The 126,131-nt window shown below is 40.9% G+C and overlaps 2 protein-coding genes across 2 annotated transcripts; both read right to left on the bottom strand.

Moving 5' to 3' along the window:
• Positions 1-12,019: 12,019 nt before the first annotated feature.
• On the bottom strand, positions 12,020-25,709 carry LOC125022923 (Krueppel-like factor 15). The gene is made up of 3 exons (XM_047609928.1): positions 24,638-25,709; positions 21,389-22,990; positions 12,020-14,582 (listed from the first exon to the last, which is right to left on the bottom strand). Exons 2-3 carry the CDS (start codon positions 22,903-22,905, stop codon positions 14,405-14,407), a joined length of 1,695 nt encoding a protein of 564 aa, XP_047465884.1. The 5' UTR covers positions 22,906-22,990; positions 24,638-25,709; the 3' UTR covers positions 12,020-14,404.
• A 13,084-nt stretch (positions 25,710-38,793) lies between these two features.
• Positions 38,794-124,377, bottom strand: LOC124995876 (copine-9-like). Its single transcript, XM_047568613.1, is given in 21 exon segments — positions 38,794-40,967; positions 40,970-41,110; positions 47,632-47,705; positions 49,885-49,942; positions 50,991-51,093; positions 53,942-54,069; positions 55,637-55,818; positions 57,611-57,657; positions 58,099-58,160; positions 58,413-58,466; positions 60,485-60,560; positions 60,838-60,879; positions 62,928-63,032; positions 64,831-64,934; positions 65,893-65,956; positions 84,684-84,764; positions 88,257-88,295; positions 89,906-90,009; positions 96,260-96,306; positions 121,528-121,568; positions 124,026-124,377. Coding segments are annotated over 21 exon segments (2,007 nt in total). The 5' UTR covers positions 124,106-124,377; the 3' UTR covers positions 38,794-40,592.
• Positions 124,378-126,131: the final 1,754 nt, after the last annotated feature.

Below are 126,131 nucleotides of genomic sequence, written 5' to 3'. Positions count from 1 at the left end.
ATCCCCGATGATGGCCCTCTGCCACTGTGTAATTCATCTCAGTCACGGGAAGCACACTGCAGTGTACTTAGAATGAATTGTTCCAATAATTCTCAGCTGAAACGCTGTGTTTTGAACGTGTAATTCTCTGAAAGGTGGCTCTTTATAGCTGTAGGCTTTCTCTTTCACGGAGGACGACAGCTGGCACTGGCTTTACTCACAGCAGGTACAGCGGAATCCGACTGCGACCGACGTTAATGGCATCAGAGAACTGTCAAAACGTCAGCAGCAACTTCTCAACCCACTCCTGGAGTATAATGAACCTTTTTTTCTACAGCGGACATTTTGACGTGAAGCAGAAGGAAAAAAAAAAATTGTGAGTGTAAATAAAAAATATACATTGTCACAACTGCCATGACTCAACGGGACATTTGAATAAAGCAGAGACATTAGCTAAGTTTCCATCCGAATGAAAAGCAAAATAAATGGAATTTCTAGAAAAATAGACAGAGCTTACAAATTTCTGTCCGCTTATGTAAATATTTGAAGATGGGAGGCCTTGAGATAACTAGCTGCAAGCCAAGCTGACCAAACTGACCCCAGGTCAGGATTACAGACGCCATGACAGCTCATTAAAAGTGAAGCCAAAGCAAGTAGAGCTCCCCCTGGTGGCTGGAGGCTGTATAGGTCATAAGCTCCACACCATATCAGTGGATTGCACTTGGGCCAAACTAAGACAGTACATGTCAAATTTATCTCTTTTTTCAATGATGGTTTCTTTCACTTTAGGCAGTTTATATAATGTTGATACGTGTTCATGTGAAGCGGTCCCGTACGACCATTGACCGTGGGCGGTAGGGGTGGAGCCGAACCAGCCGAATAGTTAAATTATTTGTATTTGACAACAAGACAAACATCCTATCAAAAAGCTGCGTTTCCTCATGTGACCACAGTGAATATTTGTGCGTCTGCCCAGATTGAGTGACTTTCAGGAATCAGGAGTGAAAAGTCTGGACTCCATAACAGAAGAGACTCTGACTGGATGAAACGCAACTTAACTGCATCACTAGATTTTTTTTCTTTTTACCTTAACTGAGTGAGAAAATCATTTTGGGAAGTGGAGTTTGACCGGGAGATTGTTATGTCACGTTACATTAATATTGGGACGTCTGCAGTCAGGTCCTTTCATGTTAGCATTTGTCTGTTAGCTCGCTAATTCAGAGTATTTCTACTGGTAGTGGTAGTTTTATATGCAAAACATCAACCAATACTGTATATACATCCATAATTATTATAATGGCTAATTAAAGAGTATTTCCTTGGATTTCACACTGATAGTGGGCGGGTCATCGATAATGCAGCTCCACTCTCTGACAGTACTACTCAAAGTCTGATTCCATATCCACCAGCATCCTTGCACCAGTTTTACCAACGTTACTAACTGGAGACACAACTTCCATTTTTCTACAATGTATGGTCAGGATTCATGGTTTTACCTGAGGTTACATGCTTCATGGAATTAAAGGCACAAAAAAACATGCGAGTGACATTACTATTTAACCCATCTGCACATTTTTTGATGGCAGAAAGTTGGTCGGGAGTTCCTCAGTTGGGAACTGATTCTGCTCCAGTAAAGATTTTGCCATGCTTTATGAGATGATGGACGGAGGAGTATAAGCCATTTGAGCATAAATGAAACTGAATTTGTTTACAGCTAACTGGCTGCTGTTGGAGAAGCTGTTCTGAGTCTGTTATTGTGACACATACCTAGAAGCTCTGACTGCATGCACGACTATCCAGTTCTGTGCAGAGGTATTTTTTTTTCTCTGATCCACACTGAAATCCAAGTGCTCAGCATTTTTTTAGCCATCATGTGCTAGAGGAAATACACTTCTTCCATTTGATTTAAGTGCTGACCTTTTTTGCTAAGGCTGTAATTCCAATCCAATAAAGACCTACTGTGTAAACAGTGAATATTAGGTATGCATTTAACCATACAGTATGATGTCAAGGAGCAAACACGTGGTGTTTTAGTAATTATAGCTCAACAAATATACTGTTGCGGTTCAGCTGTAGGAGTCATAAAGCTCTTTAAAAAATCTGTACCCTACCTGAGGCAAGATATTTTGTTTAAGATGTCGTGCGTCGCTTCTGAATCTGTTGTCTGTGGCAACATTCCCGGGTAAGTGCAACGTTAATGATGGATTTCACGTCAATCAGAAATGATTGGTTTCCCAGAGCTGCAGCAAACGTAACTCCAGAAAGAAAGCCGGAGGAAAGAGTTATGAATGTAACTTGGTTTCTATGAATTCACCACCTGTGGAGGTCAGGGAGACTTAGAAGAGGATAATATGTCAGTGTTTGTGGGTTGTTTCCTCTGCAGCCAAGGCACTGGTTATTGCAGGTTTGACATATTGCAATAAATAATACCTCATACTCACAGCTGCCAAGCAGGTAAATAGCTCTTCGCTGGCCTTACCTGATATAAACAAAATGGCAACGTATGCAGTGATGCAGTATGCAACACCAGTTAATAAAAAAGGCTTTGAAAGTCTTTAGCCCGGGCCTGGCCGTCACGCTCCAATCCCAACCTCATGGGTGCCCTGGCCTCTCGAGCCCCCTTTGCTCACCAACTCTTAGACAGCGGGAGCGAAATTTAATGGAGCAGAACAAACTGGCAAGGTGCAATCTTAAAGGAAAGGAAGAGGAAGGGGGGGATGAAAATGACTGATTTCTCCTCTCTACTCTGCCTCTGTTGGACAATGAAGGCCTTCAATGAAAAACACATGTTGATGTTGACGGAGAAGAAAAGAAAGGAGAGGAAAATAATAAAGGGAGATTGTGATGAAGTGTGTAAGTGTTGTCATAAGTGATAGACAGTAATATATTTAAGAGTTCCTCCATTCAGTAGGCATCTCACTGTATAGTGGGGTCACAATTCCTAGAACAGCTGGTAACTATTACCCTGTGGATTTTCAAGATGCTCCAAAAAAAAAAAAAGAGTTGGAGACTGAATATGGATGCAACAAAAGAAAGGCCGGAAAGAGGTGAGTATAGGCGACTCCAAGGTGAGTTGAGGGGTTGGCACGTTGCCTCGGGGAGATGAATGGAGCTGACAGTCCACTCCTTTACATACAACGCTGCTATTCTACCACTTTGACTTTGAACTGCAGCCTTCATTGACTTGACTTCTCTCCCAGTGTGAGGCTGTCAATCATCTCTTGAGCAAAGTTGTCACCCCGTCCAACCACTTCTGCGTCGGAGCGGTGAGGCAAGCGCAGCGTTGTTTAACCTCTGAGTCATGCCCTCAGATAATAAGTGCGGATTTAAGAAACATAATGGAAAAGAGCTTTAAAGAAGTATGAGGGTTTATGCCTTCACGCTTGCTTTGTCTCATCGAGTAAAGACGTAGAAACTAGCGTACGAAAGTCTGAAGCGCCAGTGCTTCAACATCTCAAGCAGTGCCAAGTCATGCAGATTTACACCGATCAGCCGCAACATTATGACCACTATGACAGGAGAATTGAACAACATTAATCATAATAGACATGTAGCAACCAGACCAGACAACCCCACCTCATAGCAATGACACCTCTTGATGGCATCAGCCATCCCCAGCAGGATGCAGCCTGACACGCACAAAACACTTTAGGAACAACTAAAAAAAAACCTGAAAGTATCTGTGGGATGATCCACAGAGGCCCCTACCCTCAACACAAAGGGCCCGAAGCCCCTCCCCACCAGCATTCTGTTACCTGACACCACAGGACACCCTCAAAAGGCCCATGTCCGTCCTCTGATGAGTCACGACTGTCTTGAAGGCACAAGGGGAGACCTACACAATAATAGGAAGGTGGTCATAATGTTATGCCTGATTGGTGCACATACAATTATCAGTACTAATCAGTAAGGAACTCTGCCATGGGGATTTGCCTGTGAGCTTTTTCACTTTCTCTAGCATCTAAAAGTGGACAGTTAAATTTTTGGAACAATGACTTGAACACCCTCCCCTGAGGGCTAACTGTCACACCGTCCCCGTCAAAGAGGCATGTTTTACTTTCTACACAAACATGCGCGGAATTTATGATGATGAACTGTGACCAACACTTACTTGCAATCCAAGCGAATGAGTGGAGCGCAGGAAAAAAAAAAAAAAAAAAACGTCTTACCATCTGAGGCAAACTTGTGCCCAGTTTTACTTTGGTGCAGATACTGTAAGTAACCAGTGAGAGACTTATAGTTTTTACAGAGAGCATTCTGACACAATGAAGTCCATGCTTAGCATTGCCGGGTTGCTCCTTAATCTAAAGGTAACTGTAGGGCAAAAAGTCAGTCGTAAAAGATTCCTGCCAGCTGCAGAGGATCCAGGCCCGGGAAGGTACTTTGTGTCCACCCACTACATAGTGTCCTGTGGGGATTATGTAAAACATATGGGCCACATTGCTGAACACCAGACTCCATCCAGTCCTGCCTCCATAAATATGGCATAAGGGTGGCTGCTTAGTTTCCCGTTGTTGACATACAGCAGAATCCCCCACTCATCCGCATGAGTTTGTGTCTCTGTCTGCATGTACATATGTAACCACTTACTGGCCTCCCTACTTTGTACATCTGGTCAACAAAGTGTGCAAGTTGTTTTGTTTTTGCATTTGTTTTGTCAGTGTTGAGTGTGTCTTCCGATGTAAATGTGAGGTGTTCCTCCCACCATGCATGTATGGTTCATCAAGCCCATTGTTACAGTGTAATTAAATGAATTGCTGGGGCCCGGCTCAGCTCACTGCACGGTCATGTGTGGTTATGGGTGTGTGTTCAGTTATCTTTGTACAGGCCGTACAGACAATTTTATTGTCACTGATGTTGCGGCATATGTCTATACGTCTGTTACTTTGCCTCAATCAGTCCATACACTAGATCTAATTTTGGCAGAGAGTTGGAAGCAGTTGCATAAGAGTCCCCATCCGATCCCACATGCCTCGTCGGCACATGGGCCGTCGTAGTGCGTAGAGTAACTGACCTTCAGGTCTGTGTACAGTGTCTGATTCTCTTTGCTCCCTCAAACACACAGTGTGAAGAGTACACACAGCTGTTTGCAACTTCTTCGGAACAGAGAAACTCTGGTTCACGTGTGATTTTTATTACTGACATAATAAATACAACACAAATACACATTTTGATATTCATATATCAAAATGTATTATTGATACTGAAGACTTTCAAAATTATCTTTGCATAATTAACTCTTATAAGACAAATCCTCTTGACACTTGAGCTTTTGTTTGCTATGCATTTTTAATTTCTCCAACATATTTGGGATTAATAGGAACTAAGAAGCATAAAAACTAAGCATCTTTCAACAGGAAGTCATAGTTTTTGAAAAAAAAAAAAACTGTGTCCTCATATGTAGACACTGGGATTATTTCATTATTTATATTATATATATATTACAAAGTCACCAGTGTGCCTCAAAAGTACCTGAGCATGGCTGAGCAAAACCAGAATTGCGAACAATGAAGTCCCAACGTCGTCAAAAGAGTCCTTGCTATCTAGCGAGGTTGTGGTTCATTGCTCCTGATGAAATGTGTTAAATCAAACTAGAAACGTTAATAAGCACAAATAAATATGTTTTTATTGTAGAAAAAAATATAGTGATCAGATATACAGTGCTCACCAATCAAGTGGTTTAGGATGATCTTAAATCTGGAATTAAAGTCACATGATGCCCATTGCTCTGCCCTCAGATCTTTGTCTTACAGCCCTTTATAATAATTATAAATGGTGGTAAGTTTCTCTCACCATAATTGGGCAGTAAGAGAGAAAAGGTTAAAAGGAGATTCAGGACGTACACATAATGAGGAGATATTTAAATAGCAGCTTAACCTCCACCACCATATTCTCTACATAAGTGTCCATGCACTGTTCGTCTTTTCCGTAGCAAATTTGGTCAGTGCTTGTATCATCTCCGGCATCTGGTATTGCACAGCTGTCACGTTGTTGTTCACGGTCACAGAATAAGATTTTATTGTGAAGTTCTTGACATGTTGTTGGACAGAGAGTGGAACTGCCTCAGGGCACACAAATGGCCTTGGTTTCAAACAAGACCACTGCAGTTATACACCACGTCCTATCATTGACATTCTGAAATACTTGGGACTCTCCCAGAAGCATAAAAGAACTTTTCCAGCACCAAGACATGATTCACAATTTGCAGTAGAACGAAAAGTTGCACAGTCTAGTCGATTTCATTACCCCTCCGATTAGTTACTACCTCTAAGATAAGTCATGGAAGTTTCTGATGGGTAACACCCACAGATGTTCCCATTTAAATCCCAAATCCCCAGTCCTCCAGAACTGAAGAAGCTACAACTTCAAAAGAACAGAGAAACTCTACATGTTCAGATGCCTTTCTTTAGCATTTTTTATTTTATTCTTTTTTGGATGTACTATGACCTACATGACAGAGAACTTCCTCTACTCTTCTTTATCACTCACCGATGCACTAACTTCATTCTGGATGTTAACAGTAATGGTTTCCTGCTTCAGGATTCATTTGGGCCCTTGGAGTTTGGTTCCTTTCAGATAGATGTTAATGATGCTTCTGATGCTAAAAGAGTTCCACCTCAAGCTGCATTCACTTTTTTGATCTTAACTCAATGCTGTGCAGCTTTCTAATCTCTTCTGCAAATCCTGTCACGATGTCATGTTGCCTGCATGTGGTTTAAAAAAAAAAAAAAAAAAACTCATGCTCATACTCGTGCTCTTTAAGCTGACACCCTAAATTCTTCCAGCTGTTGAACCCTTCTTTGATGAGTGCATTTCCCCTCGGTTTCCAAGCAGAGTGCATGCAAAGCAGAAGACATCATCTGCTTTAATGGAGTAGAGCAGCCAAGACCATTGAATCTTTTCCTCCCCGTTCTCCATTTTTCGTAGTAGCAAGCAAGTATATTTGTGCATGATTGTGGGGGGTTGTGTTGAACTTGAGTAATTCAAGAGTGAGACCAGATGCAAACAAAAAAGGAGTCAGTAAGCCTCTAATATAGTCAATGTCAGAAGTGGTAGATGGAGATGGTTCTAGTAACTGGAAGAATTTCAACAATGCTCTTGGGCCAAAAAATGGAAAACAAATGACTCTTTTTTTTTGTGCAAAGATTGGAAAATTGTTCGACAGCATACTGGGCTATACAGCTATACAAAGAGATCATAAAATGGCACAAAGTGACATATAAATGAGGGATGTCCTGGATGGTTTCAGGAAAAATGACCTGGATCAGTATGATCTTTTGTTGTTTTAATTTAGGTCTGAACAAAAAACATGTCCCTGTAACATCAAAATGTCTTCTTCCTCTTATCCAGAAGGTGTTAAAGAAAAGCAACTGGGCTTGTAGAATGTCTTGAAGACGTTTCCCCGCTCATCCAAGTAGCTTCTTCAGTTCTGAGAAACTGTCGGGAAGTTGAAGTATAAATAGGGTTAACTCTAAGGGTAAAAACCATCAGAAACTTGCTTGGCTTGTTTCTGTAAAAATCTGAAACTGGTGCCATTAATTTCCAACGGTTGGCTACTTACCTGTCGTTGGGGAGGTGAAAGCCTGTACATTCCCCACTGCACTTCTTCCTCTTCCTTTTAACGATAGTTGGCATCAGAGCTGCCAAAAACTTAAGAAGAAAAGGAATCAAATTCTTGGTTCTGATTTTTGGCAGCTTTGACGCTAGCCAATCACCATTAATATACATGACAAAACATGCCTGCTGTGTGAAAGAACTTTACTCTCTTTCTAGTAGGAGATTCAGTATGGATAACTTGATTCGCCACCAAAATAAATTAAAAAAACTATAGAAACGCAGAGTCCACTCAGGCAAAGGCTGCACTTAAACAACTGAATTTACCGAATCCTGCATTTAAAGGAAGAGGAAAGTTTCCTGGAGACAGTGTAGAGGCTTAGGGAGTTTATGGTAGCGTTTAATGACCAGAACATTTCTAGATTCAGACACACAGGTTTTCACCGTCTGTTGGAGCTACCTTCTTCTAACTATATTAGTTTTGACAGCCCTATGTATTGTACTGCCTGGTGCATACATATGGTGCACATATGATCTAAAAGAATACAGGTGAGATAAGAAGTAATGGTTGATACTTAATATTAAAAGATCATTATCAGATCAGGGGGTTAAAAAAAAACAAACAAACATGATTGGGACATCCCTCGTCTAAATTGAGTCTTTGCCCCCAAGGTTAACTTAACCACTAACTGGTCATCTTCTAGGTCCCAATAGACGGCTGATATTGGTCCATATCAATGACAATGACAGTGGACCAGCTCGAAGCTTTTAAAAGGCCAAGCCAAGGCTTACAACACTCAGCAGTTTTAAAAGAAAAATGCATTAGGACTTCAGTTTTGTAGGCAAATGTGCAAATAAGAACAAAGTGTGAAAACTCAATATATATGTGTGTGTGTGTGTGTGTGTGTGTGTGTGTGTGTGTGTGTGTGTGTGTGTTTGTATTTAATTAATGTAAGACAATTCTGCTTTTTCTTAAAATAAAACAAACACTTCATAACTTTGCCTAAAACAAGGCACATAACAGCCAGTTTTCTTGCTGTTGAACTACTATTGGCGAGTCTAGTTTTGATCATAAGAAAAGTCAGCCCATTTCACCATAGGTTTCGCCACTAGGAAAGTTTATGATAACATTGTGTAAAAGTGAACTCTACCTTCAGTGCCCCTGTGCTCTCAGGGGGCTCAGTTTCTGGACTGTATCGTCTTGCTAAACCAATATATCTGCAGTCTGTGCCTCTGTACTGGATCATTTCTTCCTATCTCCCCTGTATTGAATTAATAGCCTGGCTTTCTGTCTGCGTCAGCATTGCACTTTAAAACGTATCATCTTTTCCATTTTCTATATATTAACACATGCTTTTTTGCTGCTAGTTTATGATTCAAGCAAGCAGCTGTGATTAGCAGGAGGTTGAGGCCAGAAGTGGAAGTTAAAATGGCTTTTAGCTCTGCTGAGAGCCAGGGATGTCACTGATTCATATCTCAGATCTCTACGTTAGACTATAGTCCTATTGTCAGGGGATCAGTTTCACTTGAGGATGTCCTGTGATTTAGATATTACCCCCTACATCTGTGTTTCATGTATCGCATTCGCACGGGACAAACGAACTCTGTGTTTTACTAAAATTCATGATCCATTGTTATGGCTCTGCTACTTTCCACCTCTCCGCACTGCGTCAGATGCAGTTTTAATTACTTTGCAAATTATAATGGATGATAAAAATATATTTTTGATATTACATATCCTGGGAAAGACATTACCAACAGCCTGATGGTATTTAAATCAGACCCCGATGAACAGATTAATGTTTGATTTAATGATTTCATCAGTCTAAACAGGTGAATAGTTCAGAGACATCTCGACTTTGCTCCCTAACACCTGTCCAAACTTGATTTATATCACATCCTTCATAATTCCACAAATCAAATGAAAATTGCAAAAAAGTAAAAACTCACCCCTAAATGTTGATTTGCACTGGATTAGTTTTTTCAGAGTCGGTAATTTGCGGTGTAAGTTTTACTTTACAAATCACGGACATGGATGATTTACACAGGATTAAGATCACATGTGACCTCCATGATTATTAGAAATTACCAGAGGTCCCGAGGTAAAACTAATCTCCTGTTAATGAGTACCTGCAACTGAGAAAAGACCAATAAGGGCAAATGACATTGACAAAGGACCCGAGAGTTTCTCAAGCATGACTTTGGCTCCTACCACCATAATTCACGTGAACACATCTGCAAGTTCACTTTCTTGTTGTTGTCCAGAACACCTCAAAGAATATCTTTGTTAATTACATCCCCGGCTTCATATCTAAATGTTCTGGTGAACATGTCTCAATGGAGCCCTGAAATAATTAGCAGTAGTTTAAATATTTCATTTGGCCATGTCTTTACACTGTCTGCAGAGGTTTTCTATTCTGTACTTTATATGTTTCTTTAATGTAATACTGCATTAACATGCATGTGTTAAGTTACCAGGGTAGTATAGAGTGACGTTTGATGCAGCTTTTGCATGTTCATACATGCACAGAAAGGCACTTACAAGCAGTTGGTATTTAAGTATACCTAGAGCTTTTTTTTTTTTTTTTTTACTTCTTCTTTCAGAAAACATTAGTCCTCAACAGAAAAGGAGCCTCAGCGCTGAACCTGAAACGAGAAGCCAGAGCGTAGCTCAGATTCAGATGTGATGAATTAAATCCTCCTGTTCCATCCCAGAAGGCCTCTGAGACTGCACTGGCTCGTAAATCAACATGATCTACATCCAGGACAGACACCGCACAGACAGACGCAGCTTGTTTTTGATGTTAACTGCCACCTCTTTCTCAGCGGCGACTTCTCCGCTCGCACACAGTGACTCAGCAAACGTGAGGCCACTCTTTGAAGAGTTGTGAAGAAGTGGATTGAAGTAGTGGGGAGAAGAACGAAAGAGTCTGGATGGGGGGGATGAGCAGAAAATGGGGCTATAATTTCCATGCAAATTTACCATGTGGTACGAATCTTACACTGACATACCTCACGTTTCCCGGCTTTATGTTCCTTATGCAACATTCTGGGAAACCGTTTTTTTTTTTCTCTCCCTTTCGCCCAGAGCCACACGCGGATAAAAAAAGAATCAAGACCTGTTTGAATATGTTACTGTTTTATCTGGCTTGAAATTACAACATGACGCCAAAGGTTTAAACTTAATGACAATCTATTTTTGTTTGTGAGAGATTGTTTTTAAGAAAGAATGCAGCATTAAACGCTAATGCAGCTTCTGAAAGGAGTTTAAATAAGGTTAAACAAAAAACAATTGAATAAAATCTGAACCAATAATTTTAATTCAATTGCTCCTGCAAACATGAGACAACTAATTTGAGAACTTTTAATAATCAGGTCCCAGTGGTGCAGTTCCAAATTTCTGCAGGAAAATTGTTCTAACTCTTTAGTAGAACTCTAATTACCTAGCTCACTACATTTAGAAACGTTTACATTGCTGTCTTTTGGAATAATTATCCCACTACTGCTATGTGAGATCAGTTAATGGTGTCCATTTGACTCGGTTTGACGTATTAAAGCCAATCATGTAACCTTTTGTCTTTTAAGACATTCAAATATTTCCCTTATGAGATACAAGTGCAGCAAACTCAAGGGTTTTGCTGTCATGACCTTCCTGGATCTGGCATGCACAATAGTTTATGGTAGCTAACATGACTGAAGCATTTATAGCAGCTAATTTTGGCTCATGTTTACTCTGACTTCTGTCCAACATACTTTTGTACGTATATAGAATCAATGACAATGCAGAGAGTCTGAAGACGATTTACAGCGTCCCCCCATAACAGGTAATAAGGCAGTGGTGGTGAGGAAAACTCTTTTTGAGTTCTGAATCTGAGTCTCTTCAGGCAGAGCGTGTCCAAAATGTGGCCTGTGATGAATTTGGACTTTGCATTTGGCTGCAAGATTAATTGAAGATAACTTTTGCTACAGGTGAGCAGACATGGCAGAACCAAAGAAATGCAAGTTAGCAAGTGAGTGCAAGAAATTTAAGACATGGAGAGATAATTAATAATAAAAAACGAGGGGAAGTGTGTCTGCTTCAAATGCAATACAGATGAGAGCATAACGAGCAAACTTCCTCCAGCCTGTCATGGTTCTGGGTTTTGAGTGTTTCCCATGACCCTGTTTGGTTTTCTTTGCGTTTCCTGTTTTTGTTTCTTCTTTGGTGTTTCTTGTCTTGTTTTACTTCCTGTGTTTTTCCCCCCTCTTTGATGGTTGGATTGGTTTCTCCTTGTGTGCTCCACCCTCATTTATTTCACTTGTGTCTCGTCACCCCTCTGCTCATGGATGTATAGACCCCTTCACAGTTTGTAAACAATCTGATGTATTTTGAGGGGCGGGGCTTAACTGGAGGCAAAACATCCCAAACGTTATAGATTGTAAAAGGCGGTTAGCCTGTGACTTCATGCTTTTTACCCTTTTTAATACATACAATATTACGCATATCTTTAGTTTTGGCATTTGTTTATTGTAAATGTGTTTTACATAGTAGAACAAAAGCAAAAATATAACATTTTTAGCAACTCTTTCTGCGTAAAGTGCTTACAGAACACATTTATAAATGACTTCCTGTGAGCTTCGTGACACATTATGCTACACTGCTCTTTGCACCAGTCCAACCAGCGCAAATACTTTTCCCATCAATGCATCATGAAACGTTTCACTTCATCCTATTTAATTATGTGTTTGGTAAACACCTGACAACACACACACACACACACACACACACACACATATATATGTGTGTGCGTGTTTCCATATTTTTTTACACTATATATTTGAATTATCACGTTATGTACACTTTCTTTACATTGTTTTTTAAATCTTATACAATCACAGAAATCACTTGAAGAATATTCCAGTTCTCCTTTCAGATGCATTTACAGTATTTACATACATTCATGGGATCATGTATGACACATATTCAGAAAAGCGATTCTTCTGATTTGCATGGAAGGAATGCCTGACAAGAGTGAATACACTTCCTCCATACAGCGTCAGGGGCTGTGCACCAAAAAACACTCGCATAGGTTTCTCAATCATCACAGGTCACGGGAAATTAGAAATCAGAACCTCCAAAACCAACTGAATTCAATCTCTTAACCGTCCTCTTTGTTATTTATTCATCTTTTTAAATCCATCTATATACTTGACATTGTTGCCTACTGAATCCCAACTTTACAGGACAGGAGTCTGCCCCTGAACTCAGCAGCTGTGCAGCATCTGCTGTCCCTGCCACGACTGATTTGGCTCACTTCAACTGAGTAGAACAATTTCTGCAGGTAGATGTGATGTGAAATTTTATTTACCAGCAACGACCCCATGCAGCACAAGACTTTTTATTTCATGACAGGTGATGCTTTGTGGATGCTTTCTAATGCTCTATTAACCCCTAATAAAGTCACATTAGGGTAAAACCAAATAAAGTTATGAGATGTTGTAAAGGGCTTCCAAAATCCTCTCCTAAAAGGACATAAATTGCAGTTTAATTTCATATGTTGGCATCTGATTGGTGGACGGAAGCCAGGAAAAATACTGGTTCAAAGTACAACATCTTCCTACCTGTAAAGTGAGTTTGTGTTAACTTTTGAATCAGTCAAAGGTTACACAGTCCCACAGTTAATGCTTTTATTTTGAAGGTTTAACCGGTTTAAAAACATTTAAAACACGACGATTTGATATGTAAATCATTTCAATTGATATGTGGGGGAAAAAAATATGGCAAGACATGACAAAATAGTTCACATTGATACTTGAGCCCTTCTTTGCAAGATCGCTGCCTCAGATGGTTCGTCAGCAACGACGTGAAGTTGCAAAAAGTAATAATAATAAAAAAAAGAAACCATAAAACAGAGGTTGTGGTGCATGGCAAGTTTTTTTTTTTTACCTTAGCTTGAAATATACTTTCTGCATCATTGCTGGGTGCAACAAAGGCCACAAAAACAACAATTATTCTGATAAACAGACTCGAATCCTTGAAGACTTAAATCCCGACCGCAGGACAACTACGCAAAGCTCTCAAACTTCCTAGAATGGGCAGACGACCAAATATTTTGTGTGCCAGTGCAAATTACATGGTGCCCTGATCTTTGTTGGTGAGCAGTAATTCAACATGGACTTGAGCCTCGTCCCTGTAGCGCGACTCGGAGGCAACCAAGAAACCTATTCACAGCTAGAAGGAATGCTGAAGGCCCCAACAGTCCTCACTGCTTGCTAATACATCGTCCGGTGAGCTCTCGTTGCTCGGGAACACATTCAATTCAAGCCATTAAGCAATGAGTTTTTTGTTTTGTTTTTTTTTGCTTTTTTTTTTTTTTTGCAAATAATTAAACTTTAAACAACATTTGGCTCCAGGAAAGCTGAAAAAAAAAATGGAGGTTTTAAAAAAAAAAAAAAGTAGAATACCCCCCAGTGTTAGAACCTCTACTGATATAAGGCCTTTGACTGGAACATGAGCAATAAACACACAAAGTGTAAAAAATACTCTGGATAACAAATCTTTCTTCAAATTAGCTAAAAGATTTGAGAATAAAGTTGTAATATACAAGAAGCTTATTTCACCTGTGAGGGTGCTGTGTCAAGTAACAGTTTTCTGTTTCAGTTTTTTACAGTCTTTTTCCTCGTCACCCAATAAATTATCACAGTACCAGGATTGTACGTCACGCGCACACAGTTGGACATAAACAGAGACGGGCAACGCGGAGTCCTTTAAAGGGTGTTTGGACGGTCGCCCCGCCACCCCGTCACCCTCCTCCTCTGTCTTCACGTCACACACACATACACCCCTCCTCCTCCCGTCCCCTCCGTTTAGCGTCAGTCTGTCAGAGCGGGGTCAGAGGGGTCCGTTTGCAGAGCGCGCCGTCCTGCTGCTTCGTGGAAAGCGGTGGACTTTGAGGTGTTTCGACAGGTGATCACTGCGGGCGAACTTCTTCTCGCAGACGATGCACTGGTACGGTTTCACTCCGGAGTGGGAGCGCCGGTGTCGGGACAGCTCGTCGGACCGGGAGAACCTGTCGGAGGGAGACCCAGGATGTGATTCAGGAAATCAAGCCAGTCTGCTCTAATGTAACCCCAGTTCCTATAGTTCCTCAATAACACAATATTCCCTATTCCCAGGGATAAGTGTAAAAATATACATAAAATTACCAGTTTATTTGTATAAAGCACCTTCTTTATACATATATAAAAAGGATGCAGTCATGCTTTGGGGTTTGCAGATAACATCAAAGCCCTGTCAAGCCGTTATATATATATGAGGGGAATCTGAGAGGTGTTGATGCCATGCATGAGTATTGCCATGCAACATTTCGCTATTCCAAATTTAGCTCAACACACAAGTCCAAACCCCGGTCTATTCCTGGCTCCACTCTACTGTGGTCTCTATGGTGCTCCAGCCAGCTTGGGTATCACGACACGAAAAGGGTTAAGTGGATGACAGGCTAGTGTGCCCGCACCTCGGCGTGCGCCTGTATATATTAGTAAAGCCATTAAGATCAGATTAATCTGTAACACAGATTCGTTTTCCAGCAGCGGCAGAAGCCGGCTGAAGGCGATAATTCACAGAGACGTAAAGACGTCACTCACAGTTATTTCAAACCATTTCCACAACACGGGTTGCACAACAGGGCTATTCATCATTTTAATGGCCTGGCAATAAAAAGAAGATATGAGCGCTTACGAAGCTAAACTGTGGAATCTGAGAAAACCAAGAACCTTAAAACAAACACCGGTGACTCATGCAGTTGGTATCAAGATTGTCTTCACCTGCACCTCTCACCTAATCTACTGTAATACAAGGAAAAGATAACTAGTTAACTGAGAGTCTGCAACTACTGAACCTGTGAGAATGTACTCGATGCTAACATGCTAATGGCGACAGAACCAACACGCTGATAAATAGGTGCGTCAGTGTTTTTCATCTGACTTCTTTGGGGCTAATTAATTACTAATTATGTAATGTTGCCATGCTGACATGCAAAACATCTGGAAAAATAATGAATTCATCACCTGGACACAATCACAATAACAATCCACCTGTTTATCTGTGATATCGACCAACACTGCCATCCCTACCACGTCCTCATTAGCTGAATCACTGGTTGGCGCAACCAGTGATTCCACTTTTATTTTTTTCACAGTATGAATCAGTGATTCTGCTTATTACAGGTCACCTCTGAAGTATCATCATTGTGTCAGTGAAGGCGCTCAGTCATCCAGGTCATGGATTGTTCCACGAAACAATGGGGGGGAAATAACTTGTCGTTTTATATTTCAGTTGACGCTGCTGTAACTCATCTCTTCAACAGGCCAAAACAGCAACCAATCACATGATTAATTATTGTTTAATCACTTTACAAAGTCCTATAAGACAGATTCATAGTTCATGTTCTCTGTTTACTGAACATGGAGCAACCGCCTCAAAATCTCAATTATGTTTTCCAGACAGCATAATTTAATCATTTTAATCAAATTATACACTTTTTTTTTAGATTGATTTACATCTAGCAGACACAAAACAAACATTGATTTATGTTTGGTCACTTAGATTTTAGTTGAGTATTTAATTCAACTTTAGCTTCTATTTTGGACAAATGTTCGCCTTGTGCTGAACAGGTAGTGTACAACTGTCCTTTAGATGAAGCTTTTTAGCCAGTGGAGCCAGACTCAATTATTCATGTAAGACTACTCTGCTGTTACTCTTCTGCCAATCACCACATAAAGCTCCATTGGTTCCCAACGGATAGACTCTAGACTAGATTTCGGCCTACAAAAACTTTGTGGGCAGCGAAAGTCGTGCCGGCTTCCAGGCTAAAAACAGTCAAGCTGAAGGCCATAAAATAAAAACAATGGAGACGTTAGAGCATTCTGTAGAGGACAATGAGGACTGCAGGTGAACAACTGACTCATTAATGTAGCTTTAGGAAATCCATTTTACTGCACATCATAGGTCTTCAACAGGTGGTCAGCAGAGGTACTGCAGGGGGGGTTGCGAAATCTTTGGTTGATTAGACATTTTTTATATATATATTTTTAATTTTCCCCCATAAATGATTTTTTGAAAACTACACGTTGACATGACACTGCACAGTAGGCCCCGCCCCCATTACTGCTGAGCCAATCGGGGGCCGCATATTACATGCTGACTCTGTCAGGTTTCCCCTCAATTGGCCGAGAGCTTATTCAGTCTACAGGTGAATTCCTAGAAACACGCTGTAATATTATATATATACAGATATATGCATGTTTGTGTTTATGGCAGTTGCACGGCCATCCTACTGTTGCACGTTTGAAATTTTAAATAAATTAATATTTGAACCTGTGTATTATTTGAATAGCTTAATATTGAATGCAAAATGATAATAATAATGTATATTTATAAATAGCACTAGGCCTAGTTTAATAAAGAACACATATAGTAGGTAGGGGGTCCCAGGTCCTAGGTCTGAAAAACATTGAAGACCTTTGCTTTACATTATGTGATGACATGTAGGGGTGATGCTTGGATGAAGTGCATGCACAAGTTGCACCCTAAAGCCTTTATAATACTCCCTGAGCTGCAAGCCAGGGCACGACGTAAACCATGCACAGCTATTCTACTCAAACTGGACTCGTGCCCAGTAACATAGTGTACCAGGATGGATGTTTTAACAGAATGTGCATGTGGGATTTACACAAATAGACTGATTGTGTTCTTTAAATCCCTGTTTTGTTAGGATGAGACTGATCATACGCCAGTTCTCTCTCATCAACATCTGCCTCTCCGTCTCAAACTCATGCCCCCTCTTGCTATAGCTCTTTTCTTTTTTTGTCCCAGCTCAGTTTGGGACTGTGGGCAAGGCCAGTGGGTTTGTGTCTGCAATGGTGGAAGGCCCTTTTGATCGCTTGAGTGTTTTTCACTCCTTTTTTTACACATTGAGTCCTTGGGGCGTCTTGGCGTGGCCACAGCCCAACACACATAGCTTACATATTAGTGTGGGCGCTGTGGGAAATACATATACAGGCTTTGTTCTAGCTTGTCCCTAAACTCAGCTCTGCAGGCAACTGAGCGTATAAAAACAGCCTGGAAGGTGGGGCGGCCTGGTTAGATACAAAACTGGAAAGTTACAGTAATAGAGACGCTGGCATGCTCTCGTACTGTACATCACATACATATTGTGGTATCTCTATTTCCTTTGTCCCTTTTTTGTTTAGCCACTGCTGTCAGCTCAGAACCATGCGCCACTGTGTTTATGAAAAGCTCAATTTCAACCCTCTCCTTCAACTTTCAAAAATCACATTAAAGTGCTAACCAGTGACAGACTTTGCTAGACTTTAGGCTAGGCTTTGATCTAGCTCAACGGAAGCTGTTTTCTAGACAACCCCAAACTTGTTGACCTCCCCGCAGTATGAAGCAGGCACGATGGTGGTTGCTTACTCATCACCATAACACAATGAATAGTAAATGAAGTACCAGGGATGTCCCAAACCAGGCATTTTTAAAAGGTTAGGTCTGCCGTAAAACAAAGATGACTACTTCTTCTTCTCCTGCAATTATTGGCAGCTTTGATGCTAGCCAACCGCAACTAAAACAGAAGAAGAGGAAGAACCAGAACCACAGGACTAAACATGACAGCTGTGTGGAAGCACTTTACTCTGGAAAATGAAAGCATTCAGATTGAAATTTGCAAACTGAGCAATGTGGACGTTCGGTGGGGTGTTACTGCAAAACGTCAAGTCCACTCAAACGGCAAAGGTTGCACCGAAACAACACCAACAAACTACGAATGCAAGGTTTAAAAGAAGAGGAAAGAGTTCTGGAGACAGAGATTTATGAGAGAGTTTATGGCTACGCTGGATGAGCAGAACATTTCTTGAGTCCAGAACACAAGGTACGAGCTCCTAGAGGTGGGAAAAAATATTGATATGGCAGTCTATCGTGACACTTTTTGATCCAATTCGATATCGATTTCGAACGTCTTAATAAGAAGTCATGTTTTGGGCCGATCGTAAACGCCTTCCATGCCTCCAACGCCACTTTTTCTGTACAAATGGAATAAATTGGAATTGGATCATTTGTTTATAGACTCGTTTTGTTCAGTGAATTATCACTGTCATCTGATGTACATATACACAACAGGTATTTTAAGTTGTACTTAGAATACTGTAATATATTGCAATATCATAATATCGCAATAGAGTATCGTATCGTGACACAAGTATCGCGATATGTATCGTATCGTGAAGCCCTACCAACTTCCCTCTCCACAATACATTAGCTGACAGAAAGATTTATTAGACTGAATCCAGTCGACTCTAGGAGAAGACAAGGAAAGATTTCAGGAATCTACAGGTGAGGAACTTTTGTTTATCTAAGATCGTATCGGGGCTCAGATTGGCCGATACTAAATAATAAAAGACCAGGATCTAATCAGGCTGGGGTGAATAAAGTTGATCAGGACATCTCTAGTAAATGCCCTCACTTCCTCCTTCTTTGCCTCTTAGTGTAACCAACCAAATAAAAGCATGACAGCTCCGTCACCACCTGGCATTGTGTGCAGTTACAATGACTGCATCAGCTGAGAAACACAACCAGCCACAGCCCCGATGATGACAGATGTCCAGTACACACACGCCACAGTGTTTCTACAGCAAACTCAGTCTTCCAGCGCGAGCCGCACAACACAAAACCTCACACAAGAGTCTCCATGCAGGTCTGAGCTGAAAACAAAACACAAAAGAAACACAGACTGTTCTGTAAAATGTTTACATGTGTTTAATGTGAGCATTCAGGCCTCCGTGTGAACTGTAGCCAGAGATAAAAATGGATTCAAGTTGCATAAAAAAACAAAAAAACATGAAAGAGTTTGACGAAGGAAGACGTATAACTTTGACTGACATACATGTGGGAGTCCAGCCAGTGAAATACCACTCCTCTGGACTTCAAAGGGGCCGACATATGGATCTAAGGTTACAGAGAGTAAGAGGTGCAGGACTCCTCGGATCACCTCCTTGTCCTGAGCCCAGAGGAAGAGGAACAGGGAAACTTTGCTGCCGTCATTCTGTCATAAGAACACCATGGAGGTGTAGTTTTGACAGGACTAGTAGTATTATGTCACTTAGTAAATAAGTAAGTAATGCATGTCCCTCAGTGGCTTTTTTTCCACCGCTAAAGCAACATTTCAAGCACCAGTCAGCAAGATTTCCATCTGTGATGATATGTATCCACATGTCAGCCAAAACAACAATGCAGTGATGCTGCTTTTTAAAAGTAAACCGACGAGAACGCTACACGTGCACGTTCCTACAGTTTTAGAAAAAAATGAGAAGCTTTCTGGTTGCAATTGATGTTTCTTAATCACAGAAATGTTACTTAAAGAGATCAATGCCACCAATGCGCCTGCAGAATCACCAGAGCACAGAGTGGCTTAGCTTAGCTTAGCTTATCTTAGCTTAGCTTAGCACCGAGGCTAGGGAAATGGGGAAGCAGCTAGCCAAGCAATGCCTTCCTGCACATCTCAAAAAACACAAAAACATGAGATTTCAGTTTAACGTGCAGAAAAGCCAAAGAGTTCTTTGCTGGGGTCGACTGATGTTCAATATAAATAGATCAATATCATTTTGGGGTGGGGCAAAAAAACTACCTTACTTATCTGCTTCACTCTTTCCTGCTCCCTAGAATACTGTAAACACAGACACATCTGCATTAAGTTAAGCTAAAAATCAAATCCCTGTCATAGTTTACCTTTCACCATAATGCTTAACCGTAACCTTGCTTCTGTCCATGTGCAGAACAACACACAAGACCCTATGTGCACCCTTGGGCAATAACTGTACATATAGAGGAGGAATTCATTGACCAACAGGTCAGAGCTGGAACATTGGAGTTCAGAAGTTCAGGATGTTCTTATTTAGATGAAGGCAGCGATTAAAAGACCATCAAGTGACACCGGTTTGTGGCAGTAGATTATGGGATGTGAAAAGTGTCCCGGTGAAAACTTTGAACTTGAATTTGTAATAATCCTGCTGCATGAATGTGTGTGTGCGGCTGCAGACGGTGAGCAAACAAACACACTAACTAACAGGGGGCAAAGTCTGCATGTGGACAACTTCAAAAGGCGCTCTATCTAATCTAGAACTCCACCATGGTACAAAAACACGCAGATAGTGGGGGCCAGCATGTAGAAAAGAACAAATTGTATCAATCTCAAACTGTCTGGAGTGTGATTCCTTGATGATGGACTCTTTCCTCTCCATAAATGATCTAAACCGAGCTTGCCCAATCCTGCCTTGGGTATATTTAACACATGTTTGTATGCCCATAAAACATTTCTCTGTCTTGTAAAACAACATCTTTGGCTCTTTAAAACAAAGCGGTGACCTCAAAGACGCACACAGTGCAGACTTTGAACCACTTGTTGTTTCTGTGAAAATAAATTATCTTTTCAGCCTCTGGAAAGAAGTAGGACAAAAACAGTTTCTAAAAGGACTAAGATTCCCAGGATGTCACTTCTTATCTGCAATGACCCGACAATAAACTTCACTGATCACCATATGAGGAAATAAAGTATCACCAGCTACATCTCCTCCAAGTCTGGACACACTATCAACGGGTGTCTTCCCTTCATGTACTCATATAGAGCGGAAGTTGATAACCCCAGTTAGTGTAACATCTGTAGACTAGACAAGCAAGTTGTATAAATGCTGCAGGGTCATTCGACGTAATAAACCATTAAACTCTGAACAGTCTTCTGATTGAGCTTTAACTTATATGATTGCTAAACATATCCCTTGACTCATGAATGATTTGGACCATATAAAGACTCTTGGTTGTGCTCACCTCCATCCACAGCCGGGCCATGTGCAGGCGAAGGGCTTCTCCCCCGTGTGTCTCCTCAGATGGGCTTTAAGATGGCTGCTCTTGGTGTACATTTTATTGCAGCCGGGAAAAGAGCACTTGTGCATTTTAATAAGGTCTGCTACCGCGCTCTTCTGGTACCTCTGGCCCCCGGCGAGGACCCCCGCAGCCGAACCTCCGCCTAAACCACCTTCCCCGAGCCCGGTTGGTTTAGCTGCAATGGGCACCGGTGCTATCCGAACGAATTTGGATGAAGCGACACCTCCGGTTTTGCTGGCAAGGTTGGCTGGGGACAGCAGCTGAGGCACCAAGGCAAATGTTTGCCCCTGGATGTTAACCAAGAGCTGGGCGATTTTGATGTCTGACGGGGCCTGGGTTGATTGGGATGTGGCTTTCTGGGGCTGCTGGCTTGCAGCATCTGATATGGCACTTGGGTTTGGTTCTTGTTTGATCTGTATGGGCTGGATTTGTAGGATGACAGGCACACTGGAGGAAGCACCGGTGCTTTCAGATGATCCACAGTCCTCCTGTTTGATCCCATCTGCATCACTGTCAGAGGATACACAGCTAGCATCCACTGTTGATGATGATGAGGTGTCCATGTCTGGTGCACACGGTGCATGTTTGGTCTCTGTGTGGGAGGACAGCGGAGAATGAGCCACAGGCACAGTCTGATCCGAGTTCTGTGACACGGACTCGAGTTCCCCCGCTAACGTCCGGGAGCTTTCCGCTTCAGTATCCTCTGACGTCGGTGACATTGCCTCGTCGCTTCCCTCCTCGTCCTTCTCCATCGCCACCACCATGTTCTCCTCTAGGAACTCCTCGATCTCCTCCAGAGTGGGCTGAAAGAGGAGCGCCGCGGGATCCTGCAGCTCGTCGAGAAAGACTGGGAACTCGTAACCTTCCTCTTTGGTCTGCTGCTGGAGGAGACTCAGCCGCTGTTCCCTCTTGGACTCCCAAGCAAGGCCCATGGGTAACAAGGGGGCAGTGGAAGACGAGGAGGTAGAGGAGGGTGGGGATGAGACGCAGAGAGAGGATAGATGGGGAGAAGAGTGGCAGGTGCTGCCGGCATTAGAGCTTAATGAGGTGGTAAGGGAGGCCTGGGAGAGCAGGAGATCCAGAAGGCTGTCCTGACTCTCTCCTCCAGAGGAGCTGCTGCTGCTGCCACTGCTTCTGCTGCTCCTGCTTTCACAGCTGGACCCGAGGACGTGGCGCGACGTCGGCGACAAGGACTCCGGGCTGGAGCAGAGGGACGAACGAGGGCTTGAAGAGTCGCTGAGGTCGTCCTCCGAGAGCCGAGGCGAGGGGGAGAGGGCCACCCCTTGGTGGTAGGGGTGGTGGTGATGGTGGTGGTGATGGTGGTAAGTGCATGTGTCAGCCACCATGACGCCCAGAGACATGCTACCATTGGTGTGGCGACATAGGCAGCTGTAGTCAGGCCCCGGGGAGCCGCTGTAATACAGGAAGGTCTCCTCACCAAGCGGCAAGTGATCCACCATTCCTGGGCAGAGGGATGGCAGCTGACTCTGCTCTGCTCTGAAGATCAAGCTGCTCTGAAGCTTAATGAAAAAGTTTTTCTTCTTCCTGCAAAAGACAAACGATTGCGTCTATCAGTTACGACGGTGAAAGAAAAAAAAACAACGCCATCTTCCTTATTTGTTGACTGTGCTTTAATCTAATGAAATGCAGCTTTTTTAGAAGTTTGCGTACTTGGGTGATCATCAATCCCAAAGCATACAGCATGATGGCACGGTTAGGCTCCCTGTGGTCAGTCAGACCTCGACTGTGAGGTTAATGATTTACCAGAGGAGCCCCTGTTAGAACAAGTAAACCAGCACACTGACAGAAAATTGTTTATTGTTTATTTTTGGGGGGTTTTACTCGCTACCTGCTGCTTGTTTGGGAGATCTGCAGCCAATGGCACTTCAAAAGGAAAGTTAACCACGTGTGAAGGAAGTGGAATTTGAAGACTCTGTGTGTAGCTGCTGCAGCTGCTGCTGCTGGTTCGGACATCGAGCTCAACTGAGTGTAATGAGGGGTTCTCATTTCTCACCAGTTCCGACATTAAAGCCACATGGTCGTTTAACAGCGTGCTCCTATTTGTTCAGCCCTCCCGGCCCTCGATACAGCTCCGTCCGAGTGGCCAACTCTTAGATACACACATGCTGATACAGCTGTAGCAGAGATTAGATTTAAGATGCAATCTAAAATCTCCCTGCAGAATAGTAGGCACGGTTTTAGTGACCGGGTTCAGCATCAGTAATATTTCAGTGTCATGATGAGTGAGGGATTTACTGAGTATTTTTATGCACCAAGCAGCCCGTGCACATTTACTTGGATTAAAAATACAAAGTCATCATCATCAAGTGGTCTTACACTCAGTGAATGGTTTAGCGTGATTAAGCGTGACTCGAAAATCCCCTATAAAACCTTAAAAGGCTGCATGTGTGCATGAACAACAACAAAAAAATATAATACATCAGAGGGAGCCAGAGCAGAAGGATTGTGCGCCCTCTCCTGTAAAGCTGGAAAAGCAGCAGTTTCCAAAGAAGTACGGGGACCTCCAGGGGTCTTGAAAGAGGTTCCAGGTGGTCCTGGTAAAATTGTCTGTTTAATTCGATTTTTACTTTATTGGCTTCGTGTCGAGCTGCCGCTGTCACGGGACATGAAAGGACATTTATTCATTGTTTCCCACCTCCTGTGCGCTGTTATGTAATTCGCCACATATCTGGCAGCGGATTAAATTCAGACATGGTTGCATTTGTGGTAACATCATATGACATATGATACAGGGGAGGCGGTCTGATTCTGCAGCTGCCTCTTCTAGGTGAAACCTCGTGAAAGGAGAATTTTTTTAGAGGTTTAAAGGAGTTTGGCAACACATTGGCTTGTCCTAGTTTTAAGTCATTTGCCCTACAGTAACCCTGCAGCCCTGGAACATAAAAAAAGGCATTGGCAGCATGATGCGCTCTGAGTCTTGACCGCGCTGCATGAATTCATGGCATGTTCAGCAGTGACGGGTTGTGACAGCTAACCTGATCACAAAAAACGAGATTAGTTTCACTTGATTCCGGATATGAACTCAGCACTGGACCCGTTTATTAGTTTGGGAAAAAGCTTTATTTTCTTGTGCTCAGTAGCACGCTTTGTATTGTGGTCCAAGTTCAGATACGGTAATAAATGCAACACAAACACGATTAAGCCCGTATAATTCATCTCTCATGCGCTCACCTGTATGTCTGAGGAATCCCAAATCCCGCTCCTTTACGCTGATCGCTCCTCTCGTGGAAGTAGGTGTCCGTGCGTAATAGTGCGTAATGGCAATGTAAGTACACCACACGGTCTTTGCATAGCCGTAAGCCTCCACACACTCTCTCTCGTACACACGCACGCCCCCCTCCTCTCTCTCTCTCCCTCTCTCTCTCAAAGGCTTCGTAGTTGGCTGCGCTGTCACTTGACCGGACTGGAGTTTGCTGTCGCAGGCAAATCAGGTGGGTCGGCTCTGGAAGGCTCGCCTGCTCGGCGCGCCGCTATTGGCCCCTCGATGAAGGGAAGGCCGTCCTCGGGGTTTGGCGTCAGTGGAAAGAAGCATGAGCAGGGGAGGAAGGAAGGAGGGAGCACATGTTCTTGTGAGTCCCGAACATAAAAATCACTTTCGTGCCTGTTCACTTACTCCAGAGGCTGAAGATAGCTCCGGAGGCTTTTTACAGTGTGTTGACACGCTTATCTGGCAACTTGGATAATGTTTCCATTCCCATTATTACAATATATCACACTAATGTGTTCCTTGTAACACTCTGCCCTGTGATGTTGGTATAATCAGACTGGCATGTTGTCATTTTATTGACTTTTTGAATATTTTCTGTGACCCTTGCTGTTTTTATTTTGTAATCTTCTTGGTGTTTCTTGTCTTGCTTTACTTCCTGTTTGTGTCTTCCCTCTGATTGTTTAATTGCTTTCTCCTTGTGTGAGTCACACTTGTGTCTCCTCAACCTCTCAGCCCATGAGTGCCTCTTCTTTCTCTTCGTGTTTTGTCAAGTTCTCTGTTGACTTTGACCCATTTGTTTCCGAGTGTTCGAGCCCCCTTGTTCCATGTATCTTGGTTTTTGCCTTCCATCTGATTTGTGTTTTCCATTTCGTCTTGTGTCCTGCATTTGGGTCCGACCTCCCCAGACAAAATAACATATGTTTTACTTGATGTTACCATGGAAGCCTCTTGTATTTAAGACTTAAACTGTGTGATTTCATATGGACCCATAAAGCATTAAAGCTCATAAATAATGTTCCCGGAGGAAAAAAAAAAAAATACCTGTCACAGCTGACCATGGCTGAAGAGTGACTGAGGGAGCCATTGAGGAGGAGAGCTGGCGTGTTTACACTCAGCTCAATAACATCAGTAATAGAAGTTTTGCTTTCACTCCAGCTGAGCCGACCTCGTGTAAACACGTCGGCGGCGCTGAAGTAAGTTTACTGGCTCCAACGTAATTGGATTTGCATGTGTAGGTTAGATTACCTTTCAGCGTGTTTGGATAAATGATCCACTTTCAACCTGCCCGTAAACACTGAGAGTTTTGGTGCGCGCGGCGGAGAGTGAGCGGCTGTTATGCTGTGTAAAGGACACACAGCGTCACACTGAGGAGGTCTGTTGTGTACAGGACTCCTGTTGATCACATCTACTGCCTCTGACCCTGCTACTGATACAAGGCTACTGCTGCTGGATTGTTCCTGAGGATCCTAAACTCAGACAACTCTTAAGCTTCATTTTCTCTTCTGTCTAAGCTCAAGGAGCTAGTGCACTTATTACAGCTGCTACTTACACGATGACGTTAACATGCACTTTGCGTTAGTTGTAATTAACAGTTTTCTATCATCATTTAACATTTGTTTTTGAGTATTTGTGAAATGTATCTCAACAAGTACGTTATTGTACACTACAGGCTAAAAGTTTGGAAGCAAGAGCAAATTTGTTCATAAAAGATCATAGTTTCACCCTTTGCATCAAAATAAACATGATTATTATGTAAAACGTAACTTATTAGGGGCCATTTTTACTATAATTATCAGATATGTGAGTTCTACTTGCTTAAACTTTGATTTAACAACAACTTGGCATATACAAGGCATTCGTTCCACAAGGGATATTTGTATGCAGACTCTCAAAAGCCAAAAACGAATAATCCAAACTGTGCTCTTTTTTTCTCAGTGCTTTTGCACTGAAGTAGTGACTTGCAAATGTTCTCGTCCCTAAAACTAAGCCCTTCTTCTTTTCTTTTGCTGACATTTATTCAGCAATGGTCTGGTAACATTAATGTTCAGCTAAAGAAAAACTGAGGAAGATGGTTCATATTAATAAAAGCAAAGTGTGATCATGTAGTAATTACATCCCAGACTACATAGAACTCATGCTGGCTTTTCAGAAAGACATCGTGAACAGAAACCTGAAGTTGCTTCCAAACCCTTGGCCTGTAGTGTACATACGACCAACAGTGCACACCAACCGACCCACTGTTGCTACTAGTTTCACAAATATTTCTGCTAACGCAGCTGCATGAAAATAAAAGTTTGAAAAAAAGAGAGAGAGAGAGAAGGCAACTGCACTTGGTTAACTTGGATTTGGTCGTTTAAGACACGGATGCACAGATTATCACAAGAACCAGTTTTCTAGGCACATTAAACAGCTGGTTTTAGACTCTCATTCATGAGAAGTTATAGAAGAACGATTGAAGACAGGACTTGTTGAATTTCTTTAATGCATTTCATCCGAGTTGCTTCTTAAGTTCCAAAGAACTGGTGGGGAGTTGGGGTTTGAACGGAAACATCTGTGGATGTAACCCATCAGAAACTTGCATGAAGCAAACATTTTGTATTTTGCATGAATGCGCTGTAGCACAACTGTTAGCACTGAATGAGTTTAGGTTGTGCTTCCCCCTGGTTAGCGACGCAAAAGAGGAATCGCAATCTCACGTTAGGGGAGACTGTTCATACATGTCTGCAACAACTATTATAACAATAGCCAGATTAATGCTACTATAATGTAAATTATACCACAGGTTTATGGCTTAGAAGCTTAAATGGAAGAGGGTCTGCTAACCCTAACCCTAACCCTAACCCTAGAGTGATGCCTACCAGAACTGCTGTAAATACTCAAGTGATTTTGTCAGTGATAGCAGTTAGTTTAAACTGTTTATCTCAATACTTTAGCTTTCCCCTCCTATGAAATGGACCATGCTTTATTTACAAAATCTCCCCTCTTCAATGCTGGCCTGAATCAGACAGAGGTCCTGTGAGGTTACTGGGCACAAAATGTTTAGACAGAAGCAGGGCCGATGGCATCTACCGCACCCGGTCAACGCTTCTCTGTTTCCCGGCACTGATTACATCTTCGCTCATATCAATAGTCAACTTGTTAAATATGCTAGGAAGCCCCGGTATCTTGGTGGGCTAGGCTCTGGTGGAATTATCTCTGTGACCAATTTTAGCTCCCAAGGTATATTATGAGTCTAATTTTGATGTTATATTTGAGGAAATGCAGGGCTTAGAGGGGATTACTCACTAACGCAGCCTAATGGAGGCCACAGAGCTTCTTTTCTTCGCTCCACATACTAATTGGTTTCGGCTGCTCCATTCAAACTCAAAAGCACCTACACATATGCATATTATGTAAGCACCAGATGGACTTAATGAATCAATTTGATTTATTTCCTCTGGTAATGTGTGCACAACGTGCCAAAAGTGAAATGGGGAAAATGTGCGCCTCTTCAATCACAGACGATACCCTCAACATCGCTGGAGAGGCTTTTGAGGGGAGATATGGGTAATCCATTTAAAAGGCTTCTCATGCATTTCAATAGAATATAAATATATAGGTACATAAATGTATGGAACTGTAAAATGTGTTTGATTTCAGTTTTGTAACCAGCTGGGTTTTTATTCTTATTGCCAACATTTCAGATGTTTTTTTTTGTTTTTAGTTTTTTTTTTTTAACCCCTTTTCTAAACAGTGCGTTATTTTGGGTGGAGAGTTCAAGCTGTAACCGGCTCCGGCCACACCAGCTGACTAGCAGACCCCCACAGCTTTTAAAGCTGACCAAGTAAACAGGAAACTGCAGCAGCTCCCCGGGTAATCACAGAGTAAGTCTATTAACTGGCTTTACATGATACTCGCCTGACACTGACCTCCGGTGAGGAGGAGTTTTCATTTCTCACACCTGTCCCAGAACAGCGAAGAAAAACAAGCAGCACACAACACTGTCATGTTTCATTTCTGAACTCTGAGATGTGAGGATTTTCCAAGAAGAAGGCCACCCTCTGCCTGAAGTTGTTGTTGTTTGTTAACTCTGTATTAATTACCTTTGTCTGCACTTTTGTAAATTTTAGCCCTTTACATCACCTGTATCCAACTTTTCCTTCTGATTAACCTTCGGATTTTATACTTTATACTTAAATCTGTCTACACACCCCCTCTATAGAGACCCGTGTCCCCATGATGCAGCTGATGATGAAGCTATTAAAGTGATGTCCCCACAACATAATGCATTCGAGAACACACACACACATCTATTTTCAGATACTCTCCAGAGAGGCTCAGAGCACCAACGGCAACATGAAATATTTGTTAAATAAAAAGTTGTTTTTAGGAACAAAGAGTCCCTCTGAGACTTATGCAATAGTATTTAATAAAACTGCAAAGAACTTAAAAATCCAAAGACTACCACTGACACTGACACACACAGCCACAGACAGTACAAACCCCCCCTCCCCTCCCTCCCACGCCACCCCCGCACCCCCACCCCCACCCCCGCCTCCAGGTCCCATCTTAAACAGCTTACTTGGCTTTTAGTTAAACTGGCAAGTCTTATCCTATTTGATGGATTAAGCGTCTATGCCCTTTGCATGCATATTCAACACAAGCCCACTTTTGTCGCTGGAGAATTATGAGAACATCTAATTTCTGTTTCTGCATCTGTTAACGCTGCCATTTTTAGCCCTCTGCTAACAAATCAACATGGACTTACAGTGCGCTGCGCCACTGGCTGCTAAGCGTTGAGAAACTGGAGGTCAGGGACGCCAAAGATAGACAACCGATCCATTTTTGCTGTCTGGGGTGACATGGCAGCGGGGCTAAGCGTCGAAGCCAAAGACCTTCCTCTAGGATTCTTGCACCACAGAGGGGATATAAAACCATGGCAGAATGTTCTGTCCCAAAGGAAATGTGAGTGACAATATCATAAACGTGTTAAGAGACTTGGATGCATCATCACCCCTCAGACTTGGCTCTAATAAGCCCCAGAGGACAAAAACCCCTGTGGCTCAAAAAGAATTTTCCCTAAAGACTACACTATTATGAAAAACACTCATCAGTTAAACTGTTGTTGATGGGAAAATCTCCATGAGTTAAGATGATTTTTAAGTTGTAATCGTTCCCTGTACTTAGGAAAGTCATTTTCTTATGTAATGTACATGTTTAAACTGTTTTTATCTCATGCATTAGGCAAGCGATGTGTATGCATCATGTTTGAGTTCACTGTACATATTTAACCTCACTCAATGCCTCTCCAGCCATGGAGGTACGTGCGTTGCATTCGTTGACGTAGATGTGATAGAAGTGTCCCGCATAGAAGTGGAAGAAGCTCAAGAAATGGAGGTTGTGAACCTCTCGCGACACTTTATTGCACAAAATCCAAATGTCAGCTATAGTACACAATGGTTTCCAGCTGTGGCTCCCTTCCGGAGTAAAGAAATAAACATTTTTTTTTTTTTTTTAGAGAAACATCTGATATTATATTGAAACTCTTTCAAAGACAATAACCAGTGCCCTTGATATACAGACTGACACAGAGTCAGTTTACACAGAGTGCAGCGCCAATAATAAAGGTTTGACAGACTTCATAGCTAGTGATATTCATCAACCCCATAGCCACATAGCTAACTAGCCAACATTACTAACATTATTTTGAAAGAAAACCTAGACTGCCACAGCCCAAACAAACATATTATTTTCATGAAAAGTTGTGGTTCAGAATACTGCACAGTGCCATGGATTCTGCTTAATGAAAGTCAGATTTGAAGATGGTGTCCTGTGCAAACTATGCTACAGAACCACAGGGTCCCAGGGTGAATGGCACAATGTCACTTCCATAGGTGGAACTCTACTGCTGCTTTACACATACACTGACAATACCCGCAGAGGACAAAAAAACTAACTCTGTTTGTGTTGTTTCATTCAACATGGTCATAAATGTTGAACACGTCACTAAAATTTAATACATTTTTAGTGTTTTCTGTGACCGTGTTTGGTTTCCCTTGGGTTTCTTGTCTCATCAGTGGTGGACAACAGGCTGTGACGGTGCTGCAACAGATACTGACCCTTGTTGGGTGGCTAGCGTAATGTGTACTGTTACTTCACCACTAAAAAAAGGATTACAGACTCTTATCCAGACTGTTTGTATACGCCGTGCAGGGTTGATATGCATGCTTCTTCTTTTTCTTTCTGGCTCAGTTCTGTAGTGGATACAGCATCACACACAGGCCTGGGGTATGTACTACAGCGTAGCATCTAGGATCGATATTCACGGAGAAATTCTCAGAACAACGACAAGGAAAACTGGAGAAAACAAGATAATTTTGGCACGTGTGGACATGACCTTAGGTCTTTGCCAAGTCTATAATCTATAATGTCACCCCTGTTTGTCCTACATTTGTTCTGTCTCGTGTTCTTGTCTTTTTGCCCTTACCTGTTTATTTTTTAGTTGTGTGTTTGGACTACGCTGCCATCCCTGCAGCACCTTAAGTCATTTTGTTGCATTTGGGTCCTCTTTCCCTTACTATTAATCATGGCAGTGATGGTTTATTTTGCGTATTATCGTAAAACATAAAACGACAGATGATATAGAAGTGAATTTCAACATTAAACAGCAAGAGAGAAAACAGGGGACAGGAGTAATGAACATTGTCAAATGTAATAAGGTTCACTTTTACACATAATATTAACGTGACACTACGAACTGGTTACATCACATATTTTTTTTGTCAGCTTCTTTATTGTTACTGCAAAGTTAAAACAACCAGTCATTTAAAAAAGGGAATTAGTCTGGCTTATTTCAATCAACCACAGTCCATACATACATTCTGCAGCGTGTTTGCTCTTCCTCCCATTTTATTTGTTTAACCTACAAAAACACGACGCGGCCAAAGTGTACCTCCGACTTTTCAAGGTCATCCACCGGCTCTTGACGTCAAAAAACACGTCAGGGGTCAATCTTTTACTGGCGTTCACGTCAACACAAACTCATCGGTTTTGTAAGAAATGTCTGATTGCGTTTGTATGAACTATCAGTGCAGTGTCATCTCACTGTGGTGTCTGATAAATACCAGATGCGAATGAGGAAGGAAACAAATAGGGTTGATTCAGATCCAAACCCCACGGATGGTGCTGTCATTTTCCAAAATGCCCACTGGGAGATTAATGCTCCAACTTTGTTGTCTCTACTGAAGGCTGGTGAAGGCCGGTGGCCAAGCAGATCAGGTGCATGGAGGACTGCCTCATTGGACTGTATTTCTAAGTTCAGGATTTATTACTTGAACTGGGACATTGTTCTATGCTGAGCAGGCAACTTGTTAGTTGTAATGATTCATGGTTTTAATTTCAAAGTGGCTGTGATAAATATTTTTATGATAATTAGTTTATTTGAGAAGATACTGTGTGTGTTAATGTGGTAGAAACAAAGTTGCCTCTGCAGTAACAATCTCTAAAACTCTACTGTGTTGTGACTGTAAAATAAAATAGTTGTTTTTCACTTTTCTTATTGTACAGAAAAGGCTGTGAACGGAGAGGCACAGTTGGGATCAGTCCAAAGCTAATCCCCAAGCTAGCTTAGCTAATTGGCTTCCATGCAGCAGATAAAAGTATCAGCAATGTTAAACGTCTTAGCTAACTTTCAGAGTGTCTGCACAATCCTGCCTTTTTCCTATCCATATCCAGATTGTGTTCAGAATGATTTAAGAAAGTATGGACAGCAGAAATGACATGAAATGTGATTTTTTTTATCATTATTATTCTTGCACAATAGAACAAAACAACAATAACAGCAATTCCACAAACCTGTTTGTTTCTTGTTTCTTGTTTCTTGTGGAAGTCAGAGCAAAGGCTAGATTTGGAAAGCTTGTGATGTCATATTCACTTTTTCTATTGTGTCATTTAGCTTTACAGTAGCCGGTCCTCAAGGTTTTCCAACGGTTCCGAATTTGTTCCACGCTTCAGTTTATCCCAGATTCAATGAATTTTTTGATGGACCTTTTTAAACAGTTCAATATTTCTATTTTTTTTCTGCAGTCTAAGCGTGCAATAATGTCTAGTTCTTTCAAAGTTGTTATTAAAAACAAGCTCTCCAGCTGAGGAAACGTCACTCAAGCGCCACTGCACATTTACGTCCAGACAGAGCATGCTCAGACAGAACGGCGTCTGACTTCATTTCCCATTGACTGTTTAAATGAATTTCAATCAGTTTGGGAAAAGGAATATTCTCCCCCTGTGAATCTGACTGAAATTTCTCTATATCTATCTATACATTTTAATAAAAATTTCCACATTTGCTTCAAATGACAGAGGATGAAAAATAAAATAACTCTTCTCACTGTGCCGCGTTTGTGCTACATCAAATGTGTTACCTTAACTCCTTTTCTGATGGTGTTTCCCAGACAGAGTGCGTACAGATGCAATTACAGAATCCACACCCAGTGTCAAAAATAAAGTTGAATTTAATGGAATATCTTAACGTTTATACCTTTTTAAAGGCTTGACCTTTTCCCGCTGGGCTCTATTACATCGTAAAGGTAAGTCATCTCCATCACTGTCTTCCAAGAATCTTAAGGTTCCAGATACTTCTGTTCTTCCAGGACAGAGGCTGCAGTGTTTAGCGCCGCTGTCACGCCTGTTACCACGGTCCACAGAGAATATTATGCCTCCAAGTCCTGCATCTGTACTCCTAATCCAAACCGTTTACAGACACGGAGAACAAAGCAGTGCCTTTATTCAGACTCCAAAACACAGGTATTATATGTCCCCCTTCTCCTCCTCCGTTGGTTCTGATCTAAAAGTGGTTTGTTTCAATATGTACCGGCCAAGTCAAATTATGATTCCAGTGATGAGAACAGAGATTGCACGGTGGGGAAGAGACGTATTGTGAAGCACTTTTGGACGAGACTTCCTGCTCACATTGAGATGATCAGTTTTGATTGGACTTAAGGGGAGTGTGTTTTGCAATGTCATCCAAGTACGCTGTTAACGTAATTGTAGTGATAGCTGCGGTAGAACATACTGTACCAGACATTTAGGGGACGATTTGATGCAGAATACAAGGTTAAATTACTGTAAGTGAAATCACCAGAGCCGTAGCTTGTCAGTGGGCAAGGCAGGCAAACGCTTGGGGCCTCAGGAAAAACTTTAAAATAAGCTAGTGGTAATGTTGTAAGTTTTCAGTTAGTTAATTCAAAATGAAAAGAAGTTATACTTCCTGGAGGGAAAAAAAGAAAACAGAAAGAGAAGAAGAGAAAGCAATACAGTGGCAGGTGAAGAAGATCAAGTCTGGGGTTCCCAAAAGACTCCAGATGGAAGGTTTTACTAGCTGAATGCCTAAAAAGTTTAAAATGCAAAGAATAAAGAAGGGTTCTGACTTTTGAAAACTGGAAAGTCATCACTTGCAGGTCTCTCTGCAAGCTAGTTAGCTTAGCATGTAGAGGGAAGAAGGGGAAAACAGCTAGCCTGGCTCTAACTGAAGGCAGCAACATTCACCTATAATGAAAAAGATGTATCATGCTGTGTTCTTGTTTGTGTGAACAAACCACCAGACGCAAAGTTATTGGGTCAGTTTGCAAGGCGCTTAGGGACATAGGAACCAAACTAGCTGTTCCTGCCTCCAGTTTTTATGCTAACCTACGCTAACTAGCTGCTGTGGCTTCATCTTCAATGATACTTCATTACAGGAAAACAGCTAGCCTGGCTCTAACTGAAACCTAAAAATGGAGTTATAAATTGGACCAGTTGTTGTTTGTGTCAATCGAACGCAAATTTATTGGGTCAGTTGATTGTGATGCACTTATAGGAACAAGACTAGCTGTTCCTGCCTTTTACGCTAAGCTACGCTAACTAGCTCCCGTGGCTTCGTCCTCAGCGTACAGACACGACATTAAAAGTCTAGCTGAGGTCTAGATGCAAAGTCTTTTCATTACACAAAGTGGACCAGGGCCCGACTCTGGCCGTGTAACCCGCGGTTTATGCCTCGTTCGATGTAGAAACAACAAAAGCCGTTTTATAAAGCAGCTCGGCGGTGAGGTAAGAGGAAAAACAGAAAGCCTATGTTGTTGTTATTGGTAATACTCCTGGTACTTTTATTGAGTCTCTTAAAATTCGACACGGTTACATTTCCTTGATTGTTTACTCAGCATTCATTTGCAACGTGCACAGCAGAATCTGCCACTTTCCATTAAGCCCAGGCATCCTATACTCTCGTTACTGATCATATAACTTCGCAAAGCAACCTCTGGAGCTTGGTTCCAGTTTTGGAAACTACGATATAACGAGCTCAAAATCCTCCCTGCCTTTGTCTGAAGCCAGTACTTAAAGCAATTTTCTCGCTAAGCGTTAAGGCACGATTTTACTGTTGACTGTCCAAATCCAGTCGCCCTAAAGCAGCCCGCTGAAAGCGTGCCTTCTTCTTTTTCTTGCTCTGTGTTCAAGCTTGAAGGCTTCATTTATATTCGCGCAAAGTTTCCCTGAGCTAAGCCTCTTTGACCTATTACCCATAGTCCCACAAAACCAGGTTTGTTCAAGTCCCTTTAAAAAACACACACATTTTTGCCAGATGTTGTTCCTTACTTCTTTCCACACACTCGTAAAAAATTGTGTTTAGAGTGGGAGGGGAGGGGGGCTTTGAGATGACATCAGGATCTGCTTGTTGTTGTCCAGAGCTGCTGCAGAGTGAGATGCTAGTGGCTCGCTTGTGAAAATGAAATCATCTCTGAGTGAGTGCGCCCTCATGAAGGGCTATCGGTTTTTCTGCCGCCGCACTTCTGCACGTTTTCACTTCCTGGGCTGCCTCCCGTCTCTCCTTGACTCCCGCCTGCTTCAAAACACCTCCTCAAGGAACATGTTTACATCCCGGCAGAGCTACTCCTCTGGCTCTTTAACTCATTATGTTTAATAGGCCGTTACAGCGTATCCGGCACTGACAGCGTCCAGGGGCTCAGAACTCTGGGGACTAGAGGAACAACTTCTAACCACGGCCCCGTCAATGGCAAGGCCCTTACAAACCCCAAAACTATTAGCTCAAAAATGTAACTACTCATCAGTTTGGATCCTCACCTCCCGGTGGAATGGACTGAATCAACTGCAGGTCCATCATCTCCAGAGGACGTCTCGTAAAACGTGTTGTTAAAAGTCATTTCAAGCTGTTTGCATTGAAAGGATTTGCAACAGAAATAAAAATCAAACCATCAGAGACGTCAACATGAGCAACAAGTCCAGCCCAGTCCAAGAATAAACCTCAGAAAGCTGAGAAGCTGAAAACTTTTCAAAGAAATTCCATTGGGATCTTGTGCATTTTTCTGCATTCGGAGTCATAATCAGAATCTGGTTTATTGGACAAATACTTGTTCCATTAGACACACGAAAGTTGCGGAAGCTCTCAGCGCATATTCTGCAACTGACATCAAACGGAATTTTATTACTTTGCTTCTTCCCGTTTCCTCAAATAAATATTTATTCTGCACCCACTTGAGTGAGATCTGTTGTACTTCACATTTGTTGTATGTAGAAAAGCAATTGAGGATTTTTTTTTACAGCGGACCAGGATATCGCTGGCAGTTAATCACTTTATAGTTTTGATTTGGAAGACGTTAATCATTGGGATTTCAATACTTCTGCATGCAAGGAAATAGTCCAACAACCAGTCAGAGCCATTTTGTTCTCAACTATTCTCCTCTACTGTGTATGAGCAGTCGCTGTTACTCTTTTGCCCATCACCACAAAAAGCCAACACAAAGATTATGATTTGATAGTGGATCTTTGCCAGAGCATAATCAGGTCCCAACTTCAACTTGGATAATTTCAGAAATTTATTCATATAGCGTCAATAACAAAATGTCTCTTTCTAAAGAAAGAAAATCCCTTTTAACAAGAAGGAACCATTACCTCTGGAGGGACCCATCTGCTTAAGGTCGGTCGAGTAAAGACAGGAGTAAAGAGTTTATTCAGAAAGCCAAAGTCATTCATTTTGGTCTTAAAGTGGAGCAAGTGAAGCTGATACCATTTGAATTTGTGGATGTTTTGGACTGAAGGAGCTAAGAGGTTAAGTGTGGCGCCAATGGCCACAGAGAAACCAAATTTCCTCTCTGTTGTGCCCTGTTCTCAAGTCTTTTGTTGTCTGCAAACTATGAGAAAATTCTGTCTCTGTTTTTTTTTTATGGGTTTTTTTTGTTTTATGAGAACTTGAGGATTTTTGTTTGGTCGCTGTGGTAGCAGTGTTGTTGTGACACAAGACAGATGAAGTTTGATCTTTCTCACGGAAATATAATTGTTTTTATTTCCATACTTGGTGTTAACATTTCCATCTGTATCACAGCTCCTTGTCAGATACTGTATCTATTTACAACACAAACGCTCTGCCTTTGTCGCCTGGTGTGACAAAAATGGTCTTGGCCTGAACGTGTCCAAAGGACTGGTAATTCATTTTAGCGGGAATCAAAGATCCATGGCATGGAGGTGGACATTGTAGATACTTGGGGACTCACAATTAAAATTATGTCACTACAGAGGTGATTGCTCTTCTAATGTAAGCAGGAGGATGCTTGTTTTATCACTCTTTTAACCTTTTCATTCATTTCTTGGTTCTTAAAAGACAAAAACTGGTTGAATAAAATTGTGAGGGTGTCCTCCCTCTGGGACAACCGGGTAGTCAAGAAAGCATCATGACCATATCGTAGCTTCAAACTTTCAGCTTATGCCCTCAGGCTCGAGTTTTAAAGCTCCATCGAGGAAAACAAGTGGTAATACCAGATCTTTTATCCCGTCTGCTTTAGACTTTTAAATCTAAATCCGTCCATGTGGGAATGAAACACTTATTTCTTATAAAAGTACTTTAAATACTTACTTTTTAGTAAGTACTTTTTTCATTTTCTGTTAACACACCTGTTAGGAGATGACTTGTTGCCCTCTTTTGGTTTACTTTCATGTCCACTTTTCTCACCTCAGGTGTGTGGAGTGAGCTGCTGATTGCTACGCTGGGGCTGGGCTGCCTTCCCACCTGTTTCACATCTCTCGTTATGTTGAACCATACTTAAGGACTCTCCACTCTACCATTCTCTGCCAGTTCGTCCAGTTGCCAGTCCTCCAGCTAGCCTCTGGAATCGTATTATTTGTGTATTAGACTTTTTGCTCAAGATCTTTTGTTATTAAAACTTCTGTTTGAGCCTGAACATCTGAGTCCTGTGCTTGGGTTCATTCTCTCCCATTTTTTGCCACATCACACAACAACACCTAGTAGTTGTGCATCGTAGGAGGACACCTGCATGTTACCTCTGACAGTGTCAGTGTGGTTTGTGTTATTATAGTTGGATGTTGAGTGTTAGTTGACGTCTATGTCGGCATGGGCGCTGCTGAAATGAATTCAATTAAATTGAATTGAGCAGAGGCCATTGCCCTTATTTATTAGAAGTTCTTTAACCCTCATGTCCTGATAAGGACAAAAGTGTCCTTTTCCATTTTATTGTTTTGATAACTTATTGGTAGTTCTGGATTTTGCAAAAAACTGTTGCGTCGTTACCATTAAGGAACAAAAGTGTCATCTTCAAAAACGCCCTAAAAATAGCATGTGTTAATGTTTGTTTTCTACTTTTTTTTTCTTTTCTTTTTTTTACATAAATAATCCACTTCAATACTTATCACAAATACTAAAGGTTTGATTATTTTCTGACTTTTAACCCTTAATATGCCAGTGTTTGTGTTGGCATCACATTTTTTTTATGAAAATCTCAATGAAAAGTGTATTTTTTGGGGGGATTATTAGCACATGTCAATGATTAGTAGTAACATTGATTTTGAAGGGTTTTTGCTTTTTTTTTTGCTGTGCCCGATTTAATAAAAAAAAAAAAAAAAAAATCACTCCCATTAAAACCCATTGAAACTGCTGTTGCAAGCTGTTTTTTTTTTTTCTTTTTTTTTTTTTTCTCACATTCAGACTCGTTCTCAACTCCTCGGCGCTCAGATGACGTTTATGACTACTTTACTCTCTTCTGTCTCAGACAGAGAGACTCCAGACAGGAGAGGTTGTTCCAGCTTCCAGACTAAGTGTTCTGTGTAATGCTGCAGAATGAAATCACTGCCACATACGACGTTCAGACTGCATCGCTTTTTATGTTCGTAACATTGCACTGCAGCTCATCCACTTCAGGAGTAAACACGAACATAGTCGAACTTCATATCAAAACACAGCAAGATAAAACGGTTAAACTTCTACATTCTCTACGTCCTTTGGACGGTCATAAAAACGACAACACACAGTATAGATGTTATTAGAGACACGGGTGGGAAAGCCTTTTGTAGCTCTACTGCAAGCACTGAGTGGGAAACAAACTCCATGTACTGTAGCACTGTATATACACAATGAACCTGTAACTGCCTTCATTTTTTTTAAACATTCACATGGACACACAAACAGACAAAGTCCACTGGTGTCTTGCAGATTCCTTACATTAGCGCTATCATGCCAGGTAAAATATCAAAAATACTTGTCATGTCACAGGTTTCTGCAAGACACGCAAATAAAAACTATACAGTCACAGGGGAAAGAAATGCATATTACTTCGAGATATATTCCTCAGTTTTTTCTAATTGAGCTGCAATGACGACACAGACTGGAACACTGCGACGGATTTATTCCCCAACATGCAAAAATAAATAAATATACAAAATAAAAGGCAGAACAAATGAATTTACAAGTTTAGAAAAAGTCAGTATACTTGATGAAACACCCCCCCCCTAAGCCACCACCGCCACACGGGACATTAACTTCACATAGACGTCTGTAGTTCTTTACGTGATTTCTCTGCTATTTGATGGGATGCTTCAGACAGAACCGCTGTCATTGTGTCATGATAATAAGTTGCATCTGCATCATGCGTGCGTGTACTGTTTCGAGTATAGGAATGTAACAACAGCCATGCATAATAATAAGAATAATAATAATGATGATAACAGTAATAATAAGAAAGAGACCCTGCTATACAATGGTTGAGCACTAGGTGGCAGGCTTTTCCCACTTTGCACACAGCTCCAAGTCTGCCTGGGAACAAAATGTCAAGTCATGGCAGGGGAGGGGAAGAGACATGCATAGGGCAAACACTAACACTGGGACTCGGGTATATTGCTTTTTGGAGAATGTGCGTTTATCCCTCATCGAGGATTCTTTCCCCCAGACGTACGCATACAGATACTTCTAAAACTAAAGACAGAGCTGGAGCTTTCCTCTCTGCTGCAACTCATCTGCCGCCGTCTCACATTTCCCTCCAGGCATCAGGTAAAACAAATCCCTGGATGCCTTCTTCTGCTCCCCCCCCCTCTGTGCCCTTGTGCATCTCTGTTTCTTTTTTTTTCTGTATATCTTTCTTCGTCACTCCCTTCCTTCCTCCCTCCCTCCCTCCTCCTCCTCCACCTCCTCTCTGCAGGGCAGCCGGAGAGACTGGCATTTCTCTAACAGCGGGGAGGGAATCTGCACCCACGCTGGGCAAAGAGAAGGTGGGTGTGGCATGGCAGACAGGTGTGTATGTGTGTGTGTTCGTGTGTGTGTCTGGTAACATGTGACCGGATCCCCCACCCCACCTCACCCTACCCCACCCCACCCCAGAAGTGCCAAATACCCTCACGACGAAAAGGGAGCCCAAAGGGTTCTCCCATTTATCTGCATGAATTTAATTAATTTCACTGCAGTTTCTTCTCAAATGACAATGTAAAAATATAAATCACAAACACCTGTCGTCATGGCAATCAATTACTCAGACGAATCTTGGCCTAAAATCCCCCTCGACACACACACACACACAGCACCTGATACAGGGAGGGAGTCCTCAAGGGCTTTGAATCCATTTATCTCCAATTAATTTCAGCGTCTTCCTCTCGGACTCTTGCCAAATGTGACTATTCTAGTCTGGTGAGGGGAATTCGAAAAGACGGGGCCTGGATCGCGGTCACGGCCTCTGTGATGTTTAACACAGTAAACGAAAAGTAATAACAGGACAGGTTTAGAGAGGGAAAGGGAGACACAGCAGCAGGTGAGTCAGGGACCAGCTGAGTAGATTCGACGTGCCTGTTTAACCTCGGCGCTGATAAGAGGGGAGAGGAGGCCGTGTTTCGGTTTGATCCTTCCGCTCCTTTAAAGTGACAAACAGGAGGAGATAAGCAGAGAGGGCGACAGAGAAAAAGAGACGGAGACGGAGTCGGGGCAGAGAGGCGAAGGAGACGGCGTGTGGGGGTCAGATGTGCCGGTGCAGCTCCGGTAGCGGGGAGGTGGAGAGAGCTGGTCTCGGCTCAATTCCTCGGCTCTTCATAAATGACAGCAGCTGGTCGGGGATCTCGGCCAGGACGTCTTTAGCCAGCCGGGCCATGCTGAGGACCTGGTTACCAGATCTGTCGATGTAGTCTCTGAACGGAACAAACTGGGAGTGGAGGAGGAGGAGAAAAAAATCTAGTTCAGATGTGTTGCATGTTTAGAGATGGTGATCAAAGTCAGTTATGCAATATGTGACACATTTCTATAAAACAGAAACCATGCAGGAGTTTATTGCACATTAAGGAAGTTATTTCAACCTGGAACAGACCAATGTCTTCTTTTTAAAATCAGTCATTTCTGAAAATTTAGACAAAAAACATTTGCAAGTGACCTAGGGCACAGATGGCCTTGGTTGCTTCAGCTATAAAAAGCCACTAGCATTTGAACCTTCCAGTTTCCCTGGAGAAAACAAGAGCCTCTAGATGTAGGATTCCCCCAGAGTCTGAGAAAACCGCTTAAAGGCCACAGGCACCGACAGCCAACCTACATAAAACCTGGAATGAAGCAAAACTGTGCCTGTGTCTGAAATACTAACACGATATGTTGTGTCTGCATCAAAGGGAATAACTCTTTATACCAGCACATGGCAGTAATTCTGTATTTGTGATCTAAACGGGAAACTGGGATGAGCTAGGAAGCTAGGAAGCTAGGGAGATGTTAAAGAGCCACTTGTACTGAGCTGGTCCACAGTTTCATTCATCTTAAATAGACATTCTAAATAAATTTGAGCATGTGAACATAAAATAGTCAAAAGAGTAATTGGAAAAAAATAGTCATTGATAGACATTGATTTGTTTGTTGCTGAGCACCAATAGGAAGAAGACTCCGTTTGACAGCTTCCCAACTTCCAGTGAATCAGAATCTCTTTATTGGCCAAATGTACAACGTATTTTACCGGGTGTACGACAATATAGAAAAATAAAAACTGCTCATATACAGTGATGCAATGACTGGAATAAATACAGGCAAGAAATGGCTGTTGCCATGGATGGTTCATGCAGAAATGGGGTCTGTGTTAGTGTTTTAAGTGACTTAGGGAATGGTGGGGGGTGGGGGTCCATTCTCACAGAAAAACATTGACAAACCTTTAATAGCATAAAGTAAAACGCTAACGTAAAGAGCTAACATTAGCAACCATGCTAACGTTTGCAGACACTTGTTGAATACATGCTTTGAAGAATGAAAAATTATGAATTTTAATGCTAAGTTTACAGATTTTTATGTGTCATATTGTTTATCTAACACAAAGATTGTGGAAAAAAATGGATGACAGGTCTTCACTTCCTTCCTTTGTTCAAAGAAACGCTAGAATTATATGTGCCATCTTGTTAGTAAAAGCAGAGCCACGTTAGGCTTCACAGAAACACTTCATTATTTTTTTTTTTGAACCCAGCTACACTATCCCATCTAATAACAACACTGTGGAGTTCTATTACATGTTACTGATGGTGCTGAGTTGCAGCCTTTTTTTTATACAGGCTATACATATCTGCAGCTCACAGTATGTAGCACATGAGCTGTCTGTTCTCAGAGTATGTATTCAGGTCAAGAATAGAATTTCATTACTTTCTACTGTTTTTATTAACAGTGGACTAAAAAAATCTGAACCCTACTTTACACACACACAGAGTATATACTGACTGGACTGAGGCATAACTCAACATTAAGTCTTTTGATGGTCTAGAGAATTTTGCACCCTCTTGTCTTCTGTGTGTCTGTTGACATTATGTAAGCTGTCATATGAAGTGGGGGCCAAAAGAGCTCAGACAACACGTATCTTACTCGGAGACTCTCACGAGGTTACAGCAGCTGCACTCTGTAAGAATCATAACCCAAAGATAAATCGACTTTTTGTCTTGGCAGATCTGAAACGCGCAACACCGATGCCTTCATCTGTCTGTTGTCTGTAGCAGTGATAGATTTCAAAGCTGATCTTGGCTTTGAAGTCTTAATTAAGGATCACCGCGAGCACGAGGGACATCGCAAACCTTCACACGGGGAATCCTCTCAGATATTTCAGTTACAGCTTTTATTAGATAATAATTTCAACTGTGTGTTTCACAGCCCCACAACGAGAGAGAGACATACTTTTTTTAAAACCCATATTAAGAATGGCACATTCATTGTTTTGAAATTCATTAAATCACTTTTATCATATTCTGTCATTCTTTGAGCATAAGGGAATATTATTAGTACATAATTTCCATGATTCCAACATGCATGCATCTTTTATTTTCTTCATAATACAAACACTAGAAGTAGCGCTAGCACAAGAAGCAGAGCTCAGCAAGACTGTGTCATTTCAAACTCAAACTATGACAATCAGGAAAGAAGCAATGGGACTACCGGTGAAATATAGCTCCTCTATATACCGCAGGGTAACAAGGGAATGAGCAGCAGGTGTGCAGAAAGTAACTAGGTCTGAAATAACAGGGAAGGCAGTGACAGAAAGCTGACAGGATGACCTAAAACCAAAGCAGAGGTTGTTGCCTTGACGGTTTTCCAAAAGTCTAACTAGGCTTATGCAAAATTCATGTTTCGCGATATTCAGATATTTAAATACAATATTAGTTTTGCCATCATGGGAACTACCAGGGTATTGTCGAGTGGGGAAAGATGTGTTACTGGGTTAGTTGAACCACCTCCTGTATCAAAGCAACGGTACGCCCTAAATTATGCAATCATCGCTTATTTCTCTTTGGCTGTGAAAGAGAGAAACCTGTGGAGAAAGTGAAAAAAATGACACAGCAGGCTAGTTCACTGCTGAAATTCCAATGCAGCACATTAAAATGGTACCCAGTAGGTGTTATGGGCCCCATATAGAGGGTATGCATTTAAGTTACTGCCACATGCAGCCACGAGTGGCAAAAACACAATGAAATGTATCAGTAAATACAGAGACACAGGGAAAAATGTGGATTATCAGATCAAATTAAGAACAATTGGACTTGATGATGATCCATAGGAACTGGTATGGATTTGGAAAAGTGGATAAGCCTCACTTTCAGTTAGTTTCAGTCCAGAAGGTATGACTTCATCAAAAAATACAGCATAAATTAATATTACCTGACACTAAATGTGAACCACAACACCTGGTTTCCAGTTTTTTCTTCTAATACAGCGACCCATTTACTTTTCTTTGTCGGAGATATCTGTAAAAATATATCTCTGACTGCTTTTCACATCTGTTGGCACAATCAGTCACACAACAGCTCTTTCACCTTCTTTTTTAAATGAATTTTACAATTTAGAGGCTATTAAAGCCTACAATTCAAACTAATGTTGCTAATCCCCACGTTCAACTGTCACTTTTTGCCACTAAGTGGCCGTAACCATGGAGACTTCGCTTGCTGTGATGTCTCGTGCATACCCTCTATTCCTCATGTATGCATGCCTGAATATACCGGGGCGTGCTCCTAATGAGACGACGGATGGTGTTCCTGGGTATTTCTCCAGTATCTGGACCAGGGCATCCCCAAGCCCCTGGACAGTCTGAGATGCAACCTGACAGCTGACATATAATGTCCCAGAGGTGTTGTATTAGATTTAGGTCAGGCGAGTGTGGGGGCCAGTTAATGGTGTTGACTCCTTCATCTTTCATCCTCCTGGAACTGCCAGGCATCCTCTCACCACATTAGAGTTACTAGTATATAGTCGTGCAGCAGGAGTAAACCCAGGACCCACTGCACAAGCGTAGGGTCTGACAGTGGGTCCAAGGATTTTATTCTGATGTCTATTCAGCTTGTAGAGGTCTGCGCTCCATGGATATGCCTCGCCAGACCATCACTGACCCACCACCAAACCAGCCATGCTGAACGGTGTTACAGGCTTCTCAGAACCTTTCACATCTGTCACATGTGCTTGGGATAAACCTGCTCTCCACATCAGTACAATTCAATCCAGCACAGTTCCTTTTAGTTTATGACAGATGTAATGGGACTTTAATTTGTGACGAAGAAAACAATCAAAGCCAGTGGAGTCATCATACTGAAATGTAAAGTGAGTACACTTTGATTTTTCTTTTCTGCTAGTGTGAACATCCTGATTGAATTACTGCTATAATAAGGTGAAATGCAATCAAAGGATTACTGTGGATTACATGTAAATGTGATTACTGCTGTTAATAAAACAAACTCAATGGACAGGACTGTGTAAATATGGTTGCAATATCCACACAGCTTTAGAACCAACCAATAATTCATCCAGCTATTAGCCTGGTTTAGTGTCAGTTCTTTTAATGATTGTGGTTATTATGATGATTCGCTAAGTTCACTGGAATAGGTGTAGGAATAGACTGAACTGGTTTTACTATGGGCCATAGACACCGATTAGCCACAACATTAAAACCACCTGCCCAATAATGTGTAGGCCTCCCTTATGCCTCCAAAACAGCTGTGACTCTTCAGAGAATGGATATGGGCCTTCTGAGGGTGAACTGTAGTGTCTGGCAACACAATGTTGTTAGTGGAGAGGCCGGTGTGAAAAAATTCATTCATGACAGCATCAGTTCTTCTAGGTCCACCTGCACACAGTTTTTAAAGGAACTCGGCAGGTAGGTTTTTCCAAACATCTTGGAGAACAGATTGTCTGTGGATGTAGGCTTCCTCAAATCCTTCCATTTCTTCATGTAATCCCAGACACACTCAGGCCTCTATGGGGACCATGCCATCACTTCCAGGACTTCTTGTTCTTCTTAATGACCTTGGCTGGATGTTTGGGCTCTTTGTCCTGCTGCAGAATAAATTTGGGGCCAATCATACGCCCCCCTGATGGTACTGGTGATGGATAAGTATCTGCCTGTATTTCTCAGCATTGAAGACCATTAGTCCTGCCCAAATCCTCAACTCCATTTGCAAAAATACAGCCCCAAACTTTCAAGGAGCCTCCACCATGCTTCACTGTTGCCTGCAGACGCTCCTATGTTCCTATGTTTTTGTGCATAGTTGAGTCTCTTGGCCTTGTTTCCATGTCAGAGGGATGGATTTTTGAGTGCAACTCTCCCATGAAGACCACTTCTGGCCAAACTTCTCTGGACAGTAGATGGATGAAACTGGGTCCCACTGGTTTCTGACAGTTCTGAGCTGATGTCTCTGCTGGACATCTTCAGATGTCCAAGGGAAATAAGCTTGATGCATTTTGCATCTGCTGCACGAAGTTTCCTTTGGCTGCGCACTTTGTCTACGATCCCATAAATTCCCTGACTTTGTACCTACTGTACCTGGAGCCAGGTACAGTACTGTGTATATACAAACAAAATACTTTTTCAGAGCAAACGGTAGTACTTTGGTGAAGGTAGGTCATTTTTTTGTTATCTCACAATAACCACATGTCTCCTTTCAGAGTCCAGACGCTGCACATTTATCATTGTAAGAGCTCATTTGTAATCAAACCCTAAACTCTGCCAGCTGACCAGCCTCTACTATCCAAAAATTCTATAGTACATTGTTATCAGGGGCCATTGTATTCGCTTCCTATTTAAGACCTCATATCTCTAAAAGTTTTCAAAATGCTATTTTATCAGCCTCAAACGCCCGCTCTTTATAAAACTCACTAGATAGACCATTTTTAGAACGGCCTGCTCTCTCACGCTTTGAGATTACAGATTGGTAAATAGTTAATGCATGCTTTAGGGGAGAAGCTCCAAGGAGCAGAATTAACAACTACAATACTGTATCGGGGGCTATAGTTTCAGAAATCTCTGTGAAAATGCACATTTCTCAGATAGTTTCTCACACAGGTTTGTAAAGGGCCGACACTGTCAAAAAAATACTTGGCAGCAGATTGAATGGGCCACTTGTGCATCACTGGAAAGAGCAGAAAAGAAAATGCAACAAGCACCAATCTGAAGACCTTTCATGACAGCAGACGTTGAGGAGTAACCACCACCATTGTGACACACCATGCCAGCAGTTGGCTGTAGGTGTAGATCAGATCTCAAATGTTGGTGGGGACGAATGCAGAAACACATTTTAACTCCAGGTATGAACACAGGTATTTCAAGTGGTCTGCTTGCGATCAGATTGCCCAGGTCAGATTTTAATTCAAGGTTTAACAGGACCTGTGAGAAAAGTAATTTGCATGTCTACTTCAGCAGTGCTCTTAATGGGTTACTGACTCACGTCTCTAGGCTTCATTTTATAAAAAAAATTTTTTTTAGGAAATTCTGCGTGTTATATGGTCGGGCTGCGAAATACCAAAAGTCAGTACGTCAGAAACAGAAAAATGAAAAATAAAACAAAGGCTAAGGGCCTCCAGCAGAAGTTACGTCCACAGATTCTCAGGTTTCCATGGCAATAACATCATGCTATGTTTTATGTAAATGCATATGTGAAAAGAATTTTAGACTGAGTGGGTTAAAATGAATCATTTGGAGGGTTGGATGTTCCAGCTGTGACTAAATCCAGAATCGTGGTATTGTACGCTGTGAGCATGACATTACTGAAAGTGTGTTCAGTGGCCCACCACAGATGTATATAATGCAATCCACTGGTGTGTGTCTGACTGTGTATGTATGTGTTACGGATGTAAGCCCTTCCTCCTCTGGGGCTACATCCCTCCACACTGATGCTGTTGACAGAAACATGCTCAAGTCAGACCTAAGAAGTGAAATAGAATTATGAGGATTACCTGAACAATGTCTCTCTCAGCGAGGCGTCCTCTGGAGGATACTCTCACCTCATCTCCATCCAGCTCCTCCATAGCTGAAAGGAGAGAAAGCAACACAAGGGAATGTGACTCAGCGCCGGAACGACTGTGGGAGAATATAAAGAAGGTGCAAGATGTTCTTTTGTATTTTCATTCATAATTTCTCAAGTGGAACCCAGCATGGGGACTGAGAGTGAGTACACAAGAGAATGCTTTATGCACCGAAAATGGAACTCTTCAAGCAAATATGAAAGACTACAGTTCAGAAAGTGGAAACAATTCTTGGCCACTCGTGGGCAAATCTCAAAAGCTTAGGGGTGTATCTACGGGAGCTTTTTCAGACAAACCGGCTCAACCACGGTTTGGCGAAATTGCACCCCGCTGGAGATGCCACTCATAGGGGTCCTCAAAAACAGCACCTACCCGACAGCCTGAATTATTGGCACTGTGGAAAAATGTCTGAGAAAATATAAAAAGGATAGACATTAGGAATTAGAATTCTATGAGTCGAATAAAAAAGATTCTGCAGAAAAGCTGCACAAGGGCTCAAGACATAGCAAATAAACAAGACATTTAGACCTGCCAAAACACCTGCACAAACACAGACTGAGGTGTTATTAGGCCGGTTTGACCTCACCGGCCTCATAGACCCCTAAATACACCTGAGTACTTTCACAACGAACCCTGTCATTCGATTGCCAAAGCAAGTAGAAAATGATGGGCCATCCAACTCAGTGATGAGGTGTTAAGTCGTCACACCGTGCTGAGCATTAACACACGGCACACACACAAACAGTCCCCACTGGAAAGCCATTCATCGATCTGCGGGGCTGTAAGATGCTTGCACACTTGACTTCATTGACTTTCCACAGCAACTCTCCAAGGAAGGGGAGCAGAGTGCCACAGAACGTAGAACCAATTATGATACAGCTGCTGTTAGTGCTTCTCTGTTTGAATCCCATCAAGTAAAAAAAAAAAGAAAAAAAGTCAAGGACAAAGTTGAATTCTGCTTTCCTGGTAAAACAACACATCCCTGTGTCTCTGTAAAATAAGGGTTTTGAATTTAATCAGTTAGTATTTCGAATTTTTTCAGTGTACGCTTCCAGTCTGCACTCATGTCAACTCATCTCTGTCCAGCGCTTTACCAAACCGAGCAGATGTATCTGTTATAGAATAGATTCCCTAATTTATTAAAGGTTTCCATGTACTGGCTATAAATATTCCACAAAACCATGAATTGTACCATACAGTCTCAAAACAAGAATCACAGAGAAGGAAGACTATGGATCCAACAGTGACAAGGCATAAAATCTGATTTAAAAATACACTGGTGTTTGAAAACAACAACAAAAATGGTTTCAATCAAGAGTACAGTCCAGTTGTGGTTCAGTATTTTTTGTTCCTCAACCAATGTCTAAAATGTAAACTTAGAACCTACAGAACTATTTGTGTAGAGGTTACACAAGTCTGTTGTTTCTGTGCATATATTTATAATTATTATTTTAAATTGTAATTGGTGGATAGTGTAGCTGACATAATGAATAGAGCCTCCGCTGTGTGTACATGGATTGTTTCATGCTTTGCCAGATATAATGCCTTACATTACCTTAATAAAAATCCTTAAAGGGTATTATTTGTGTGTGGCATCTAAACTGCGTTATATCTAGGTTTCCAATTAAATAGATTGAAAAAATAGCACGGGATATGGGATTTTCTCTTTTACTGATATGCCAAACACCTTTCAACCTTAAGTGTAAAAATGTGCATAAAACAAGGATGGAAAGGCACCATCAATGACGCTGATTAAAGCGGAATGGATAAAATGTTTAAAAAACTGTTTACTCGTGTTAACAGACCTCATGGGAAGAACCACAACATAGTTGAACGCTTAAATTGCCAATGTCTAGTGTATGTAGATGACCTCTTGCGGATGAAGTGTAAAAGTGTTTGCAGAATTGCCCTGGGTGATATAAAATGTGTGAAGTTTACCTTGCGGTATGTACGGACAATAATCATTTTTCCTTTACTGATTATTCATGGAGAATGATGCATTAGGGGGCCTGATTAATTGGGGGTCTGATTAATGCCAGCACCCTCAAACTTCTCCCTAAGCATACCATAGACTGACTAACTGTTCTTTGTTTATGTTTGTGTTCAATTGATTCCAATTCAGTTCTGTTCAATTAGAATTTTACTCCAATATTAAACAAAACGCGTTGACGCTGAAACACTCACCGTCAAACTCAGCAGGCCCAACGCCTACGATGATAATGGACAGAGGGAGCGACGCCGCCTGTTCAGAAGACAAAAAGGAAAGACAATGCAAAATCAATTCAGCAGATTGTATAAACTCTTTACGATATAGACTTCGATAAACTGGATGAAAAACAAAGAGAATTAGCGTTGATTGCTGTGAAACCATATCCCAGCAAATGTTGCGAAACACAAAACTACTCAGACGTGCCGGCAAATACCATTTGGAGGATTTAAAGCAGTTATCTCAGACTTAAATGAAGTTTACTTTACGCTGTGTGTGAGGGTGATCGGGATGGAGACAATAACAATTAACTTGCTTTCAGTATCCCACACCGCCTGGGGGGGGAAAACCCTTCCACACTGATTTAATTGGATCAGACGCTGCTTGAACGTTAATGTAAAACTACTTACTTCTCCAAACAATGGAGGAGGAGTGAGAAAAATGGCCCAAATTGTCTTGTACTATTCGTAGTTTACTTGTAACACAATGATAATCGCTGGGAGTCACAAAGCAAATTATTTTTGGGAAATTAAATGGAGATTTTGCTATAACTCAGCAGATCAGTAACCAGAGCAACTGAGGATAAGGCATTGTTATCCATCTGTCTCTGTCTATGTTTATTTATTACACAAACTTGTGTGTGTGTGTGTGACAGCAAGTCTTCATATTCATACGTTTCAGTTGATGTATATCTTAAGGGGATCAAACACAACATGGTTTGTGTAGGCTTCGTGATGTTTGTCAGTCCCTTTAAACCAATATGTGATGAGGTGTTTGTGAGTTGAATGTAAATAGTCTTCATAAATCCAGTTGTCCTCATATAAAGCATCCTCGTCCCAACCCTATAAGCCTGTGAAATGTCACATGTTTAATATTTCTATGTTCTAAAGGGAAGTTTTGTTCAGAAGTAAGATTTGTCTTCTGAACGTCCAAAGAAATATTTTGATATAACTTTTAAGCTGAGTGGGTGATGGGAAACGGATGTCCCCGTAAACCACCAAAAAACCCACTGACCTCAAAAACCACATGTTCCCGTATTTATGAGTGAGTGTGTGTGTTTGTGTGTGTGTGGTTGTTAACTCACGTTGACCACAGCTTCTTTGGTCTGGACCATGTCTGATATGACTCCATCTGTGATCATCAACAGGACAAAGTACTGAGAGCCATCTGTAATCTCTGCCGCACAGCTGGGGAACGCACACACAGACACACAAAAATATCGAGGTTAGTGAACATTTATTTATTTATTTTTTAACACAGAAACACCTGCCCGTACTCTGGCCAAGGATACACATGTCAGTATAAAGCCGGACCAAGCTCTTTGACAAATGACAAACATATCTAAAGTTATGCTGTCCTTGCAGATAGAGGTCGTAAAACAATATTGGCATGCGTATGCACACAAAAGAAGCACAAAAATGTAAGAAATTCCAATTAGGATATTTGTGTTCCTACAGAATAATAAGCTTTTTCATTATTTATTTGAAAAAAAAAAATAAAAAACTCACAGACACATTCCTTTTCAGTGGAATAACTGAACCCAGAGCAACACACAATGTTTGATAAACCTTGGCATAACTCAAAAGGGCCATCCTTGCCATAATAACTTTAGCTTAGGCTCAACAAAATTGTCACAATTATCACAAGTTTGTACTCGGCAGCTCGTGATGCGACAATACAGTAGTCTGAGGAGCGGAGGTGATGGGAATCAAGCCAGGCAGTGCAAAAACGTTCAAAATGGAAGTTCCACCTTTCTTAATTGCTTGGAAAAACGAATAGGCAAGAGTTGACAGCTACAAAGAAACTACTTCATATAAGGATGTATTAGGTTTGTAGAATGTAGAAATACAGCCACTGGGAAAGTAGAATGAGGCCTCTTTAGTGAGATGTCATTGCAAATTGTCCAAGGATTTTAGGAGTCCAACAGTAGCAGGCCTGTGTAGTTCCCTGCCTTTCTTGGATGGTACTGTAAATTGTTGGGAAATGTGTGACAAAAATCAACTTTTGGCCAAAATATGTCGACCGTCCACCTGAACAGCGTCAAAGTTGACAGTTTATTTATTTCTCCAGCGATATCCCCACAAATTTTTAATTAGATTGGATGAAATGTACACGATCAAGAGGGATGCAAACCTAGACAAAGATTCTTTGCTTTTGTGGAAAAAATAACTTCTTGTAGGTCTTTGGCATAATTATCCACCAATGTCACTTCACTTCCATGCAAAAAAAAAATAATAAAAAAATGCAATTGCATAAATATAATAGAAGTACTAGCTATGTTTTATATATTTCTGCTTCCACTACCTGTCATTCTTTCATGCCATTAATGATTGAATTAATGAACAAATTCACATGGAATAATAGAAAATAATGAAATATAGAATAATGAAAAGGGCCAGGCTCCAGCTTATTTACCATATGAAAGGGAAGCGCTTCAGCTTCCATATTTAAAATGGATATTACTGGACTTTGGCAATTTATTATTTCTATGACTATAAAGAAAAGACATTAGCATCAGGCTTTTCTCTCAAGCTTTCTCAATATTCTTCTGTGTTAAAAAGCAAGTCACACAGAAAAAAAAAAAAAAATCTAATAATAATACATCAACATGTTAGCGGCACGCTAGCATTGTCCCATTTTTTTCCTATGTAGCACATGGGGTAATGGATTTTTTTCCACAACAAGATGGTGGGTTTAAATTGTGGCTTAACAAAGCCATGGACAAATAACAATGACGTGGAATACACACTTTGGTACAACTCTGCAGCCGTCTCTTTTCATTGACTTGGACCTTTTTCAAACCAAAAGGATAATTGCACTATTATTGGAAGAAAATGGACATACCTTCTGCCAGAATGTGGACAAAAGACATGGAAGCCTGTTCACATTTGGAGACACCAACGACGAGAACTTTCGTTGCTTGAGTCCTATTTTTGTAACAGTTTAAACAGCTACTTCATTTATTAAGTGCACTATGTCGGTTTGTGGTAAAATTGAATTTAATTGTTCATCAACTCCAAAAAGCAGGTCAGGGTTTGGTCTTTTGAGTATTTTCTATGAACCTCTTTGATTTTCCTTGTGTTTCCTGTTTATATTTTGTTCGTTGATGTTTCTTGTCTTGTTTTAATCTCTTTGGATTGGTTTCTCCTGTGTCTCATTATTCCATTACAGTGTGTTTGAGTGTGTATATAGCCCTGCCTTTACCTTTCTCCTCCATCAAGTTGTCTGTGATCCTACTCCTGTTGAGTTAGCCCTGCTATGTTTCCCCTGTTTTGTTCCACCACTGATTCTCGAGTTCTTGTCTTGGTTTCGCTCCTCACCTGTTTTTGTGGTTGATTTTTTTATGAAAGTGATTTTGTTTTCAACTCCTGCCTCAGTGTTTTGCATTTGGGTCCTACTTCAAATGAAACCATGACAAAACCTGCTAAAGTTTGGGTTTCATATGTGTAGTTTACTGATAGTGATCATGCACACACACAAAGATTTTATAGGACTAGTTGTTTTTCACATTTATAAACATCAGATTGTCAAGAAAGTATAATAGGTCTGTATTTCTCTTCCACCATATGCTGTACTGTTGGTTTTTATGGAAATTTGACCACGTTTTTAAGAATTCCTTAAAATACCAGAAGCAGGCAGTCATTTACTGACACTTGAGTTTCCCTCACAGTTCCTTATGAGATGAAAACAAATCCAAAACCCACCCTTTCTCTAAAGTAACAAACATTTTCTGATGCCACATTTTGAGGCAGAATAAAAATGATCATTATTTGACAGGCTGCTGCAACCTCCCTAATCCCGTTGACATTCCCCCCTTTCTGTCAACGCTGTATGTAAATATATAAATAAATCTCTGAATCTCTAAGAAGAAGCTGCTTATGAGTCATGTCACTTATTAGGATTTAAATTATGATGGCGTATAAACTCTAAATTAGAAAAGCATCCCTCAGGTTTGACTGAAGGCAACCAAGTGTTATAATTAATCCGATCTGGAAGGTGTAATTACACTCTAACATCCAAAACACTCTGACTTACTTTGCCACTTTGTTGATAACAGGTGCAAAGTTGGTGGGTCCATACAGCTGTACTGTCCTCAGGCTCTGGAAATAGGCCTCGAGGACTCCGTCAATGCCCACGCAGTTTGGATTATCGTTGTCACCACTCTGCAACAGAAAGCGCATGGTGAATGTCCACAACATAGACTGTAGGAAAAGTGGCTCCATGACAGCTCCTCTAAAGTGAAGCCAAAGCATGTGGAGCTCCCCCTTACTACGTTTCCATCACCCCTAGAAACCTAAATATCACAATAAAAGACCTCATGGATATAAAAGTGTAAAAGCACAATGGAAACACATTTCCCCGTCACCGGAGATGATGCAGGGGGTCATGTGACCAGTTCATTTGAAGTCCATCTTCCTCAAAAGTGAAGACTCAAATGACAGGAAGAAGAAGAGAATTATGGGATATCATGAGATGAGACTTTACGAGAGTTACAGCTCATTTGCAAAACACCCATGAGAAAAAAATTAGAGGTAGATTTTTTTTTCTTCATGCACTTTGTGAAAAAAGTTGAAATTTCAAGAAAAAAAGTCAAAAAACAAAAGTGAAAAAAAAGGGGCAAAAATAAAAAAAAAGTAATCATGGCGTTAATGGAAACGGAGCTCCTGGTATCAGGGTGTGTGGCTACTAAAGTACACATCAAATATTTTTTTTCATGCATGGTTGCATTTTAGGTAGTTAATATAATGCTGGTGTTCAAGTTTCCATTTCTGAGAAGTTTAGTTTTAGTTTGACGCTATAGAAACCGATCGTGACATCCTGATGATTGACATAGAGAATCACTGTAAGACTGTGAGAGTAGGAAAAAATAAGTACAGTGTATATGCTAACATACCTGTAATGGAACCATTGCTGTCACAAACAGTTTTATTTATATTCATTATCATGTAACATGCTACTGGTATCACGATTAGACTCTACATGTACGTTTTAGTCGGATGGATTTTAACTTGTTCCTCCGGCTGCTGGAGTTTTTCCTTTCCACTGTCGCCCTGGGGGCCTAAGGCCGGGTTTCAGATTTTTAATATAATCATTAACATTAACAATGATAACATCTAATCTATCCACATTTAATTTACTATTATTTGATGACATGTCTGTAATTTTAAATGGGTCTGTTCCCTCAGGCAGCTGGAAAAGACTTCAGTATGGTCTCCTCCATGTCAGCCAAAGTCGACAGGCTCTATAAATGTTTAACAAAAGATCTGAATTATGCACTGAGATGTTATTATGTACATACATACTGTATATTAGGCATGGTGTCTATGATATATAATAACAAACAGAGAAAGCTTTTGGATTTGCTCACTGAAAACAACTGTACTACACAGAGACTACACACTACGTATAGTTCATTTCATAACTGCTTTTTGATCGTCTTTCCACCCCCTGCCTCAGCCGTCCAGTCTGAACACAGGTAGAAAACTTGGCTTCGTTTCAGCTTGCAGCCATTTCTGAGTGGTTGCCCTCATCCCTCAGGAGGACGCAGGGAGGAAGTGGAGGGGATGCTGGGAGACTCCCGCTGGCCGGCAGATGAGCCGACTTCTCAACTCGCGCGACCAGCTGTTGCCGCAGCTACATCTCCTGGTCCAGACCACACCCTGCTCCGGCTGAACTCCTTGTGCGGGCCCTGTGTGCGTGAAGTCACGTGTTTTGCTTTGTGTCTCTTACCAGTGGGAACGCGTGGGAGATTTTGCCGTCGGGGGGCAGCTTAGCCCCGAAGCCGTAGGCAGGAAAGAGCTTGTCGCTGTCGTAGTCCTGGATAATCTCCCCTACTGCTTTCAGGGCCATGGCATATGCATTCATCTGGTAGGGGCTCATATAGTGGAGGGAGGTGGGCTGGGATGGGTTGCCTTAGAAGGTGAGACACGCACACAATGCAATTAATGACAGCATACGGGGGGGAAATTCTCTCTAGCTGGTTTCCATCTAGTTTCCACCTGTGAAAAACAATGGGTGGAAAACCAAGAGATGATTAATGACAAGTAAATACCATATGCTTCATCGTTTTTTTTTTTTTTTTTCAGAATTTATTTTCTTCAGAGTACAATGAAGAATTTGCATTTTTATTTGCAACTGAGACAGGCTTTGGATATGAGGAATTGTGTATACGAACTATATAAGAATAGTTCCTACTTGCTACAAAAAGCATATTCATTCATGTCAGTTTCTCAGGTATCTACTTATACTGACAGATCTTATCGCTAAATATTGCACAAAAGCAAACATAGCCAGGCGTAAGTGAATGCCTGCTCTCGCTTCTCTCCAGATAAAGTGGTCTGGACTCTTGCATTTGAAGGGAATGTAAAGAGGAGGCTGATTTGAGCGGCCGCGGTGGATTCTCTGCTTTTAACACACCCACTGATAATATATTCCTCCTAATCTCACCGAGCTTCCAACCGCACCACAGGTGTGCCGCACACCTCTGGCCATGGAAATACCATACCCTAGTGCAACCTGCACGGTCGACTGCACGTTCCATCATGACAAAATAAGAGGGAACACGTAATGATCTACTTATGGCAATGCTCACACACATGCAGCAAGTTTGGGAGCTCTACCTTGAAAAACGAAGGGTCAGATAAAAAAAATTAGACTCTTGCTTTTCTGTAATAACTAAAAAACATATATTAAGTTTAAGAAAAGGAAAGTTATGGAACCCCAGTGTAATAAGTTATCAGAGTCAAACTGGAGGCTGGCTTAAGTACTGAAGTAAGTACCAATTTGGACATCTACCATAAGCTCAAGTATAACATTTTTCTTTAAAAAACTATATTATTTATTTCAGTTTAAAAATATAATGGAAAACATGATTGGTCCCAATCTGTTACCTGGTGTGAGCCCACACTGGAACAACTGAAAATATAAAACTGCACTCTCTCAACCAGGGTTGGGCAGAGGATTTGCTGGGCTTAGTTTTACCCATTGAACAGTAACACAAGTTTTCAGGATTGAGACAAAATAGACTGTATTTTTCTACAGTTGTGGTGTCAGTATGCCGCAACGCAATCTATTAGGCGATTAGATTAGACATTAGCAAAGCGTGAAACATCATGTACCAGCAACTCCTAAGCCAACCACAAAACAAAGACACAATACTGTACTCTCGCAGTGCATTTTGAAGTGCGTTGTGCAAAATGTTAACAACAGTGTTTTAGCATGCTTACAATGGCAAAACTAAAATGACACCTTCAGCATTGTGCTAGCTAAAAATATTAGCTAAAAGTGTTCCTAACGATGGGAATGGTTAAACCAAAGCATGAGACCCGATGAGGGCGCCTGAAAATTTCCCAGTGAATGGGACGATTAGTTCAACTTCACTGTGGCTCTATGAGAAAAATATGAGCAAAAAATGTTCCGTGTCTATCCCTGTGGGGACCTTTAACTTCTGCAACAATGGTTCTGCCAAATGGTCCAATAGCTGTCATGCACACCTAGTTTGAACTGGTACACTACTACCACAGTATTCCTTTAGTATTAGTCAAGGATGACAAATGAATCACCGCTCCAAGCCGAGTTCACATTGATTTCGTTTTATTGATGTTTTAATGCGATGATTGGATGATGGTAGAGGTAGATAATACACACACAAACACACAAAGCAGTGGATTCCATGTGCTTTAAACACACCAATCACTGACTTACCATTGGATGCTGTGAAATCTATAGCCACCGTGAAATTCAGTTGGGTTCTGATGCAAATGAAGTGAAAATCAAAGACAAGAAGAAGAAGAAGAAGAAGAAGAAGAAGAAGAAGAAGAAGAGCATCACACAGTCTGTACACTTTAATACACACTGCATCTCCAACATGCTTACATACCACGACGCAACAATCAAGTTAACTGCATGGCTGGTTAATCAGTATGGCAGGAAAATACTCCCTCGACCATCTCTAAGGTCTAATTAGGCAAAACAAATGGAACCAGTAATTAAAAGAGAATGAACTTAATAGATTAAGTATTTACAAATGAGATTTACTTTGCTTCCTTGAAAGAAAAAAAAGTCTCCCTTTAAGAGCCACAGGGATTCAGCGTGATGCTTCGGGAAAATTCTGTCTAACATCTTCAGTCAAACAATCAAATTGGCGATTATTGACACTCACTGCGAAGCCAACTAATTGTCATTCCACTCACCCTCCTCGGATGAAATCCACGAAGGTATACTCGGACTCCACTTTGAAGGACAGCAGAGTTACCTGGCCGACACACACACACACACATAGAGGGAGATAAACAGAGACAGGGAGGGGGGGTCGATAAAGAACCAGGGCTAGATAAACAGAAATGCAAAAAGCAAACCAACAGGTGGCCAGACAGTAAAAAGAGTTGGTCAGAGAGAAGCAGATGCAGGTGGTGATGATACCTACAGTCTATAAATATATTAGATAACATAAAATACCAATGCAGAGGAAATGACAGGCAGATAAGGGTGATGTGGGTGCACTCACAGTCCCAGAATTGATGTACTTCTTCTTTTTGCCTTTCTTTTTGGGATTTAAAACCTGCCGGTAATGGGAAAAAGAAGTGAGTTGGCAATCTAGAGGGCACTTGTACAAACCACTTTATAGCCTGGAATGATGTACAATAATGAACATGAATAATTCAGCGGGTTCCTCATAATAGCGGAAGGCCGTGAAATACAGCTGATATTATCTTTAACGGCGAGTATCCTCGGTAGGATTAGTGTTTTGAAGTATCATGTTTTTGTGTTAGCGCATGCAAACATCATGACGGCAGAAACCTGGAGTGCTCAGAAAGAAACTGGGATATTATTGCATGTACTGTATACATTCTCTGCTATCTATTTCTATACTACTACTACTTCTATAAACTATTTGCTGGGACCGACTTAAGCCAAGTAATGTAACAGAAACCAATAAAAGCATCAAATTTGCAGAGTTCCACTTTGTAATAATCAAAGCTTAAAATATAGACTGCTTGGCGTTTTATTGTAGATAGGAAAAAATCTTCTAAATAGGGAACAAGAAAGTATGCAACAATTTAAAACATGCAATTCGTGTATCAAAGTTCTGAATATGAACAACATATATAACTGATCCTGGTTTTGTAACTACAACGTAGGTGAGAAAGCACCCAAAAGTACACAGTTAAAATACATATAATATAGACGACTTCTACAATTATGGCACCATGGTTTAATCAACTGTAAGTTTAAAGCATATTGAACTACTTTTTTAAATACTTACTGTAGAAATAAGAAACTAAACCAAAAGAATTAAAAAGGCGAGTCAAAACTTGACTGAGTTAGTTAGGCTAGCTTGGTAGCGATCTTGTTATACAAGCTAAACAGCACAATGCAGCCTCCTAATGTTGAGGGACAACTTGCGTTTGAAGCTCTTGTCCGACCAAGTTTTCATGGACAATCTGCGTTACTTCCTAAGCAGAACAATGCTGCATCAACAGCATTTAAGGATTAATCTAAGGATAGATGACGTGCACAGCCTTTACCGTATTAACAACTTTAAAATCACAGAGATCCTTATTTAAAACTAAACTTCCCAACAGTCCCTTAGAACTGAAGAAGCTACTCAGATGAAACGTCTTCTCGATACCCTTCAAGTCCTTTTTTAAATGCCCTTTGGCGTGGTTATGCACAAATGTGTCCAGTTTTCAAAAGAATGAACAATCTTTGGTATCCAAATCATAGCCATAGCTTCAGTAGGAGTAGTTTTTACAGCATATTACACTAGTTATTAGCTTATGTTGGCTAATGGTCACTAGTTCCAACTTTGAATTTACCTGACCTAATAGAATGTGTTAGGTCTAACTTATTTAATTTTTAATAAACTCACAGTTGTTTTTGGAACTAGTGACCATTGGCCAACATTAGCCAACAGCCATATCAGAAAATTAAACTCAGATGGTGTAATATGCCGTAAAAACTACTCCTACTAAAGCTGCGGCGTACTGTTGATTGATTTAGTGATAACAGGCTCAGTTTCTTTTCCCATGCATCCAATCAATTTGTTGAAGAGTAGTTATGTTGACCAAGATTTTCTTTGGCTAACTACAGCCTCTGGCGGCAGAAAAGCATGTTTGTGTGTTGGACATATCTCAGATGCCAAGGACTGTTCTGTTCTTTTGAAAAGGGGACAGAAATGTGCATAACCACAGAACCACAATACTTTTAGTAATAATAACAAAAGCAACAAAAAACAAGCAAGAAGGGGTCTTCCATTGTGTGATTAATTGCAGATGTGTGTAAGTGTTCAGCTTAAGGTCACGTCACTTTGGTGTCAGGCAAAATAATCACAGCCACAAAGTCACAAAAGGATTCTTTTTTCTTTTTTTTTATGAAAGCACCTATCTTTATCAACTGTATTTTCCCCATCCTTCAATTTAGAAAAAGGTTGTGTAACCCTTTTGCGAGGGTGTCTCAGTCTCTGGAGAGTCAACCAGCGGAAGTTAAAACATCAAAATAACCTAAATTGAAGTTCCAGAGTTGTTCATATTACAACAGCGCTGAGGATCAACAAACCACCCCCATGTCACGTCTCACCTCGTAGACGTTGAACTGGTTCTGCCCCCGAGACAGCTCTCTGTAGCTTGTGGTGAACTCGCCAATGAAGTCATGGCTGAAAACAAACAACACCCACATAGACAGGGGAGCATGAGCACTTTTTTATCTAAAAAAGAAAAAGAGTTAGTAATATCTTCCTCTCTGTCGACATCTCTTTCTCTGTCTTTGTTGCTATAGATCTTCTCGTATCTTTCTTTGCTGCTCAGTGTGTTTTTTAGCATGCTTTGTTTTTCAGCAGCAGAAAGTACACAAGGTTTTTCATTTCCTCCTGACATTTGCGAGGCATCAATGTGAATCATGAGTTGTCGGTGGTTATCCGCCGTTGCTTTTACCTTCCATCTCGATCCCAGTCAAAGACGTCTACCTTCACAGTCCTGAAATAGACAGACAGCATCTTATTTCTGAAGATCTGCTCTGCACCATATCATCCTGTTAATAATATGATAACCTTATGTTCTGCTTAATTAAAGAACAAAACCTCTCTCTGGTGCATCGCACCTGGAGAAAACAGAGCAGTTACATACATTCAATGCTTGTCAAAACGAAGATTATTGCGCTGTGCATTATTGGCACAGTAGGCAGAGGTCGTTACGTGAACTCAGATTAGTTTCCACTCTCGGAGAACGATCAATTTCACGTGTAGGAGAGAAAAGTGAATAAAAGATTTAGAAGCTTGCATGCATTACCGGTGTTGTGCCAAGAGACATTGGTGTGACGTGATTGAGACTTCACGTGGATAAAAAATAAGTGGTAATTAAAATTCACGAGGCTGTGAGTTGGTGGAATCACTTAAAAGATTCACAATCTTGTGTTTGTCTTTCAGGGAATGCGAGTGAATCATTTTGCACTTTAGGAGAAAGTTACAGGCCACAGTGTTTTCTAATGAGAAACCTACGGTACTTGCTAGTTGTCAATGGTAACCAGCTACGGGTCATCACACAATTCATTGAATGGTTAAAGAAGAAAAATTAATGATTTGGAATGACCAGGTCAAAGTCTTGACCTTAATCCAATAGAAGTGTTGTAGAAGACCCTGAAGCATCAGTTCATGTGAGAAAACCCAACATCTCAGAACTGAAAAGCTTCTGTTCTGAGGAATAGGTTAAAACTCCTCCAGGCTGCTGTAGACACTGATCAGCAGTTACCAGAAACGTTTAGTCAAAAGGAGCTCACTGCAGATGCTGGAAACAAGGGTTCACATCCATTTGCATCTTCCAAATATGTAATAATGGCTCATTTCCTGGACGAACAAATATTTTAGTTTAATTTGTTCAATTTCTACTGACGAGAAAATCCGCTGATGCCTTTATGCATTACTTGTTGGGCTCGTGTTTCATAAACTGACCACACAAGAATCAAGTTTGTTGACTTTACCCATCATGGTCATGGGAGTCTGATGAGTTAGCAACGCTGAAGCTAAAGTCTGCAAAGTGGCTTGAACATGCATCACTAGACATCAGCCATTTGCTATCTTAATGTGTTCATTATTTCACAGGATAAGATGCTACAATCCCTTGTGCCAACAAAATACATTTAGAATCCCAGTCCAACTGAAAACCGACCACCAGGCTAGCAGTCACCAGAAGACACCAGATAATTAGCCTAGCCAGCAGCAGTAGGCAGTATGCAGCACATAATTGGGGTTTCACATCCCTTCACCGATGTTTCGTTAAGTTAGGCCCGCAACACCTCAAGAAGGATTAACCAAGAGTTCCAGCATCCTGCTGCCATCACACAACTGTTTGACTTTCAACCACCGAGAGATTAGCTTAGCCTTTTCCAATGCTATTTAACAAAATACACAACTGTGTTCGTAGGGTGTCCGAGTAACCTCTCTCCCCGGAAAGGAACGGGTGGGATGAGAATACAGACTCTGGTTCTGGTAAGGGATGGGGATTGAGCATACAGGACTGAACCAAACAGTCTTACAGTTTGCACCGTACATGCAGATCAAACAATGGTATTAGTCTAAAAATATAAGGGATTCACAAACACTTTTGAGAGAATAAGAGGATAATACTTCCCACTACTGCAAGCGAGGAACTGTGAACTTCTGAATTCAGAACTGTTTCCAAATGCCTATTACAGATGCTAAGCTTGGCCCCGTCTGACTTTCAGTGCTGTGTGGAAACTGAGTCAGTCTCAATAACACCAGTGCTGGTCCCTGGGACAACATGACCGACTGCTGGCATTATTCTGACTGCCCCAGCAACAAGCGATGTCATCCACATCAAAGTCTCATCTTGTTTGTTTGGAAGTGCCCTCTACATTTAATCAGAGAAAATTGGTAGTCTATCAGCATCCATTGTGTTTTTATTAGCCACTATAAATTCATGCAGCTAGTGGTTCCCAAATAGCAATAAAAAAAAACTCACTCTCAGTTTTAATTTGCATAATAGACTTGTTCAAAATATTTTCTGACCTGTCATAATCGCCGTTGCAGAGCGCTCTTACGGGGATGGTGAAGGACTGCCACACCGGGTTCAGCGTGTTCTTGATCACCTCCGTCTTATGGCAGATGGTGAACCTGTCAGCGAAATACAAGACATGAGGCCCCGAAAGGGACAGAACATTCACAATATGCCTCGGATGCAACTGGGAAGATAATCCAACGTCACTTAACATTATAGCTTCCTCTGCAGATGTGTAAAACGCCCTGTAGGTTGTTTTGTGTCTTTTTTTTTATTCTCGCTTAAGTCTTACTGGGAGACGTGACAGAAATCCAGATGGACTCTATCGCTACAAACGCCTCTCCAAGGCAAAGCGTTTTAAGGAAGTTAAATTGTTCATTAACCAGATGTTCCTGGTATAGAAAAACATTTCTATGTGATAAAAAGCTGTAAATTTGGTGTTATTGGATGGATAAACGTGACCTCGTTTTTAAAAACCACTAAAGTTTCTTAAAGTTTTCCTTTCAATACTGTGCTTGCTCTTTTCCCAGTTTTCAGCAATGTCCTACTTTCTCCTGCACATGGATCTGCTGAGGATTTAATGTTCTGATCCACATTACTTCATAGTAATGGAGGCACTTGGGATACGTGTTGGAAGTGCTTTATATCAACAGCCTGCAAACCCCACATCTTAACATTCTAATTAAATTTCGCAAGATGGTTGTGTTCAAGAATTTAGGACACAGATTGTTGAATAATATATTACATTGTTTCACTGCCAAAGCGCTATAAAGGTGGGTTTTCTTAAGGTTTCCACTGCCAGTACTATTGCAGGATTTATTCATTTACTATTTCTGCCATGATGTTATTTTTGGAATTTGCCCCAATTTAAAGAAAATAGGATACTCTGTCCATAGACATATTACATGGTAACATTAAGAACTTTTCACAGTTAGCATAATGCTAAGCTAGTACCTGTATTTTGTATGTTTCAATTGGTTTTGTAACAGTGAAAATGGATTTATAATCCCCAAATGTGCTCATAGGTGCAGGGCTTATGGACTTCCCTGTCTAAGGGATGAGTTTTATTTTTATCATTATCATTTAGCATTAAAATTAAATTCCGTTAACAGATTTTGTTGCCACATGACTGGTAGTCTCTTTCTGTGTGTCTTAACCTTAAGATAAGATAAGATAAGATAAGATAAGATAAGATAAGATAAGATAAGATAAGATAAGATAAGATAAGATAAGATTTTATTCATCCCACAATGGGGAAATTCTCATTGTTAACAGCAACAGAGACCAATCTCACAGACAGTGCACACAAAATAAGAATCTAGAGAATATAAAAAATAGGAAAGATATACTACAAACAAACAATGCAGCATTCAAGTAGGACAAGTATAAATATATAGAAAAATTAGTATGCTTATATATAAACAAACATGTATCATTGTGTGTGAAGAGAATGGAAGCCTGATTTCAATTTTAACCCCAATTTAAATAAAAATAAAAAATTAATTAGTTTAAATAAAAGCAGTGAGACTGGAGATCGGTCCACATACAAAGTCAGTTAGTCAACAACTAGTTGCTAATGGATGTTCAAGGGTCATTGGTTTTACAAACTTAAATGTTTCAGGCTGAAACAAGCTGTACGTAAAAACACTGAGGGAATTTGCTTCGGTTTGACTGCTAGTCTCTTTCTGTCTCTTTCTGTGTCTCTTTCCCTCAGGAATTCTGCATTTGGCAACAGTTTCTCACGTGTCTATAAACTGGAACAACTTTGAAAGTACTTGGTAATTTTGTGCGCGCATTTGAAACGATCCCCAACATCAAAATGTTCACATGGGAATAATGCACATATAATCCTACAACCAGTCCACAGACATTATTTCTGTCTTTTCATGTGTGTAGCTGGGTTCCACCACTCACGTTCCATCCTCGTTACTGCGGTAGAAAACCAGGAAGGGGTCAGACTTGCCAAAAAAATCCTTTTTATCCAGCTTGTTGGCACACAACTGCATGGTAGCGATATCCTGTCAGAGAAAAGAGGCAGGTTTCAACATAATCACTCTGATGCAACATCATTTCTAACTCTGCAACTTGTTGTCCTCAGGAACCCAGGTCTTGGATATGAAAGGTGAAGGCTGGTGGTAAAAACACATGCATAATAATGACGCGCATGAATCCCAAGCAGCCACCACGCCAGCGGTCGGAACATTTTAATAACCGATGCACACAAAGATTACAGTGATTGCAATCCTTTGTTTTATTTAAATGGCACATTTTATTAGTGGGATTCTTGTTGTGGGACGTCTTGCGAGAGGCAGGGGGAATGCTTCATACATATGCATGCACGGGGACGGCGGTTAATGAGGGAAAGGAAGGATGGAAAGATGGATGGAAGCACAGATACTTTATATAGATAATGAGACCTTTTAGTCATTTTCTCCTTGGGGAAGTCATCACGGGAAAACCTAAGCCCGTCACTGACAGATAAGGGTTGCCAGACTACACACACGCATATGCACACATATCCACCCAGAAAAATTCCTGTACAGCTTTTGCAACTTGTCAGGGTCCAATCCTCCCAGAGTAATGATGGTAAACACAAGTACACACACACACAGGGGATTTAGTTAGTATCTGACTGCCTGGTTAGTTCAAAACCAGAAGGGAACATCACTTAGATCACGACAGGAAAACATCTTGACAGTTCACCTTAAATGTATCTGGTGAGAGGCTGATAAACCTCAACAACTGTGGGCCCCAAAAGTGTGGGAATATGTGGAGGAGGTAAACATTTAGTGTTCCTGTGCGTGTTACATGGTTGTATGTGGTGGAGAGTGGAGGGTGAGGTGCCACTACGACAACAACAACAACAACAGGATCGGGAGTGAATAAATTGCCGACATTGTGATTATTCTAGGGCAACATCTGACTTGTGTGCACGTTTGTGTGTGTGTGTGTGTGTGTTTTCGTGTGTGTACTGACCCTGCAGTTACTGAGCTCCTCCGCGGTGAAGATAATCACTCCGCACTTCTTCCCCGGAATCCCACTGAGAGCAAGCGAGAGACGGAGGGAAAGATTGCAAAAGAGGGTAATTGTAGCATAAATAAGCATAAATAATACAAGTGGCACGCAGATGTCATTCATAGCTACGTGGGTGTTACTGTGCCAAGTGACAGCCCAGCATGCATTTACAATTCCAAGATAAGCTCACACAGGGACCTGCTCTTACTCTACTTTTCTAAAAATGGAACACAAGTGTCAATTAGCTAACGTTAGACATAGACGCGGTAGGCTGTACACGGACAAAAGTCAAACCAAGAATATGTAATACAGAACGAGGTTTGTCTCTCTGGTGGGAGACTGGACTTTAAGGAAAGAATGAAGTTAATGTTAGTGATATGGTTTGTTAATTACTGCAGTCTTTCACATTTTATATTGTTGTAGAAATGAATAAGTAAAATAACTGGAGGCTCTTAATCTAATTTGGAATTAACAATAGCGTTAAGTGGCTTCAAAAGACTTTTTATGTGAAACTGATGTTAGCAAGTTGTTTTAAAATACTTGATTCAAATTTAATTTCAAGCTAACGTTTGCAAATCACTGTAATTTAGAGTGAGAAGAGATGTGTTTTTTTTCCTCTACGTAACGTTAGCTTACGGAGCTAACAAAGGTTGGCATGGGTTTTAGCTTTAAGTTGGCTATACACTGATAAAAATATGCTTCATCTACTTAAAAAAAAAGTAAGGCAACTTTTTTTTCACTTGCAAAAGTGATTTGAAGTAAGCTGACATCATCTGCAAAAGTAAATTGACTTTACTTTCTGAATTAAAAAAGACAAAGACTACTCTTGTTTGATCTACGGGATAAAACTATGCAAAACTTACTTTTACTTATTTAAGCAGATGGAGACACACATTTAAAATCTGTGAGTATATTGAAGACATGGAGCTACATAAGGCTGCTCTATGTAGCCGTGGTCCTGCAGACTGGTATAAATCAGAGCCCAGTTCCAATTTAAAGTCTGCTCTGAAAAACTGTGTGGTGTTTTTTTTTTCTTCTTCTTTTTTTATTGAGGATGCTTTGGAAACACTTTGCACCAGACAGAAGTGTTGGATGAGATTTCGAGCCAAGAGAAAAGTGTTGATAGATGACCTGCCCAATGCATTTCAAAGCTAATATACACACTGATCAGCCACAACATTGTGACCACTGACAGAAGAAGTAAAGAACATTAAAACCATCTTGTGATAATTAAATGTTCTGCTTTGAAACATTTGGACCTGGTTGTCATTCATGTGGATGTTACTTAGATATGTAGCCCCCACCTAGACCAGACCAGACACCCCCACCCCAAAGTAAGGACACTCCTTGATGGCAGCAGCCATCCCCAGCAGGATGCAGCCGGACACAGACACAAATATACACTTTCGGAACAACTCAAAAAACATGAAGCACAAGGTGTTGACCTGGCCTCCAAATTCACTAGATCCCAAACTGATCAAGTATCTCTGGGACCCAATAACGTACTATAGCTTGTCCCAGCTGTCACTGAGCCAGAGGTGGCGTACGCAGAGTGATGCACGACCATTTCAACACCAAGAGGCAATTTCCGATCACCAGTTAATTCATGTCTTTGGATTGTGGGAGTTAGCACAGTTTCTTTCACAATTAACTTAAAGTTACCACTGGACCTTGTCTGACCATTTTATCTTTATAAATGCACAGACTCTTCCACCTCAGAGGAAAAACAATATTTTAGGCGTGGGCACACAAATAACTGCCTGTACTTGGCTTACTGGGGCTGCGTAACAACTGTGCATGTGAGACGAAGTAAAATATTGTTTCCATTTAAAGGACGACTGTATTTAACCTTTCGCTGGAATGTGTTTGCCCACACAGCGTCCGTGTACAGAGAGAGGCAAACAAAACGGGAGCAGCCCATAACACCCCCATAGTGCTATTAGGAGTCAAAAACTCCACATGGTGCTTTTAATGACACACAATCAACAGAGAAAAGGACAGAATCAGAGCAATTTTTTATTTGTGACTCGTCGACTGCACGTGGCTCTTTGGAGCGAAATGAACTACAGAGTAATACAATAAGTGACCTAATAAGAAAAGGTCGATTTGAATTGTGGTGCATTTTAAAAGTAGCACTTTTGTTGTGGATATTTCCTTGAGTGTCGCACAAACAAACCAACAAGAGGCACTAAGTGCAGGTGTGCACGCATTCCGTATGCATGCGTGATGCGTTCAAGGTTAAAAGCTTTTACAGGTTGCGTTCTTCGCTTTCCTTTTGTTTCTGACGCGTTTTAAACACATTATCATTACGTGTTGACATTGAAGTGACGGCAGTGAAAGCACAATTCATTGAACTGTCACAAAAGAGGAAACCAAAGTGGACAAAAAAAAAAAAAAAAAAAACAGACTTAGGGAGAGGGACAGCAGGAGCAGATTGGGAGCGAGGGAATAAAAAATGAGGGGTGACATTGCACCGGTCGTGGCATAAAAGGGCCAAGCTCCACTGCTGCTTCATTAGAATTTTTAGTTAGGTGAGGAGGAGGAGGAGGAGGAGGAGGAGGAGGAGGAGGATGGGATGTGCATGAAAACTGAAAATGAGGGAGGACTGAAAGAAAGATGAGAACTGAGAGAGGACACACATTAACATCTCTTTATGCCGCAAGATTCACATATTCAACGACTTTTCAATAAACAGCTCTTGGAAATTCACCGGAATCATTTCTAAATTCAGCAAACACCCGTGTTTGTTGTTTGTTAGTCATGTGGTGCGTTCACGTGCCAGCACGAAACTCATGCGTCTGCTGATTGAGACTAATAATCATAATCAAAGTGGGACAGACACAGCAACTTCAACAAAAAACAAAAAACAAAAACATTTCTTGGAATGAAAACCAGAATTTCACTGCAAAAAACTGAAATCTAATTAAAAGAATGTATGCCTGTTTTTATCTTGTGTCTACCAAGATGATGTGCCTTACTTGTGCTTTGCTCCTAATTAATGAATCTTATCTCCATTATAACTGTAGTAAGTTAATGCTTAAAATAAGAATTAACGCAACTGTGACGGTTCAAGATGAACAAAGACACGAGCGCAAAACTACTTCATCTGTTTTTAATTTGCTAAGAGATTAAAATAACATTAAATAACATAATAAAATTGTAACATTGGCAGTTGTCAAATGTAATTCATTGCTTTATTGCCAGTCTTACAACACAGCACAGCAGTTACATGCGTCCATGGACTAACCTGCTGAGACACAAGCTTTAGTTTCAAATACGTTTTCAATTTTTCCAAGGTATTTGGGTTTATTGGGACCTTAGGGGGGTCCCTAAAATTGTCTTGAAACATCCCTGTGTGGACGTCATATCAAACTAAAAAAGTTAAAAACCATAAATCAACAAGTTTATTGAGAACAAAATCTGACGAGGCTGAAATTATCCATCATTTAACTACACCAACTACTGTATTGACCCTTCGCTACCACTAGATGGCAGACAAAAGCGTCCACTTATGAGGACAACAGGTCAAAATGAAGCAGAATAAGCTGCAACAAACCTTAAACTTAATGTCCCCATATGAGGACACAGGATCTCAGGAGATATGGAGCAAAGAAAGTACTGACTGTAAAGTCACAATTAGACTAAAATACTTAAACGTTCTGTTCATGTTTTCCTCATATCAACACAAATCTACTTGTTTTTATTCTAAAAACTAAAAACTTTTCTATCGGCAGATTATTTTGTTAATTTTGGGTAATATATCTCATTTCTTGAGTTCTTGCTGTGTTAGATAGATGATAGATAGATTGATTACTTTATTCATCCCGGAAGGAAAATTAGGTAATAAATTTGGTAGTAAAATTAGATTTCCTAAAATACAGTATTTATTTTTTTATATAAATGAGACAGAAACCCACTTTTCAATGTAATTTAATGACGCACTATATCATAACATCTCACATCAGCAACTAGATGAGAGACATTAAACATAACCGGTTGATGAGGAAGCAGCCAATCAGATTTAAGATATTCCTTCCATTTTATGCCCTGAACTCTTCGGCTTTGCACCGGTTTCATTCAGTGGCCACAGAGTCTGTAGTCGAGCTCCCGTCTGACGCCTCAAGAATGGAGAAGCGCTGGAGACATTTGTGCTTTGGAGAAGTATATTGACACGCATTGTTTCCACAGCTGACAGCTCCTGTGACGGCTGAGCGGAGCTGTTCACAATGTGTTCGGGCCTCGATACCGAGACTCTCCCCCTTTTTCAAGCCTCCTTCACCGTGCCCACATTTCTGTTATATACACATATTTGCCCGAGCTAATGCCTGCAGCGCAGAGGCATTATATCATGATAAAAATGGTGCAGAGGACGCCTTCCTAATGTTGATTCATAACGCGCTTCGGCAATATTTAAATAAGGCTTATGAAAGTGAGAACGAATGAATCCTCTGCAAAATTCATTAAAAGTCATTATCCTCTTTTATAGCTGCTCTTTCTTTCTTTTTTTTAGTGTGTGTGCAAATATTTTCATCTGCTGCACCACAGAGTAGTCCTAATCCAATTTTTTTTGGTGTGTGGGGGGGCAACGCCAGCAGGAAGAGCTGCCATCCACGGACCCTGAATATTTCAGCTGTGTCCCACTTCAGTGTCACAAAGAAGCAGAAGAACAGCTCCCGATCAAAAACACTGACGCAGATTTATTTAGCGCTGGTATTAAAGAAGAAGAAGAAGAAGAAGGAGAAAAACATGTGGCAGACAGAACTGACAGGAGATGAGGGAGAGCGGCAGAAAAAGAAGTGGCCGTGTAAGGAAAATCGATTTGAGGACACGGAGAAAAGAGGGAGAGAAGTGTGTTAGCGGCCGTTGCCTCCTCTCATAAATCCACAGCCTTCCATGACGTACTTTTCAAGTCGATGGATTCTCTCGCTCACGCTGCCTGCCAGCTGTAGCAGGCAGCAACAGTGAGGGAATTATTTATGAATTTATCCACACAGTGTGTCCAACTGCACACCCGCCAGCTCGCCTACCGGATACAAGACACTCCGGAGTATCTGCTCCAGCTTCGGCTCCAGAATAATAAATAACTGCTGGATGATTTAAGTGTTTAAGCTTCGCTCGTGTCTTTTTTGAGCTCGAGTCACTCACGGTCTCAAAAGTGACGGGTTTTCGACGTGGAACCGACGTCTCAGAATGAGGCGGCTGTGATTTCACAAGCAGCGAAGGACACGAAAGAGGCCAACGCAAGAGTCATCTGTTATTAATGATTCACAGAAGTCTGGTTAACTCTCAGACTCAGTTCTGATCAGAATAGGAGGCTGGCAAAACTCTATTTGGATTTCATAATGAGGTGAGTCTCAGCCGATGCAGAGAAAGAAAAAAAACTCCAGGCTGTTACTGAATAAAGCGTCGAAAGGTTTAACCGGCCCAACAGATCTTTAGTGGAGCACAATCAGTTTGTGCGGTGAGAAAAAAACGTGAACCCTATGGAACGGCTTCAGTTCACCATTTAACAGTCGATGCTAACTGCAGGATTTCCCATTAACGGTGTTAATGCTACGGTGGCCAGCCAGGGTCTAATTGATTCGCAGTTGCATAGTTTTTCCTATTATTACCCAAAAGCATCTCTCCCTCCCTTCCTTTCCCACAGCTACCTCCCCTCTGAACGCCCATCGCACAGAATTTAACCTGACGGAGCAAACGGCACAGACGTCTCATGTAGCATGTGAAGCTAATTGTGTTGTTCACTAATAAAAATTTAAGTTTAACATTGTTTGTGTGGAGATTTGCAGTGATTTAAAGAGAGTTGGTCAAAACCCGTAACAAACGACCCCAGACGCAACATGAACTAACTAAACTTTATAAGCGCCACCTAGCGAAGTTACGTTGAACGTCAACTATAAATTAGATTTATTTGCTGGGACTTTATTTGTCTTCTATTTTTATCTGACATTTGTCCATAGAAGGCCACGCCTCAACAGCGTATGTCCTGTAACATCCCCGTTATCACTACAACCTAATCATAACCAATAAAGGCATTTTATTTAGACAGTAGAAGAAGAGCAACATCTGAAAACCAGCGGCTCACTAGCGCCCTCTTCCACCATGCAGAAGAACTGTCTGCCTCCTTCAATGCGCATTAATGTCAGATAAATATGTTACACACATGTGTTGTAGTATATTACTCTGTGTACTCTGTAGTATATTATTGTGTGTGTACAAACTACAAGTGGAGCCGAACTCGAATACAGTATTCGGAAAGACACAAACAAAATGTTTTTTTTTTTTTGCAAAAAAAAAAAATGGGTTGTGGAGGCAGAAAATAACTTCTGGGAGGTGGAGTTTGACCTGGAGATTATTCCGTTACATTACATTAGCATTGAGACGTCTATAGTCAGATTCTCTCATGTTAGCATTCGTCTGTTAGCATTCGTTAGCTCAGTAATTCAGACTATTGTCTACTGGTAAATGGTTAAGGGTTGTACAGTCTCAGATACACACCCATTCACTCACACAAGCACACACACATTCTCACACCAGTGCCACACACTGGGAGCCACTGGAGGTTCAGTGTCTTTGGCATGTGGCATATTCCAGGGATTGAACCTCTAACCTCTCTATCTACTGACTCACAGTCATCTCTACTGTCTCCCACAAGAACCAGATCATCATCACAGTCATGTTCTGCTCCTTCAAGTCAGAATAAATCACCTGTATTAGCTGCATTTAATGAAAACATCAACCAATACTGCAGATACATCCATAATTATTAGAATGGATAATTAAAGAATACTTAATGTAACACATATCCTAAATTAAAAACATTTTTTTACACCTATTTTGAATTTTATTCAAACACAAATACTTTTTTTCCCTCAATAAATCCAAATACTGGATGGTTTGTACTCCCCTAACATATATTAATGTCAGACAAAGACACAGTTTGTGAGAGATTTTGCATTTTGAGGTGAGGGTCAGCTCAGTGCATCCTCATCTCACGTGTCTCCATGTGTTCAAACAGGAAATACAGAAATTCAGCACTAATTCTGATGGAGGAAAAAAAATATTCAAAACAGCTGGAATCATACAGACATTACGTTTATGGCACAGACCAACAGAGAAATATTCTAAATATATCACCTGCTATAGTCTGGGAGCCTTATTATACGTATTACCCGCTGACCTGCTGCCTTAGGGATAACAGTCCACCCACGTCCCCATACACCCAACGTCTCTCAGGAGGCCAGAGCCTGAGGACATCTGGACCGGACTCCAGTGCACTGCACTTATTCATATATTCACGTTTTTATACTGTGACTGCTCAGCGTGATCTTTAATTGCACCGCAGGGATAAATAAAGTTATTTGAATTGAATTGAATTGAATTGAATTGAATTGTATTTAATTGAATTGAATTGAATGACACTGTTGCATTTCTGGGAACCCATAACCTAAAAATATAAACTGCTGGAGATAATTATTCCTATAACTCTATGAATGTTCTGTTCTGTTCTGCAAGACTTTGACAGGGATTAGTTTTTCCAAAAATAGGTGATGGAAAAATAAGCTCTGTCCATGTAGGTGTCCAAGCATGATTACACCAGTGTTGAGTCATTAATAATTTACTAACAGGGAATCTGTAGATTCTGCAAGAGCTTCATTAATGAAGCTCTAACGTCCCAATTAGTTTGTGAGTTAATGAAATTACAGTAATGAAGACACAGAGCGGGAGCATCCAGACGATATTAGAACTGTAAAAATACTTGATTCATCTACATGTCTTTATTATTTAAGTGTAGGAGTGCAAAATACGTCATTGCAAATTTACTCATTTGGAAACATTTGTACATCCTGAATGTGGTTGTCTGTTCAGAAACCATTAACGAATGCCCTGTCAAAACGTAAAAACGCACATAACTGAAAAGTGCAAATAAAAGCCAAATGTTCCATGTTTTTGCAGCTCTCCGATCGCTCGGCCCCGAAAACCGCGCGTTCCTGGTGCGAATCCTTTGTTGCCTCAACAAGTGGCGTCGCCGACAGATTAGAGGTGTTGTCTGTTATCCGCGACTCTTGCAGAACAACATTGTCACATTATTTGCCAAGACGCTCCAAGCTGGCAAGCATGAAACTAGCTTAGAGCTAATTTCTGGCTCGGAACAGAGCCATTTACAAACGCGTCTTTGGTTTGTGTGATAAAGTGGCGACTAATTCCTGCCAGTTGGAAGATACACAGTGAATCTGGGATGATTCATCTGTTAGTGTGGATGACTTTGTTTTTCGAGGTTTTTCAATGGGAACTGATAAAAGCAAAGGGTGGCCTCCATTTGTACATACAGTATTTCTTGGACACGTTTATAGACGTAGGACGAATCACTGCTTCGGGGCGGCACAGACAAGGGCAACGACACACTTTCTTTTAATCACCTTTGCAGCAGGTGCATGATTAAATGTCACATATTTTATTTCAGGTCTGGAAATGTCCCAAACTGTAGAAAGGGAGCAGCAGCAGAAGCAGCAGCCTGTCATAGCAGAGCAGGCCAGATGAGTCCTGAATGGCCAGATGGCAGGTGATGGTTCTGTCGGACGGGGACCACGGGGGACAGACACTGACACGATGATGTGTGTGTGTGTGTGTGTGTGTGTGGGTGGGTGAACAAGACAAAAATAAAACACAAACTATGGATGGAGCGTGACTTTTATTGTTGTAATGTTTGGTTTCTGAACCAATAGCTCTTATGTAGTAATTTCAATATGGACTCAAGTCGTCTTCTTGGGAAACAACTCTAATCAGTTTGGGGTTAAATATATTAAAATCTCAAATGCTACACATGCTATCCTACATTAGACGACTGGAAGAAGTTGTAGGACGAGTCTGCAGATGTGTTAGCAGTTCAGCACAATGATGCTAACCCGCTGAAGCTAATGGAAGTGCATGAACAAAGTAAACCAAACGAGAAGGATTATTAAATTAGACCACTAAAATTCAACCTCTGAATATCTGAATTATGTCTCATAAACTTTCAGGTCTTGTATTTCACCAGACGTGTCACAGTGAACAGGAGACCCGCGTAGTCCATTAGCATGTATCCTGTTAGCACCATGAACACATTATAGAAATGTCTCACAAAAGTGGAGACACCGTAAAAACAATAACTACTTTACATTAACTGAACTAAAAATGTTTAGTATTTTTGGAAATATGATAAGGTATCAGCTTCAACTGTTTTTTGTTTGTTTGTTTGTTTGTTTGTTTAAGTTTGCTGCGTGGAGTTGTGAGTTGTTTGCCAAGCTCAATATTTTAAGTTTGAGCTTGTGACCCCTGGTGGTGGCTGGATGCAGCTCTCTGAGGATACATGTGTAACCAGAGGAAGTTTCCTGCTCGCCTACTTGCTAAGCCTGTGTGATATCAAGTAGTCTAATGCAGATACTTTTAGATGTCTACTTCCATATAAGAAAATTATGATTTTTACAATGAACATTTGTGAATGTAATTATGAAAAAACATATGCAAAAGAATGAAGGAAGCTGCCAAATGTCAGACTTCTCTTATATCAGAGTTATTAAAGACAATCTGGGCAAATCAGCAATTCGACTGAAAACAAGACCAGTCGGGTTCAAGTCCGACTCGGTCCTTTCTGGGTGGAGTTTGCATGTTCTCCCTGTGTGGGGGTTCACTCCAGGTGCTCTGGTTTCCTCCCACCTTCCAAAAACGTGCTCGTCAGATTAGCTGGTGATTCTTACAGGAGAATCAAGTTAACTGAACAAAATATAATTACACCTCAAAGTATTAGTGCGTAGGACTCAACATTTTAAGCTCTTATTTACAAGAAAATCAAGTTAGAAAACATCTTTAATGAAAAACAACTTCTCATATGTCACTGTCGAGGGTTCGCCCGTCCTCTTTAGTTTAGATGAACTACTGTACGTACGGCTGAAGATGTGAACCAGACACAGACACAGACACAGGCGGCTCTGAGTCTTTAACCATCACTCTTCCTGTAATAAAACAATAGAAAAACATAAAAACTTGAATCCATCTCAGCACCGAAGGCAGCTGAAGACTGGAGTTGCAATACTTGCAGCACAGCCAAATATATCCAGATACAACAAGTGGCATTTGAGGGGAATGGTGACGTTCTGAGATGAATGACTGACGCTCAGTGGAGTCATTTGGGTAATCTGAAAATCTGGGGTGTTTGTCACTGCTAAGCTCACCTGAAGTCACTTCCTGACAGTATATCCCCTCCTGTCTGTCTATCTGCATTACAGCGTGTTGCAGGATGATAAGGCAATCTGCAGTCGCCTCCTCCTCCTCCTCCACCTCCTCCACCACCAGCATCCCAGTAACATATCACCCCCTGCAATCTGCCACCGTGTGCTACCTCTCACAGCGCAGAAAATGTGTTACTTCTGCCAATTTTATTCATTTACTTATTTTTATTTATCTATTTATTTATTTTGGCAGAAGTTTGCGGTACTATATGTGGGTCTTCGTCTGTTTGCCATCTAACTAAGGCATCCCAACGAATGCCCCCAATTACACACCACGACCTCTGACACGCCCACGCCGACAGATTGACCGCTGCCTTGCAGCGAGAAAAATAAAAAAATAAAAAAAAGTCAGACAGGATTCTATGACACAGGCCAGTTTGCCGGCATAACCGTCAGCAGCAGAAGCATCCCTGCGGACGGCTTATTTAGTCCATTATCCACCTCATCAGTCTACATCTGGGCGTATGGCAGCGTGTGGGTCTGCTAATAGATCGGCCGCGGTTCTTCTTCTTTTTTTTTCTTTCCAGATCACATTTGCAGACGGGGTAATTTGTCGTCTCTTTCTCTCGCTTGTCACCTGTAAGTGATGACGGTGTTACAAAGTTTAGAAACTCCTATCTCGGGCTCAGCTCTGCTCCGCAACCTGTAGGCCACGCAGACGAATGCACATTAATAGATACGTGAGCGTGTTTATCCGTCACAAACCTCTATTTATAACGCGCGGTCCCACCGTGTGTGGGTCCGCACGCCTCGAGCCGCCGCTCTGCATCCCATTTATTAGCATTTATTTCTTTTCTTTTCTTTTTTTTTTTTTTTTTTTTTCAAAAGGGTATATTTTGGATCATTGCTATACTTTCGCCGCCTCGGCTAATAGGGGCCCCATCGGTTGCCGTGGCAACACCCAGGTAAGTGGGAAAGGAGTGCTTAGTTCGCTGCGCAGCATGAGACCGTTTCTAAAATTGTTGACCTATTAAAAATTAAAAAAAAAAAAAAGAAAAAAAAAGAGAGAGAACATGAACGCCCACCAACCCACCAAGATGAGGGCGCTACCACAATCATATGTGTTCAGGAGCAGGTTTGGAATGAGAGTTTGATGATGGCTGCAGAAAAAAAAAAAAAAAAATGAAAATAGAGATGAGAAAGAAAGGAAATGAACTTGTGCCTGTTCATCCACTTCATCCACAAATGCAGCAGCGACTCCTAAATGAACTCGGGAAGAGCACACACAAATTCGTCTTTCTATCTCTGTGGGCATCTGTCTTCATTTTCCTTTTGCGCCAGCTACATCTCAGTTTTATCATCCTCTCCTCTCTTTCCGTTTCCCCTTTTTCTCTTCGTCTATTTTGCTTGTTTTACCTTTTTGATGGAATTACCTTCCCCCTTTCTTCCTCTCCCTCCTCTCTTCCTGGTCCACTGAGCTGTCTGCCACCCTTCAAATACCTCTCCCTTCCACTTTCCATCCCCCCCCCCACCTCTCCCTTCACCCCCACCTCCCTCCTTCCTTCCCCTGGGCCTTTCCTGTGTCTGATACATCAGAAGCTCAGGACAGCTGTCTATTCCCTGCAGGCAGCCGTCAGAGGCTTTGGCCATATGGGTGGAATAGCGATGGCACTATGTGGTCTGTATCTTATTGTTACCCCCCTTTTTCTCATTTTGAGCTTTTCCCCCCGAAACACTTCTTCTTGCAAAAGCCACCTCCCCTTCATGTTCCTTTTCATTTTTGCTTCTCGATACATCTGTCTGGCTGTCGAAGAGGCGAACCGCTCGGTCTGCAGGTACAGACCAGAGGTGCATGTGGGTAGCATTAGGGAATAATCAACTACAACTATATATATATATTTTTTTTACATATATTTGTTAAAACATTTGTCTTTAAAATAATCAGGGAATAAAATGTCAGGTCTGATTTGCTATAGCACAGTACAGTATAGTGCATTATCTAACACCGGCGTGGAACATATTCGCATATTAACATTCCTCCGAGTTCATCCGAGGGCAGGTAAAGCGAAAGCGGCACTAATCCATATCCCTGCGTTGCCGCTGAGTGAAATTACAGCGTGAAACAGGTCGCACATTGTGATGAACCTCCGTTATTCCACCTTGCATTTGAAGAATATATATTCATGGCTTTCGGCTCGAATAGCACCTAGTCAGTGGCTGGATGATGAATGGACTGGAGCGGCTAATAGATTATGTAACAGAGGGTTTGGTTGGAGCCTAGAAAGCAGCTGTATTTAGATTTGTTTAGATTCATTAGTAAAAATGTGGCTCTAAATGAATGGTAATGGTGCTCCATGTGTGCTTGGTGCATGAGTGTATATATGTACAGAGAATGTATTTGCAGAGAGAAGACAGGAAGCAAATTATAATTATCATTAATTAGTGATTTAAGGAAGAGGGGTGGGATTTAACACATTTTTTTTCCACTTCCACCAACTCCTTTTCGAGTATGTAAATTAAATCAGAGGTCTTCAACACGAGGCAAAATCTTTGGTTGATTAAACATTTTTTATACATATATGTATATATATATAAATATTCCCCCACAGAGTTAAATTTATTTAAACACACGTTAACATGAATCCTACATATTTCAGTAAAGGGATAAATGGAGGCAGAATACGTTATCTTTCAGTCAACAACACTGCACTCTTTCACACAGAGCGTCACACTAGACCTGTCAATCTAAGCCTCCTGTACACAGTAGGCCCCACCCCTATCGCTGCTGAGCCAATCATGAGGCCGCATATTACACGCTGACTCTGTCAGGTTCCCGTAATTAACCCAGAGCTTTTTCAGCCCTCAGATGAAATCCCAGACGTGCACTGTAATATTAGCAGAAGAGAAGCTGACAGTGCAGCTCCCTCCCATCGGCCAACCACAGAATAAAAAAAATATCTGAACTTGTGTATTATTTGAATAGCTTAATATTGAATGCAAAATAATAAAAATAATTTTATAAATAGCACTAGGCCGAGTTTAATATACAACACATATAGTAGGTAGGGGGTCCCTACTTATCTCACTTATCATTCATTCATTCATATATAAGACAGTTGGGTTTTCACCAAAGGCCACATATGGATTGTTGAGCCACTCAGTTCAGGTTTATGGGCAAATAAATGTAGGTGAATTATCGCTCATGAATGTTGGTTTCATGTTGGGATAAGCATTACATCAATGGCCATCCAGGACTAATTTATTATTATTATCACTATAACATGAGGAACGTAAAACTGGGGGTTGTTTTTTTTTATTGCTAATACTAATCTATAAAATTTCTGGATTAAATAGATCTAATTCAAATTCATGTGTTTTGTTTTATTTTAATGCAGGATTAATTAAGGATACTAAGGGATGTCCCAATCAGTATCAGGAGATCAATATAAGGGCCGATCAAGGCATGATCCTTTGTAGACAAACCAGTTTGTTCTTCTTCTGTTTCAATGACAATTGACAACAATCTTAGCTCTTGAAAATTGAATCATGAAGAGCAGTTTGAATCTCTTTTAAACCCAAATCATTAACTACCTAATACTATACTAGTATAGAGCCCTTCACAGTTTGTAAACAGCGTGATGTTCTTTGAGGGGCGGGGCTTAGCTGGAGGCAAAAGATCTCAAAGACTGTAGCTTGTAAACAGTGGTTAGCATGTTTCAAGGGACTGTTTTGGCAAGAATGGATGAGGAAACGCATAGTTTAGAGAATATACTGATACACTCACTCCGTGAGTGAGACTGTGAGTGTTATTTTAAGAAGCTGACTCTGACTGATGGGACTAGATTCACTGACCCCTACACTCTCACTCACTGGATGGACGATTTGACCAAAGGACACATAGGGGACGAAGTCTGGTCTGTCTTTATCAAGTGAAGCCTCTCCAATAAAGATATTATAAGAAATAAGTGGAACCACTGTGGAGTTTAACGTAGTAAATGCAACTGTTTGGACACCCATGAAACACACAATTAACATTGAATTAGCTTATGGTTAGCATTAGCATTAACATGTATCAAGAATCCTTCAAATAATGATTAACTTAACGTTATTTCAGTCACAATTTATTCTAACCCATAACATTATCTAGGTTTAAATGATTGTATATTAGATATTAATCTTAACCTGATATTAAATCGAGCTGCAAACAGAGAGTCGTTGATGATTGTCTCACTCCAAACCTTTCTTTTAATTGCATTCAGCCAAGTCTGGGTGTGTATGTGATAAAACTTCAAGTTAGTGTTTTTGCTTTTTTCGACCCCAAAAATACAGCAAGACATTTTCCCGGGTGACAGTGACAGTGTTCGCCTCAAGCTTCCCTCTGTTTTGCCTCCAGCTAATGTCGTGATGTAGGCCATGAAGGGCTCTATACTAACATATACTTTAATGTCTGGGGAACATGACTGAGACGTCCCTGCCATTAGATTGGTGCTGGTGGAAATAAAAATAAGATCCTTTACTGTTTGTGATTTGAGTTTGATTTAGTTAAACTAACACAAACCAAGATCTCTTCACCCTAGTCAACCCTACACCCTAGTCTTCCTTAAACTAAACATTTATTTTCAAAGCGAGGACCCGAGACTCTGAAGACGCCTACTGTTGACATTTTCACATTCTTTAGACTTTCTATAGTCTTCAAACTTCATTTCTTTTCACAGTAGGTTAGGGATGACTTGGAATAACTCCACTTAGCCTTCGTAATCAAGTTGGTGCAGATGAACACACAGTGGACCGAGCTCTGTCTCTGCTGTCGTAGAGGGAACCAGGGATAATCTGTTGTTAATTGAGTTTCTCGTAGGGTGCGTGTCAGTCAGCAATCAAATTAAAATGTTCTAAAAGTTTTCCACTGCCAAAGAAGTAATAAGGAACCATTATCGGTGCCAGATATATCAATAGTGCAAAGCTTTTATTTGTATGTGGCCAACTTTCAAGAAATGCACCAGCAAATAAAAACATTTTAACAATGTGTGTGACACAATGCAAACGGATTGTAAAGTAAATCCTTGCTTCCAGGGCACCTTTAAATGACTCCTTGTAATAAAAAGGGGTATTGTATGCTTTTTTTTTTCTTGGAGTCCGATAAGTCCCTTGAGAAAATGCCAACTTCTTGCCTTCCAATCCCAGCTTAATATGATGGTGCTATAAAAAAAAAAAACATCCTTTGCCAGGAAATATGAACAATGCTGCAATAAATAAGTCAGCATACAGCTGAGACTGGGCTTAATGCCTGTTCAGTGGGTCATGCAATAACCACAGCAAAGCCACGTCACTTTACGCTTGTCATTGAAGTCACAGATGTGCAAATTCAACAGGTGAATTTAGATTCTTACAAGTACAGTTGCTTTTCTTTAGTGTTTTAGTAGAGTTTCGTCTTCTGTTCTAAAGGATGATGTGGGAGTTGGGGTTTCCCCAATGAACTCACTAATTGAATAATTCCTCAAATGAATTAGCTTGAACCCCCCAGGAAAAAGTCCAGGATGTTTGGGGTGTGGGTAGGAAGGTTGGGAACCACTGACCTAGAGGATAAGAACATTCCTTCTCTTTCCATTCTGGGATTTCATTTTGATCTTTTGACAAAGGCTATGGAGCTGACGACTCTCCAAGTCCACTTGCCTTTAGCATTTTTTTGATATCCCGTGACCTAGATACCCTGAGAACCTTCACAGACGTATTCGTGTGAGGGATATTATGTCATTCACTGGTATAAATTAACATGTAGCATATACAACAAGTATCTGGTTGACAACAAGTGTTCCTCTGTAACCACACATTCATTTGATGGATCGTCATTATCCGTTATGTGGCACAGAGTTGGAAAATCCCTTTAACCCCCAGAGTGTTGTGTCGTTATTCCCCATTAATCACAGCGTAGGCCATTATAAAAAATCCTTCAGGCGGGGATCTTATTGTATGTAACCTCTCACTCGTGTCATTTTCCTCATTCTTCTCCTCAAGGTGAACTCTGTTAATGGGCAAAGTGGGAGGGATGATTAATTGCATGAAGCTGATGGACAGGTTTGGGATGAGTATGAGTAATGGTCCATGTGTTTAAACATACATTTAATTAAAAAAAGAAAAGAAAAGAAAGAAAGACAGGAGGGAGGGTGTAATTAATCTATACATCTATTAGAGGCTGTAAAATGACAATTTGTGTCTGGAATCATGTTCTCTTTAAATCCCCATGATGTTAAATATATACTCTCTATTGTTGCCCTTGGAACCAAACTCACGCAGGATTGTGGCATTTGGGCTGAGAGTTGTTTGGTCTGTAGGAGCATGATGAGCTTTCTAAAACAGTGAGTCTAATGGTAGGAGAAAAACTACACCGGCCATTAATGGGTGTAAATTGTAACTGGCAAACGTGGACAAACAGAACTTCACATGAAACTGTGACTACAGAGAAGAATTACAGTTTGAAAGTTCATTAAAAAAGCCAAAAAAAGGAACCTCTAAGCTTCTATTTTACTATTTTTCCAGACTTTTCAGCTACGTCTCTGTTACGGCTGCAGCTTGTCATTTCTGTTTGTGTTTATATGAAACCTGATCACTCCCTGATCTGCCAAGCACCTTCATGCTGCTGGATCCTGAAGCTCCACCCTCTGACCTGATTGGTGCAGCCTACTCTGATCCTGCCAATCCAGACCTGACTCCACCCCTGTTTCCTGATTGGTGCGGCAGGCCTTCAGCAGCCAATCCCAGCTGATCAATTAGGAGCCCCAGGCTATATAACACCTGTTGCTGTCTGTTGGTGTCAGTTCACCTTGGTGACTTGCTGTGCTTTGTGTGTATCTCCTGTGTTTTTGGCACTTTGGGATAGGTTGTGACCACTGCCCAAAGTTGTAGTGTCTCTATTCTAGTTCTTTCTGTTTCTGAAGAGTGGCCAGGTCTTTTTAGGTTAGTTTTAGGCAGAACCCACTGATTTTTCCACCACTGGTAGGATCTGCTCTGTATTAGACACACTAGGTGTAGGGGTGCTGTTGTTTGGATTTTCGTTAGCTTAAGAAGTTAGCGTTTGTGTCCTTTTTTTATTTTATTGCAAGGTTGTTAACTCTTAAAGAGTCCTCCTTTTGGGTCTGGTCTGGTCTAGGTGGGGGCTACATGTCTAAGTAACATCCACATGAATGAATTCCAGGTCCAAAAGTTTCCCAGCAGAACAGTGAACTGTTACAAGATGGTCGATGTTATTTACTTCTCCTGTCAGTGGTTATAATGTTATGGCTGATCGGTGTATATATCGTCTTGTCCTCTCTTGTCTCACTTAATCTGTCTCTACCCAGCCGTCCTCGTGCAGATGGGCCCCCGCGTACGAGGAGCTCCTTCCTGTTAAAAGGAAGTTTTTCTTTGCCACAGACTCCGGTGGCTCCTCCACTTCTAGGTTCTGTAAAGCGTCTTCAGACTATTTGTATTGTTACTGACGTCATCTAAATACAACCTACTTGAACTTCAGAGGGAAAAGAACCGTCCCAGCTGAAAGAGTCAAGGCAAACGAGACGAACATATTAATCTTCTTCATCACCTCCCTCTTGATCTCGGCTCAATTCAGCGCCGACTGAACAGCAGCGAATATTTTCCCTTCAATGCTGAAAGTATTTAATCTGCAGTCTCGACCACATCAGTTAACTTACAAGTCAGTGCTCCGGATGAACAAAAAAAAAAATAAAAATACATGTTAGGAGATTCATGTTGAGAAACGATTCAGCTCTTTTCTTTTTAATCATGCAGGCGAAACCTACAGCACGGCACGCTGCTATTAAACAGCTTCTGATTCCTATGGCACCTTGTAATAAGTGTCGGCCTAAGGCTAAAGAACTTTTTTTTTTTTCCCCCACCACTCTCCCCATGATGAACTCCACAGTGTAAAGACACACCAAGCCCGATGCATTATATTCGCTGTGAAATGATTTTAAATCTGGCTCGTGACCTCTCTGACCCCACATCTCTTTCTGTCTCCCACCGCTCTGTTCGCTCCTCAGAAACACAGGATGTTATCTAACGCTGCAGCGCACAGTAAAAGGAATGCACTCCATCCCACTGTTTATTATCTCAAAAATAAAAGGCGTTCATTTCTGCTCTCCACACATCACCAATCAGATAATACGAGCAGGCTCCATCAGTCACTATCCGACATATTACCGACGTCTGTCACGTCACACGTAATGAAAACTCAATACTACTCCAGCAACAACAGCTCAGTGTGCAGTGATGCAGCTGGCCCTCGCTCCGATTTAACAGTATGATGGATAATAGATGAGCCTATTTAAACCGGGTGAGTCTGTGCGCGCTGCTTTAGCGAGATGGCTCGTACAGCGTTGTTTTCCACTGCCGCCGTCAATAAATATACAACAAAAGACGGAGAAGGGGGCACCACTCGTTTCAATCTGCGCAGCTGAAAATTACTTATGTGCATAATTTATATCACAATTAGGATTCAACACCTGAATGAAAAAAAAAAAAAATGGGGCTGTAATTTTACACCGGGGGACTTACGAGAGGCTCCTCTCCAGACGTCCTCCTGTGGAGCCGATGATTTCTCCGAGTGTGCAGAAGGTCTGGCCCAGAAAGTCCTTGGAAGGGAGAGAAGGACAGAATTGATTGCATGACAGCGTCGAGAAACACACCAGCAGAAAGAAAGTGTTGTAAATGCTGCCCAGCCACCACATGCAGGCTTTGTGCAGTTCTTAATTTGAAACATCTCTTTGACGCAGATTCCAGAGATGGCTGATTTCACTTATTTATTTATTTATTCCCTGGAGACTTGTCCAGGGTGTTCCCCACGTCTCAGCCCAAATGACAGCTGGGATATGGTGTAAACCTGACCCTCTAGTGCAGTTGTGTCAAACAAAACATACAGTCCATCGGCCAAATCCGGCCCACGTTAAGAGTTTGAAAAGTGCAGAACCTACAAAGAACACATTAACTGCATAGCTAGCTTTTCCTATTTTTTTCACTAAGAGTCGCAAAAAATGACACAGTGCTGACTACTGCTTTTACTGAGCGAACCAGACTCACAAATGCATGAGTAGAAAATAACTCACACCGGCATAGGCCCGGGAACGCGCCATCAGACCCAGAACTAACCTGTAGGTTGCAGCAATGAGCTGAAGTTGTTGTTAAATATTTTGTAAAAAGCTACTTCATTCACTTTGAATATTTTCATAATTGCACTATAATTAAGGGAAACATACGGAAGCCTTCAGCGGCCATAGGTACGATGCATTCACATGCAATTTTTTTCAGTTTTCCCATGATAACGAATCAATTTCCTCCGTTATTTTCGAGATCTTGAGTTTTAATCTCTCGATAACAAGTTACTTATCTCAAGAGAGTTCCGTCATACATGACATGTCATGCTGACTGATGACTGATCGATACAGATTCCTTTTATCGATACTTTTCGTGCCGAATCTTTACGTCCCCGTCCAGATGGTGGCGGTAATGCACCTAAAGGTTGTTTGCCAATTGCCATAAAACGAAAGACATGACGTCACGAGACGACAAGGAAGACGCGATGGCAGAGAGACTGAAATAGTCCAAAGTGGCTTCACTTCTCCAGAAGGAGCTGGAACAGCGCAACGTGCAATTTATGCAGCATCGTAATGTCAAGCAAGAGCGACAGCGCCACCAACATGATGAAGCATTTGTTGACGATGCATTAAATACAGAGAGACCTGTGTTGATGATGTCCGGTCAATGAGTGCAGCTACTGCTAAGTCTCCGCAGAGCAGAGCTAGTGAGGATCCAGTGACAAATTTCTTGTTCTTTTTCTTGCACAAACTCTTATCTCTGGTTTAGAAACTCAATCAGATTTCTGTTGTCAAGAACAGCTACTTTTTCTAGACCAAAAATTCACCGGAGGAACTTATAAGGGAATAAAGATTCAGATCGATAAGCAGAATTGATAATCGCATTGTTATCAATAAAATCTTATCGATGCCCAACCCTACTGATGGATAACTACCATAATGTAGTAAAATAATAACCTAATGTGATCGGTCTACTGTAAGGTGAGCTGTTTGCTTTGTGCTTTCATGTTTGCTAGATAACGATAAAGTTTCTGGAGACGTGATAAGTAGCTCATTATCACTGGAAAACAGAGAAAATAACATGTATGAAAGCAGCGCTGCTTAGACCTTCCAGAGAAACAATCAGGGTTGTTGTTACTTTTAATTTATATTATAATTTTATGCTATCACGTTACTGGTCCGGCCACCTTGAGTTCAGACTTGGCTGTTTGTGGCCTCTGAACTAGAATAATTTGATGATTTCTGATGTGAGTTCTTAAAACAATAACAGGGAAACCAGCACCATAAACTACATTAATGTCTCATCCTGTTAACATGCTGTGTTTCAACACAGCATTTACTCCCAAAATCAATAAGGTTGGTAACACATATTAAAGTCATTAAAGTACCATTAAAGTCCAATGTCTCATCTTATTAAGTGCCGTTTTTAAATTAAACATCGACTTAAGGGTTTAATTCCACCATTTACATAAGCATTCATTAACTCAGCCGGGTCAAGGCCGGGGAGTCCTGCAGGGCTGCATTATTCAGCTGCCTGTTTACCGATTGATTATTCATATAAGGACCACACTGTGCATGAGGCAAACGGGAGAAAAAAAAATAGAAGGTTTCCTCCTCGTTCAGCAGATTCATCCAACAACAGATTTGACGGCACAAGAGGAAAAACATAGGGCAGCACAAATAAAAAGCAGCAGCGTTGGGACGACACAATGAAACGGTGTTTGTGGTGCGTGGGCGCGAGCAGGTGTCCGTCCCATGAATGAACTCGACTGCGTGTGTGCGGCCCCCGATCTGCAGCGGTACGCCGCCTCAAACAACAACAGATGCTCTCGCTTTGAAGTGGCCTCCTGGAAGTTGCCTTTACCTGCGCCACTGATAAAATGCAGACGGACAAAATGCAGGAGCAAGCTTTCCGGGTGGGAGCGGCTGGGGTTTGACCTTCATGATGAAATGACATGAAACAAATGATAAAAAACAAACACGACAACAATAAAGCGAATGGACCACACAGAAATAAAATAAATACAAGACTCATCTGGCGACGCTGAGATACACTGGAAGATAAAAAATGAAGTGACAGTCTTATAACCACTCACCTTCTGTTCTCCCCGAAGATAAATTTAAGAAAGAAGAAAAAACAGATGAATTTATTAAACATCATATTCATGCAGAATCACCACCGGACATTGCAGACATTTACAATAAATTGCAGTATAGATGAAAAACATGAGCCGACTGTTTTCTTTACGAGCTAAAACTAATATCTGATGATAAAAAATAAATAAAATAGATAGAATGCTATTTGAATGTCAGACTGTCTATTAACCTCCTGAGACATGAGCTATAGTTTGCTATGCATTTTTAATTTCTCCATTTCTCTCTATTTGGGATCAGTACGACCTAAGGACCTAAGCATCGTCTTAGAAAATCGAAAGTAGTTTTCGGAAAAAAAGTCTGTCCTCATGCGTGGACACAGGGATAATTTCTCTCAATAAATAATGAAGTCACCAATATATAACAAAATATAAAACTGTTTTCAGTTTTCATGTGCAAAAGCAGAATTGCAACTGATGAAATCCCAGTGTCCTCAATCGAGTACTTGCTAATTAGCTTAATTTGTCATAATCATAAATAAACAAGTTTGTTTGTTTCTGCTGAAATGTCCCCTATCGTGTTTTTACACCAATTAATATCGAGTCAGGACGCAGGGTCTCAGGAGGTTAAAATGTGTGCGTTCATGTCATGGGATTGGAAAAGGGAGCGTTGACGGTAGCCTAGCAAAACTAGCAAGCTGCTGCTAGCCCCGTGGCTACGAATAAGGTGCAAATCTAAATCGATTTTAGAGCCTAAAGATCAGGTATCAGATGTATTGATATTTCAGCACTGATCTGCACATCACTATCACTCAGTATTTTCTAAGACTCGATCATAACTGTCACAACAAACACTGCTACGCTGTGACAGTAGCGCTCTGTAACTACATCTGAAGGCTTGTGGAAGCTGTCGGCCCTGAGTCAAACCTGTTACTGTACTTACGTGTTTGGATATGTTGCAGCTTCTGGAGTCCACATTGTACCTGTGAGAAAACACAATAGGTGACAATAGTGGGAGATTGTATGAGGTTTCACATGCACACGTCCTCAGTCTTTTAGTCCTGGAACAATGATGCACCGATTCAAGCTTTTACAACTGGTGCATGTAGAGTTACTCTCTTTCATTTTTCAGTTCAGTTCTAACTTGTGTTCCTGAGTTTTGTCTAGTTTTTGCCTTTCACATTTGTGTATTTGTGTATTTGTATATGCTGTTTACCCTGCAGCCCATTTAGACATAAATTTATTTTGTTTTCCGGTGCAAAAATAGATTTTAAGCAAGTAATTCCCCAGTAAACCATTTGGGTTTGTGGTCACATTAGATAACCAAGTTTTACAAGTGTTTAAGTGCTTTTAATTTTTATTATTTGGTTATGTGGAAATTGGAGAGGGGCAACAGGTGGTTTGGTGCTCACAAATGGGGGGGGGGGATCCAGTGGGATATATATGTATATTTATTTATTTATTTATTCAAAACTGAATATAATGCATGTGCCTGTAATAACGAAAACTAAAATAAAAACTTATTACAAAAAAAGTGAGTTACTGGCCTCATGGAGGCATAAGTTTGAGCTTCGGTGAGAACCAACTGTCACCGCCTCCTGTCTTTATGCTAAGCTAAGCTAATCAATACACATCACCAACATAATCGCTTCATCGCAAACAATAAACCTGGTTCAAAAAAAGAAAAGAAAAGAAATTAAGTTTGTGCAATCAAGCGCATACTCGATTAAAGCTACACCTGAGAGGTCTTTCTCATCTATTGATTAATAGGTGAAGAGAGCACGCGGGTGTACAGATGCTAATTCAATCAGCACAGCAGTGGCTTTGGTAATTGACCTTAGTTCTTCCTCCATAATTGAACATCTCGGCATCGCCACAGAGTCTAATTTAAGCAGAAATGGGCTTATTAATTTATCCTAATAGGACAGAAATATTCTCTATTACAGGGGTCTTCAACCCGAGTCTTTTCAGACCAAGGACCCCAAACTGAGAGAGATTAAACAGGGACCCCCTACCTACTATATGTGTTCTATATTAAACTCAGCCCAGTGCTACTCATAAATATACATTATTATTATCATTTTGCATTCAATATTAAGCTTCACTAGCACTATTCAGATAGTTCACAGGTTCAAATATTCTTATATGGCTTCTCTTCTGCTAATATTTTCTGATTGGCTCAGCAGCGATGAGGGGGCGGGTCCTACTGTGTGCAGGAGGTTTAGATTGACAGGTCTCAACAGGCCTCCATTTATCCCTTTACTAAAATATGTTGGATTCATGTTAATGTGTATTTAAAGAAATTTAAATTTGTGGTGGAAAAAAAAATGTCTAATCAACCAAAGATTTTGCCTGCAGTACCTCTGCGGATCCCCTAGGGGTCATGGACCCCCAGTTGAAGACCTATGCTCTATTATTATAAAGAAAAAAGAGACTTTGTAGCCATATTTGCACATGTTTCTATATAGCATGAATGTCCAGGTTTAGAACTAAATGCACAAAACAGTTAATAAATTATTTTTAAATGTTGTGCTGTTTTTGTGTATTTTTGTCTCCATTGTGGTTTCAGTGGAGGCGAAGTGAAGCTACTCACACGTCAAACCTCAGATTCTGTTTCTCCTCAAAGAAGAAATCCAGGACAAACTTCCTGACGAAATCTGGATTGCGGGTGTTATCGATTACCTCCGTCCTGCCGAACTACGGAAACAGAGAGAACAGGGACAACTGTTGATGATGGATTCAACAGTCAGTGCATCCTATTATGCACTTATCGAGAAGAGACACACGTGAAAAATATTCATGAGATTCAGCAGCAACACATATCACCACTGAAACATTTCACGCTGAATTGGAATATAAATACGAATTCAGAAATGCGAGGGCTCCGTACCCCGAGCACCACGCCGGGCTGCTTTGCGCTGCTGTTGAGCTAAAAACTCGAGTCCCCGGAGAAATCAGGCCGCTACATTAGAGCCAGCAATCCAGCCCTGCGAGCCCGCGGAGGCCCGTTCGCCACCTCCCTCCTAGGCCCGGCCCGTCTCTCCATCACCCTGACAATCACGCCAGTAATCCCCCCGGTGGACTGCCAGCCTCGCCTCCGCGGTCCAGCCCCGACAGCACCGTGTAATGAGCTATTGATCTTGGCACTGCCTCGCCGCAGCCTCAATACCTCGACTCGTGTCTTTAGTGCCCAGTGCACATAATCCACGCCATCAGCAGCGTTCCCCGGCCTATCCATTACCGAGGCCTCGCTGGGGGAGCGCATCGGACCTCAGAAGCTACCTGTCGTATCGACCTGAAGAGAAAATCCCAAGATATTTCCTTGTGGTGTTTCTATTTTTGGCCTTTGGTTTATAATCTCACCTCAACACGATTAGTTAACTGGAGCCAGAGAGTCATGGTTGAAGGTTAAGTAATGACTTGGTTAAACAGGTGTCTGAGGGTAAATGCAGAGGTTAAACGCACTATTTGGTCTATTTCATGGCCCTCATAAGAAGAGGTGTCCACCTACCATGAGGCTTTTTATGAACATTGTGAACTGTATCTGGTTTATGGATCTCCAAAAGGAGAAAGGAGATGAACACTAGGAAAAATGGGATTGTTGTGTACCACACAATCAAAGTCAGAGCGCACTGTCTTATGTAATATACCTGCACCTTCTCATTTAGTTTTATTTCTGCTGATACTGTCCTAAAATTCAAAAATAAACTATAAAAAAAAACAACATTATGACCAGTGTTGCCACGGTTACCTTAAAAAGTCATTTGATTAGTGATTATTCCTTTAAAAAAGTAACTTGAAGGTATGAATTGGGCAAAAAGGCCTTAGTTAAATTAAGGCTAAGTTAAATAAAAAGTTACTTCCTTAGTTACATTCAGCAGCTGCCCCTCCCACCAAAATAAATACATAAATAAATAATAGCAGCATTTCCTCTTCAACGTGCAGCCAGACCAGCTTCATCAACTCTGCCCAACTTTACTGGTTTTTCTTCCCGTGTACAAACATACAAACATTCACCACAGTCAAAGAGTCGAGGCAAACGCAGTAGTGAAAACACAAACAAACAACAACAAAGAAAAGGACCAACAAAACCCCAACCTACCACCCAACAGCTCCACACAAACCCCCACCCTAGCCCCCTCCCCCCCGTGAAGACCCAGCCAGTAATCCAAAAGCTGCACTGTGCGCCCTGGGAGGCGGATTGTCGTGCTGCACCTGTATTCCCAAGACACATCATAAGGGGTGAGCGCCATGTTTTATTAAATAGCTGGAGTCTATCTCTGAAGATGTATCTCATCTTTCCACATGGAGTGTCTTAGTTAGACCTTCGGACCACATCCACACATGTCGGCACCTCTTCCATTATGTGAGAATCTGTTTTTATTTTTTTTGCAAACGTGACTCAGACCGCTAATCCAGTGGTCTTCAGCATTTTAAGCAGGGACCCCCTACCTGCTAGACATGTTCTATATTAAACGTGGCCTAGTGCTATTTATAAATATACATTATTATTAATTTTGCATTCAGTATTAAACTATTCAGATAATACACAGGTGCTAATATTACAGAATGCCTCTGGAGGACTGAATGGGCTCTCAGCCAGTTGTGGGGAACCTCATGATTGGCTCAGCAGCGATAGGGGCGGGGCCTATTGTGTACAGGAACCTTTAGTGTGGCGCTCTCTGTGAAACGTTGCGCTGATGACAAGCTCCTGTATCGGTAAAATTACTAAAATTGCTAAAATATGTTGGATTGAAGGTAATGTGTATTTAAAGAAATTTCAATTTGAAAAAAAAAAACCTGCAGTACCTCAGTGGACCCCCTAGGGGGCTCTGTTGAAGACCTATGCGCTACTCCAGTGGCTGCAAAAAGCTCATCTCTCTCCTCCCTCCATTGTTGTGGTATTACACAAATATAAAATATGAAAATAGAAACAGTAACGCTTTATATTATTAGTTACTGGAAAAAAGTGGTCAGATTAGAGCGATGAATCACCTGCATCACTGATGATGATCATCTTCCTAATAATCACTAGTGCCTCCTCTCATTCATTCCCTTTTTTTTTTTTTGAGTTGTTCCTAAAGTGTTTTTGTCCTGCTGCCATCAAATCATTACTATGAGGTAGAGGTGCCTGACTTGAAATATTTGTTGTTTTCTACAGTATCTGCACTATTTGGATTTGCACATCACACTGTTGTGGTGGTTTGTTGTCGAGGTTTTTGCAGAAATTTTGTCTCCTTGGAAATCATCATCATTTTTTATTTATTTTTTGCAATAACAGCATTTCTCAGCATTTGCTCGTGCATGCTTGAAAATGAAAGATGAAGATGGATGTCAACCCCGGAGAGACAGCATGGAGTCAGCTGACCTTGAACTTGTTCCGTTCCGCAGTGTGACCTTGGCATCGTTTATGCAGCCACCGACACGCGGACAGGAATCCAGATGAAGCTGTATACTAGCTCGGAATAATTCAAAAGGCTGGGTGATAGATGTAGTAATTCGGCTTATCCTAGTGTGCCGTTTTGTTCCGCGGACGCATTAAGAAGAAACTGGGTGGCGGATTACGACACAAACGCCTCGCACATACAAATAAGAACTGCTCGGTGGCGCCTGGGCGGGAAACGAATTCCAGGCTCGTGAGGATCCTGGATGTCCTCATCTCCGTTTGCATCGTTCTCAGTTAATCTGGTATAGAATGCAGGAACGAGATTCTTGTTGATTCCACACATGAATGGAATTGAAATAATAGTGGTGAAAATCCTGGAAAAGCCTTTTGACGGAGTATGGAAAAACTCTAGGGTTGAAAAGGTGGTGAAAACTGATTGAGTCCAAATCTATGCCCAGCTATATAGAATAAATAATTATGTTTTTGGAAATAGTAAGTAGGTTTTAGTCTCTGATTTAGATAATTGATTTCTATTATTTATTTAGGCCTGTGATAGACTGGGCCCAGTCTATCACGTGGGATGAATTTGCAAAATTGCAAGAATTAAACTGAAGACATTTTTCCAATAAAAGGAAGTGCTATTCCAAACTTGTCCATTAGGGGTCACACTGTTTTAGTAAGTGGTGTTAAGAGCCGTATATTATAGAGAGTCTGTCCAACTAGGGAATGGAGTATCTGATCTGTCCCTCTGTGCTGATTGGTTCTGAGCTGGTCACGTGTTTCATGGGCGCCATGTTAAATACATCTGACCAATATTCACCCATAGAGAAGTGGCAATAACAGAGAATAAAGTTGGATTAAAAGTTAAAATATGCCGCAGTGCTCAGCCTACGGCTCCAGATTAAAAAGAACTGGATTTATACCTGTTATGTAAGTTAAACATTTATGTCTCTTTTTGACGTTTGTTAAGATTTTATAAAGAAAAATAAAAGTGATACCATCATTAATGTGAACCTTGATCCTAAAAACGCCTTGATAATGAATGAATGAATCAATGATGTCTCCATGATGACTGTGGTAAATATATCCCCTTTTAATTGTATTAAACCTTAGGTTTCATTACAATTCAGGATACTGTATTTGTGTGGGGTTCCATTTAACCTTGGTTAGGTGTGAGTTCATTGGACAATCGAGACAATGTTATGAGACGTTTTGTAGCTGGTCATAATTTTCTGGGAATTTGGAATTTATGCACATAAATGATGATAATCAGCAGTGAATGTCAACACTACCATTTATTGCTGTGGTTCATGTACCAGTGCTGTGTGTTACCCTCCAGGTAAACTGGTTATATAAGGGAAGTCGTATCGGTCTGTGAGGAATGTGTTTGGGTGACTCCTAGCGATGAAAGATGGCACCTGCCAGCCTGCTTATAGGCACCACTTTGACCTGGTGGGTGAAGTGTTGCGTGAGTTTTGGCTACTTAATAGCCTCCACCCTACATCGCCCACCTCAGCTCCACTCATGCTCCACCTCTTTGCCAATTTGCATTAGCGAGGAGTCAGGTTGCATGAGGCGCTGCCAATATGGCATCGCTCGCTGCCAACACAGTGAGCTACAAAATCCCTCCTTAGGAATCTTATGGGTTCATCCACCTTCATGTGCAGCCAGCAGGAATAAAAAAAAAAAGCACTTGAAGCTAACCGGCCTGCCAAAGAACATGAACTTAGACGCTAACAGGACAATACAGTAGGTCACCATAACCTCCTGAGACCGTGCATCCTCATAAGGGGACAAGTTTTAGCTTTTATTGCATCTTATTCTGCTACATTTAAACCCATTGTCCTCGTTAGTGGACACTTTAGTCTGCCATCTAGTGGTAGCAAAGGGTCAATACACTAGTCAGTGAAAACATGATAGTGGCCGTTTCATCGGATTCATTCAACAGATGATCACAAGACAAAAATCTACAGTTAAAACGTATTTATTTGTGCTTATTTCCGTTTTTAGTTTTCAATAGCATTGAGCTACAACCTCGCTAATTAGCAAGTACTCTTTTGAGGACATTGGGACTTCATTGTTCACAATTCCGGTTTTGCTCAGCCATGTTCAGGTATTAAAATAAAATAAAATAAATTATATTTTAGCACACATAAATAATGAAATAATAACAGTGTCCACATATGAGGACATGGTGTTGTTTTGTTTTCCAAAAACTACTAATTCCTGTTGAAAGATGATGCTTAGTTTCTGTACTTCTTGAGTCCTATGGACCCTAAATACCTTGGAGAATTTAAAAATGCATAGCAAACAAAAGCTGTGGTCTCAGGAGGATGATGCATAAATTACAACAGGTAGTGGAGTAGTAGTAGTAGTAGCAATGTATTCTTCCAGAAGGATTTTGAATAAAATAAGCTACAGTAGCTCCATTAAATGCAAAAGTTGATTCCATTAAATGCAACTTATTTCAATTTAAATTCGTAAATAGAGTTAGATTGTCCTCTGATGATTTGTGGGGGACTGTGAGTGGACGATCACAGCCTTTCCCTGGAAAAAAATAAAAAATGGAAGCACTTGTGATCACAGAACAATGGAGTAAAACCGTCAAGTGCAGCTGGAACAGAAAGCAGGAAAAAAAATATTTAAAAAAGAGGTGCAATATAACTAAATGCACCACATAATAGGCTACATTGTGTCACACCGTCCTGATAGCGATATAATACAACATTAGCTACGAGCGATGGCTGAAATGAACCGTTTCCAAATAATTTTCCCCCTGACAAATACTCTACATTGAGCATTTACGAAATGTCAAAAGCAAACATTTGTCGGGTTTCCATCCGAGCACCATTATCTGCTCAACATGTCAGTTTGTGCGCGGGCCGGCAGCGAGATGTTTACTCCGCTGATTGCAGCGCAGCTCATGCCGTGTTTTTGATTAAGCCCTGGCACATGGAATAGAAAAGGTGTGAGGAGGTGTCTTGAAGCGAGGGCGGGGGAGGGGATGGGGGGAGCACTGACACCTGTGTTGCCTTCGACAAACGAGTAAATAAAGCGAAGGACGGCGGCAAATTAGATGTGGAGGGAAATGGAGCTGAGATTAGATGGGAACATGCGTGCCATTCCTAAAAGAAGAAAAAGAAGGGAATTCAAATTGGTAAAAATGAATGAAACGCCAAGTGACCCTGCTCTAAAAACGGCAACAGAGGACGAGACAGCGAGAAGTCAAGAGGAGCAGATGGCGCATTCTTTGACGAGGCCAAAGAATCTTCTTTTCCTCCCTGACCTGAAACTTGATGTGAATTCATTACGTCCAGCATCATAAAGTGATGAGATCCTATTTATTTATTCATTTATTCCTTAACCCTTGCTATTAATTCTCAGTTTGGGGTCAGGCTTGCATAGCTTCTTTTCACCTGATCTCATTTCACATAGTGGTGACACTCTTTTCTACAAACCAGTATTTTCTGGTGTTTTTTTCTTAATACCTCCGGCTTTTAGACCACATTCAAAGTCACAATCATAGAGAAAGCTCAAATATTGGATGTTTGCTTGACTTACCTCCCTCCATTCTTTGGTTCCCACAGCCTGCAAATACAAGACGACCACTGGGAAGGGGAAAGTAGAGGAGGAGAAGCCACATAAGGAAGCAGGGAGAAAAAGAAAAGAAAAAGAAGAAGGCATTTAATTAAAGCGGCTAGCATGATGGTTTCTACATGCTAGCACCTGCAGCAACCTGACTGACATTAAAACACTCTGCGTCGATTCCCATTATGCAGGATGGAGCTAGGGGCAAAGGCAACAATCCTGTTAGAAAAACAATTACAACACAATGAAAATATAAAAAAAAAGAAAAAAGAAACTTTAAGCATTGACTTAAAGATTCTTTTGTGTGTCATCTTAACCTCCTGAGACTTAAGCTTTAGTTTGCTATGCATTTTTAAATTTCTCCAAGGTATTTGGGATTAGCAGGACCTAAGAAGTATAAAAACTAAGCACCATCTTTCGACAGGAAGTGGTAGTTTTTGAAAAAAACAACGTCTTCATATGTGGACACACATCGTCAAACAAGTAACTGCTAATTAGCGAGGTTGTAGCTCGTTGCTATTGATAAAATTTACATTTGCAGATCATATCAAAACAGAAATGTTAATAAGCATAAATAAATAAGTTTTAACTGTAAAAAATCAGATGAAACACCTACCGACTAGTGTATTGATCCTTTGCTACCACTAGATGGCAGACTAAAGTGTCCACTAATGAGGACAACGGGTTTAAATGAAGCAGAATAAGCTGCAATAAAACCTAAAACTAGATGTCCCCATATGAGGACGCAGGGTCTCAGGAGGTTAATGTGGGAACGTAAAGAAAAGCAAAATTACATTTTGTATTAAAAAGGCTTTCAGTGCCACATGATATTAAAATGATGAAGAGCACATTCATGCACTGTATGTTTTCTCGGGTCTATTCTCACTTTTGTGCAGGGTATATTTGAGTGGGAGTAATCACACAGCACATTTCATGCCTTGCAGGTACGCGATCACCTTCAGCCAGGCCTCTCTCTGGTTGTCAACATGTAGAATTAGCCAAAATTGCACCGTAAAACGTCACCTTTTACAGTCGTCCTTCAAATATTAAATAAATCCACATTCTATGACGTTTCCGTAACATTCGTCTGTGTTTAGTGTCCGTTGTTGAGTTGTGTCTAATGTTCAGTTTAAGTTGGAACCGTGTGACGAAAGGTCGTGATTCAACTGTAGGAAACACATTGGTGCCACAAGCTAAATCCTCCATAATGATCAGTTATTCAGCCCACTGACTGAAATGGGGTTTACAGAATAGTGTCCATACAACACAATACAATGCAATAGTGAGGAAAATCCATTGTACGAGGGTAGGACCCAAACACAGGAGGAGGACGAGGGGCGTCAGGAGAAGGAAACTTTAATGAGACCTGCTAAATCAGGAACGAAACACAAATCCAAAACAGATGAAGCATGAGGAACTGAACTGGAACGTAAACAGAGCCAACTCCACAGAAGGGAAAGGCTTTGCAAGTACCTGCAGCTAGACACTGCACTTTATTTCTTGCTATAAGCCCATCAGTATAACCCAAAGCATTTTCTTGCACTTCTACTTTAGCTTTGCACAATTTAACATGCAATGCACTGGATTTACCTTAAACCAAACTTAGGACTTAGCAAAATACTTAGAGCCATTCAATTACCGTACCGAGTTGTAGCAGCTATAATGTTTGGCAATCGTGATATTTCAGTCTGCAGGTGCACGAGTCAAGAAATCATGAAAGTCTTTTGGATTTGTGCTCGGTGGACCGTGAACGCCACAACAGTCCATCCCATAGTAGCTTTCCCTTTAAAACCTGCTAATAGGATAAGTCAAATTTGCTCAGATAAAGGCCAGTAGAGAGCATGGACTACACCACAACATTTGTAATTAATCCTCTCGGCGAAAGTCCAAAGTTCTCGTATAAATCCTTATAAAGTCCAAATAAAAATTTTTAGACTGATATTTGGCTTTTTAATCAGGTTTTATTCTGTAAGCATACAAAGACAAAAAAAAATCGAATCGGTAAAAACTGAAAAAGAATAACTAACTAGAATAAATAAGAAAATTGTGCAGTGTGGATGAAAAAAAACGAACATATTACACGATACGTTAGGTTACGTACGTTACATAGAGAGAGGGTTAGGAAGTTTATGGCAGAGTTGGAGGATCAGAACATTTCTGGGGTAGAGAACACAAGGTACGAGCTCCTCTCTCCACAATACATTAACTTTGACAAATTTTACAAATTTTATTCACACGCCACCATTTAAAGCAGCTTTATTTTTTAAAGCTTTTAATAGGGCGCCTTGTTGCTCACAAATAATAATATTCTCAACACACAACAACATATAAACAGACATTGCAAAAAAGATAATCCCAGTATTCTGGTTATATTTGATTAGCTGGTACAGTCAATACAATAACAGATCTAATAATATAATCAGTGAGTTCAACAAACACTGATAGGAGTTGAATTTTTAGTGTTTTCTCGAATATTATTAAATTCAATAACTAATTTCAGATCTGTGGTCTTCTGCACTCAATACTAAAGCTAGTGCATCTTTGCCTTTATTTTTTCCCAGTGATTTTGTTTTTGTTCTGGGAAAGGTTCATTGGACTAAATCCAGATGCATGGTGCTCATGTGATCTAGGACATGGGTCTTCAACGTTTTTCAGGCAAAGGACCCCCAAACTGATGGAGAGATTAAGTAGAGACCCCCTACCTACTATATGTGTTCTATATTTGTTGGATTCATGTTAATGTGTATTAAAAGAAATTTAAATTTATGGGGGGAAATTAAAATATATATAAAAAAATGTCTAAGCAATGAAAGATTTTGCCCTGCAGTACCTCCATGGACCCACTAGGGGTTGTGGCCCCTTTGTTGAAGACCTATGATCTAGGACAATAAGTAAGATGATGAAAGTGCTTATGGATCTCCAGGGAAGGATTTTTTAATTTTGTTTTTAAGAAGACTCTGATCGTCCGATACTGAATATTGAAAAATTGGTATCGGTTCCGGAGGCAAAACAAAAAACTTAAGCCACAACCCTAGCTTATATTTTGGAAGTCGTGAGCAATTCTACTGCTGGCAAATCCAACACAACAGGAGTACTGCTGTGCTGTTTCGTTATTCTGGCATCATTTGATATTATTTGCTCAGTTTGGGCTCTTTTTCCAGGGAGCGCTGCAACCTTAATAAAGCTTTTAGTGTTGCTTTGTTCTCTTGGTATTGTTTAAAACGAGAGGACTCTATGAGTGTGTGTGCATTGTGTGCTGCTTAAAAAGTCCCAGTGTGGTTTGAGGCCAAATGCTGTGGCGCGTACAAGAGCAGAAATATGCAATAACAGAAGCAACCCAATTATAACCCACACATTTATCATGTTGTCATGGTGGGCTAAATTATACGCGTGTCCATGCATAAGCAAACAATGCTCACCGGGGGCCCTCACAGGATGTGTTAATAATTGGTCAAGAGTTGCTGTTTGTGTCTAGACGTCCGCCATCATCCACTTTGCGCATCTCTGAAGTTTGGACATTAGCTCTAATGAACTTCAGACTGTCTGGACCGGCAGACGATTAAAACCACATTTTCCCTCCTAATGAGCAATTAACAGAGGCGAGATAAGAGAGGAAGGGGAGCAGGCAGTGGACCTTTAAGGCAGAAGAAAACAATCTTTTCCGTGTCAGACCGTTAACCGTACAGAGAGCACGCACCGCCGTTTAAATGGCTTATGTAAATCAGAGTAATACAAGTTAATCAGTTCGTGAATAGAACGTTACCCCTCGATTGAATTAGAAGTAAACAGTGCAGGCAAATAAACACCAGGGGTTCAATCTGTTCGTGGTCATACCACTAAACTGAATAAAATGATGCTCGAGGGACAGGCTGTGCTGCTTTTGCGAAAGCTTGATCTTTCCCGATGGGCGCAGGGTTAGAGAAGACTGATCCACGGTAGAGGCCGCGTCCGAAGAACCTGACTGATTGCTTGCTTTATGGAAAGTGACTCAGAGGGGAAGGAGCCCATCTGGTGAGCCACATAGTCGCCAAATCACAAGGCAATCCCATATCAATGTGAAACGCACTCCCTGCTACGACTACTGACGATGCTGCAGGACGGAAACTCTGTGCGGAGGAAGGGGGGGGACTCTGAACATGAATCACAAACCATATTAAGTTCTCACGGCCTAGAAGTTTATAGAAAAGAGTGTGCTACACACAAAAAAAACAGATTTTGAGGGACATCTTTGTATAGGAGACACCCACTGCCACTGTATTGTTCGAATGCCTCCACTAGACATCCAGGACTGAGGATGAAACACTTGATTGGCTGATTCAAGATTTGCCAGTGTTTCTAAAATGCACCATCTCAGCCACAACATTATGACCACCGACAGGAGAAGTTTGGACCTGGTCTTCATTTGGTGGATGTTAGACATGTGGCCCTCACCTAGACCAGACCAGGCACCCTTTGACCTTTGTACTTTGCGCCATTATTTATTTATTTTTGGTGACGAATCAAGTTGATAGTATCACACGACGATCTCCTGCTACCACCTCGCCAAACATGCATTTTGCATAATTTACAAATTTCTGTCTGATTTCATTTTCCAGAATAAAGTACTTATAGCAGATATGTTAAAATGTCTGATTTTGGTTCTTCTTCTTCTTCTTCTTCTTCTTCTACTACGATTTATGGCTGCTTTGATGGTAGCCAACCACCATTAAAACAGAAGAACAATGGGAAGTGCATCATCTTTGCAAGCTAACCTCCACTACAACAGAAGAGGAAGAAGATGTTTTGACGCTACAGGGACAAAACAGATCAGCCTTGGCTGAAGCCCGATATCGAGCAGATTATTTTAGAAATGCCTGAATCAGCCCTGATACCAAACGGGATAGCTGCTGGAGGACAATAAATTTTCTGACTTAATATGCACTTAACATTTTTCTTTATTGTTGCGGAGTGAATGTACTCTGGATACTGTGCAGCCTGACACAGACACACACACAAAACGCTTTAGGAACAACTCAAAAAACAGCACAAGGTGTTGACCTGGCTTCCAAATTCAATAGATCCCAAACTCCTCTCAACCCACAGGACCCAAAGGACCCCCCACTAACAACATTTGAGATTGCCATCATTACTTATGATGGAGTACGACTGAAAATCCAACCACAAAAAAAGCATAACACTCTCATTATGGCAAAAAACTCCACACAAATATGTGAACATTAGGGTTGCCATTTAGTCAAATACCACAATACTGGTACAAAGTCAGTGCCAAATTTAATAACACGTGCTGCACTTGTTTTTCTCTAGTGCCATAGGTACCGTGGAGGCTGTAGAGATTCTGTACAATACAACCTCACGTGGGCTGGAGGGGGCAAGTGCAGCGCCTCCACCAACACCTCCACTATGATAAAGAGTCTTATGTGGAAACATTTAGCATTTAGAGTCAACACACTGAGGTAGAAGCTTGGACGGAACAGATATCTCTGCCTGAACGACAAGGGACACTCTTTTTAGGACAATGGCCATGTCTTAGCCAGAGAAGAGGAGTAAAGAAAGTCATCTACAATGTGTAAAAGCAGAGAGAAGGTGGGCCGAGACACCACTAACCAACCATTTACACAGCGATACAATCTTTTCGCAAAGAGTTTCACAGAAGCTCACACCTTGCGTTTCTGGCCATTAATGAGTCATTTCATCTCATTCAATTTCATTCAAAAAGATTAGTCCCAACAGCCTCTAAAAGGTGTCTATCGACCAGACAAATACCCCAAGGCAAAAGTAAAAATATGCACAGGGTAACAGACATTGACTAGCTCTGAGTGTCTGACCTTAAGCTCCCAAGTCATTAATATTCCTTAGCTTAACATCCTTAGTTTGACATGTCTGTGCTGGAGAGGAGAGTCGCTAAAAGCTGGATGTTTCAGTAATGTCTCGAAACACAGAAACACTTGACTAACAGTAGATGGGACACAGCAACCTGACGGGCGGTCCTCGTCTACTGTTTAATCTGAAATTTATTGCAGAAAACTCCACTTAGCAGAGACATGATGCAGGAAATGAAAGCAGTCTTTTCATGTGGCTTCATGTTTTGAGGCTTTCTGACGTCATTCAGCCTTGACTCTGATCCAGAGCGCCTCCCTGCAGCGATGTTGTGGGAAACATACTTTTTTAGTACTCTTCTACTTCACTCACCAAGTGAAAGCTCGGGCAGTTGATCTTCTTTGCGCACTGATGTGGAGTAGCAGGGAACATTCACAAACGGGTCAAAGATCCGATCCGTCTTCATTTCTCGAGGTTTGAAGCAGCGTCGCATTCTGTCGACCGCGAAGACAAGCGACGGGTGCACAAACCAACCTGAGTCTGTCCCAGAATCCCAGATAATGATCGAAATGTTTTAAAATGTGCTCTGGTCCACTCGCTGTCCCCACAGCCCGACTTTGACAGCAGACAAGTTACATTCCAACTTCAAGATGAGTGTCTCCTTTAATCTTAAAGGTGCAGGTGGTAATGTCAGCATTTTAATGTCCCGATACTGATAATTTATTATTGAGTATTGGTCGATCCAAGTCTAGATCTGATCTTAAATGAGTTAAAGTTCCTCCCCTGTAGATTCCTAAAGTCTTTCCTTCCTTGTATTCTCCTGTTTTTTTCCTCCCTCTCATACGCCATCATGTCGACAACGTCATCATTACACATTAAAGTGTAAACTGGAACGCTGCGAAGTAAACAATGGACAGCATGGTGTGTCCCATGCCTCCCGCTCATTGTGTCGTTTATCAGGAGGTTTTTTTTTTTTTTTAACGCTTTCAGTTTGTTGATGACCTGCCCAGTGGACCAGTCAAATCCTTGCTTTTTCAAAAGGTTGCTGATATTTGAATAAATCACTGTGTAAATCACTGCACAGAGCCCAATATCTGCCTCCAAATCTCCTCTTCTCCTTGGATGCAAAGCAGCTTGTGGATCTCAGAAAGCTGCCAGTGTGCTACCTTAATCAATAAAAAAGGTGTGCCACATCGCTACACAAGCTGTACATAAACACAGTCGCACATGCATTCCCCAATTTGTTTGATTGAAAAAAATAGACGAAAATCTCTGCCCTTCAGATATTGGTCTCTTATGGGAGACCTAAACTTTGCTTTGTTTTTGAGATACTCACATCCCTGGAGCTTCTACAGTGACACAATTTGACAGGCTGTCCAGTGACAAAATCAGAATGTGACTGTCAAAACTAACTGGCTCTAGAAAACCTGTCTTCTCTCCTCCAGATATGTTCTGGTCATTAAACACCATAACCTCCCGAACTCTCTCTGGAATATTTTTCTCATCAACGCTGTCCCCAGGAAATGTTTCTCTTATTTTAAATACAGTGATGTTGTTGTTTATGCAGCCTTTGCCTGAGTGGGCTTTTTGGTATACCCAAATGTACCCGAACTTATTGCACTTAACCCTATTGCACATTTCAAGTAGAGCAACCAGACATCAGGCTTTTACTGCCTTACTGGTTGGTTCCATGGTTACAGGACTGGGCTGATCTGAGCCTCTGCTTCAGATGGGATAGGGATTATTTTGGGATAGGGAATTACAACTCTTGAATATTTTTTATAAATTCCTGCCTCGTGTGGTCTTGTAGATTTCATCAATGCAAATAATTCTATTAAAAAACTCATGATTTGATTAAAGTTATCTGTTCGATTTACAATTTGTGTAATTTAAATAGCCTAAATTTAGTTTAACATTATAGTAATAATATAAGTTAAAATCAAGATAAAAAATACACTTTGCACTCAAAAAATTTAAATATTGAGCACACCAAGTTTCAACAAAGATACATTCGGAACAAGGCAAGAGCCATGGACACGGCCATCTAGTTTTCTTCTGTAACTGTAACTCAGGTGTGACATCATTACTAGCGCCGGCTTCCAATCTCCGGAGTAAATGGAACACACCATTAAAGGTGGCTGGACTGAGGAATTCCTTTATAGGTGGAGGAAGATCATTCTATATATTTCAACCCTCAAACAAGAGGACATTTTGTCCAGAGGAGGTTCTTCTGGACGGCAACTCACATTCCTGTTAACAGAGTCCCTAGAGACTTGGTTTGAGTTAGTGGCTGATCTTTGACTTTTTGTGAGAAATGAATAAGAGCTGAATTCAACATCCTCACAGCGGATTAAATTGCCCCAAATTAAATCGTTTAGAGTTTTTTTTTTCCAAATGTTGTAGCTAATAACAGCTATAATACAAAGAGCAAGGGTGCATTGGCCTTTTAAATAATCCACTACATATGTACCAGTACATATTTAATCATATAAAAGTGTGTTTACAACAGATTTCTGCAGGATTTAAATAACATAACCCCCACCAAGCATATCCTGTGGGAGACATTTCACTGTCAATATTACAGTGCCTGTCCCATCGGTGTGTTGAGTCTAATTGAAAATGGCAGAGAGTACTTTCGGACTCATCCGGCTAATGCCGAGCGAGCTGACAGCAACAGTCACCTGCGTCAAGGTTTTTCTTTTTTTTTTATCCCCCCAATCTTGCTGCCTACCTCCTGGATTTTCACTGCAGGAGAATATAATCAGAGACGAGGCAGAGAGTGGACAAGATGCCACAGGCTCTTAGTTATAAGCTGAGGAGAGCACAAGTGGCTGGCTGGAAGGTGGCGGTTCGAGTGGTGGGGGAGACGTGAGGTCGTGGGTGGGGTGGGGAAGGAAAAAAAAAAAAGAAAGGACCGGCGGAGGGACAGAAATGTAATATTAAAAAAAGGGGGGATGTTTGAGGGGGGAAGGGAAGCAGAAGCGGAGATGAGATGGATAAGATGATTGTTAGCTGAGTAGATTTCAGCGGCAGAGGAAAGGAGGGCAGGTCTCACTGGATTGGCTGTCAGAAATTCCTCTCACACACCCCTCGTATGCCAATTTAGATGAGGCCGGGTGGTCACGCATCCCCGCAAATCCACTGATCTGCTGCCAGGAAAGGGATGAGTTGAAACCTTAGGAAGCTAATTCTTGAACCTGAGTGCAGCGGCTATGACAAAGCCGCTCAGCTGGAAGTCAATGAAGGGAGATTTTGTTCTGCCTGCTTATTAGTCATAATCACAAAGTGCCAATGAAATAGCAAAGAACAACCCATAGCCCTTCACTGAGATGACAGGAATTACCCAGTTCTCAAGAAATCCCGGAGAAATGGCAGTGATATATTTAACAGCCGCGTTGCCTTTTCCCAATTTTTTTTTTTTTTTTTTTTTGCAAAATAAAAGAGATAATTCTGAATTTTATTTTCAGAAATATCCATTGAAAAGTATTTTGGGAATGAGCTGTGACTTTCGTAAAGTCTTGTTTCGCGATAATTCTTGTGACATGAGACTTTACTCTGAGGAAGATGGACTTCAGTTCATCAGACTGCAGTTCATCAAGTGGCCACTTGAGGCTCCAAAAGCAAATCCCCATAGACCACCATGTTAAAAAGTCCAACTTTACAGCATTATTAAACATGTTTCCAGCCTGGTACAAAAAACACGATTTCACCATTTATGACAACTGTTTATTTATTTATTTTTTTTATTGAGGTTTAACATTCTGCATAATTAAGGATGTCCCCACTTCGAGTGACAGGAGTTAGCCTGAGCTAACAGGTAGTGGAGAGTTGGGTGGACGGGTCATGTCCATATTTGGAACATTCGCGGCCACGGGCTCCACCCACTTCAAGCTTAATTTTCAAGGTTCAGAATCTAATGGGTGACGTCACGATGGGTTTGTCCGTAGTATAAACAGTCAATGCTTCAAATGAACTGGTCACATGACCCCCTGCATCATCTCTGGTGACGCCGTTGACGTGGGAAGCGAAAGAAGTGTTTCCATTGCACTTTTACAATACACTTTTATATACGATACGTCTGGAAAACCACCTCATGAGAGGATAAAAATGTTGTGGCTTTAGATATTTGAGAGTTTGTTGTTTTCCAATTATAGCCGTTGAGCCAGTAGTGCTGCCAGAGCTGTGAACTATGAAGCTACCTGGATGTGTAACGTCTTGAATAAACTGCCTTTCTTTTGTGTTTTTGGATACTAACCATGACCTGGATGACTGAGAGCCTTCACAGACAGATAACATGGAGTAGTCAGACTGATTCTAGTAAAATAATAAATCAGCTTCATGTTATTTCACTGTCAATTTAATTTAAAAATATAAAGTTATTATTAGACTTCATGGATATTTAGATATTTAATATTTAGGGCTACAAGTATCATACAAATACAATCTGTTGCTATGAAGCTTATGCTAATATTCGCTTAGAAGTGCACAGGTTAATTTTAGATGATCATCGGGGGTTTAATTGATTTCTCTCTTTATCATAGTAATTTATCAAACGCCACACACCCATACTGAGCTAAAAGTTTTTTTTTATTTATTTTTTTAAACGCTCATACACGTTGGGTGAGGGGTGGACGACCACGAACGTCTGAATCGACGGGGGGGGGGGGGGCGTTCGCTCTTTCCTTAGATCTCATTAGGAGACCTCGGGGGTAATTAGAGACCAGTGACCTTTATTTTGAAGGTATGACTCAGGCCTCGCCTTCATTCACGCTGCCACCGAGCCTGTATTGAATTATAATTGACCCACCTATAGGAGTCAAACTTGGCTACATGAGCATAACGTAGCATGCAATGGATGAGGAACATATAACACGTATGCTTTTTGGAGATAACAGATGTTCTGCTTTGCATCCTTCTACTTTTAAAAGCGCTTTTCACAAACTTTCGATGTAAAATGTATTTTTTTTTCTCTCATAATTTGCTTCTCTCATAAAAAGTAACTGGATTCTTCATCAAAATATTTCTATAAATTTATAATCCTCCAGCAGATCCTTAAGCGAGCAGCTAACTCTCAAAAGTTAAGCCATACCTGCAGCGCTATAACAAAACATTAACTCCTACCCGCCGATGAGTCACAATCCTCAAGCAGCTACAACAAAATGAATGTGCAGGAAGTATCACACGCTGCACTGAAGGCAACAAATGAGTCACTAAATGGCAAAGAGCGGTCGCGAAGGCTGATCATGATTGATTCAATAATTGATTTTACTTGTAAATACTCTTGGACCAGTGGGAGAAGGGAGGCTGTCTGTCCTCCCGATTCTAATGGAGTGAAGCACCCGGAGACCGTCAGTCCTCTACTGGCAGATGATGTTACATAAGAGAAGTGGGATGTTCGGTATGGGAGATGGAGGTAGATAAATCTTATGTGTAGCTTCAGGAGATGTACAGTGAGAATAAAAGCTAAAAAAAAAAAAAAAAAAAGCGTCCTTTTTCAATTTTCTGAGAAACTGAGATCTGAAACCAGGATGATATGTCCAAATTGGATCGGATATGGAGCTGGAAGTGTTGCTTTTGAAGCACATAAAGGTCACTTCAGTGACATGAAAGCCTGTGCCAAAAACAGAAAGGAGCTACAGTGATACATCTATTGGAAATGAGAAGAAAAGTATCTCATGAATTCCATTATTTTATATTTTTTTTTATCTGGCACCAAAATAATGCACCACAGAGGTGTGTTTTGTCTCTCTGCCCGTATGACAGAACTCCTTTTATTTCCTCCAGCCCATAATCTGAAAGGGATTTCTTCTTCGCTGCTGTGGTTCAAATGGGAAGGATTTTTTTACTCGCGCTGGGAAATGCATGAGAGCAGTTTGTATCTCTCCAAGGGCAACGTCTGTGTGGCTGAGGTCACGCATGCCTGGAATATGTTAGGATGAGACGGAAAAACACTGTCAACATACTGTACGCGAGGCAGAGCATCAGCTATGAAAGGAGCTCAGTTTGAAGAAACACGCAGCAAACGTTTATTACAGACTTCAGGATTAAATATGTCGATCTGAACAGAATATGTTGATATGTTGAGAATCATGAAAGGAAATGAGGAAATTTCATTAAACCGAAGCTCAGGCGCCTGTAGTTGTTAATGTCATCCTGCAGAGGGCAGTGATACGTCGAGTAACTTAAAATCCCAAAACAAGAAGAAGAAGTTTAGTAACGTTCAAACTAGCGATGTTTGCTACCACTGATTTCATTTCTTTTTCTGATCTGATACAGATTAAAATTCAGTTTGGTATCGGCGATATCGATCCGATACCGATACTTGGTGTAAATGTGTAAATATACTCTAATGTCTCTGATAAATCTAAAAATAAGAAGCGTATTTCAAATCGTAGCTTCATAAAGAAAACAAGACATCAGAGTAATTTATTTATTTATTTTAAACTCTGAAGTATATTGAGGTAGTGGCCTCAGTTACTATGTAGTCGAGCTAATACAACAACAGAAAAACCAAACAAAGACAATCACACAAAATATGTGAAACTACTTTCAAACACTACAAAAAGAAATAAGTAAAATAATAAGACCATTAAAATAAACTATAGTTTAACTATTAAGAACTACTATAAAATGAAAACTTGCATCTTAATTCTTATTCTGTGTTGTGGTTTAACCTGAGTTTGTGTTTCACAAGGTTTGTTGTGTTGCCACAACTCAATAGTTTAGTTACTTTCCACTGTGCTACTACATTACCTCCAGTGACTGAAGTATTGAACGTATTGATATTTTGATTTGAGAACTGATTTTAGAGCGTAAAGACCTGGTATTGGACGTATTGATATTTGTATCTGCACGTCACTAATTCAAATCGCTCTAAATTGTAGCGAAGCTGCTGAATATATTTGGAGTATTACAATACATTTAGTGTGATTATTGTTGGCTCTCACAGCCTGTGGGGCGCCGTCATTGTTTTTTAGTGAAAAGAAACTCAACAAAGACTCGTGAAGCGAATGGGTCAGTGTATTTCCTGGAATGAATCCTCCTTTTGCACGCTACCTCATTTCAGATTTCTGCTACATATACAGTATAACCTTGATTAAACTGGGAGAAAAGCAAGACCAAAACTGATGATTATTTTGTCTAATGACGACATTTATAGAACTGACGGTGTTAGTTGCAGTTTGACTAAATGCAATAATGAAAATGTTGACAAAAATGCAACAACCTTTCATCGACTAAAACTGTTTTAAAACTATGAACGATAAATGTGACTAACACTAAGAAGCATTTTAATCAGAAGACAAAGAGTAATTCAAAAATGGCTGCCAAACTTTTAAATTATAACATAAGATGAGATACGATTGGATAAGATGCAGTACGATAAGATAATACTAATAATAATATAATATTGAAACACGTAGTAAAAGACACACATCCAAAAAACAGCAACAGTCTGCAGGGCCTATTTAATATAATAACATAACAGTCAAAACATTTCAACTATTCAGTGTAATGCACATCTGATTTACAGTATTTACACACTTTAGTGAGCTCCGTCCCATCGACCCCAAGAAGAAACTGCCATGTTAAGATGTCATGTGTCTTTCTACTGTGTCGGAGTGGTAAACCTTAACATGCACTTGCAGATTATTTAAAGGAGGTAATGGAGGAAAGCTAGTTTTAGCAGAATGATAAATGTAAAGTCTGCAGAAACGCTATTTCAGAGAGGTATGTAATCATTGCTTCATTGGCCTGGAAGTGGAGATAAAGAAAGAAAGATAAAACCTAGACCAGAGAGATGAGATGAGAAAAAAAACTGAATAGACACCAGTGGCGGATATGAGCTCATCAACCTCAAATACTGCAGGTCTAGTGTTTACGGTCATGGACTAAACTGTGCCGAATATATTAAAAGACAACTGTCAACTTCAAAGTCAAGCAGAGAAGAAAATATAAAAAGGAAATTAGGACCTTCAATGCTTCTGTTCATCCAAAAAGAAAAAAAAAGAAACTAATAATTCACTTCAACATTCATTTGAAAGTTACACATCCTCGAGCCAAGTGTGGGCGGATGCGGAGAGAAAGACAGAGAGAGGTGTCATGTAATTTGATGGCGGAGTTAAGAAAAACTCTAATTTAATTTACACAATGACCAGGAACAGCGTGACACACCGTGAAACAACATCCCCAAGGACAAAGTCTTGAGTCGTCGGTAATTCAGGCAGAAGTGAAGCGCTCGAAGAGATGAGTCCTGCTTCGGCAACTTGGCACATTATCGTGACACAACCCAACAAACAAAACGGAAAGCAAACACACAAACGCACACTATCAGCTCCAGTCTGCTGGCAACGATGAATACACGTCTAAAAAAGAGAACACGTTACACAAAAATGTGATTTCCAATGTGAAAAATAAAACCTCCAGTCGGTGCCAGTTACCTCAGCTCCCTCAGGAAGGCTGATTCAATACGCGGATCCCTGGTTAGCATTAAGCATCATCTGATATGAAGTGCCATCAAAGCTTTTGCGGGTCCTTTTCTCTAATTTGCTCTTTCTATTTTTGTCCCAGATGTGCAGTCATGCCTGTACGGTTCTTCTCTACCTGCACAACAGATCTGACAGCGATCGCTACCTTTGATCCATCAGTAACCTCACATGGTAATAATAAGCAGCGAGCTTCTCCGTGGCTCAGTTTGTTTGTTTTCATAGATGTAGATTTGAATATTTGAACTTTAAAATCAGACGTTGCCTTTGAAGATTGAGACACACGTGAAGGACAGATTGAGAAGCTGGTAATTGGATCTGTGGGTTGTTTCCTTTTCCAGTCTGTCACGGCGTTATTAGTAAAAATGATCAAAGAATCTGGTCATTGTTTCAATTATAAATGTCCAAAGAAGCATCGCAGATATATTTTTTATGGGTTTTTTAATTATTAAAAAAGAAACATAAATTATTTAATCTTAGTTGGGTACTCATTGTAATACTTCAAAATTTAATTGTTGAGACTTTTTTACTTTTCATTTTCATGTAGAAAATCAAGGTCAGTGAAGTTACCAAATATGGTTCCTTGCCTTTAAAGGGATACGACAACCCTCTGGAGAATACAGTTAGTGACTAAATTTCACAGAGTTGGATAAGTGAGAAAAAGCATTTTAAACCGTTCCAGGCACAGCTGTTAGCGTTAGCTTAGCATAGGCGCTGAAATTCAGTGTTGCCAATCAGCCAATTAGTCGTTTGCAAAAGAAAAACTCGAGGATTTTCCTAATTACTTCTTGTGACCTGTACATTCACATCGAGTACAAATGTCAATGCAATTAACGCGAAGGTTTAGCCTCGGGCGGATACAGACCTGGGTCCTGCGTGGTGTCTTTGTGCCTAGCAGTGGTACTTTGCTGGAATATAGTCCCAGGTCTATATCTGCTTTAGACAAATGGATGCCTGACCAACTGGCAACACTACATTACACCACCTATGCTAAGCTAAAGCTAACAACTGGGCCTGGACCAATTTAAAAACGCTTTTTCCCCAACTCTGGGAAATACGGTGAATGACTAAATACATAGGGAAGGTGTATCCCTTTAAGAGGTAAACAAATATAAACATGTTTTTAGAGCATTAGAGTGTAAGAGCTGATTCCAACACGTGTCAACATTAGTCCAGTTACACTCTGAGTTCATGCGTAGGTTGACCTAGAAGACAATATTTGATCTTCTTTGGTATGTGCAAGCTAACAAGTATGGTTTCTCCCCTGATAAAGAGTTAAAATGAGTAAAATTAGATGTTGAATGTACCTGAAGTGTTGTGTCGAGAGTCCAGGCAGCATTTTTTACAGCATCTCGAGACAATTTGTACTGTTATTGACGCTATATATAAATAAAATTTGTAAATTTTAATTGAATCTCCGTGCCAGAGAAACAGTGTTGACGCAAGAATGAACCACAGGAGATTCAACTAAAACACCGAAGATCAACACTCAGCACTCTAATAACAACAGTCCTGTAAAAACATCTTGAGGCTTCATGGAGTTCAGGATATTCATCAGTCTGGATGGTGCTGGACAGTTGTTCTGGATTCACTCTGCTGGGAGCAGATTGTTTGGGCGGGGCTTAATGTGGCGACGGCCAGAAGAGTTACAGCCTCATCTGAGCCTGTGGAGTTCAATTTGTTTGCAAAAAGTGTCTCTGAATGGTTGGAGGAGTTTACTTTTTTGCGGTTGATACACACCTTGTAACGAAACCCAAATGACTGAATACCTAATCCATCAGTTTGTGAAGGGGGCATTTGGTGCAGGGCTGCTATAATACAATTCCTTCATTTTCACCAGCACACACACAATGAGCCGCTGAGGAATGACCTGTTAAAGATGTTTGCTCATTTTTATAAAGTCAGTGGACTTTATTTAAAAGCCAGTGTGACATTTTCAGTGCCTGGGTTTGTTCTACCAAAAGACATCAAGACTGTATAATTAATCTGGCATTTCAGTACGAGTATGAATATGAATAAAACCGAGGTGAAAGATTTAACAGCAGATTGTAAAACTCAACACACACGAATCGAGCCAAAACACGAAGACAGATCAGGCATAACATTACGACCGCCTTCCTAATATTGTCTGTGTATTTCTTTTGTTCCTCAAAAACAGCTGGGAGAATGGACATGGACCTTCTGAGGGTGTCTTCATGTTTATGTGTCAGGTTGTTGCTACAAGGTGTGGGAGGCCTGGTCAGGTCTAGGTGGGTGCTACATGTCTAAGATCCATACGATGAATCCCAGGTCCAAAAGTTTCCCAGCAGAACTCTGAATTGTCACAAGATGGTTTAAATGTTATTAACTCCTCCTGTCAGTGGTCATAATGTTGTGGCTGATGGGTTTATATCGTCTTAAAAATATTCTTTGGAGACTCAGGTCCTCCAAGGAGGATAAACATAAAGTCTTCAGAGGATACACAACCACCAATAAACGTCCTGAGACCCCGCGTCCTCATATGGGGACATTATGTTTTAGGTTTGTTGCAGCTTCTTATTCTGCTTCTTTTAGACCTGTTGTCCTCATAAGGAGACACTTCAAGAGTCAATACACTTTATTTATTTATGCTTATTACCTTTCTAGTTTGATATGACGTGAATATTTATGAAATTCGCAAGTACTCGTTTGAGGACGTTGGGATTTCATCGTTACCTAATTTTGCTTTTAAATGAACAGTTTTGTATTTTGGTTCACACTGGTGATTTAATTTGTAATATACAGTAAAATAATCCTACTTCCAGTTCAGAGATGATGGTTATTTTTTATACTTCTTAGGTCCTACTAAACCCAAATACCTAAAGATCTTCATTTTATCTCAAAGAAATTCCAAACAAATGCTTTGGTCTCACTGAACCCCACTTCCCTCCACTAATTAACAGCGCCCACTCGTTTACTGCTCAGTATCTAATGATGCACATCTGTTTTCGCTGTCACTGATGAAGCGTCTCAACAACCGCACAAAAAGGAGGGACTCCGCCGACAGACTGTAACCTTGTGGAGCAGCCCGAAGTTTGATTAATGAAAGTCAATAAAAGTGAGGGCTGCCTCGCACGGACAAACCTCATTTAGTCTCTTACACATGAGGGGATAAAACAAGATATAAAAAAGTATACAGTAATAATACTCAGGTACTACAGGTCATGAGATTAAAGGAGGATGTCCCATCTTCCTTGTTCCCTACGAATCTATGTAGCACACAGTATGAACGAATGAATGAATGAGGTTAATTTGAAATATGTAAATAAGGAAAATATACGTTCATCAAAAGATAAAAGAAAATGCAAATATATCAAAATTTATATAAGACTATTATACAAGCATATAGAGCAAATAATTAGCAAAATAAATATTCTAACAATTTATGATTTAATTTACATACTCGCATGCTGTTAATGGTTCTTAAATGGTTCCTCAATAAACATCTTTATTTCTTTATTATTTGATTCTTTACATACTTTTTGTAGTTCTTTAAAGTTTTTTTTAAAAGTAGCAAAGGTTCTTTAAGCCAAATTTGTTCATAATGTAAATTTATTTTTATTTTATTTTAATCTAATCTAATTTTATTTATCTTTCTTGTGGTTTTTAAGAGTGTTACATTTATGTGCAACAAAGCTGCTGTGACCAACTAATTTCCCTCATGGATCATTAATGTCTGTCTAGGATTATTATAATATAGCTGTATTTGTATCTATAATACTATCTATATCTATTTATATGCAATATTGTATATATGGAAATTTCATATATTTTGTAATATACATGGTGTCTGATGGTACTGTATAATTATAGTTAATGATCCAGGATGCACTGATTAGTTTGACCCAACAGACTATTCCACATACACTCACACGTCACTTGATTACATTACATTCAATGTTTAAACAGCATCAGGATGGTGGTAACTCAACTGGATGAACAGTACTGGGAAATGATGACATATCTGAATCAACATCAAGTTATTTCAAATGAAGGATGAACACCGGAACCTTCATGAGGCAGAGATTTACTGCAGGACTGTTTAATTAGAACGAACTGGTTCTCGACAATGTACCCGATGGAGCATCCCCGGGAGAGTATATATTTATACTTCCCACAATGCAAAGTCATTGTTGTTTTCTAGTGGGTTTTATTCCTGCAGGAAGACCTTTGATCAGATGAAAGTCAGACAGAAACACGAGGTCTATTCCAGGAACCAACAGAACGACCGAGCAAATTGAAGCCGTCAGGAGATCTGCACCCCGAAAGCTCATTATGATGTAACGCCTGCTACAAAAAGATGATTTTCTTCCTGCTGTTATCCTATTATTTTAAAACCGTGTGCCATCAAGCAGCCGAATCTGTCAGATCACTGGATTACTTTGATACTGAGGAGAAATGTCAACGATTCTTAGGAGCAAGTTAGTTAGCGTCCCCTCCTCCCGATGCCTCAGTGGATTTACACATTATTGTTTTTGTGAATTTGTGTCTCTTACAGAACAAACCCTGTTATTACGTTTGAAAGTTTAAAAAGCCCTGATTCCCAAGAAGGGAACTGAATCAACCAACTCCATCTAAGTGCCGCGGTTATGAAAGGCGGTTCGGTCGATATATAACTGAGGGACTTTTGAAATCCACAGGATATATCTTGCATACATTTTTATTAAAAGTAAAAAAAAAAAAAGACGAATGTTTTTTATGTTCATGTTGATCACATCTTAACAAAATCCATAGCTATTTATCATAGAAACAATCACTAAAATGTAACTAAATAGCCCTCTATATTGAATAAACCGCTTCATGGTTTGTAAACACTGTGACGTTTTTTGAGGGGAGGGGCTTAACTGGAGGCAAAACATCTCTAGCCTGTAAACACCAGCCCCTACATTCACCGACCCCTACACTCTCACTCACTAGATGGATGATTTGACCAAAGGACACAGAGGGGACGAAGTCTGGTCTGTCTTTATCAAGTGAAGCCTCTACAACAAAGATATTACAGGAAATAAGTGGAACCACTGTGGAGGGTAATGTAGTAAATGCAACTTCTGCTAGGACACCCCTGAAATGTACCTCTGACGTTGCGTTAGCATTAGCATATATCAATTTGGCCTAACCCATAACGTTATCCAGGTTGAAAATTATGATGTATTAGATATTAATTTTACCTAATATCAAATGTGTGCTGCAAATAGAAAGTTGCTGATGATTGCCTCATTCCAATCTTTTATTTTAATCGCGTTCTACCGAAGTTGTCTACAACTGTTAATGGCTGTTTAGTGTAAGTTAGTGTTTTTACTTTTTTGGTTTTGGCCTCAATCGGATCCGATATGGTTGTTTGGTCAGTTGCATAGCAACAGCGGCATGGATCGTGATCGTGTCATCGCATGGTGTTTCTCGTAAAGTATGTTTCCTTGTCGTTGTCCACGGAGGGAACCACCTACTAATTAGCTAAAAATGAGCTCATTCAAAATTTGTTTTCATTTTGTTCTTTTTGTTAAGTTGACAACACATCAGATTGTATCTGTGTCTGAGAAATCACTTTCAGCTAAAGTTACTTATTACAAACACATGACATTCCACCTCTCAAGGAAGTGTGTTAAATCCAAATCACGTGACTCTTTCTTAGTCATAGAGTCAAAGTCAAAGCAATGTGTGAGTCAAGTGTGGATTTATCGCATGTCAACAGTGCTACTACAATATATTTATAAATTACTTCCAATTTCAATTTACTCAGGTGTGTGTATAATATTTAGAAGAATATTCCCGTAAAAATGCCATGTGATGATTGGTTATAGGCGGCCATGTTGACTTTAGGCCTGAAAACAGCCAAAATGTCAACTATAATACCTGCCAACTATGTTAAACTCAATTATATATTGACCCGGTTGTTAATTGCTTCCTTCCTGTAATACGCTGAGGTCATATATTAATGCCGTGACATTTGCTCCCGTGCAACAAACAGCTGAGTCGGACAGGGAGCAGCTGCAAGCGAGAAACTAAACCACTTAACTTATAAAAACACCTGTAGACAGGAGCATCGAGGATCATGTCCAAATGACATATCTCTACATGTTATAATAGACTAAGAATGACGCGCTGTGAGTTTCTGTTATTTTGTGATCAGAGTTTCCAGGAGCTTAGTGTGTGTGTTATCAGATGAGAGGTTGTCGATGCCGTCAGTGATCTCTGCTAAGTAACGCTGACTGACAGGTAGCGAGGAGCTTTTATTCTTTGTTGTGTAGCATTAAGACTGTGCCGTGTACGTTCAGGTTCAGGTACCACTGAGACTCGAGATTTAAGATTCAAGTGGTGGTTATTGTCATGTTCAAAATCTGTTAATAGAAATGCAGAGAAGTGTCACATACACTGTTTCTCCTGGAAAAATGTGTGACACACACACGATAACTACTACTGCTGCACAACTCTATCTACAATGATAACATTATTTTAAGAGAACATATATGAACATATAACTATACAGCGAATGTGCACTAATCAGCCACAATATTAAAACCACTGACAGGAGAAGTAAATAACATTTAACCCTCAGTCATCCTTTTAATTTACAGAAAAACTAATAATGCAATCAAGTCAATATTTTAGGTAATCTTGGTCATAACTAAGACTGATCAGAAAGAAATGCCCCAGCCCCCCAACATTAGTTTTATGAAAAATAGCTTAAATTCCTCAAACCTATTGAATTTTTGGTAGTTTTGTAAAGTGCTTAAGTGGTTTATGGACGTCTTTGTTCGCTAAAGTGGTGCTAAGAGGGCTGCACATTTCTTTCACAGTGTCATGTTGACCTATTAGAATTTTCTTTGAATTTCAAACTTTGTGTATAGATAGACTTTGCTACAAAACACGGCCAAAATGAAGAGGACATTTTATAATTTCTCCAAGGTTTTTTGGGATTAGTAGGATGTAAGAAGTAAAAAAACTAATCATCATCTTTGAACAGGAAGTAGTTTTTGGATGTCCTCATATGTGGACACAGGGATTATTTCACTCAATAGTATAAGAAAAGTCACCAATATCTAGAGAATTGGAGAATGAATCAGTCCGATGTCATGCTTTTACACCAGCTAGTAACTAGTTATGAGGATAAAAAAATAAGAAGCTGCTACCAACCTAAAGTCCCCGTATGAGGACCCAGGGTCTCAGGAGGTTAAACCAACTATTGGACCTGACATTCATTTGTGTGGATGTTACTTAGACATGCAGCTCCCGCCTGGACCAGACCAGGGACCACCACCCCATAGTAAGAGCCTCTCTGTCTCCAAATTCACTAGATCTTAAATTGATCAAGTATCTCTGGGATGATCCACAGAGACCCCTCCCCTCAACCCATAGGACCCAAAGGGCCCCACTAATAACATCCTGTTACCAGACACCACAGAAGGAGGCCTATGTCCATTCACTGATGAGTCACAACTGTTTTGGAGGCACAAAGGAGACCTACACAATATTAGGAAGGTGGTCATAATGTTATGCCTGGTCTGTATATACACACATATTATAATCAACATTTTCATTTCACCTGAAGTGAAGTGAGATGATTTTACACCCAACCCAAATCTATATTGTCAGAGACAGAAAACACAAATAATGAAAGGGTTTGAACCAGGAAGCTTGTCTGCTCGGATCACAACCTGATAATGGCGTCTGTCCTAATTACGTCTTCCAGATGTTGCACAAACTGCAGCGGACAGACAGACAGACTCTGAGTGCTGCTCACCACATCTGCTCACATGTGTACTGGAATGGAGGAGAGTTCTCCCCCCCCCACCCCCCCTCCACCCGTGCACCGGTCGGAGCGCCGGTACCTCCTCAGGCAGCGCTCCCATCTGTGATCAGTCACACACATTACAACCCGAGCCCTAAGACCAGGAGTTAGACAGCTGCGCTCTCCCGTTGTGATTTGTGTAACTCATTTAAAGGCAGTCTGTCTGCCTGATTTAGGGAATGATTTGTCTGAGATTGTTTGGCCCTACAGGCTCTCAAATGCACCACTCTTTTATCTCTTCAGAAGCTACTGGACTTGTTTTCGTTGGTAGAAAGCTTTGGTGTCGCGGGGGCAGAAAGGGATGAACACCTTAAAGTGGCGACAGAGCGGTTTGGATTGGCAGGTGCAGAGAAGATACACCCCCTGTTATGTTCTTTTCTCAGTTTTGTCAGCGTGACGCATTTTTCTGCTCACATCTCTGTTCAGAGGCACAGCATCTAAAACTGATTTTTTTTTTTTTATATAATTGATTTTGACGATATATTTTTAATTAAATCCTTTTGAGGACTGAGCAATTCTGTTTGATTAGACCAACGTCCCCTCCTACAACTTTTAGCGTGGTTTGTTTTAGTGAGAAGAAGATAAAGTAAAGTAGGAAAATGTTCACATTTAATAAACTATCCTTTAAAAAAAAATCAATTTCTTAAGTCAGGAGTCTTCAAGGTTTTTCAGGCCAAGGACCCAAACTGATGGAACGATTAAGTAGGGACCCCCTACCTACTATATGTGTTTATTATGATATTTATAGATACACTTTTTTATTATCATCATTTTACATTCAATATTAAGCTATTCAAATAATACACAGGTAGCCCCTAGGGTGGCCGTGCAACTGCTGTAAACATAAACATACCATAAACACACACACACACATATACATATATTTATATATATTTATATATATTTATAATATTTCAGATTTGTCGGATTCATCATTATGCATTTAAAGAAATTTAAATTTGTTGGGGATAATTTAAAATAAATAATAATTTAAAGTGTTAATTTAATCATTTTAAAAAAATATGTAAAAAAGTTGGAATCAACCAAAAATTTTGCAACCCTCCTGCAGTACCTCCATGGGTCCACTAGGGGTCGCAGACCCCCTGTTGAAGACCTATGTCTTAAGTGCAATCTGGGCTCATTGCTGTTTGCTGTTTAGTCCTCAGTGTTGTGTTCTGTCCTCTTCTCTGACTAAAACAGTGGACAAATAAGGACCAGAAGTTATTTTCATTGCAGTCTTCAGTGCAATTTTCACACTTTGTAAATCCATGTTGCCGGCCAGATCAGATCCTCTGGTGGGCCGCTTGTGACCCGCGGGCCCTATGTTTGACACTGGTGGTGTGGAGTCTCTCCATTGAGAACTGAATTGGACGGGCCAATAAAATTGTCTGGCTTGAGCCACAGAAACGTAGTCATCTACATCATTTGACCACTATGGAGATAAATCCGTTTAAAGCAAAATGTCTCTGGTTAGTTGTTGGATCCAGCTGCATACAGATGTATTTTTTAATGTGTTTACTGGTCAGAACACGCCCCCAAATGAAATCACAATGGCGTGTTAGGAGACTCACATTCTAGATTAGATTAGATTAGATTAGATTAGATCGGCTCCTCCCCTCTTCACTGGAGGAGCAGCTGTGGAAATGATTGTTAAGGAGTCCCACCCACACCTGCACTTTTTTCCGAGGAGGCTGAAGCAGCTGACCTCTTTTCATCGGCCTGAGAGCACGCTAACGTCTTCCATCACTGTCTGATGTGGGAACCGTTCTGACAGGAAGAACCTGCAACGAGGTCCAGGAGGACACATCCCTCCTCCCCCTCCCCCTGATGGTATCACCTCAAAAATAAATACTTAACAACAAGGAGCGACGAGCAGACTACTTCCTGGAGGCATGAATATGTCTGTGGAAGCATCTGCTAAACTACACCACACAGCATCAGTATCCTCTGGTATAGTTGATCAGAGCTTCGTCCTACAGCAAGATAATGATCTAACATTTTAGTCCAAGCTAAACCAGAACTACCTCAGGATGAAAACTAGATGGAAACATGGAGTGGACCATGGCCCAGTCTCTAGACTTTAACCCCGTGGAGCTGGTTTGAGATGAACTGGACAGAAGAGAGAAAGCAAAGCTCCTGACAAGAGACGCACACTTCTGGGAACTTCTGCAACAAAATTAGGAAGAAAAATATTTGATTCCCACTTCCCACAAGAAAGAAAGAAAGAAAGAAAGAAAGAAAGAAAGAAGGAGTGTTCACATGTTAAATCAGCCAAAGATGCGGTCGCAAAATCTTTGGTTGATTAGACATTTTGTATATATTTCCCCCACAAATTTAAATTTTGACATGAATCCAACATATTTTAAGTAAAGGGATAAGGAACAGCTTAATACTGAACACAAAATGATTATAATAATGTATATTCCTACTATAATATACAGTTCCTACTTAATCTCTCCACCAGTTTGGGTCCTTGGCCTGAAAAATGTTAAAGTTAGAGCAAGTGGATGAGGTAAAAAAGCTTAAATCCACCTGTCATTTTAACCAGTGATGCAAATCTTTTCCAGGATATATAGAAAAGAAATGCATTTGTTCCTGTTTGGGTGGATGACTCAACCCCACAGTGCAACGTGAAGTCCTATTTTGATCTCTGAAAATAGGACTTGAAAAGTTATTTCAGGCGAGTAACCGGTGGTATTTCCTGCTTGTTGATAAGCTGCCATGGCCAAAGTGTGAGAGGAAAGAATGTAATATAACGGACCGAGTTCAGGCTCTGACCTCCTCCCTCCTCTCACCAGCTCCACATCCTGACCTCTCTTCAACCTTGAGCGCTCAGGTCCTCCTCAGTCTCGTCCTTGTCCTTCGTCCTCCTTCCAGCCTTACCCTCGTATCCTATCAGCCGTTAACGGATCTGACCTTCACGGTTATTTACGAGTGTAAGACAAAGAGGAGAGTGGAGAAAGAGGCGAGTGGGGGCAACACTGATTTTCTTTTCAAGGTAAGGAGGAATGCCTGTGCACGTGAAATCCATAAAATGCATCCGCCACCTCTTTGTTTTTGTTTTTTTTGCAAGTAAATGGATTAAAAACAAATAACAGGAGCTGTTCAGAATCTTAAAAGGCTTAGAAAACACTTACCGGGATCTGACTTGGAGAACGTGTCCACATCCAGTAGATTCCTGTGGAAAACAGCAGCAACAGCGTAGGTAAAAAATGGATCCTTCAGCTCCATTGTTCCCAGACAATATATTCACTCATTAACATTTCTAGTCTTAGTTCTCCGGTCTCCCGAGCTTCTCCATAAAAGTCTCAGCTAAGCCGTCAAAGTTAGGTCGGGGGCAGATTTAAATTGGTTCCCCGAATTACTCTGTGAAACTAACCGTCGCAAAATGTTGAGCTGCAGAAGCCTTTCCAAGAAACGAAGGCCCCGGTGAGCCACATATGAATACGAAGAAGAAGAAAAAAAACAAAACAACAACAGTTGGTTAGTGGTGAAAGGCTCCAGAGACCCTCAGGAGGCAGAAGATGAAGAGGTAATAATAAAAGGAGATAAAACCTTTATTGAATTCCTTTACTGGATATAAAGCAATTTTGTTGAATGACTATGGCCTTTAGATTTGTGGGACATGTCCAAAAACTTGGATAAAATGAGCCCTTAAACCCTTGAGTGGGGAGGGATATTGGGAGTTGGTAGAATTTGAAAATATCCACAGATATTAGAGATTCGGGGAAATTTGTCACCTCAGTTTTTGGTTCCTCTCTCTCTACGCTTCAGCCTCCCCCGATCTGTCTAAACCTGGATATATAACTTTATATAGAACTTCATACATTTACATGTACACACTGATCAGCCATAACATTATGACCACCTTAATAACATTGTGTAGGTCTCGCTGCCTCCAGAACAGTCATCAGAGAATGGAAATGGGCCTTCTGAGGGTGTCCTGGGGTGTCTGCCAAAACCATGTTGTTTCTAGTGGGGAGGGAGGGGCGGTTTTGAGGGGAGGGGCCTCTGTGGATCATCCCACAGTAACTTGATCAGTTTGGGATGTGTTCTTCATGTGTTTTACAGTTGTTCCTAAGGTGTTTTTTTGTGTCATTGCTATGAGGTGGGGGCGCCTGGTCTGGTCTGGGTGGGGGCTACATGTCTACAAGTAACATCCACATTAATGCTGGGTTCATACGTTTCCCAGCAGAACACTGAATTATCTCTGTCAGGGGTTTTAATGTTGTGGCTGATCGGTGTATACATAATTCATATTCCATTCCAAAAATCTTAAAGTATCAGCATGACTTTTTTTTTCCTGCTTTCTAGTTATGCAACAATGAGCCTTAAATAACGTCCTACAGCACAAGTAAAATATTCTTGACCTCTTGTCTCAGTCAATAACAGATTTTTCATCTGTAGGAGGAAGCAAGTAAGTTTGCATGATGACAATGCCTTGCGATTGTGAAGCGGAAGCCCACTCAAAAAGCTGCCTGCATGATGCAACTGCCTACCAACTCTAAATAAAGCTCATTACGAACTGTCATGCACACACGTCCAGTTCGCCCGGGTCCCTCCCTGCATCGATCCCCTGCTTAGTCCTGCACGCGACACGTCGGTCGACACGGCAGGTTTGTTACGGATTGATCAAACGAGATGTAACATTTTAATTAGTGGCTGCAAGAAGGTGACGGTGGTTGTTGTCTTCAAGCAGAGAGCCAGACGAGCTGATTTCTGCCTGCTGGCTGCTGCTGTAGTTATTATGTAATGATTCAGGGCAAAAATAAGACAATACTTCATGTTTTTTTTTTGGATCTCACACTGTGGAGAAACACAAACATTAATGTCCTCGTGTGTGCACACATTCCCTCGCTGGTTCAGTTGGGGGGCGGGGGGTTGGGGTGAGGGAGGGTCTGTTCAGCTCAGCCTGTCTGACCACTTCAGATCTGGGGCTCATGTCAGTGCACGGGAGAAACTAGAGATTCATTATTCAGGAGTAGGTCAGGAAGACTGTGAGCAAACCACCAGGCAGGATGACAGTCTGGGGACAACCCGGACTGAGATTTACCTGCTCAGTCAGTCAGTCAGTCAGTCAGTCAGTCAGCAGCCGTACAGCAGTCACCACAAACAGTAAACGCAGGTAAACGTAAGGTCTGTTCCTGCACGGTGCAAACAGTTCACCTGCAGCTTCATTAAGGATCAGCTGTACGTGTCTGGGAATACATCCAGTGGAACTCCTCCTGAGCCACTCACTGGCCAGACTTCATGTAAAAATCAGGGGATTTAAGAGGATCTTTCTTTTTTTAATTGCTTTGAGGCACATTGGAGGTAGCTGATGAGCTCAGACATTTAACAAGGAAGGCGGCAAAGGGCATCAGAAAGCAAAAGGTCATGCACACCTGGAGGACAGATAGATAGATAGATAGATAGATAGATAGATAGATAGATAGATAGATAGATAGATAGATAGATAGATGTAAGAGAAACTTCCAAGCTTTTTTTGTAGATGCACATTAGGAAGCAGATATAAAAAACACTCACCATGCATGGATTTCATTAATTTGTAATAACAATAATAATAATAATAATCGTGTGTTGCAGACGCATGAGAACCACGCATAAAGAATATGAGAGTTTTTTTTGGCCGTACCTGCACGACACGGTAACTTCTATTTTAGTTGCAGGGACTCTGGTGTTGAGAGGATCAAATTCCCCTATTGATGCCATCATGTCGACTCGCGACGCCAAGGGAAATTATAAAAGATGTGATCATTCGCAACGGGATCGCGACTGCAGTAAATCCATTGTAGATGAGAATCTTCTGGGGTTGAGGTTCTGGGGGGCGGAGGAGGATTTCGCTTCGGAAGCAGCGAGGAAAGAGAGAGAGAGAGAGAGAGGGAGAGACGGTTAAAGTTCGGGAGGCAAGAAGAAGTTCATCTATCCCTCATGCGCTCCTGGTGCGCTCTGGCTGTCTGTCCGGTGCCGAGGAGGAGGGAGGAGAAGGAGGAGGAGGAGGAGGAGGAAGACAACAGCAAGGTGCACTCCCTCCCTCTCTCGCCTGTGTCACCTGTTACTAACGGCTCAGATCCTCAGACGACTGGAGAAAAAAGAGAAGAAAAGAAAAGAAATCAAAGCAAAGGGCACCGAGTGTCTATGTTTCCCTCCATTTTTCCTCCTCTCTCAATACAGACCAAAAAAATCTGAAACAGCAGCCATGGAAACGTGCTGAGCGGCAGAGAGACCTCCACGAGGGGTTCCCACCTGATATTCTCGTTACCGATAATGTGATGTGCGTGACTGTTTAAAGCAGTGCTGCAATGCCACCTGGCTCTAAATGAAAAGAAGTTATGTCCCCGAGAGCGAAAAATGACAGAAAAGGGAGAAAGAGGAGAGTAATTAAATCATGATATTATCTTAACGCTGCGAACCTATCAAATCATTTGATGAATGATGTCATTTTTTTTTAATGTAAATACAATCCGGCCCAATCAATAAATGTATGGAAATGCAACAAAGAATTAAAACGGACTCTTATTATTGTGTAACAGCTCAATAATTTTTAAAAACCTGTATATTTATGTTGGAATCCGATTGTTAAGGTTTTTAATGTTATGACTCTTTTCCTGTGTTGTGGGCTCCCTAATTAGGAGGCGTGTCTTTTAGAGTGGGTGGGCGTGGCTTCCAGGTGGACTTTCTCAGCCAGACAAACACCTTCACTGCCCGTGGAGCTCCCGTGGGCTCCTCTAGTCTCAGCCTCCTGTTTACAACCTGTCCAACATGTGCGCCGTTTCTCCAAACTCCTGAGTTTTACTCTGGTAACTTTTGTTTCCATTTACGTCGGAGATCGGAAGTCGGAAGTCGGAGCTGGGAGTGATGTCACACGTGAACTATCGCCGTTCCAGGTACAGAAAACAAGATGGAAGCCTCCACGGAAGCGCTTGTCTAGTCTCAATATAACTCGGTGTGTTTTTTTAAATCTTGATATTAATTAATGTTATTACTACAATTTTAAACTAAATTTAGACTATTTCATTTCCACACATTTTAAATGAACAGATAACTTTACTATAATTAGTTACAGTGATTAAATTTACACGAGGCAGACATTTATAAACAAACATTCAAAAGTTGTAATCGTAGAAAAAAAATACACTATTAATCACAGTTTGCTACGATGGTGTTTGTCTCTGTTTTGGTTTTACCATGCTGTTTTTAGCAATTGTTAACATGATGTGGGCTTGTAGTTCCCATATAACACATGAAACATTTAAATTACAATAAAACAGCATTTCAACACGTGTATGTGGAAAAATACTGTCTGTACGACCGATTTAACGGAACAAGAACTAATTACAAGAGCTAATAAATGGAATATTACAAGAGTTTGTAATTACTGTTTACACGCGGGCGGCCATCTTGGAAACTCAGCTCAGGGGTCGTGAGGACTCTCCCACTTTCCCAGAAGGAAATCTGATTACAGGGGGCGCTCTAGTTGAAAATTCTGACTTCCAAGTACAAATGGAAGGTACCATCAGGTTTATGCATCCGTTTTAGTACAATACGCTCTTTGCATCCCTCGTACAGAGCAAATAGTGGCTTTATCATCACTTTGCCTTGTTTTTGAAATGCGTGTGGTGAGGTAGTTGTGATGTGATATCTTTAACCGTGCATGTGAAATTGTGCATCGATGTTATGCAAATTGTTTTTCTCCACGACCCACAACAAAATGGGTATGAGCTGTATTGACATGGGCTGT

The sequence above is a fragment of the Mugil cephalus genome, chromosome 1 (genome assembly GCF_022458985.1).
Source record: "Mugil cephalus isolate CIBA_MC_2020 chromosome 1, CIBA_Mcephalus_1.1, whole genome shotgun sequence".
Classification (NCBI taxonomy): domain Eukaryota; kingdom Metazoa; phylum Chordata; class Actinopteri; order Mugiliformes; family Mugilidae; genus Mugil; species Mugil cephalus.
Note: the sequence above shows the minus strand (reverse complement) of the source record. Positions and strands in the feature narration are given on the sequence as shown.

Coding starts and splice junctions, on each gene's coding strand:
- LOC125022923 (XM_047609928.1), bottom strand. CDS start 22,905: ATGGTGGATCACTTGCCGCTTGGTGAGGAGACCTTCCTGTATTACAGC. Junction 14,583..21,388: donor TGGCCCGGCTGTGGATGGAG/GTGAGCACAACC, acceptor TCCCTCCGACAG/GTTCTCCCGGTCCGACGAGC.